We start from the raw sequence: 121,896 nt of genomic DNA on the forward strand, positions 1-121,896 counted from the left end.
TAGGACAGGGAGAAATTGAGGAGATTGAGAGGGAGAGAAGACAGACACCTGCAGCCCTGCTTCATCACTTGTGAAGTGACCCCCACCCTGCAGGTGGGGAGCCAGAAGCGCAAACTGGGATCCATGCGTGCATCCTTGAGCTTCGTACTATGTGCACTTAACCTGGTTCACTACCACCCAGCTCCATGCTCCTCCATTTTTCACTCTCCATCTTCATTCATCCTTACCTTTGGTTTCATTCTCTTCCCAGTCCTCTCTCCCTTCCTCCCACACATCTTTCTCCCCCCCCCCCACTACCTTTCCATATTTCCCCATCTCCCTTCCCTGGAATCTTCTCATTTCATCTACTTGCTTTCTATTTCCTTCAGCATTTTCCTTTCTGTTTTCCTGTATGACTCAACATCATCCTATGAAATGGTTGCTGTTTCAGAAAAGCCGTGCATTTCTTTCCAAAACTATATCCACCATCACCAGGTAGTAAATAAATATTGCCTAGCTTCATCAATGGACATAAATTATACGACCCAGATCTTTGCCTCTGAGAGATTATATAGTTAAATTGTAGCACAAAAGAAGACACACAAAGGTTCATTAGCATTGTGAGCAGTCTGTGTGACACATGGTTGATAGAAAAAATTATTAGAAAATGGAAGAAAAGGGGGTGAGGAAATAGCTCACTAGGTAGAGTGACTGCCTTTTCAAGTGTATGGTCCAAGTTCAAGTCACAGTACCACTTGGGAGGTGCTCTGGCACTGGGGAAAGCTCAAATACTATATGTCTTCCTGTCTGAATGAAAAAGCATGCATGTGCAAGGTCTCAGCTCCACAAGAGATTGGAAGAAGGGTAGAAATAGACACCTTTAGATAAGAGATCACACAGTGCTTACCACTGACTTCCAGAGGCACTGTTTTATAAAAAAAAAGTATATATATAATATTTCTACTTAATGTTTCAGAATTTGTTTATTTATTTTGGATAGAGGCCAAGAGAAATTGAGAGGGAATAGGGAGGTAGAGGGGGAGAGAAATGGAAAGACACCTGCAGCACTATTTCACCATTTGTTAAGCTTTCCCCCTGCAGGTGGGGACCCAGAACTTGAACCCAGGTCCTCCTCCACTGAAGTGTGTGGGCTCAACCAGGTGTGTCAACACCTGGTCACCAGAACATTTTATGAAAAAAATTACTCCTTCCTTACAGATGTCGACAGAGAAGATTAAGTAATTCACTCAAGGTCAAATCTCAAGGAAATAGAAGACCTGATATTTGACTCCAGGTTTGTTTCACTCCAGCTGTCTTCCCATCAATATGATGTCTGAAAAGGCAGGTTACATGTGGTCCAGATTACTTTAAGATTTCTCATAATCTATATTCCAGCAGCCCTTGCGGTTTCTCAGGGATGAGACTACTTAACTATAGTGGTACTATGGCCTCTCTCTCCCACTTCCCTCTTAATTTCTATCTGTCTCTATCCAAAATAATAATAATAATAATAACAGCAACAACAATAATAATAATATCAAAGCAATGCAAGGACTAACAATGACTCCAACCATCTATGACTGCGGTTCCTTTTCTTTAGGTGTATGAATAAGACACTATGGAACCAGGAAACCTCACATGGGTGTCAGAATTTGTCTTTCTGGGTCTCTCACAGACCCAGAAGCTCCAGCTTTTCCTGTTTCTACTGTTCTTGTTTGTCTACACCACCACTGTCCTGGGAAACCTCCTCATTGTGGTCACAGTCACCTCAGATACTCGACTCCACACACCCATGTATTTTCTGCTTCGAAACCTGGCTATCATAGACCTCTGCTTCTCTTCTGTCACTGCCCCAAAGATGCTGGTGGACTTCTTCTCTGAGAAGAAGACCATCTCCTACCACGGTTGCATGACCCAGATATTTTTCTTCCACTTTCTGGGAGGTTCCCTGGTCTTCTTCCTCTCAGTGATGGCCTATGACCGGCTTGTGGCCATCTCCCGGCCCCTCCACTATGTCTCCATCATGAACACTCAGCTCTGTGTGGGACTGGTGGTAGCTAGCTGGGTGGGAGGCTTTGTTCATTCCATTACTCAGCTGGCCCTGTTGCTCCCCCTGCCTTTCTGTGGTCCCAATGTCCTGGATAACTTCTACTGTGATGTCCCACAGGTGCTGAGACTTGCCTGCACAGATACTTCCATCCTTGAGCTCCTCATTATTTCCAACAGTGGAATGTTGGATGTTATCTGGTTCTTTCTCCTCCTGATCTCGTACTCAGTGATCCTGGTGATGCTCAGGTCCCACTCAGAGCAGGCGAGGAAGAAAGCAGCTTCCACCTGTACTTCCCACATCATTGTGGTGTCCATGATCTTCATTCCAAGCATTTACCTCTATGCCCGGCCCTTCACCCCTTTCCCTATGGACAAGGCAGTTTCCATCAGCCACACAGTCATGACCCCTATGCTCAATCCTATGATCTACACCCTGAGGAACCAGGAGATGCAGGCAGCAGTGAAGAGACTAGGGAGTCAGCTACTGGTTTCTAAAAGAGAGTGATAATGGTAGGACATATCTCCTTGACTTTGTTTTCCATTGTAAAGTGGAGAGAGACAGTCTATCTATTCCTTTTTTTCTGACAATATATAGGATGTGACTATGTTGTGAATATATCTTAGATGAATGCATTTTGCATATCAGCATCTTTTCAGATATTCTGAAAGAAGGCAAATGCCCTCTTTGGTATCTAAGATTTATGATAAAGAGTTCTAAAACTCCTGCAGGTGGGCCAGTGAAATATCTCACTTGAACAGTGTGTTGCTTTGTCATGTGTGCAGCACAGGCTTGAGCTCAGCCCCCACCATTATTGAAGGTAGCTTTGGAGCTGTGGTCTCTCTCTCTTATCTATCTATCTATCTATCTATCTATCTATCTATCTATCTATCTATCACCTGTCTTCCCATCTCTATTTAAAATAAATAAATACATAAATAAATAAGTCAGACTCCTGCAGGGAACAAGAGATAGCTCACATGGTATAGTGAGAGTCTTACCATGGATGAGGTCTTGGGTCTTGTGTTTGAATCCTGGCTCTGCACGGAAGCATCACAGCACCAAGTGAAACTCTGTGGATAGTGAAGCAGTGTGTGTGTCTCTCCCTTTCTGTTTCTCTCCATTTTAAATAAAAACAAACAAAATGGCCACCTCAATGGAATCTCTCATGAATAAGACCCCTGACTCCCTCCCCCCATCCCACTCAAAATAAAACAAAACAAGTCTTTTAACAGTAAGTGTTCTGATAGTCCTGGAAAGCCATGATCATGCCTCCCTACTAACAGTTTTTGCGTGTGATGACAGAATTACCCCAGTAAGAGCATAGCTATTCAAATATTTTGACTTCTCCTTCCAGCACTTTTTCTGGTCTTTGAAGTGTTAGAGGGAAGGTAAGATCAAAGATTTAGCATTAAGTTGGAATCTTTAATCTGGTGACCTTGGTTGAACTATCTGACCTCTCTTGGACTCATGTGTTCTTCTCCCCAAACTGGCTATATATATTCTCTAATAATCTCACAGATTTGTTATAAAATTCTAATAAAATTTGTAAGAACATTTTGTAATTCATTGAACCTCTATTGGGATTGTTGTTATAGTAATTATCTTCCCTAAGATTTTTTTCCTTTCTTTAATTGAGCTGTATTTTGGAAGTAAACAGAAACTCTTCAATGCAGTGAGTGAGGCACAAAGAGGGTGGGTCTGGATTTTTCAAAGACTCTGAATACTTACTACCAAGCCCTTACCCCATGTTCAGATTCTTGCTTCAGCCACTAATTCACATTTGTAAACAAGTATTTGGGGTCTGCTGAAGTAATTTAGCCATAGAAGTGCTCTATAATGTCTTTTGTCTCTTCTATTTCTCTATTGCCCCCTACTCCTCTTCTGCATTCACTCTGCCACTACAGTTTGAAAATTCACCCGGGCTGTTGATATTTTTATCTTTTAACCAGTTCACTGAGACGTACTTTATTTTTACCTGGATATTTTTGCCACTCACCCTTCATTTCTGTCCTCTACTATCATACTGGGGCTATAGGATCAGATTTTTAAGACAGAGTTGAAGAGAAGAAGTTGATCATGACTAGAGTTTTAAGGGTCTGTGATTCAACAAGTTAAAATAAAGATATGATGTTTTATTTCCATTTTTTAATTTAAAAAAATATTTATTTTCCCTTTTGTTGCCTTTGTTTTTTAATTGTTGTAGTTACTGCTGTTGTTGTTGTTGATGTCATTGTTAGATAGGACAGAGAGAAATGGAGAGAGGAGTGGAAGATTGAGAGGGGGAGAGAAAGATAGACACCTGCAGACCTGCTTCACTGCCTGTGAAACAACTTCCCTACACGTGGGGAGTCTTACGCTTTGCGCCACGTGTGCTTAACCTGCCGTGCTACCGCCTGACTCCCACCATTTTTAAATTACTTTATTAAGTCACAGAATATAAATAACATGTATAAAAAGTGAATTTAATGAACGTTACTTAATATAAGAAAAATATTTTTTCCTATGAGGCCATTTTTATTATTTGATTTACTAGTTATTTATAAGATTATAAGATAATTAGGGTAAGTTATGGAACACATACTGAATGGAATACTGCTTGGAAATTAAAAAAGACAATATTGTATCCTTTGGGATTAAATGGGTGCAACTAGATGTGGCTATACTTAGTAAAGTAAGGAAGTGAAAGATCACTACCAGATGGTCTCTTTCCAGAATTGAAACCCATGAACTGAAAAAAAGTAGCTAGCCTGTCTCCAAGACCTTAGGAGAACTACAGTGGTTATTCTTAAAGATAGGGGCACAGAATTTTGGTGGGAGAGGTTTTGTTTTAAGAATATGAAGATCTCAGTATACTTTAATGATGGCTCTTTTGGTCACTAAGGGCCCTAGTGAGGGAGTCCTGGAATTCCCAGGATATGATAGGCCTAGACCTCTAACAGACCCCTCTCTTCACTGTCACTGGTCATCTCCATCAGGAACAGGACCCTCTTGTGGGCCTCTACAGGACCATGCCCTCAATGTGGAACAACAATGGTAGGGACTACCCCACTCTCCAAAGGGAGACTGGGTCTGCATACTCTGCCACTAAAGGAAGACGTATCCTGAAATGAGTGTAGCTTAGAATGTTCCTAGCTGGGAGTTCGACGGTAATGCATCAGGTTAAGTGCACATGGCGCATAAAGATTCCAGTTCAAGCCTCTGGCTCCCCACCTGCAGGGGAGTCGCTTCACAAGCAGTGAAGCAGATCTGCAGGTGTCTCTCTTTCTCTCCCCATCTCTGTCTTCTCCTCCTCTCTCCATTTCTCTCTGTCCTATCCAACAATGATATCAACAACAACAACATCAATAACAGCAACAATAATAACTACAAAAAGGGAACAAATAAATAATTTTTTTTTAAAAAAAGAATGCTCCTAGCTATGACCATGGAATGTGAGCTCAGACCTACAGGGATATAGAGGTTACACAGACTCCTGTGCTGAATATGGACTCCAGATCAGATCATTGGGGTTTACAGTTAATGCTATTTATATACTTTTCCCATATTTGGGAACTAGTTTATACCTTGATCCAACTTTCTAATCCTATTCCCAACTCTGACACCATCTCCCCAGACAATGCCTTTAGCCCACCTGCATGTTAGCTGTGGAGCTCAGGCAGAATGAGTAAAGTCATGGGCCCCCTTGGGTTATACCTAAAATAGTCTTCCTAGCTTTTTCCAAAATAGATATCCCAAATTTCATCTGCCATATTCTTGCATTTAGATCCCTGATTATTAAACATTTTGTTCTGCTTTATATCTTAATGATTTTCAGCCACCAAGTTGCAGATGCTACCATAATGCCAATCTGACTTCCCTGGACAGATGACCTCACCACTGTCCTGGAACCCCACCTCTCCAGAGCCCTGCCCCACTAGGGAAAGATAGAAATAGGCTGGGAGTATGAATCAACCTGCCACTACCCATGTCCAGTGGAGAAGCAATTATAGATTTCAGACCTCCCACCTTCTGCACCCCATAATGATCCTGGGTCCATACTCCCAGAGGGATAAAGAATAGGTAAGTTTCCAATGGAGGGGGTGGGATACAAAACTCTGGTGGTGGGAACTGTGTGGAATTGTACTCCTCTTATCCAACAGTCTTATTGGTCATTATTAAATCAATAAAAAAAATCACCATAAATTAGAAAAAAAAGAATATAAAGGTCTCTGTGGGCCCTAGGTCAGATCGATGGGGTTTACAGTTAATGGTATTTGTATACTTTCTCATATTTGGGAGCTTCTCTTTGCTCTGATCCAGCTTTCTAGTCCTATTCTCAACTCTGACAGCATCTTCCCAGAAAATACTTTTAGCCCACCTGCATGTTAACTGTCTGGCTCGGGAAAACATTTAGTAAAGGCGTGGGCCCTTGGAATATACCTAAAATAAACTTCCTAGCTTCTTCCAACATGAAGATCCCAAATTACATATGCTACACTCTTTTTTTAGGTTTCTGATTATTAAACAATTTGTTCTGCTTTATATCCTAATGGTTTTCAGCCACCAGTTGTTAGTGCTACCATGATGCCAACCTGACTTCCCTGGGCAGAGAACCTCATCAGTGAGTCCTGCAATACCACCTCTCCAGAGCCCTCCCCCCCACTAGGGAAAGATAGAAACAGGCTGGGGGTATGGATCAACCTTCAATGCCCATGTCCAGTGAAGAAGCAATTATATAAGCCAGACCAGAACCTTCTGCACCCCATTAAGAATTTTGGTTCATACTACCAGAAGGATAAAGAATATGGAAGCTCCCAATGGAGGGGATGGGACACAGAACTCTGGTGGTGGGAACTATATGAAATTGTACCTCTGTTATCCTACAATCTTGTGAATCATTATTAAATCACCAATAAAAATAGAAAAAAACCAGACAAAAAGCAAATGGTGAAAAAAAGAGTATGAAGGTCTCTCTGAAGTAAGGTGGAGTTGGGTTCTGTAGGGATAAGTGTCATATCTGACATAGTCTGTGTTTTTCCTTACCACTCACCCCAGAAGGGGCAGGAGGCAGAGGATATACAGAGCAGTGACAGGGACTGACCACCAGGGGGCGTGAGCAATGGCTGTGAGCTGGCAGGATGTGAGGCTGCCTGGATGTGGTGTATCCACAGCCATGCCTTCAACATCTCAGGGCAGATATCTGTCAACCCATGAAGGGGCTCTTTTTCTGTGGAGAATATTACATATGTATAGGTCAATAAGTGGATGGACAGATGGATATATATGTATGCATTTTACCCCCAGGGCTTTTGTACCTACAAGATTCCACAGCTCCCAGAGGCACAAGACTCAGATAGAGGGTGAGAGACAGAGAGGAAAAGAGACAGAAGAAGGGAGAGACACCACACCACTGCTTGTGAAACTGCCCCTTTGCATGATGCCCCCATGAATGCACTGGGGGGCTATTCTCTAGCCCTTCTAAACAGATTTTCTTTTAAATTTACTTCTTTAAAAAAAAATTTTTTTTTTTTGCAGGTGCCAGGTAGTGGCACATTTGGTTGAGTGCACATGTTGCAGTGTGCAAGGATCCATGTTCAAGCCACCAGGCCCCATTTGCATGGGGAAAGCTTCATGATCCATGAAGCAGGGATGCAGGTGTCTCTCTGTCTCTCTCCCTCTCCCTTCCTTCTTGATTTCTCTCTACCAGTAAACAAACAAATACAATTTAAAAAATTCTGCAGGCCATTTTTAGGATTTGTGATTAATAGTGGTCTACAAAATTCTAAGAGTACAGGTTATAGTTCCACACTCTGCAGAGAATTTTAAAACTGACTAAATAAGCTTTTTATGATGACCATAACTGGGCAACCCAGAACATCAGTCAGAGCAAAATACCTCTTCCTGCTGGTGGGCTGCTCCCATTGCCTCACCCTCCACAAACCCAGCGAGTGTGTCTCTCTGTGTGTGCATATGTGCATCCGTGTGTTACAAATAAGACAGTTCCCAGAAGGCAGCTTCTGCCTCAGAGGCTTGTTGTCAGAGAGGGCGTAAAAAAGCACAGAGCAGGGCTAGGCAGTGGTGCACTCAGCTGAGCGCACACATTACCATGTACAGGGACCCAAGTTTGAGCCCCTGCTTCTCACCTGCTGGAGGGATACTTCATACTTCAGTTGGTGAAGCAGTGCTACAGGTGTTTCTCTCTTTTTTAAAAAAGCATTTTTTAAAATATTTATTTATTTATTCCCTTTTGTTGCCCTTGTTATTTTATTATTGTAGTTATTATTGTTGTTGTTATTGATGTCATCATTGTTGGATAGGACAGAGAGAAATGGAGAGAGGAAGGGAAGAGAAGGGGAGAGAAAGACAGACACCTGCAGACCTGCTTCACCATTTGTGAAGTGACTCCCCTGCAGGTGGGGAGCTGGGGGCTTGAACCGGGACCCTTATGCCAGTCCTTGCGCTTTGCGCCATGTGCGCTTAACCCACTGTGCTACCGCCCAACTCCCTAGGTGTTTCTCTATCTCTCTCCCTCTCTGTCTCTCTCCCTCTCAATTTCTCTCTGTCCTATCAAATAACAAAAAAGGAAGGGAAAGAAAAGAAAAGATGGACAGTGTAAAGAGCTGTGTATTCATAATTCAGGTGCCAAGCTTTAGCTGGTGGCAAAAAAAAAAAAAGTACAGGGGAGGTGGGGTGGAGAGCAAACATCATCAATAAATCACCAAGCCAGCACTACCCCTCCCACTGAAAATGACACACCGGGTCTACAGTCACCTCACAAGGGGCAGCACCCTGCAGGCCATAGGCCCTCTGAGCCTTCTCATTCATTATGCCACTGAGTCAAAAGGGAGACTGCCTTGTCTGCAAGCCCACAGTCCTCCTCCTCCACCTGGGTCACCTCTGATGAAGGTCAGATACAACTTTCACACAGGGCAAAGGGAGGAGGGGGAGAGCCGGCTACCCTCAGCTGACCACCCAGCCTGGACCTGTGCATCTCTGAGTGCTAAGTGGAGATTGCCTTAGCCAAATTTACTGGCTGACTTTTAAAATTATTTATTTATCTATTTTTAATTTTTTAATCATTTTCCTTTCGCTTGTACATGCGTAACATTTCTCCGTTTTCCACACAACAATACAACCCCTACTAGGTCCTCTGCCATCATGTTCCAGGACCTGAACCCACCCCCACCCACCCACCTCCAAACCAGAGTCTTTTACTTTGGTGCAATACACCAGCTCCAGTCCAGGATCTCCTTAGTGTTTGCGTTTCTGGTCTTGCTTTTCAACTTCACTGGCAGATTTTAGTGACCAAATCCTTGCTCAAGGTCTCACAACACTCTGAGCACCACACTGAGTTCCTACATCATCACTAGTGACAGAGTGTGCAGTGCTGCCTTATCTGGGGGCCACCCTCAGTACTGGGGCACACACACAAACACACTCACAAATGTGCATGCACACATACACATGCACACATATGCTTGTGGACACACTCCTGGCTTGCTTCAGTCCTTTTCTGTATAGTGTGGAACCACTACAGGTCGAGCCAAGTTCTGTCTCCTGGCAGGACTTGTGCTCTTGTCATGGCAATAGGGACAAAGACTTCCTTCTCAGAGGCCCCTAGGAGCAGGAGGAGGCTCCTCACCCAGAGCCCTGCTCTAACCCAGCTGTGTTCATGGGGGCCGTTGGAGCTGAGCAGATAAAGAGATCCAATCAGGCTTGTGGCCGGTTGCTCCCCCATAGCTGGTGGACGGTTCTTGTGAAAGTGGTTGCAAGAACCCTGAGGTTTCAAGGTGGCCAGGGCAGGAAGGAAGGGTCTCGGGTGTTGCCACTGAACTATATCAGAGAAAGAAGGTCCTCTGGGCATCTAAAAGCTAGCCCAAGCCTGGCAAGGCCAGGCCTGCAATAGCATCCACTGACCCTGGGTGGGCATGTTGCAAGGAAGGCAATGTCCCTACCAGGTGTTCCAGGTCCTGACAAAGGTATAGCTACAGTTTCATTCCTTGAACCACGATAAGGTCACAGCATATCAGGCATGTGTTAGGTACTGAGGCTCCAGGGAACAGCACAGCAGACACACATGTTTTGTGCTGGGCATTCATAGATCTACACATTCAGCCACAGAGATACATGTGTGATCACTAATGCTGATTTGTGAAAGGAACTTTGAGAAGGGGGCCAGATGGTGGCGCACCTGATTGAGTGCACATTACAGTGCGCAAAGACCCAGGCTCCATCCCCTGGTCCCCACCTGCAGGGGGAAAGCTTCACGAGTGGTGAAGCAGGGCTGCAGGTCTCTCTCCTCTGTCTCCTCCTTTCCTCTCGATTTCTGGCTGCCTCTAGCCAATAAATAAATAAAGATAATTTTAAAAGTTAAAAAAAAAAAGGAACTGTGAGAAAGCACAGGACTCCCTAACCTCCTGAGTCACATCAGTGAGGTGTGCCAGGGAAGGTGCAGAATGGGGCTTCCACGGCCACCGGGAGTCAGCCAGGTACAAAGGGGGAAGACATTCATGGCTGAGACCCAAAGCAGGTAGGAGTCAGCCCATTTTAGGAGATGAAAGACAGCAGGTTCAGAAGGTGGATCAATGGAGGGGACAGATGTACAAAAGCCAGATTTCTCTAGCCCCAGGAGCTCCAGTCCCAAGGAAGAGCTGCATGGAGGGCCCAGACAAACAGCCAGCCAGAGGTGCAAAGTTCTCTGTGGTCTCATTTTCCTATGACCACAGGGAGAGAAGGGGAGCCATTGAAGGGTGGGCTGGAAACCTCCCTGATCCCCCAGGATGTTCTCTCCTGTCCCCAGAGAGCAGCCTCATCTCCTCCTGTCACCCCAGGAATGAACTTTTTTTTTTTTGGCCTCCAGTGTTATCACTGGGGCTCAGTGCCTGCACTATGAATCCACTGCTTTTAGAGGCCATCTTTTCCCCAGCCCCCATTGTTGTTGTTGTTGTTGCTGTTATTATTGCTGCTGCTGTTGTTGTTGGGTAGGACAGAGAGAAATTGAGAGAGGAGGGGAAGACAGAGAAGGGGAGAGAAAGATAGACACCTGCAGACCTGCTTCACAGCTTATTAAGAAACCGCTTATGAAGTGCTTGTGAAGCGGAGGGGAGCCAGGGACTCAAAAAGGAATGGCCCTTTTGATGGGTCTCACTACAAATCTATTTTCTTTCTGTCTTGAACTTCTGTTTTGCCATTTCCCTTTCAGAGGAAGAGGTCCCCCACATGACTGCCCAGCCTCTGAGGTCCAGAGGTCCCTGGCCTGTTACGAACCTGACTCATCTCATCAGCAGGTTCCACTTGCCTGGGCCTTGTAGGAAACTGAGCTTTCCCACTGGGATGGCCCAAGAAAGTGACCCCCATGTTCAGGGCTGCCCACTTTCATGCCCTCTCAGGCAGTGCCCTTTCCAGCTTACATAACCCAGTATTGTAATGGCCAAACCCTGAGACACTATCATCCTCACAGAAAACCTCTCCCCACTCTACTTCAACTCTAAAGCCTATTCTTAAAAATTTTTTTTTACTATATTTATTTATTTATTTGATAGAGACAGCCAGAAATCAAGGAAAAGGGAGATAGAGAGGGAGAGAGACAGAGAGACACCTGCAGCCCTGCTTCACCACTTATGAAGCTTTCCCCCTGCAGATGGGGACCAAGGGCTCGAACCTGGGACTTTGTGCACTGCAACATGTGTGTTCAACCAGGTGCACCACCACCTGGCCCCAAAACCTACTCTTTAAAAAAAAAAAAAAACACTGTTTACTTTAAATCTGAAAAGTGAATCAAGAAACTAATGATATCTTAAATATTATATCAAAACCAATATGTAGGTCATTTTTCCCTTTACTTGAAACACATGCACATAGTTAAAAAGTATTTGTCTGCTACTCTTTTTCTTTTTACATTCTAATATTTTACTTTTGTTCCTTTGCAGGCAGGAGTATGTGTGCAAAGCTTAATGAAAGAAAGCAGAGACATTTTTTTAAAGCCATTATTACTTTTGGGTTTGTTTAATGAGAATTAAACATTAAAAGAATAACTTCTGTGGATAGAGGAGGAGGTATCAAAAAATAAGCCATCACCAGCACCATAGTCTAGGTTGCCACTGCCTAGCACTTATTCCCAAGAGAGATCTAGAATCTCTCCAATGGGACTTGGGTAGGATCCATGAAAAGCCCTTGGGGTGGGATGTGCAGGGTATTTGGTCCTTGCTCACACTCTTCACCTGCTCCCTGGATCTTATTAGCTCTGACCACAGAGAAAAAGCAGATGCCAAGCTCACCACTGAGAAAGACCTGACAAGGACTCCTCATATCCAGGACCGCCCCATAGTGGAGGTCATGGCTGGAGAAGCCCTTCTCCCACTGCTGCTGTTTCACGGTTCCCAGTGGCCCTGGGATAGACAGTTGGTCTGCCCACTCCAACATGAAGAGGAGAGCTCAGACAGCCAGAGTCTGAGCCTCCTTTCCTTTCTCTCTCCCCCTCTCTCTCTTCCTTCCAGGTGCCCAGACCTAGATGGTCTGCAAATCCTTGCACTCACCACCCCTATCCTTCAACCTTGATGGTAAGTACTGCCCTGTGGGACAGCCAGGAGCAGGCTTCATTAAAGGAAGCAAAGAGGGAGCTGGGTGGCGGCTCACCTGGTTAAGTGCACACATCACCGCGTGCAAGGACCCAGGTTCGAGCCTCCCACTCCCCACCTGCCAGCAGGGGGAGCTTCATGAGTGGTTTTACAAAGAATGAAGCCCCAGTGATAACCCTGGTAATAAAAATGAAATAAAGAAAACAAAGGCAGAGCATAACCATGAGGCTGATCCAGTCAACACTACTAAGCATCAGCTGTGTGCCAGGCTGTACGTTAGCATTTTACATTGACCATACCACTCCCCACCCCCACCCCTGGCCCCAACTCTATAAGGGAGCCATAGCAATGACCTCACTTGATGATGAGAAGGCAGACTAAGAGGTGGAGTAGCTTGCCCAAGTGGATATTGTTGCTTGGATTGGGATCCATGCCAGTTCTTAGCCACCTTTGTGCTAAGTCCTATGGCTCTCAAAGGGAGCCTTTCTGTAAAATCTGTAGAGGTCAGGAAGCAGAAAAGATGGCAAGTCCTCCATGGAGACCATGGTGGCTGGAGTGGAGTGTCGGGGCAGTGTGTGTGTGTGTGTGGGGGGGGGGTGTACAGGTTGTCAGAATGCAGCAGAAGGGTCAGGAGGGCCAGGTGTTAGAACTTGCTCTTCCTTTGTTCCTTTGGCCTGAACCTTTGCCTGTCAGTCCAGATCTAGCTGTGCCCCAGAACCTGCCCTCCACTGTCTGCTTATATAAAACCCTATGGTAGTTCCACTACCTCTAACAGTTCAAAGCCCCAGAAGAAGAACACACATGTCAGGGTTGGGGCTAGACCCAAGGATCTGTCTCAGTCTTGTCCCAGTGACCAATGACAGCCCACTTTGAGTTCTGGCAAAACCTTTGCACAACTTATTATGGCTGAAAAACTGAGGTCCTCTCTGCAAAGAGAGACTTGTTCACCCCGAATCCTCTTAGGGGGACTCTGGATGAATGGCCACTTGGGTCACAGGCAAATCGCCCCCCACCCCCGCCCAGCTTCCAGTCTCTTCCCAGCGGAGGTGGTGAGGTAAATTTAAGGTGACTTTGCAATGCTTTAAACTTCTCTCCTACATGAGGATCATCATCCCTACCTCACAGGTGTGAAAACTGAGGTCCACTGAAGGGTCTGACTTACTCAGTCACTCAGGAGTCAGCTTCGAGGAACCCAGTGCACTTTCAGCAACTACAGTGACCTTTCATCCAGACCCCAGTCATAGGAGAGGAGCCCAGCCTGAAGACGAGAAGATAAAATCAGCAGGACCCAGACCTTCAACTAGAGCTTGTGAAAGGGGTTGTGAAGGAGCTGTTTCAAGAGCAACTGTCGGCTGTGGCATTGGTGTGTGTGTGTGTGTGTGTGTGTGTGTGTGTGTGTGTGTGTGTTTGTGTGTGTAGGGGGGACCTGTAGAGAGTTGGGTACAGGGATTAGATAGTTGGGGGAGCAGAGAAGGCAGTAGGCAGGAGTGCTAGGTCAGTCTGCTGGAGCAGGTACAGGATTAGCAGTGAGGAGGCATAGGCATATCCATCTTAAGAAGGGCTGAAGACCAGCAGGTGGAAGAGCATGGTGGGGTCACTGTCTCTAAGCAGTTAGAGCAGAGCTTGATTCACCTAGTGCGGGGATGTCCTGCAAATGTGGAAATGGTGTCTTGATTGAGGCTGCACTGGTCATAACCGAGTTGGAGTCAAGGACAGACCAGCCAGGGGTCATTACAGAAACCTCCTTTGAGGAAGCTGCGGATGACCAGGCCCAAGGCAGTCAGCACAAACCTGCTCTGACAGGCACTGAAGGAGAACATGAACAAGTGCCAGTCTTAGGGGGTTGGGCTGTGACATTCTGGTAGAGCACACACGTTACCATGCACAAGGACCAGGGTTCAAGCCCTCAGTTCCCATTTGCAGAGGGGAAGCTTCATGAGTGCTGCAGCTGTCTCTCTTTCTCTTTCTCTCTCTACCCTGACCCTCTCAATGTCTCTCTGTCACTGTAAAAGAATAAAGAGAAAGAAAAGAAGGGAAAATAATGGCAGTGGATTTGTCAAACAGGCACTGAGCCCCAGAGATAACTCTGGTGACAAAAAGGAGAAGGTGGAGGAGGAGGAGAAAGAGAATGAGGAGGAGGAGGGGGAGGGGAGAGGGAGAAGAAGAAGGAGAAAAGAAAAAGTGCAAATCTCTTACAGCAGCCTGCCATCATTGCTCTGCTGCCTGCTCCAGCAGTGACATCTCACAGTGCCTCCCGAGTGCGGCAAGAATAGCTCCTTCATTCTTACTGCCCAGCCCTGTCTCAGTCACTGCCTCTCTGTCCTTTGCATCCTGTGGAGAACTGGTAGAGGAATAGCAGGTGAGGCCGAAGAGGGGCTGGATCACTGGACCTGCTATCCATTCACTCCACAAACAATTATAGAGTGTCTACTGACTGCCAGGCTTGGTGCTGGGGGTGTGATGAGAGAAAAGTCAGGTGGAAGCAGTTTCTGCCTTATTAGAGGAGGAGAGGAAGCATTCTCATCTTCTGACCCAAGTTCTATTTTATGGCTTAGAAAACTGAGGCCAAACAAGGAGAAATGACTTGCTCAAGACTCTAACAACCAGTTAGTGGCAGGATCAGGCCAAAGTTTCTTCGGAAGCTCACGGCTCTCAGCCATCCTGCAAGTGTTCCTTGAGCAGTGCTCCAGGTTTGGGGAGCTATATCAGTGTGAGGATAGGGTGAGCAGGTAGGAGGAAGTCTGGCTCCTGGTTGATGAGAGGTGGGTAGAGCTGGGGGTTTCAGTCTCAACTGTCTTAAAAATGAAGGGGGAAATCCCAGAGCTCCGCCTCAGGAGGCTGGGACTCTGAGACCCAGAGCTGCCCTCCCCCATGCCAGGATGGGGTATAAAGGCCTCTCCCCACTAGATGAGGGAAGATCAGGAGGAGGTGAGAGATCAGCAGAGACTCTCTGGGTGAGACAAGAGCAGGGAATATAACGTTGCTGAGATGAAGCTGCTCCTTGCCCTGGGTGGGGTCCTAGCGTCACTCACCCTGGCACAGCCCTGCCAGGGCAGTGCTCCAGGTAACAGCTCCATGGATAGCCAAGGAGGAAGGTGAGGGAGGGGGAAGCATTTGGGTCCAGGAAGGGGCCCTATAATGCCCCTGCACTGGCAATCTCCTTCCTCTGAGCAGCCTCCCTCCGGACAGTGGAGACCTCAGTCCTCCAGGGCTGCCTAGCAGAGGCCAAGCTGCTGGTGGATGCTGCCTACAATCAGACTCAGAGAAGGTAAATCGGAGGCCCAGGCGGGCCTGGGAGGGTCCATGGGGAGTGTGTGCTCCAGCCAAGGTCACCTCACCCGTCACCTGACTGTGCATCATGGGTTGGTGCCTGGCTGGTAGAGAGCCTGCCTTCCATCATCCTTGTTTGTTTGCAGTGTCCCGAATACCCGTCTCCTGGGCTAGAGCTGTGCTGGGTGGCTCTGCTCTTCTCTCTAATACTCATTCCTCCTCTCCCGGGCAGCATCACGCAACGCCTTCACAGTGGCTCGGCCAGCCCCATGGACCTCTTGTCCTACTTCAAGCAGCCAGTTGCGACCACCAGGACAGTCATTCGGGCTGCTGATTATATGCACGTGGCCTTGGGGCTGCTGGAGGAGAAGTTACAAGTTCAGGGAGCTGGATCCTTCAATGTCACTGGTACTGTGTCCTCTCCCACCCCATTGAGCCACTGCTGGTCTGGGACAGAAAGGAGGCCAGGAGGCAGGGTGCATGATCTTGATCTTGGAGTACTGGGGGTGGTGGTAAAAGGATGGGAGTGTGGAACAGACCAGCTCAGGAAGGAGTACCTTGCATCCAGGACCCTACCCCCGTCACCCCCCTAGATATGCTAACAGAACCCCAGCTGCGACTGCTATCCCAAGCCAGTGGTTGCACTATCCAAGACCAGGCTGAGAAGTGCAGTGACAAGTACCGCACCATCACCGGAAGATGCAACAACAAGTAGGTGCCAGGGGCTGCACCTGACTCAGGTGCCTCTCTTCCCCCACTTTTCCCCTTCCTCCACACTGAATGGTCTCTAGGCCCTGGGTCCTGCTAACATCCCTCCTGCCCCCGCTGATGCAGGCGGAGACCCTTGCTGGGGGCCTCCAATCAGCCCCTGGCCCGCTGGCTCCCAGCTGAGTATGAGGACAGGCTGTCACTCCCCTTTGGCTGGACTCCTGGCAAGAGGCGCAGTGGCTTCCTCCTCCCTCTTGTGAGTTGGGGCTAAGGGTCTCTGGGTCTCTGGGGAGGGATGGCTGATCTCTCTAAACACAGGGCATAAAGAAGCATCCTAAAGTCAGACAGAGAGGGTTAGGTGGCTTTGGCCAGTTAACAGAGCTGAGTCTTAGTTTTCTCATCTGTATGTAACACAACAGTAAAAAGTCCTTCCTGGAGCTGCTATACAGCCATATAGAGTGTGATTTACAATGATTTTTAAAAACTTTTTTTAAAAAGAGGTAGATGGGAAGAGAGAGAGAGAGAGAGAGAGAGAGACACCAAGAGCACTGCTCAGCTTTGGCTTATGATGATCCCAGGGATCGAGCCTGGAACCCTGGAACCTCAAGTTTAAGAACCTTTTATTATGTTGTTTCCTATGCCCAATGATAAGGCTTTTATTTTTCTGAAAGAATAAGCACCAGGCTTATGCTGTATATAAAGAGCTACATACCAGGTGGGGGTAGAAAGCATAATGGTTATGCAAAGAGAATCTCATTCCTGAGGCTCCAAAGTCTCAGGTTCAATTCCCTGCACCATCAACTGGAGCTGAGCAGTGCTCTGGTAAATAAACAAACTAATAAAAACCCAAGAGGTGCCTTAATCTAATTACATCGACTGATCTAAACTTCCACATTTATTAGTTCATCAGTTTGATATCCATTGCCAGCATATACACTAAATATAGCAATCCATTATTTCCTAACATCTACTTTCAATTTCTCTTTCATTGATCCTGTTTTCTATCGATCCAGTTCTATCTATACTTAGTATCTATCACCTAGCACCCAGCCCATATACCTAGAAAATAGTTCTATCACCTCACTGTACAGTCTGTAATGGGATCTATCCATTTGTCCTGTTTATATGTTTGTTTATCTATTTATTTACTTATTTATTGCCACAAGAGTTGTCAATGGAGCACATTGCCTACACTACAGATCTACCACTCCCAGTGGGTATTTTTTTTCCTCTTCCTTTTTTACTTGATAGGACAGATGAAAATTGAGAGGGGAGGGAGGGAGAGAGAAAGAGACACCTGCAGACCTGCTTCCCCTTGCAGGTGGGCAGTGAGGGCTCAAATACAGGTCTTTTCTCATGGTAACATGTGCACTCAACTGGGTGCTGTACCTCCTGGCTCCTCGATTTGCTCTATTTGTCACTCCAAAAGAGTGGGTGGGGGCTGAGTCAGCCAATTCTGGCCCACTCCTCTGCACTCCTGGACTCCCTCAGAGCCAGGCTGGAGTCCACCCATTTAGAAGGGACAGCCACAAAGGACAATGGACAAAACAGAGATGAGGAGGCAAGGAGAGATTGTTCTAACTCCAATGGGAGTTGGGTTGGTGCTATCACCTTATAGGGATGGCACCTTAAAGCGACCTATTGTCCTACCAGGTCCGGGCTGTCTCCAACCAGATCGTGCAGTTCCCCAGCAACAGGCTGTCCTCCGACGGAGGCCGGTCCCTCATGTTCATGCAGTGGGGTCAGTTTGTTGACCATGACCTGGACTTCGCCCCTGAGTCCCCAGCCAGAGTGGCCTTCACTGCGGGTGTAGACTGTGAGAGGACCTGTGCCCAGCTGCCTCCCTGCTTCCCGATCAAGGTAGCCTTCAGTTGGTCTTATCCCAGCCTGGAGGGAGGGAGCTGGAGGCCCAGAGCCCAGATTTCCATCCTTGAGGAACTGCTTATGACTCTGGAGGAAGCACAGCCCAGCACAGAGTCCTTCTCTGTGTGTATCAGTTTGTCTGGAGTTTCAGTGCAGACGTCCTGGAGAGGCAAGTCATTGAGACTGGCCTGGACCTTTGGTTCTGGTTCTAACAGGAAAAAAAAAAAAAAAAAAAAAACCTCTGAGCCTCTGCTATGGGAAGCCTTTAGGGTCTCTAAGCTCTGGTCCTTCTCTCCTTCTCAATGTGGCCCAAGGCTCCTGTAACTCTCACCAATTCTTAAAATTATGTTTCAAGCAGGGAGAGACCTTTTATCTTAGTCAGGGCGAGGGTGGTGTGGTATGGAGCACTAAGCTGAAAAGAGGGAGACCAGGAAGCACCGTCTCTTGTAGGAATGCAGGGGAGACACATGTGTGTGAACACACACACACACACACACACACACACACACACTGAGCACACGCATACACTCATGTACCTTTCAGAGGTAGGACATGTCAGGGTCCCTAGCTGGCTTGGCCCCCCCCTGCAGTCTTACCTATTCCTCCAGATCTGGTTGAAGCATCTCCTCTGAGGGACATTCCCTTAATAATAAGAAATTTATTTATTTACTAATGAGAGATAGAGGAGAGAGCATGCACACCAACACACTTGGCATGTGTAGCACTGGAGATCTAATTCAGGGCCTCAAGCCATGAGTCCAGTGTTCTAGCACTGCACCACCTCCCAGGTCACTGGCTTTGGTCAAAGATAGCGAATGACACCTCAGTTTGGAGTGACAGCACACTTTTTTTTTTGCCTCTAGGGCTATTGCTGGGGCTCACACAGTGCCTGCACCATGAATCCACTACTCCTGGAGACCATTTTTTTCCCTTTTTGCTGCCCTTGTTGTTGTAGCCTCATTGTGGTTATTATTATTGTTGTTATTGTTGATGCCGTTCGTTGTTGGATAGGTCAGAGAGAAATGGGGAGAGGAGGGGAAGACAGGGGGAAAGAAAGGTAGACACCTGCAGACCTGCCTCACAGCCTGTGAAGCGACTCCCCTGCAGGGGGGAGCTGTGGGTTTGAACCTGGATCCTTATGCCGGCCCTTGCGCTTTGTGCCACGTGTGCTTAACCCACTGTGCTACTGCCCAACCCCCACAGCACACTCTTCTATGCCTATTTCCCCCTGAATTTCCAGCTCCCTCTCTATGACTTGTACTGGGTTTTGTTAACTATTATAATCTCCAAAGAACCTAGCACAGAAAAATGCTTTGGAAACATCAGTTGGAAGTGATGAATTTAAAGGGAACAGGCCAAAATGTCAGAACTAATACTGCCATTCTTGCTAACTTATTCTCCTCTCTCTGAGTCTCAGCTTCACCATTTGTAAAATGAGGATCTAAGACTTCACCCATTTCTAGCTTTTCTGGAGCCTGTGATACAAAGTGGTGAGCAGTATGAATCTGAGTGAGTCAAGGAAGGCTCCCTGGAGGAGGTGTCTTTCAGTAAGGTTTTGAAGCAGGTGGTGGGGCTGTGATCCAGAAGAGTGAGCTTGCTCTGGAGGGACGCCACTGCCACCAGTTCCTCTTCCTTCTCAGATCCCACCCAATGATCCCCGCATCAGGAACCAACAGGACTGCATCCCCTTCTTCCGCTCGGCTCCCTCCTGCCCACAAAACAAGAACCAAGTCCGCCAGCAGATCAACGCACTCACCTCCTTCCTAGACGCCAGCATGGTGTACGGCAGCGAGGTCAACCTGGCCCTGCGGCTCCGCAACCGGACCAACTACCATGGGCTGCTGGCCATCAACCAGCGCTATCACGACCAAGGCAGGGCCCTGCTGCCCTTCAACAACTTGCAGGAAGACCCCTGCCTCCTCACCAACCGCCAGGCGCGCATCCCCTGCTTCCTGGCAGGTGAGACTCCTGGCAGGTGGGGTCTCCCAGGATGCAGTCCATGGTTGGGGCTTGGGGAGTGAAGGCACGGCGGGATGTGACTGGGGTAGGGAGGTTCCACTTCAGTACTAGGCACACCAGCGCAGAGATGCCAAGGACTGAGTTTTCCTCTGCTCCTGACAAGAGCAGTGTGTACCTTCATGAGAGGCCTGTGAGGAGCAGGTTAAATAAGACTTGGTGCAAAGGGATTTAATGCAAAGCCAGAAGAGTCAGCCTTCAGGCTTTTCCCTTCGTTGCAGGTTTAGAGGTTCTGGTTGCAGGCCTGGGCTCTACCCTGCCCCCGCCCTCCAACACACACAACTACTCACTCCGTGCTCCCTTTTCTTTCCCTTGGACTTTCTGTGGATAACAACTTAAGACCATGTCCAAAGCTGGAAAAGGCCTCAGGAGAGAGTGTAGAGTCAAGTTCATCTGAGACCAATGGGCTCACAGCCCCATCTTCATCTTTGTCCCTCTAGCAGCTGGGGATCTGCTTATATTCTGGAGTGAAATTGTCAGGCAAAGAGCTTCCTGCCCATGACTGGCAGCTGCTTTGTGCTTTCCCACCAAGCTCCAACCTAATCTAGTCACTTAAGAGTCAAGACCCCACAGCCTTTCTCCTCCTGGCACACTGAGTTGGGGAAGAGGATGGCCCCAGCACCCCAGGGCATGGAGACAATGGCCCCACCCTCTCTTTAGCACCCAGACTTCCGTCTTCTCTAGTAGAAAGGCATTTCTTGGGGAAGGGATGTGGTGACTCTGAATGTGGAATTTTCAAGGTGACACCCGAGCTAGCGAAACCCCTAAACTGACTGCCATGCACACCCTCTTTGTGCGAGAACACAACCGTCTGGCAACTGAGCTGAGACGCCTGAATCCCAGGTGGACTGGAGACAAGTTATACCATGAGGCTCGGAAGATTGTGGGGGCCATGGTCCAGGTAGGGACCCATGAATCTGCTAGAGGGCAAGCTGAGGAATGCAATTATCTGGGAGGAGACATAATCACTGGAAGTACCTGGGACATAATCTGGGGGGTGTGCTACTAGTCACTAGTGATGGGAGGTGCACAAGAGATGTGATCTTTCCTCTAATTCTTGCCACTAATTTACTGTGTTACCCTGTTCATGCCACTTAGCCTCTCAGGTCCTCAGTATCTCCACTGGGCAATAGGATGTTAACATTGCCACATTTGACAGGATACCTATAATGAGTAAATCTGAGTACTTTTGCCAAAAAAAAAAAAAAAAAAAAAAAAACAAGAGTGTTGAAAAGCAAGGGAGCAGAGTAGGCAGCAGCCAGGCAAAGTTCCCCCTATGCTTTCTCTTCCAGATTATCACCTACCGAGACTATCTGCCACTGGTTCTGGGCAGGGCCCGGGCCAGGAGGACCCTGGGGCCCTACAAGGGTTACTCCTCCAAAGTGGACCCCCGTGTGGCTAACGTCTTCACTCTGGCCTTCCGCTTTGGCCACACCATGCTGCAGCCCTTCATGTTCCGCCTGGACAGCCAGTACCGGGCATCAGCTCCCAACTCTCGGGTCCCACTTAGCTCTGTCTTCTTTGCCAGTTGGCGGGTCGTGCAAGAAGGTGACCGGGTTTCCCAGAGGCGGGTAGGAGTTGGGAGGGAAGGATATTCTCTGCCAGGCAAGTCAAGCTTATTGTCAGGAGGCTAGGTTGCTACTCTCCTCCGTGGGCAGGGACAATGAGGTGGATGCCAAGACCCTCAGTTCCAGGCCTGGGGTCCCCTCCCAGATGAGAGGATTTCTGAAAGGGGAGAGGAGTGAGGTCAAGCTGAAGAGCTGGCGGTTTGAAAGTAGTTTGCCTCCCATCCCTTCTCTTAGAAGCGGGGGTGACACTTTTCCCTGACGGCTTGCCTGCTCCTTTATGCTTACACAGACCTCTATTTCTGGACACAAAGATGACTAAATTAAGTGACTGGTTTGTCCAGATCTGAGCTATTTTGCTTTCTTTCTCTTTCCTTTTTGCCTTCCTTCCTTTCTTGCTCTCTTTCCTTCTTTCCTCCGTCTCATCCTTCCTTCCTCCCTTCCTCCCTTTTCCCCTTCCTTCCTTCCTTCCTCCATTCCTTCCTTCCCCCTTCTTTTCCTTCCTTCACTATTCCAGGATGACTTCTCAGACAGAGAGATAGACATGAAAGAGACCACAGCACTAAGCTTCCTCCAGTGTCATTGGGGCTGGGCTCAAACCTGGGCCAAGTGAGATATTCCAATAGCCCAGCTCCAAGCTACCTTGGTATTATGTGATGACCCAAGGGGCTTCCCGGAAGCTGGTCCAATCTGTGCTGCTCACATCCTCTGCCCCTAGGCGGCATCGACCCCATCCTGCGAGGCCTCATGGCCACACCTGCCAAGCTGAATCGTCAGGACTCCATGTTAGTGGATGAGCTCCGGGACCGGCTGTTTCGACAAGTGAGACGAATTGGGTTGGACCTGGCAGCTCTCAACATGCAGCGCAGCCGGGATCATGGCCTGCCAGGTGAGGGATCTGCCCATCTCTCCTCCCAGGCTTCACTTGAACCAGCCTTGTTGGGTGGGAAGGGGTTCAGAGAAAACACTTGCTAGCCCTTTTCTGAATAGGACTATCTACAAGGTGTGTGGTTCAGAAGCACACAAAGCCCAGGGCGATACAGGAAAGCACCCCTGGACCACCTTGGCTGTCTTAGTCACATCTTCCTCATCTGCATGCAGGGTCTCAGGCTTTGGATTTATAACGGGCAGGACTTGGGTACAGGAGCAGATCAAGGGAGAGAAGGATTTGCCAAGTAGAGAAAAACAGTAGAATTAAAAGACAGAGTTTGTACCCTGGAATTCTATTTATTACTCTGGAAAAAAGACTAGGGTTTCAACGAAAAGAAGTAAAACACATGCAAGGGGAAAAACATTTGCACAGTCATACTGGCTATGAATACTAAGTTGTACAAATGGGGCATCTTGTGTAATATTAAAATCTGGTTTTGTGTCAAAAGAAAAAAAAAGAGGCAAGAGTGAACCCTGGTAAGTTTCATGGAGAAAAGCTAGTTCTTAGGGCTACAGAAATAGACTTCAGGGATTTGGGTGGTAGTGCAGTGGGTTAAGCGCAGTAGCCTGAAGCACAAGGACCAGTGTAAGGATCCCGGTTTGAGCCCCCACTCCCCAGCAGAGTCGCTTCACAGGCGGTGAAGCAGGTCTGCAGGTGTCTATCTTTCTCTCCCATCTCTGTCTTCTCCTCCTCTCTCCATTTCTCTCTGTCCTAACAATGATGACATCATTAACAACAAAAGTAATAACAACAACATCAAAAAACAACAAAGGCAACAAAAGGGAAGATAAATATAGAAAAATTAAAAAAAAATAGACATCAGACTCAAGTGAAGACAAAGCCTGAGAGACAAGAAACAGGTAGAGTAAAATGAAGTTTCTCTGGCCTTCTTGTGAGGACACAGAAAAACTGTCCTGGTCTAGAAGAAAAACTGAGTGTTGGGGGATCAGGTGGTAGCACAACTGGTAAAGCCCATGTAATCATGTGCAAGGACCCAGGTTGAAGCCTCTAGCCCTTACTTGTAGGGGGAGGCTTCACAAGCAGGCTGCAGATGTCTTTCTCTCCCCATCTCTTTCTCTTTCATTATTAAAATTTAAAAATGTAACCAAAACTTTTTTTAAAACTTAGATATTTTGTAAGGATCTTTTATGGACAGTAGCTCATTTAGTCTTCCAAACAACCCTGTGAAGCAGTTATTGCAGCAAAGTTTCATGAGTGGTGAAACAGTACTGCAGGTATCTTTCTTTTCCCTTTCCATCTTCACCCTTCCCTCAATTTCTGTTTCTATACTAAATAAATAATTTCTCTAAGTGTAGGAATATGCTTATAGACACCTAGTAACTGGCCCAAGGGTACATAAAAATTGTTCCTTTCATCTAGTCCTCTTCAATGTTTGGGGAAAACTGTTTCTCTCTGCTTCCCCCCACTTCCTACTTCCCACTACCTGTTTCTTCCAAACTGTCCCAGAGATATTTTCCTGATATTAATTCTTGTAGTCTCCTCTAATCCTTCCCCAAGTCTAACACCGAATCCAGAGTTGGAAGACCTGGTTAAGGATTCCATTTACAAGCAGAGTGACTTTGGGAAGGTTGTAATTGTTCAAGTTCAGCGACAATCCATTGATAAGGTGAGGACTATGAAGAACCTCACGGGACTGGGCAGTAGCACAGCTAGCTGAGCTTACATAAATGCTACAGTGCACAAGGACCTGGGTTCAAGTCCCTGTCCCCACCTGCAGGGGGGGACGCTTCACAAGTGGTGAAATAGTGCTGCGGGTGTCTTTCTTACTCTTTTCCTCCCCATCTTCCCTATTCTCTCTCAATTTCTGTCTCTATATATTAAATAAATAAATAAAAACAAAGACTCTTACAAAGATGTTGTTAGGATCCTGAGTGATAGTCACAAAATAGTGCTTAGTACTGGTAAAAAACTGTATAGTTGGGAGTCGGGCGGTGGCGCAGTGGGTTAAGCGCACGTGGCGTAAAGCGCAGGGACCGGCGTAAGGATCCCGGTTCGAGCGCCCGGCTCCCCACCTGCAGGGGAGTCGCTTCACGGGCGGTGAAGCAGGTCTGCAGGTATCTATCTTTCTCTCCCCTCTCTCTCTGTCTTCCCCTCCTCTCTCCATTTCTCTCTGTCCTATCCAACAACAAATCAACGTCAACAATGGCAATAATAACTGCAACGAGGCTGCAACAACTAGGGCAACAAAAAGGGGGAAAAATGGCCTCCAGGAGCGGTGGATTCATGGTGCAGACACCGAGCCCAGCAATAACCCTGGAGGGAAAGAAAAAAAACTGTATAGTTTTCCTTTGTTCAACTGGGGGATAGTATTTGTAATTTGAAGCTCAGTGAACAACATTAGGCTGGTGTTACTTCGTGTTCCAGTAAGCTATCTCCTATGCTGATGGTCCCCACATCATCTGATCATATGGGAATAGTGACAGTTGAGCAAACAGAATGTCTGGTCTTTGGCAACTTCTGGACAGGTAAAAAAAAGTCTAATGATTTTATTAGACATAATGAACATGTAAAAATCCATCCAGATGAAATATACAATTCAATGATTTCAGTATTACATTGATCACCATATCTACCATCAGAACACTTTCATCACTCATAACCTCATAAATCATTCCCCATTTCTTTATTTTTTTAGAATTAATTTAATAATGATCGATTAGACTATAGGATAGGTGTATAATTACACACAATTCCCACCACACAATTCCCACCACCAGAGTTCCGCATCCTATCCCCTCCATTGGAAGTTTCCCTATTCTTTATCCCTCTGGGAGTATGAACCAAAGATCTTATGGGGAGCAGAAGGTGGAAGGTCTGGCTTCTGTAATTGCTTCTCCACTGGACCATTTCTAATTCAGCCCCCCTTAAAAACATTTAAATTATTTTTGTCTCTACATATTGGCTTATTCTGGGCCTTGCATGCAAGCAGTACAGTGTGAGGTCATTTTCGTGTAGATACACTTTACCCGTGTTTTAATTTCTCATCTTACTCATGCATGTATTCAACAAAGATGACTGGGAGTCTTATGTTCTATTTGTGCTACTCAGTGCATGAGTCCACTAGTAATATCACTGTGGCACCAGTGTTGTGTCATACCAGCTACTCACATTGGGTCACACACCAAAGTCTGATGCACACAAACATCCTTGTCTGCCTGCATGGAAAATTAAGAGGGTAGAAGTTTGACCCTCGGAAGGTCCAAAGTTGCTTCTGCCAGCAGAATTCTTGTTCTGTCCAATATCAGCCAATTGCAGAACTTGCTCTCAGAAGGCAATGTGGAGAGAAGCAGAAGCTACCAGGAGGCTGTCGGTTAGTGATCTGAAAATGTTTCTGCCCTTTTCCCTACAGGGTACAATGCGTGGAGGCGCTTTTGTGGCCTCTCCCAGCCCCGGAACCTGGCACAGCTCAGTAGGGTGTTAAAAAACCAGGATTTGGCAAGGAAGTTCCTGCATTTGTATGGGACACCTGACAACATTGACATCTGGATTGGGGCCATTGCAGAACCTCTTTTGCCAAGGGCCAGGGTGGGGCCTCTTCTGGCTTGTCTTTTTGAGCGTCAGTTTTCAAGAGCTCGAACTGGAGACAGGTGAGTGACCCTAAAGAGGCAACCAAGTAGCAGGGCTGGAAAGCACTAGGATTTCCAAGGGGAGAGTATTCCGCTAGCCCCACTTCTTCCAAATTCACAGTATCTGACACCAAACTCCTCTCTGGAGAGCGAGGTCAGAGGGAGAAAGAACATACACCTGGCTGAGCTGGAGACACTTTTAACTCCAGAGATAAACATTGCAATCTCCCTGTTGTCACTTAGTGGAGACCAGAAAACACAGGCACAAAGAGCAAAATCTGGGTTTCTCTGTGTTCGCTTATGCCTGTCTTAAGAACTGGCCCTTTATTTTGGATTTGGCACTGGACTCAGATTTACCTGGATTCAGATCTAGCTGCCTCAGTTACATTACAGGAATAATGTTTACTTTGCAGGAATTTTCATGGGAATTGAGCAAAATAATGTATTTAAAGAACTCCTGGCACACAGCAGGTACTTGTGATAAGGTCATTTCTCCCCAACTTCCACCCATATCTCCTGATCATCCTGTAGGTTCTGGTGGCAGAAACGAGGAGTTTTCACCAGAAGACAGCGCCAAGCCCTGAGAAAGATTTCCTTGTCTCGGATTGTGTGTGACAATACGGGTATCACCAGTGTTTCAAGAAACATATTCAGGGCCAACATCTATCCTCATGGCTTTGCAAGCTGCAGCCAAATCCCCAGATTGAACCTGTCAGCCTGGCGAGGACAATGAGCCTTCTGCAGGTGAGGGGTGGCCCTCCTCCAACAGCCTTGGGCTGGTCAGGGCCTGAGGTCTCACCCTGGATGGGCTGATTCCACTTAGGCCTTCAACCATGGACAACGGAACTTGTCACTAGGGACAGGGCAACTTCCCCAGGGCTTTCTAGTAGGCTAGTTTCTGGGCTGAGAGTTGATCCTAGAATCTAGGGCTTTGGAGAAAGATTAGAAAATATGCATGGCTGGCAAAATAGCTCACTTGGGAAGTGTAATTTTTTATTTTATTTTTTATTGCCACCAGGATTGTCACTGGGGCTTGGTGCCTCATGAGGAATCCACAACTCCTAGAGGCCATTTCCCCTGCCCCCACCACCCCCACTTCATTTCATATGACAGAAGTTGAGAAGAAAGGAAGAAAAAAAAGAGAGAGACCTGAAATACTGCTTCACCCCCTCCACCCCCCACAGTGGGGATCAGGGCATCGAACCCAGGTCCTCACACTTGGGAATGTGTGTGTTTAACCAGGTGTGCCACTGGCCTGGCCCCCCAATAGAGTGCTGTTTTGCCATGTGTGTGACTCAGGTTTGAGCCCAGACCCCACCATACTGAGGGAAGCTTCAGCGCTGTGATGTCTTTCTTTTATTGCCACCAGGGTTACTATAGGGGCTCAGTGCCTGTGTAATGAATCCACTGCTCCCGGTGGCCATTTCACCCCCCCCCCCTTTTTTAAAAATTAGGACAGAGAGAAATAATCAAGATGGGAGGAGGAGGTAGAGAAGGGGAGAAAGAGAGACATGCAGATCTGCTTCACCTCTTGTGAGGCATCTCCTTACAGGTGGGGAGTGGGTTCCTGCACATGGCAATGAGTGCGCTCAACTGGGTGTGCCACTGCTCAGCCCCTCTCCCTGTCTCTTTATGAAAAAATAAACCCAGAGCAGGCAATTAAAAATCCAACTTGCATCCACTTTGTCATTAACACCCTAAAAAAAAAAAAAAAAAAACTCCATTTCTGGATACCCCACAAATTCTTCACCTCTGTCACTTCCACAGGATTCCATCCCAAGCCACTAACCTTGGAGACAAGAGAACCTGGAGATCACAAGGCTCCCTTCCTCAGAACAACCACACCCTGCTGATTATTCTGCTGGCTGTATCTCAGAGTCGGTTCTTGCTGGCAATGACAGCTGAGGCTCCCAGCAGCAAAGCAACTTTCCACCCCAGGAGCCTCTTAAGGTATCAGGTACTAACTACGTCAATTCCAGGTGCATTGACTTGTGAGCCAAGGATGTCTTGCCCAACAAGAACAGCCATCTAGAGGGTTTCCAGCCACTTTCTTTCACTCCCCAGTCTGTCCTTGCTACCTACTTACATGACCAGGAGGCCACATTATTCCAGATTCTAGTCACCCCATAAGCTTCCTCTGGAGCCTGCAGTCTGGGCAGCAAGCTCAGCTTCTACCAATAAAGCCCTGCTGAAGCTGCAGGAGCTGGTTTCTGCATTCGTCTGGGAGGGGACACAACCTCAGTCCCATGCTTTGCTCCAGACGTTTAAGAGAAGTGCTACTAAGACACAGCTGGAACCAATTTCTAGGCTTCTTCTATGTGCTGAGCTAAGAGAACTAGAAGAAACATCCAGATTAAGAAACAGCTGCAAAAGAGAAGGCAATGTTGTTAGGAACCCCAACATTCAGGAGACTACCTAGGCCAGACAGCAACCTGAGCAAAAAAAAAAAAAAAAATACAGCCACTAGAACACCAGTCTGTATGAAAAACGTTATGTACGAAACATAATAAAAGATACCACCTAGCTAGCAAAAAGGACTAGGCACTGTCTTCAGTCTTTATTAACCCAGAAACAGTTGTATTTCAGACACAAGTCCTAAGCAGAAGAGTGCAGCTACTCTGGAAAGCCTTTCGGGCCAGAAATTAAGATCCCTCTGGTCTTCTTTCTTGAGCCTCCATTTGTAAAGGACTTTGTGAAGCAGGAGCTACCCACAGCCCACGGCTACCGAGACTGAGACAGATTAACTAGTCAAGAGCCTATGTGGAGGGCTCAAGCCAGATGATTGGCCTCATTGGGAAGCCCACTTGCAGTAGCTAAAGCTGAAGGGGGCAAACACATGGGGGCCACAGGCTGTCCAGAGTGGGGAGAATACCCTGCTGAATACAAGGGAGAGGAGTGGCCTAGGGTTTTCTCAGCCCCTCTGCTTCTCAGCAGGTCAGCGTGGTCTCTATTTAGAAAGATGAGGTGGGCCAGCACCAGCCATCTTGTCTTGTCCTCTTGCATGGAGGGCCATGGCTGCGGGAAGCTAGGAGACCATGGTGGCTGGAGGACTCACGAGGTCTTGGGGGAGGCTCTCCCGGGCCTCCTGCATGCGGCGCCGGGCTCGGTGGAAGGCCTCTGTGGATGAAGCAAGTATAGAGTAGTAGTCAGCTGCCATGGTGTGGGGCCTTGAGAAACCAGGCACGGTCATCTGGGGAGAGGGGAGAAGGGGCCTACCTAGCACATTGTGAATGGAACTCTGCTGGCTAAATCCTTCCAGACGGTCCAACACACTCTGCATCCTTTTCCGAAGGGAGCTGGACTCCATGAAGGCCCTGCAGGGGAGCCCACCCCATGACCATGGCTACTCCCCAGTCCTCAGGGTCAAGTAGCCCCAAGGCAGAGAGCCACGGTCACTCACCTGGACTGCTGCAGGCAGTGCAAGCGGAAGGTGACACTACCTGTGGTCTCTGTGCGGAGTCCAAATCGACTCAGCCGCTCTCCCTGTGGGAACAGTTAGACAGCATCAAGTTTCCAGGTCTCCGGCACCATGCAGGCCTCATTCCTGTATTGTGTGTGTATGTTTATGTGTGCATGTGCTTGTGGAGCTGGGGCCTTCCACATATGTCACTGCAACACACTGGGCTGATTTTGCATACAGATAGAAAGGAAGCGAGGCACAGGGAGACAGAGGGAGAGATAGAGACACACAGAGATGTCACTGACCTGAGGCTGCCTCTAGTGCCACCGCACTGCCCATGTGGTGGCAGAGCTGAAGCCCAGGCCTTGTGCATGGCAGGGCATACTCCTACCCAGTGAGCTCTCTCTCTAGCTCTCAATCCCATTCTTATCCCCATAGTGGGGAGGATGGTGCTGTTGGAGAAATCCCATTCCTGTACCCAGACTCCATCACCAAGGATAACTAATAATAGACTCCCAACTGTAAATCAGGGAACATTTCAGCCTCGTTTTAAGTGAGCAATCTTTCAAGCTTCCTGCCAGTTCTCCCACATCTGGTGAGCGAGGGCTCAGTGAAGGGCTCAAGGGAGGGGTCAGTTCTTCTGACAGGGAGCAGGGCAGATCTCTAAGAATATCATTTTCTAATAATCTCCTAGAACAGCAGAGTAGATGTTTATACCTGCTTCAAAATATGGCCAGGACTATCAGTGTGCACCACAGGAAGGAAGGGGCTAAGTAGTAAACAACTGAAGGGCTTTAACTGAGATCCCACCTCCTACAGAAGAGATGGAGACAAAATCCCCAGAACGAAATCTCCCTAGAGGTAAAAGTTACCTTGAAGGTTCCGGGTATCCACACATAGGAGAGGTCCTCCAGTTCCAGAGACCCACCAATGAAAAACCTCCTCAGCTCAGCCACGGTGCCAAGCTCCATCGGCCTCCATGTGGAGACTGTCAGGGTATGGGAGCCTGAGTGAGGACAGGAGGATGGAGCCAGGGCTAGAAAGAGTATGTGGCCCCTTGCTGGCTCCCCAGCTATGACAGAAGCCTAGCCAGCATTCAAGACACCTGGTCTGGTGACAAGCTGATCTCTGGTGAAGATGAACATGGTGCTTTAGGCCCTCTGTCTGGAGATTAATCAGACAAGTTAGATCTCAGCTCTGCCACTAATTAGCTATGCATTCAGAACAGTTTTCCTAACATCTCTGAGTCACATTCTTCTCATCACCTTAGAATGGAAATAATAATACCATCTACACCTCAGAGACTGATTAGAATTCAAAAAAAAAAAAAAAAAGAAGCAAACCTTAGCACAATAGTGATCATACAATAAGAAAGAGGCTATGATTTAAAAATCCATTCAATCCAAGTACACTGAGAGCCCATTTACCACACTCCTTCTCCCTCAAAGCTGCAAGTCAAATGAGAGGAGCATGGGGCAGCCGTGGAAAATGCTCAGGCTGCTTAAGTTCACTTATGCTGTTTCTAGTGGAGGGGAAATGTTCTCCAAAAGAACAAGGAAATTATAAGTTCTATGCTTCTAATTCTTCCTTACCCTACTTCTCGTTGGAAGTAGTTAGATCTTTTGGAAGTGTTGACTTTGTTCCTATGAGCTACAGCATGTGCGTCACATGACGGGGAGAGACAAGAGGTTACCTGAGGTGGCGGGCAGCACTACAGCTCCGTAGCCTTCCACACGGTACCTCTGCCAGAAGTCCAGTGACAGGACCTCACAGTAGAGCACAGGCCACTCTGGGAGGGCATCTGGGAGGAAGAGAGACAAACAGCCAGGTCACAGGAGGCCTTTACCAAGGAGGGCGCTACCCAAGGGAACCCCAGATCTCGGACTAACTGCTGAGCTACTCACCATCTGACTCATCCTCGTGGAGGAAGGAAGCCTCAAATGTAAACGGATAGGAGAAGTAAGCTACCTTGTCCTAAAAGAGAAGAGTGTCCATTTATACTCACAGTTGGGGGGGGGCGGACAACAAAACCTGACCTGGAGTTTGTTCTCCCTGTGGAAAATGACTAGGTCACCTTCACAGGGGAAAACAGAAGCCATGCCAATCCAAGTAGGAAGAAAGAGGCTAAGAAAAGAAGGGATGCTTAATTCCAAGCTGTTACCATTCTCAAAAAGGCAGAGAGAGGACTTCAGGACCAGGCAGCCCCGAAGCACCCACAAAAACGGGCTGGTCCCAGGGGGCTGAGTGGTGGCATGTGTGGTTGAGCACACACGTTATCATGAGTAAGGACTAGGTTCAAGCCTCCACTCCCCACCTGCATGGGAGATGCTTCATAAACAGGTCTGCAGGTGTTTCTCTTTTTGTTCCCCCTATCTTCCCTCTCAATTTCTCTCTGCCCTAACAAATTACAAATTACATAGGAGAATAAAGGAAAAAAAAAAAAAAAAGGAATGGGGCTGGATGGTGGCCCACCTGGTTGAGCGCACAAGTTACAGTGCAGAAGGACCCTGGTTCAAGCCTCCAGTCCCCACCTGCAGAGGGAAAGCTTCATGAATGGTGAAGCAGGGCTGCAGGTGTCTCTCTCTCTCTCTTCCTCGCTGACTCCCCATTCATTTTAATTTCTGACTGTCTCTGTCCAATAAAAATAAAAAAGGAAAAAATGGCTGCCAAGAGCAGAGGATTCCTAGTGCAGACGCTGAATCTCAGTGATAATTCTGGTGGCAATTTAAAAAAATTAGGGGGCCTGGGTGGTGGAGGACCTGGTTGAGCACATGTGTTACAATGCGCAAGGACCCAGGTTAGAGTCCCTGGACCCACCTGCAAAGGGAAAGCTTTGCGAGTGATGAAGCAATGCTGCAGGTGTCTCTCTGTCACTCTCTCTCTCTCTATCACCCCCTTCCCTTTCAATTTCTGGCTGTTTCTATCCAATAAATAAAGATAATAAAAATAAAATTAAATTAAAAGTGGGGCTGGTCTCAATGCTGGGTTCCTTCCCAGAGGGCATGGCTATTGGCCTGATAAATCTGTGCCATCCCAGGAACAAGGTCCTGTTCCCTTCTTGTTTCTCATACCATTCCCAGGGACTTGGTGGCACAGGTCTGTGTTACTCCTGAGAGCTGCTGGATATCTGGGCTTGACCAATCTGAAAGCCAAAGACCATATATAGTAAGTTTACCTTGGAGGAAGGCAAGTAAGACAGTTGAGAAAAATACAAAGTTCCTTTATTCATTTAGTCATTCACACACACAATCATTCAATTATACTCACTGTCTACTATGTGCTATGACTGGTTATGGGGGAAGTCTCTTGGCAACTAGATAGAAAAGATCCCTGTGTCCTATGAAGCTGACATTCTGTGGGAGGGAGACTGACAACAGACCAACCAACAAGAGACAATCAGTAGCAAATGCTAAACTTAAAATCAACCAAGGTGGATACAGATGTGACCGGAGGCTTATTTAGACTGAATGGGAGGGGCATTTATCTACTCATTTGTTTATTCATTTATTTATTTTTGAGGCAGAGAGAGAGAGATAGTGAGAAAGAGAAAGATGCAAACCCCACAGCACCAAACCTTCCTTTAATGTATGTGGTAGGAACCTGGGCCATACACAGAGCAAAGCAGCATGCTATACAAGTGAGCTATACCATGGGCCCACAATTAGTAAGTATTTATTTATTTATTTATTTATTTTCATCTGAATAGTATAGCTTTTATTTATTTATTTTTTTAATTTATAAAAAAACATTGACAAAATCATAGGATAAGAGGGGTACAATTCCACACAATTCCCACCATCAGAACTCCATATCCCATCCCCTGATAATTTTCCTATTCTTTTTTTAAAAATATTTATTTACTTCCTTTTTGTTGCCCTTGTTTTTCATTGTTGTTGTAGTTATTATTGTTGTTGTTATTGATGTCGTCATTGTTGGATAGGACAGAGAGAAATGGAGAGAGGAGGGGAAGACAGAGAAGGGGAGAGAAAGACAGACACCCGCAGACCTGCTTCACCACCTGTGAAGCGACTCCCCTGCAGGTGGGGAGCTGGGGGCTTGAACCAGGATCCTCATGCCAGTCCTTGCGCTTTGCACCACATACGCTTAACCCACTGCGTTACCGCCCAACTCCTAGCTTTCCTATTCTTTATCCCCCTGGGCGTATGGATCCAGAATTATTATGGGGTGCAGAAGGTGGAAGGTCTGGCTTCTGTAATTGCTCCCCCGCTGAACATGGGCATTGACAGGTTGATCCATACTCCCAGCCTGCCTCTCTCTTTCCCTAGTGGGGCGGGGTTCTGGGGAAGTGGGGCTCCAGGACATATTGGTGGGATGGTCTGTCCAGGGAAGCCTGCTATTTATTTTTAAAGACTTCATCTGGCTATAGGCTATGTGGTAAATGAACCAACCACAAGAGGGAGCATGAAAGGCAACAATATGCTAACTTAGAAACAGCATTTTGACAAGAGGTATCTATCCCCTCCTCTCTGTCTTCCCCTCCTCTCTCCATTTCTCTCTGTCCTATCCAACAACAACATCAATAACAACAACAATAATAACTACAAAAATAAAACAAGGGAAACAAAAGGGAATAAATAGGGAGTCGGGTGGTAGCGCAACGGGTTAAGTGCACATGGCACAAAGTGAAAGGACCAAAGTAAGAATCCCGGTTCGAGCCCCTGGCTCCCCACCTGTAGGGGAGTCACTTCACAGGCGGTGAAGCAGGTCTGCAGGTGTCTTATCTTTCTCTCCCCCTCTGTCTTCCCCTCCCCTTTCCATTTCTCTCTGTCCTATCCAACAATGATGACAACAACAATAATAACTACAACAACTATAAAAACAACAAGGGAAACAAAAAGGAAATAAGTAAATAAATATTTTTAAAAGGGAATAAATAAATAAATATTTTAAAAATATTTTTAAAAAACAAAAGAAATGGTGTCTTGAGGGGCTGGGTAGTTGAACACACAAATTATAGTGTGCAAGGACCTGGGCTCAAGCCATCAGTCCCCCCACCTGCAGCAGAGAAGCTTCACAAGCAGTGAAATAGTACAATGGGTGTCTTTTTCTTTCCCTCTCTACCTCCCCATCCCTCTCAACTTCTCTCTGTGTCTATCCAAAATGATAATAATAAACAAGAAATACAATCTTGGTCTAGGGTGTTAGAATCAAGAATGTCTCCTGCGTTTGGGGTAGCAGCAACTAAGTGATGTCATTGTCATTCTGCTAAGACGGGGAAGACAGTGAGGGCAGGCTTGAGGCAGAAAGGGGAATCCAGGGTTCTTTTGACTATGTTAAGCAGAAGTGATAAACAGGTCAATGGATATAAACCTGGAGTTCAGGGGAAAGGTGAAGGCTAGATGGAAATCTGGGTGTCTGAGACATAGAGACTATACCCAAGCCATGAGATGGATGAGGCCAACTTAAAGTCTATAATGTGAGGAAAGGCCCAGACTCATCTCTGGATATGCTAACAGTGCAAGGCCAACAATGAGCAATCAGTCAAGGAAGCTAATGAGCTGCCAATGAGAGAGAAAAGAGGAGCGTGGAGGCAGAGCCACATCAGATGCTCTGAACAGGCCAGGTGAAAGCAGAGAAGTCACCAAATTTAAAAACTTGAAAGTGACCTTTGACCTTAAAAAGAATAGTAACAGCTGTAGTGAAGCGAGGAAGAAAGCCTAACAGACTACCTCTAGAAAACTGTCAGAAGGCATGAAAAGCCTTAAAAATATTACTTACTAGTAGTTGGCAATTCTACAAAGAAGTGGACGTAGAGATTGTCATACTCGTAGCCTTGAGCTGAAACTAAGAGAGAGAACAGGACATGATTTCAGCTTGTTTGCCTGTCAACTCTAGCACCCCACCCAGTCTTGAAGGGCCTGCATTCTTCTGAAAGCAAGTCCTCCTGAGAAGCAGGAACTCTGTGTGTTTCCAGTGAAGACTCCCAGCTAAGTTTCCCAAGTACTACACATGACCCTACTGGGATAGAGTGGATAATTCACAGCTCTATCTGGGCATCTGCCAAGCAACAAGATACCTTTGTAGGATACTTACCCACCTCTCCATTTACAAAGAGCCGGAGGGTACCTGGGATGGTCTATGGTAGAGAAAAGTGGGAAAAGTGGGAAAAGTGCAGAGGATCAGCACTTCTCAGCCCACCAACAAACCCCAGAAGACCTGCCACTAGAGGTCCTCTTCCTCCCTACACTGTCACTTTTCCACAGGTTTGCTTCCTTCATTTCTAAAATTTATACATGGGAAAAAAGTAAACAGTTTAAATGGAAGAGATGACGAGACAGCACAGGACATTTATGAGAACAGCCAAGGGGTGCCTTTTGGTACCCAGTGGGACAAGCGAACTTTGTGAGGTGAAGAAGGAACTAGGAAGCTCCCCCTCCTCCTCCTCTTCCTTTTTGAATTATTTATGTGACTAGCTTCTCTCACTTTTTAGCACTGAACACCTATTGCTAATGCAATAAAAATACTGAAAGTTGTTTTTTAAGAGAAAGAGAGGAGGCCATGCAGTAGCCCATCTGGTTAAGCTCACATATCACTATGTGCAAAGACCCAGGTTTGAATCCCTGCTCCACACCTGCAGGGGGAATGCTTCATGAGTGGTGAAGCAGGTCTGCAGGTGTCTATCTTTCTCTCTCCCTCTCTATCTCCCCTCCCCTCTCAATGTTTCTCTGTCCTGTCAAAAATAAAAAGAAAGAAAAAAAAGGCTACTGGGAGCGGTGAATTCCTGAGCCCCAGCGAGAACTCTGGAAGCAGAGGAGGAGGAGGAGAAGGAGGAGGAGGAGAGAGCTACCGAATAACTCTACCCATATTCCCAGATCTAAAATTTTGACGATGGTAGGGCACAAAGAATAGGACCAAAGGAACATGAAGGCAGAGAAGAACATAGAGCAGGTTGAATTGTTATGTGGAAAGCTGAGAAATGTTACAAACATGTTCAGACTACTGTATTTTAATGCCAACTGTAAACCATTAACTCCCCCTCCCCAATAAAGGGAGGAAAAAAAGAACAGGACCACAAAAGAAAATGACCTGTTTTGTTTTTTTGCAACAAAACCATTTGGGGCCCTGTGGTGGTACACCCAGTTAAGTGGTGCACCCAGTTAGGGCACATGTTACAGTGCACAAGGTCTTGGCTTCTGGCCCTTGGTCCTCACCTGCAGGGGAGAAGCTTCACAAGTGGTGAAGCAGGACTGCAAGTATCTCTCTTTGTACTTCCTTCTCTAACTCCCCCTGTCCCTCTCAGTTTTTCTGTCTCTATTCAATAAATAAATAAATATTTAAAAGGAGGGGTGATGACTGGTGATGCATCTTGTAGGGCACACATTACAGTGTGCAAGGACCTGGGTTCAAGCTCAGGTCCTCACAGGTAGGGAGGAAGCTTCACAAGTGGTGAAGCTATGCTCAGGTGTCTTTCTCCCCCTCCCTCCCTACTCCCCTCTCAATTTCTCTTTGTCTCTACCCAAATAAATAAATAACTACATGCATTAAAAAAAATCAAATCAAAACTATTTGACAAACAGAAATGAGACCCCTCGCCCTCTCCAGGGTGCACTCAGGGGACATATCCATACAAGGAGTGAGGAAGACATTTTCTGTTCTTATATTTATTTTTCAAACCAATTAGAAATATGTAAATACATTGCACAGACAAAAATTCAAAATCACTTAAGTTTACAGCAAAACTAGTAAAAAGTAAAAAATACCTGACATAGCTCTCTCACCACCCAATACTCAGTTACCATCTCTCAATCTTACTGTTGCCCCAGAGAAAGTTAACTATACTATGGGCGTGTTCTTTGAAGACTGTTTCTGGTCATTACCAGTGCTATATCAATATGCACTGGCAAAATTAAAAAGCATGGAATAGAGGGAAGGGGGGAGGGGGAGAGAGAGAGAGAAAGATTGACTTCCTGCAGCTCTGCTTCACTGCTCGTGAAGCTTCCCCCCACAGGTGGTGACTGGGGGCTCTAACCTGGGTCCTTGAGCATGGTAACAAGTGCAGTCAACAAGGTGTGCCACCAGTCAGTCCCCAAAGATTATACTTTATATGTTCTATTTACTTCCCTTTTTCATAGCAGAGTACATTCTGGATCCTTTAGAGAGACACTATCCTCTAGCCACACAATCAGTATGCTCTAGTTAAACCCAGCTCTCTGCTATAGAAAGGAAGTTCCTTACCATTTCAAAGTCAGTGCCCACAAGGCTGTTGAGATACTCTTTGTGTCGACCATAGAGCTAAGGAGACAAAAAAAAAAACTAAAATTGGAGAGGTGGCCCATGCCAGACTAAGGTTCACTTCTGAATGGGAGGGAGAAAAGAAGCATTAATGGGGAATGCTACAGAGAGCTGGAGGCCATGGCATCTGGTAGTCTGGGACCAGACCCTGTGGACTTCCTACAGAAAAGCACTGATACTTCGGGGAGACAGTTTAGTTCTAAATCTCAGTTTCCTCATTTGTAAAATGGTAATATTAAAATATTCACTTCCCAGGGTCCTTATAAAATTTTTTATTTTTTGGCCAGAGCACTGCTCTACTCTGGCATACAGTGGTGCCAGGGATCAAACCTGGGACCTCTTACATGCCAGTCCCATGTACCACCTCTGTGCTATCTCCCAAGCCCTTGCTGTACAATCTAAATGAAATACAGGAGACAAAGGGCCTAACACAGAGCATGGTAAATGTACAAATGATGATGATGATGATGATGATGATGATTACATTTAATATAGCAAAATTTGTTTATTGTCAGCAATGTCAATAAAGAATCAAAAAGTCAAAAAAGGATCATTCAGAGCAAACCTCGCAACTTCAGATATGGCCCCCAGCTCTCAGATGCTAAGGTTCACCTCTTAGAATGAATCAGCTCTTACGTCCTTGAACACACGCTGTTCCCGCTCCTCCTCCTCCCGATGTGCAAGGGAGGACACATTGTCAATCGTATACTTCCACAGTTCTGGCTTTTCCCCCTCAGTCTCAATTCTGTAAGAGTAAAGGCACAAAAAATACCAGTTCTGATAACAAGTGATGGAGGCCTGCAGACATGACCTAGAGATAAGTGGTCACTGGTCATATAAATGTAGATGACAGAAGATGGCCAGAGAGGGAAACAAAATGGCAAAGCAGAAAGGGCACCAGGTTAGATTCAGCATAATTGCCTCAAAAGTCACAGTCAAACCTCCACAGAGGTGGAGCACACCTCTGGCACCAAGTTGTTCTCATTAAAACCATGGAGATTTGGCCTAGATCATTTCTAGATTATGGTTCTATTATTCCAAAAGCAAGATACTGGGGGGGGGGGGGGCACTATGATTCAGAATGGAATTTAAACCACTGCTGAGAATTTAAGTTAGAAGAGATGAAGGGCTTTCTGAGAATGTTCTTAATTAGGAGCAAGAAGTGAAACCAGGGAAAGGAATGTCAGTCTCATTCTAGCCCTGTTTTCCTACTCACCTGTAGGGCCCTTTGAGGCCAGTGAAGTCGGGTTTTACTGTGATCACACCATTGCTGTCCACCTTCAGAGTACAGAGGACATGTTCATACTTCTTATACCCAAGCCTAGAAACCAGGAGACCAACACTAAGCATCAGAAGTGCTGGCTCTACCTCCAGGGAAAGGGGAAAAGGTAGTCAGTCTAAGTTAAGGGAGAGAACAGAAGCTGAAATGTGAATTATCATGGTGCAATATTTTCTCCTGAGTTCAACTACAACAAAAAAATCACAAGTCCTTTCTTTTCATACACCCTGGGATGACTCTAACAGGTAGATGATGGTTACAGGGGAGAAGAGGCTGAGTTGGGATCTGAGGCAGTAGTGAGATGCTTCACTCACTTTCCATAGGGTCCCAGGTCTGCCATGATGTACATTGTCTGAAGAGGGGTGTTGATGACATGGTTGTTCCTGACAAACTCTTCTGAGGGTTCCCAGGTGACAATTCGTGACTTGAGGACACCACCGTCCCTAGGAGACACCATGAAGGAGTCACTCCTCTGGCATCTCCTGAGGAGCCGGATGGAGGAGCTCACTCACGTGGAGGCCTACTACAGAGAGGAAAGCTCCAGGTTGTGGACATTCTGAGAACACTGGCATGGAAGGACCACCTCCCCCCCACGGCCCCTGTACACATGTGCACTCACATCCCACGCCTGTCTTGCCGCCGCCGCCTGACGTTCGCCATTCGCTCCACCAAGAAAGATGGCACCTCGCTGGCTGCAGTGGTCATTTTCTGGCAGTGCTAGGGAGAGAGAGAAGCCCTGGGCAGCCCATATGGTCAGGGCCACCTGGAACCAAGTACCCTAAGGGCAGTTTTCCCTCTGAAGTCTCATCTAGATTCAAACCTTTTGCGATGTACGGCCACCTCACAACTACACACACTAATGGAGGGGAGCAGTGGCACAAACAATTCAAAGAAGATTCCTATGGCCCCTTGGTTTCTCCCCATAATTTTAACAGTACGTTATCTTTTTAAAGATTTATAGTAATACTAAAAATGACCCTAAAATCTCTGAGCACACACCAACAAAAAGCTGGGTCAATTTGCCAGTTGGATGCTGACATTAACTAGGTAGTTAGAAGATGCCAAATGGGATACAAGTATTCCGTGGAAAATCCTCACGTGGGTAATGGAGCACTACCTGTAACTTTACCGACTTTTCTAAAGAAAAAAAAACAAAAAACAATTTTATGTACCTAACCCACACACACCCCCATTTTCCATAATAGCTTATTTCATCTTTAGACAGAAACAGATGGCAGAAGCAGGAGAGTGAAAGAGACCACAGCACTAAAGTTTCCTCCGATGTGGTGAGGACTGGGCTCAAAGCTGTCACACTCACGGCAAAGCAGCACACTATCCAAGGGAGCTGTTTCACTACCCCTTCCCATTTTTTACAGCAATTTATATGATCTATAAAACAGTGCTTCGATAAAAATTCATACAAACTTGCTGGAGAGTGTGCTCTTTGCCTATAAGTGTCCTGGGTTTTTGTTATATTCTGTTTTCAAGGGTGAACTCAAATCAATGGCAAAATGCACATGTGATGTGGCACTATCTGTGGTAACACTACTCTTATCTTGCTTTCTCACAGTAGTAACATTAATATCCATTTTGTGTAAGATCTGCCTTTACCAGAATGTCAAAACAAAACAAAAATGTTGAGGCTGAACTGACATGAAGCAAGTATTCCCAAATGGCAAATCTTTTGACTCTCACTCTCATCATCTATCTCTAATCATCTATCTTATCATCTATCTTATCTCACTCTCTTATCATCTAACTCTTACCCCAGGTGGGGTAAGAGCTCAGTGACCTCCAGTCAGGGGTCTTTAGACCTCCTCCTAATCAGACAACAAACACTGGGGGTGGGGGGAGGTGGAAACCAAGGCCATTTCCACAGTACTGAGTAGCCAGCCCAGAGATTTTGTAATAGACATTGATAATTCAAAAACACTGGGTCCCTCCCTATTCTATATACAGATCTACAAGGTTATAAACAAAAATCAGAAACTGCAGACTCTATCCTCCCTCAAGAAGTTTAAAATCTCACTGAGCAGATAGAATATAACAGGCAGGCAGTAGAGAAAATGTAGATCAATTCCACAAAGGCATGTTAGAACAGGCAAACTGAGGGCAAAACTCATTTCCCATGGTTGTAGTAAATGCCTCTATAAACTCATATACTGAGAATTTTGGCTGAATCTCCCAATGAATTGTAGCTAGAAGGTTCTAGATTTCACCTGTCTTTCCCCATAATGCAAAACGGAAATCACTGACTGCTTCTAGTTGGGAGCCTGTATGTCTGCAAGCCAATTGTTAGAGACACTGCAAGCTCCACCCAGGCCCATTAGCAGGTGGAGAAGGGAGCTGTAGCCACACCACCTGCAGGCAGATGTGCTCACACTACTCCAGGTTGGCTGCTAGGAGCATAAGGCAATTTCTAAATAGACTCTATGCATCTCCTTAACAGGCTTTTGATTTAACACAAAGAACTAAGACCAGAAACTTCAAAAAAAGCAAAGGAGAAGGATCAGAAAGAACTGTACCTCCTCCAAATTGGTGTATCTGTCAGAGTCAGTATAAGTAAAGATTCGTTGGTTCTTCCTGCCACCTGAATCCTCCAGCTTCAAGATTTCCTGACGGTATTGATGATCCAAAGGACTTTGACAAGCTACTTCATTTTGGTATAGATCGACTTCAAACTGAGGTCACAAAGAAACAAAAAGATTCTGAAAATATGTTAGATGGATGGCCTGGTGACAAAGTGGATAAAGTGTTGGACTCTCAAGCATGAGGTCTAAGTTCAGTCCCCAACACCACATGTACCAGAATGATGTTCTGGCTCTCTCTCTTTCATTAATACATAAACTGCTTTAAATGTGAGGCTTTTGCTTCTATAACTTTAATTATTTTATAGAGCTGATGCAATTTGATATATTTTATAACATTTTTTATAACGAATTCTCATTTATCTAAACATATTCGGAGGTAAGCAATCCAAAGACTGTTTGTTAAAAGGAACTATTAATTTAACTCTGCTGTTACATACTTAAGAGTAAAAAAGTGGCATATACTTAAGAGTAAAAAAGTGTTTTTACCCAGGGCAAAAAAAATTGGGCAGTGACAGTATTTTATATTGCCATGTAAACACAACAGGGGAAGTACAAATTGCTATAATCTTCCTGGAAATAAGTTTGACAGGACATATCAAGAATCTTTGCCAGCCACAAGCTAGGTAAAGGTAGACTGAGCAGACAAGTAATAATGGCTCACCTGGCTAAAGAGTTTCTCCTGCCACCCAATCATGACCTCCTCCTCCTCATCTTCATCTGGGCGATGTCCACCTCCAGAGACAATAGAGTGAGTCAAATATCTGAGCCATACTAGCACCACTTCTCACTTTGTGGTTGGTTAAAATCAAAGCCTCTACTATTATATTTTCCACAAAACCAGTTGCACTTCATGGGTGTTCTAAGTATCCACCCTAGAGAAATGCTAGAGCGGTTGGGAGTATAGGTAGAAGCCAGGAGTAAGATGCCAAAAGTCTTCATGACTACCCTAATTTGAAGAAATGAAATTCATGCATGCTAGGAATCAAGTATCCAGACAGAAGAGGAAAGGAAAATAATTTTTAATGAGACAAATCTAACATATTCCTGGATGAGTCTGCTTTTATTTAATTTTTTTTACAGGTTTACATTTCACAACCCACATTCTTGCCTAGAAATGTTTTTAACATTTTAACAATAAAAGCAAAACTAGTGACCCAAAAAGAATACTATCCTCTCTTCTCATTCTGGCTTCCAGAGAAGGAAAATTGTAAGTGTACCGGTGGCATTAATATGTGTATTTCTCAAGCAGGCCCAAGCTTAAAATTGCTTTGAGAAGTGATTGTGTGGAAGACAGCTCAAGCCATGTAGAGCATGCATTCCGTACCACAAGTGGCCACCACAGGGACAGGGAAGCTCCACAAGTGGTGAAGTGTGCTATGATTTTGCTCCTTCTCTGTCGTCCTCTCTATCTAAAATACAAAGAATGAAAAAAGTCTACCCAAGAGCAGTGCAATTATGCATATTCAAGGTCCTAGTGGCATAAAAAAAAAAGCGTATATTTGGAGTTTAGGTTGTCAAGCAAACTTATAGCATATTTAAAGTACAGCATCTGTTATTTTCACTACATTTGGCCACAATTCAGACCAATATCTAGATGGCAGGAATCATCTTAATTTTCACACATGATACAATGTAGCATGTATGAATTCAAATCCAGGCTTCAGAATTTACCAGTCATGGGACTTTCAGTTGAGTTATTACTCAACTTCTCTCTTTTCTCAGACTATAAATCTGGGTCTACTCTGTATGTAACCCCTTCCTGCCCACTTCCCCACCAGCACCGCTCCTGCCCTGATACGCACTGGCAGATGGCTGGGGTCTAAAGGTAGCCAAGTCTATAAGGTCCTTCCGCAACTGGGCAGCAGGCTGGCAATGGAGGAAATTGCTTGATGTGATTCTTTGTAAGTGAACTCTATGGGGAAAAGAGGGGCGGCCCCCAATACTCGGTAAAGATACACAACCAGAAGACATTGAACACAGCAAAGACAGGGAAGGTAAAACACTGGAGGAGGGTGGGGTTCCCAAAGTGAACCCGGCGCAAGTAGCTGACGGGGCCTGGGGGTGCTAAGAGTCGGGATGAAGGAGTGTGCTGGGTGGGCGTTCGGAGCGCCCAGGAATTTGGGACGGGCGGAGCCTTGAGGAGACCGGGCGGGCTTGGAAGTTGTGAGTGGAGAAGGCGCAGGGTTGCAAGGGGAGACGCAGGAGGATCCAGGAGGCAGGGGTCACAGTGAGAAGCGGAAGTGGGAGCCGCAGAACACTAAAAAGTGAAATTGAAGCTGCGGCTGTCGGACGGCATGAAAACTACGGGGCTCAAAGGACCGGGGCGATGCAACTACCGGAGGCGCAGGTTGCGCACAGGATCACGGGAGCGATAAACTGCTTCCCCGGTGTCAGTGTTCCACGTCTCCGCCGCCATGACAGCTACAAGGCGCCACGACAGTGCCGGAAAGCGCTAAGCACCGCCCCGGTTGCCCTGGCAACGGAGACGCCCCACCCCGCCGTGGCGGGTCTGTACTTGCGACCTCTGCCCCCGCGCTGCGCTGCTGCCGCGCCCTCAACGCGACCCAGAGCCGGGAGCGGCTCTTCGGGCACAGCCGCCCACCCCTTTCATACAAATTCCAAAATGGTGCTGGCGACCAGATGTAGGTGGTCTGAGTTTTCAGCCTCTCCGTATTTTCTTATTTTTTATTTTTATATATGTATGTATTTCCCTTTTGTTGCCCTTGTTTTTATTGTCTTAGACAGGTGTGAACATATACTTTTGCAAGAGCGAGAATAAAAAATATATATCCAAGGGCAGGGGTAGATAGTATAATGGTTATGCAAAGAGATTCTAGTGCCTGAGGCTCCAAAGTCCCAGGTTCAATCTCCCTGCATCCACTAACCAGAGCTGAGTAGTGCTCTGGTTAAAAAAAAAAGGGGGGGTGCGGGGGAGAAAAAGAAAGAAAGAAAAAAGTATCTTAAGATTTAGTAGTCACTGAACCAGAGAAAGAAAAAACAAGGAAACTCACAGAAAGGAAGGAGATTGAATTGGGGTTTTCCCAGGTGTGTGTTGGCTTCTGATTTTTTTTTTTTTTAAAGCCCTAGTTGGCATCCTGAAAAGTCAATAAAGTGCACAATAACCTGGAGTCTGGTTCCTTGACACGTTGGGGATGTCAACTGTAACTAGCCGTTAGCAGTTGCCAAATTCCCTGAAAAGAATAAGCAATTGTCCCCTTATTGTGCAATCTCATGTCCGTCGTTTGGGCATGGAAAGCCTGGGGCAACATAGCCTCTGTTGTGTAATTCCAAGGATTCACCCTAATAATGTCAGCATTTATTTAGAATCTACTACAGCCTGGGCACTATGTTGGCATTGCCCCTAATTTTTAGAGACGCTTTAAATAGCTTTTTATTATTTCTAGTTAATCTATTAAATTCTTGAAGACCAGGATTTAAAGGGCTTGTGAAAGCTGAATCCTAGTAAATGATGAAAGTACTGAGAGGGAGTCGGGCGGTAACGCAGTGGGTTAAGCGCACATAGTGCAAAGCGCATGGGCCGGAGTAAGGATCCTGGTTCGAGCCCCCGGCTCCCCACCTGCAGGGGAGTCGCTTCACAGGCGGTGAAGCAGGTCTGCAGGTGTCTGTCTTTCTCTCCCCTTCTTTGTCTTCCCCTCCTCTCTCCATTTCTCTCTGTCCTATCTTACACAACGACATCAATAACAACAATAACTACAACAATGAAAATCAACAAGGGCAACAAAAGGGAAAATAAATTAATTAATTTAAAAAAAAGAAAGAAAGAAAAGAAAGTACTGAGAGTCTTTCCACACTGCCTCATGGCTTTTCTCTACATGACTTTTTCTCTTCTGTCTATTACAGAAGAACCCACAATATCCAAACTGGGAAATCATGATTCCAACAGGTGAAGTTATGGAGGTAGAATGCTAACTAATAAACAGTTACCCTAAGACCAGAGAGATAGCATAATAGTCTCAGACTGTCATGCCAGAGACTGTGAGGTCCTAGGTTCAATGCCCAGCACCATCATAAGCTGACCAGTGCTCGGGGAGAAAGAAAATAAGAAGGAAGAAGAGAGAGGCTGGCAAGAAGCAGTCATTCAAGGGTCCGGGGATTACTCCTCTCTTGGGAGCATGCACACTTTATTACGCAAGAGGACCTGGACTCAAGTCCACAGTCCCACTTGGGAGCACTGAGGTGGAAAAGAGAATGTCAAGTCAAAGAAAGAGTTAACTCACCAAACTGTAGGAAGGAGAAAAGCTCCAGATAACAGGAGACCTTGAGAAAGGTACCCACCCCCAACCCCCACAGTGGTGTATCTTATGCTGAGGCTAAACTTTCCCAGACACAGCTATGCAGGAAGAGACAAAAGTAAGCATACCAGTAACTAAGGCAGACCCTGAGCAATGCGCACAAGTTCCACTCCCTTCACCTTGCAGCATCTGCTTCTGTAACAAAACTTTCTGCTCTCAGCCTGCACCTCGTATATAAGCTTGTGCAATCCCTTTGTTCGGGAACAGAATTCTTTGAGAGCACAAGCTTTTTTTGTGGCCTGTTCACGTTAATAAAGTTCCTCCTTGTTGATTCTTGAACTCACAGCAGCACCATATGTGACAGGTGCTGTGGTATCTTACCTTTTCTGGCTCTATCTTAAATTTTAAAAAGAAAAAATAGTCTGCTGAAAGCAGCAAAATTACACAGACATGAAACCATGGCACACCAAATTATATATATATATATATATATATATGTAATTATGTGTATGCAATTATATATATGTACATATATCTTCTAATTTTTCCTTTTAGTGAGTAGACAGCACTGTGCCATGCGAGAAAGAAAATGATAGCAGTGAAACCAACATTTTATAACTAAATCAAACTTAAAACAAAGTCAGCCAATATAACAAATGGGTGTTGTACCATGTGTTGTGAGACTACAAGTTATTTGTATATATAATCATGCTTGAATTTTATTTATTTATTTATTTATTTAATTCATTTGCTTTTGTTTTTTCTACCAGTATTATTGCTGAGGCTTGGTGCCAGCACTATGAATCCACTGCTCCTAGTGGCCATTTTTTTCTTTCTATTTTATTTGATAGGAAAGAGAGCAATTGAGGGAGGAGGGGAGACAAAGAGGGAGAGAGATAAACACCTGCAGACCTGCTGCATTGCTTGTGAAGTGCACCCCCACCCCTCCCTTGCAGGAGAGAAGTGCGACCTCCTCCAACCCAGCTTCTTCCATGTGGTGATACACACACTTAGCCAGGTATGCCACCACCTTGCTCCCTATTTATTTTTATACAAGTAAACTTGATATTTATGTCCTTTCTTTCTTTACTGATATTTATAAATCCAACAATCCAAGAAGCTTTTATTTATGCAAAATAGTTAATTTAGTGATTCAATATTGATTTACAAAATTATGAAACAACAGGGGTGTAATTTCACACCATTCCTACCACCAGAGTTCTGGGTCCCTACTCCCTCCACTGGAAACTGCAGTAGTTCCCTCAAGATCACAGATACAGGTTGATATATATATATCAACTTCTTCTATGGTCCTGCCATCCCTTTCTTTCTAAGTCACACCTACACCTATTGCTACTTCCATTTTTTCTCTTCTTTCTCCGGGTTCTAGGGTCTTGATGGGATTAGAGTTTGGAGCCATATAATCGTCTTCCCCTAACATTGCTCCTCCTCTGGTAATATGGACCAGCATTCTTTTTGGAGTGCAGAAGATGAGAATTATGGCTTCTGTAATTGCTTCTCTGCTGGACATAGGTGTTGGCAGGTCAATCCATACTCTCAGCTGATTTCTATCTTCCCCTAGTGGGGCAGGGCTCTAGAGAGGTGAGGTTCTGAGACACAATTGGTGAGGCTGTCTGCCCAGGGTTGTCAGGATGGAATCATAGTAACATCTACAACTTGGTAAACAGTCATTTTTAAAACAGAACAATGAGCTTTATGAAATTTTAAGTGTCCTATGCAGCTTTATTCCCTGACCCAAGCTCACTATGAAAAGCCTGGGGAGGATGTTGAAAGCAGTGAGTGGCAATTGTTTAATATAATAGCTGCTTGAGTGGCCTAGGCGATGGGGCAGTGGATAATGTCTTAGATTCTCAGTGTGTGATCTCGAGTTTGATCTCCAGTGTCACATGTGCCAAAGTAGTGTTTGGTTTTCTTTTCCTCTCCCTCATTTTCTTAAATAAATAAATGAATGCTTAAAAAAAATACTGTGGCTGCCTGAAGTGATGGCAATACCTAGGACAAACAGAAACTAATCAAAAGATTTGAAAGTTTTCAGAAGCTCTGATATATTTTGGGGACTTTAGGCCATGCACATGTGAAGGGCAATATGCAAGGGAAAGAGGCCACACAAGAATTGTCTGGCTCACCTTGAGATTCTGGCAAACACAAAAGAAAGGCTGAGGCTGAACAGTAAACCAGCCGCTGAAACTTTAATGACATATTCCAATATACACACTGAGCCTAAAGCATAGGCTGAGAGATTTATTGGTTTGAGGTTAGTTTCTTTACAGGAATATTTGGCTCATCATTAGCTGAACAATAAAATAATCAACCCAGAGGACTTCAGTGGCCACATACCACAGAATACAGACTTTACATAATTGGCTCAGGAAACTCATTAAACCAGTTAATCAGTAGCAATAGCACCAAGACCAAAGAGCAGCAGCAACAAGCTTTGGGAAAGAGAAACGGCTGCCACTTTATGCTATTTTAAGTATTTAGTTTTTTCATTTAAAAATTACAAAATGAGGGAGTCCAGCGGTAGCGCAGCGGGTTAAGCACACGTGGCGCGAAGCACAAGGTCCAGTGGAAGGATCCCGGTTCGGAGCCCCTGGCTCCCCACCTAGGGGCATCGCTTCACAAGTGGTGAAGCAGGTCTGCAGGTGTCTATCCTCCTCTCTGTCTTCCCCTCCTCTCTCCATTTCTCTTTGTCCTATCCAACAACAACGACATCAATAACAACTACAATAATAAAACAAAATGGCAACAAAAAGGGAATAAATAAATAAACAAATATTTTTTTAAAATTTACAAAATGAGCAAAGTAATATAAAGGCTTTGCCCATATCTTGGGGGAAGTCACTGGAAAGTTAAAGTCACAATGAATATTTAAAACAACCAAAAAAAATAAGCTTTGAGATAAAAATTGTTATAGAGTTAAAGGTTTTATTGTTTTTTTTTTTTCCATTACAGTTCAGTGCCTGCACAACTCCACTGCTCTGGGTGACCTTTTTTTTCTCTTTTCTCTAGATACAGGGTGAGAAACAGAGTGATGGAGAAGAAGAGAGAGAAGAGACATCATGGCACCCCTCCACCACTCCTGAAGCTTCCCCCTTGCAAGTGATCCCAAGTGGAACCAGGCCCAGGGCTCAAATTCAGCTGTTCACACATAGTATTATATGTATGTATTGTATCAAGTGAGTCACTTTCAGGTTCCTGCTAGCAGACATGTTTTGATAAAAAACATCAACCCTTCAATAACACATACTAATTTCTAAATTCAATAATTTAGCAGTAAAGACCATCCATCACTACTGGCCTCAAAGAAATGAAAAAGGATTACAAGGGATTATTATAAACAATTTTATGACAATAAATTAAATAACTTCAATGTAATGGACAGATTCCTAGAAAGACAAATAAATACCAGCCTAGGTGTCCATGAACACTTATTATTTAATAGCCTTGTTCTGTATGTAGTATCTGAAGACATGATCAGGAGGCCCTGCGGTGGAACCCTGGTACCATATGAGAATAACACTGAGCATGGGTGGCACCAGGGGAACTCTATGGAGGATGGAACCATTTATGACGTCTTGCTTTTCTGTGCATCTGTCTCTCCCTTCTTCTTTCTCTCTCTCCCTCTCAAAAAAAGAATAGAAAATTGAGCCAGCAAGCCTGCTCAGGAGCAGCTTAACATATGTGAGACCCTGGATTCATTCTCCATCATTGTATAAAAACAGAACATAAAAAATAAACATTTGAGGGGGTTGGAGTGTGTGTCACAATAGTAGAGCTCTGGATACGCAGGCATGAAAGCCTATATTTGCTCCCTAGCACTGTATAAACTAGAGTGATAATCTCTCTCTCTCTCTCATACTGTTTGTATTTTTATATATATACTACTTTACTGTAAGAACAAAGTAACCATTGAAAAATAAAACTTAATGGATGAATCTCAGATCATATTATAAGTAAAAGAAGCTGGGCACTAAATAGTGTGGTTTCTTTATATGACATTCTAGGAAAAAAAAGAAGTGTAACAGAGATGAAACATTGATCTCTTGTTCCTTGTGGTGGGGGTTGGGAAGAGGCTTGGACTATAAAGGGACAGTATAAGAGAAGTGCTGGGTAGTGGAACGTCATTACATTTATTAAAAGTTATAGAACTTTTAATTCTGTGTGTCAGGTGAGTGGATGTTATCGAATGCAAATTGTAAACTATTTAGCAGGTTGTACAAGGTATCTAAAATGGATTGGGGTTATGACAAAGGAATCTGTTACAAATGACTTATCTAACTACATTGAAAGGAGTGAGAAAGAGAGGAGTCAAGCAAAATAACCTTGGAAAACACTGTTCTGACTAGAAATTGAAGGCTATAAAACAAAAACAAAGCAATCAAAGGCGCAAAAAGCTACCTGCAAAAAGAACTGTCTGCACATGTTGTACCCTCGTTGGCAACTTTGCTTCTCTGAGGAGTGTGGCTTAGTAATTCTGAAACTGCTTTATATGCATACTGAGGGCGAACAAATACTTAAACATGTTGTACATAATTGGAACCATGTTTCTCACTGCAAAAGAAATGCAAGGATAGACCCCTTGGTTCCCAACCAAAGTAGGAATTAGCAACCAAACTTATGAATATTTGTTAAAATACATAAAGCAGACAACAGTCAGAGAGGAATTTAGATGTGAGGTTGGGCAGTGAGTGATGCAGCTGGTTAAGTGCACATAGATCTGGCTTCAAGCCTGCAGGGGAAAGCTTCGAGAGTGCTGAGGCAGGGCTGCAGGTGTCTCTTTTTCCCTCTCCCTGTCTCCTCACCCCCTTTCAGTTTCTCTTTCTGTCATATAAAAATAAAAATAAATAAATATTTTAAGAAGGAAAAAAGTGACCACCAGGATCAGTGTGTTTGTTGTGTAGGCATAGAGCAGTAGTACAGCGGGTTAAGTGCATGTGGCACAAAGTGCAAAGCCGGGCATAAGGATCCCAGTTCGAGCCCCCAGCTCCCCACCTTCAGGGAAGTCGCTTCATAAGAGGTGAAGCAGGTCTGCAGGTGTCTATCTTTCTCTCCTCCTCTCTGTCTTCCCCTCCTCTCTCCATTTCTCTCTGTCCTATCCAACAACAACAACATCAATAACAACAATAATAACTACAACAATTAAAAAAAACAAGAGCAACAAAAGGTAATAAATATTTTTTAAAAATCTAGAAAACTGAAAAACATGAACTTAAAAAAAGTAAAAAACAAAAACAGAAGTAATCAGACTGTCTCTAAGACTTTATGCAAACTATGGCAATTATTTTGGGTGGGGATACAGAAGTTTGGCAGTGGATGTAATGTAAAACTACATCCTGTAACATAATTTTGAAAATCACTATTAAACCTCTAATAAATATTAAATTAAAAATAATTTAGCTGTAGGTATTGATTTGAAATTAAGTGGTAATATAATTGCTTTGAGTAAGAACTTTTTTTTAAATTTCTTTATTGGGGAATTAATGTTTTACATTCGACAGTAAATACAAAAGTTTGTACATGCATGACATTTCCCAGTTTTCCATATAACAATACAATCCCCACTAGGTCCTCTGGAGTAAGAACTTTTTAAAAAATGTTCAAGAAGCAATCAGAAGTGTCAACTCAGACTTAACTAATTTTTTCTGCTACCAAGGTTATTGCTGGGGCTCAGTCAGTACCTGCACAACAACTCCACTGCTCCTGGGGGAGTCTCTCTCTGTCTCTCTGTCTCTCTGCCTCTCTGTCTCTCTCTGTCTCTCTATCTCTCTCTCCCTCTCTCCCATTCCCTCTCCTTCTCCATTCCCTTTTTCTCACCTCTCTCCCTGGTGGAGACAGAAATAGGGAGAGAAAAAGAGAGAGAGAGAGAAAGGGAGAGGGAGAGAGAGAGAGAGTCTTGTAATATTGAAGCAGACCAGCAGCTTCACTGCTTATGAAACTACTCGCAAAGTTTTCCCCCTGTAGGTAGGGACAGGGGCTTGAACCTGGGTCCTTGCACATTGTAACACGTGCACTCAACCAGGTGCACCACCACTCAGCCCCAAAAGTATTTTCATTCTTTCAACAGAAAATTCCGTTAAGATTCTAGTCAGGTAATTTTACCATATAAACATCTCTGGGATCTTAGGCTGGCTCTCTACCTCCAGAGCCATCCACCACTCCCTTATTCCAGGGTACTATTAGTTTTTGCCTCTAAGACGACAACAGGTTTCCACCTGACTTCTATCTCCAGCTTTGCTCCCTTCAGCTTTTCTCCACACTGAAACGACAGTGACATTTTTAAGGTAATAGTCTACTTCCAATGAATCAATGATAAGACTTGAAATCTCCTTGACAATTAAGAAACAGGTAGGTGATCCAGTTTAGTGAGATACTGAGAAAACCTTGCCGGGATTTCTGGGAGGGATATTATTTCTCTGCCTTCTGTTAGATTTAGCTATGTGCCATCCTGTTCACAAAAGACAGATGGAATCAAAACTTGGAGAAGGCAAAGCCAGGGAGAGCTGAGGGTAAAAGAAGCCAGACATTTTAAGTTTGAGTCAACCCTGAAATCTTCCTTATCTCAGGGCCGTTTGTTATATATATATATATATATGACTGTGGAACAGAGATTGGCCTTACAACAATGTAAATATACACACACCCTTATTTCCTAGTATTCTTAGAATTTGCAGTGATACAATTGAAAGTATGATGTTTATTTTCTTATTTCTGTATATGTAGTTTTGAGCCTGACATATGCATTCATATATACCACTGCTGCGTGGCCTCCGCCGGACAAAGTCTTCATTCTTTATTTGGGAGAGAAATGAGAGGGACTGAGAGATTGAGAGACAGAGACAAACAGAAAAAGACAGGCAGATAGAAAGGAGAGACACTGTAACACTGCTCCATCATCCATGGGATCTCTCCACAGTGCCTTCCATGATGCTTCCATGTGGTGAGAGGACTCAAACCTAGAGTTTCACACATAGTGTGGATTCCACTGGATGGCCTATCTCCCGGTCTTCTAAAAGTATGATTAAAAAAAATTAATGGATTGCCAGGATAATTCACCTGGGGAGGTGCCTGCTTTGCCATGCATTGAACCAGGATTTGAGTCCCTGGCCCCCATGGTATAAAGGGAAGCTTCAGTGCTGTGTTGTCTCTTTCTATCTGGACAAAAACCTGACTTGGGGGCAGTGAGGACCTGGTGATGACAAAAAAAAAAAAATTGTGAACTTTAAACTCCATGAAGGCAAAAACTATCCCATCCTAAGCACATCCTAAGTGGTTGTTACTTTTTCAATGTCTTTCCACCCCACCAATCAGTGATCTTTCTTTTATTATTATTTTTGTCTTTATTTATTTGATAGAGACAACCAGGTATGGAAAGGGAAGGGGAGATATAAAGGAAGAGAGACAGGGAGAAACCTGCAGACCTGGTTCACCACTCCTGAAGCTTTTCCTCTGTAGGTGGGGACTGAGGGCTTGAACCTGGGTCCTTGTGCACTGTAACATGGGCACTCAACCAGATATGCCACCACGCTGCCCTATCAGTGAACTTTCTAAGAGGAAGTACCAGGATCAATTTACTTCTGTATCCTCAGGTAACCCAAACCATTGCTCAATAAGTAACTATATCAACTACACCCAACTGAGTTATCTTCTTAAGAGCAGCAGTGCCTGGGGCACCAGGTTGGGACTCATGGGAAATTCCAGGGTTTGATCAGGGGAGGGGCATTAAGAGTGAGGTCAGTAATGCCATGGCCCTGCCACTTAGATGAAGGTGAGCCTCCTGAGGCCTAGGAGAAAACATAACTCACTAGAAACTGCAGACTGGCTGGTAGGGAAGGCCAGGAAGCATCGTGAAGTTGTTTTCTGGTAGACAGATTTCAAAGGCAGCAGCAACTACCAGGGCTACAGGGACTTCTGAGAGGTGGTACCAACCAGCCTGGGCCACACAGTTGGAGGCAGCATGATGGTTATGCAAAGAGGCTTTCATGCCTGAGACACTAAAGGTGCACCACCGTAAACCACCGCAAACCAGAGCTGAGCAGAGCTCCAGTAAAAAAATAATAATGATCATGAGAACAACAACAATAATAATAAAGCAGGGGGCCAGGCAGTGGAGCACCTGGTAGAGTGTATGTGTTACTATGTACAAGGACCAAGATTCATGCTCCTGGCCTCCGTGTGTGTGTGTGTGTGTGTGTGTGTGTGTGTGTGTAAGCTTCACAAGTGGTGAAGCATAGTTGCAAGTGTCTCTTTTTCTATTTCTTTTTTTATAATTTATTTGTTTGTTTGTTTGTTTTTGGATAGAGACAGAGAAAAATTGAGAGTGGAGGGGAAGACAGAGAAGGGGAGAGAAAGATAGACCTGCAGACCTGCTTCACCGCCTGTGAAGTGACTCCCCTGCGGTTGGGGAGCCGGGGGCTCGAACCAGGATCCTAACTGGTCCTTGCACTTTGTGCCACATGCGCTTAACCTGCAGCGCTACAGCCTGACTCCCTTTCTATTTCTTTTTCTTTCTTTTTTTTTCTTAGTTTTTTAATTTTTTATCTTTATTTATTTGATAGACATAGCCAGAAATTGAGGGGGGGTAATAGAGAGAGAGAGAGAGAGAGAGAGAGAGACACCTGCAGCACTGCTTCACCACTTGTGAAGCTTTTCCCCTGCAGATGGGGACTGTGGACTTGAACCTGGGTCCTTGCGCACTGTAACATGTGCACTCAATCAGGTGCACCACCCCCCAGCCCCTTGTTTTTCTGTTTCTTCTCTACCACTCTTTCCTCTCAATTTCTCTCAGTCTCTATCAAGGGGGGGAAAAAAGAAAAAGTAAAAACAAGTAAATAAATGAATAAATATCATGGTTACTAGGAGCAGTGGAGTTGTCATGTAGGCACAGAGCTCCAGAGATAATTATGGTAACAATAACTAAAATAAAATAAGTCCTGCCAGCTATGACAGGCTAGAGAGAGTTTTTTATCTTTTCTTTTTTTTCTTCCATATTCACACATCTCCCCCTAAGTGGAAAACACAGAGCTGGCTGACAGGCTAAGGGGAGGGGTTTGGATGGTCCCTTTGGCATCTTTCTTTCTCCTCACAGACAGTGAGCAGCCCACCAGCGGCACAAAGAAATCCACAGAAAAAGCTAAAAACAGAAACTTTCACTTCTTCTACCACAACCTACTCCTCCTTGGTTGTGACACGCAGACCAAGAGAAGGTAGGATGGAAGCAGTTCCTTTTCTCAGTTCAGCTTTTGACCTCCTCAGAAACCTAGCTACACATTTAGATCAGGCCAAGAGTGGGTACCATATGTGATGTCTTAAGAAGAAGAAGCTCGAGGGCAGAGCCAAGATGGCGACTTGGAGGCAGCTGCTGGTGTGAGCTCCAACAAGCAACGGCCTGTGACCTAAGATTTGCTGGATAGGCTAGGACACTGGGCTGTCAGCAGGAGGGTGAATAAGGGGTCATAAGTGTGACACCAAGGAGGGGTCCTATAGCTCACTTTTGGGTTAGAAAATGGAGGAAAAAGGAAATCTTTTGATTATTTCTGAAGCTCACCCCTTCCCCCACCCCAGAACCAGACCCAAGGGGATGGACAGCTGCTCCTAGTAGGCTTCCTGCTGAGCTATTTTCTTTACCAAAATTTTTGGCTCAGCGGGGGTGTCATTCCAATCCTTTTCCTTTTTTATTTCCTTCTCTTTTATTTTTCCCTAAGTGGCTAGAGCTTTATTTGAGCAACAAAATATCTGACCAATCAGAGCCTCACCCCTGCCTGGGAAAGTCTACCTGGAGGGCTGTTTTTTGTTTTTGTGTTTTACGTACTTCTTACAATTGGTGGTCTTTGCTCAGGCTACCTGAGCCAATCCAGAGCCGCCCAAGCTGTAGACTGATTGCTAGGGTTTTGTTTTGTTTTTCTCTATTCTATTTTATTATTACTATTACATATACACTTGTCACTCCTTCTTCAGGTTGACCAAAATTAATTGTTATTCTTTTTTCCATTGCTAGGTGACTGGGTGTCCTATCCATTGTGAGAGGAACTTATTTCACTCTACCTCTTCCCTCCACTCTCCTCTCCTTTTAGAGGAGGTTCTAAAAGACCTCTTATAAACAAGAACATCACCATAATACTTGCCATATATCAAAGCAAATAAAAAGATTGTTGAATAATGGCACAACAATACATTAAATCCATAATATCAGTAAATGTCAGTGGCTTAAATTCACCCATTAAAAGGCACAGAGTGGGAGGATGGATCAGAAAACACAACCCAATCATATGCTGCTTGCAAGAATCCCATCTGATTCAACAAGACAAACACAGACTTAAAGTGAAAAGATGGAAACTATCATACAGGCTAATGGACCACAAAAAAGGGCAGGAATAGCTATTCTCATCTCTGACACAATAGACTTTAAATTAAATAAAGGAATAAAGAAGAAGCTCTTGCTGAAGTAGCTGAGTGCCTCTTATGACTAAGAAATCCATCCCATAGTCACCTTCCTTGTGAGTCATGTTTCTTGAGTTATCTGTGGTCTCATCAGCCAGATAAAGAAGCTGAGGCTCAGAATCTCATACAGTCATGGTTCCAGGTTAGTCAAAACTGACTGAACTGCTTCTGGTGGCAGCCACTGAACTGGATTGTCAGCCCCCAGTGAGATCTTCTGTCTCAACTTGGAGTACACTGTCCACTAACTGGACTCCTGCCTGGGGGAGGAGTAGTAGCCAGGAGAGCCCTCAGGTTATAGGTTATATGTACCTGTATTCGTTGGAATGCAAATTTTAATTTGATGTCAGACAAATTTAAAGTTTTTCTGTAAAAGTGCTCAAAGGTGACGTCTGGCACAGGACACAAATGTGTGACTTTGTTTTCTTCATAAAAATGTAAGTTACTAAAGTGAGAAGGATGTATAGAGTTTGTGCAAAAAAGACTTCCATGTCTGAAGCTCTGAAGGCCCAGAGTCAATCCCTAGCACCACCAGAGATGATCAGTGCTCTGAAAAACTAAGATTTTTAGCTATTATGTATCCCGTGAGTACCCATTCATTGGGGAAACTAACGATCCTTCCTAGTCGACTGAATCCACATGGATCCCAGTCACTTTCAAAGCCAGCAACAAGCAGCTCCTGACAGCTTTCAACCTGACGCTGTTGACTGGCTACGGAAGAAGGGCAAACGCTAGAAGAAGAAGATTGTTAATAATACAGCATTGCTGCATTAATTGTGAAAAATGTGTCATCGTGATATGAAATGTTAATAACAATGGAAATGGGTGGAGTATGTGGAAATTCCCTTTTTTTTCTCTCTCCAGGATTATCACTAGGGCTCTGTGCCTGCACTACAAATCCACTGCTCCTGGAGACCATTTTTTTCTGTTTTATTGGATAAGACAGAGAGAAATTGAGAGGAGAGGGGAAGATAGAGGGGGGAGAGAAAGACACCTGTAGACCTGCTTCTCTGTTTGTGGGTTGCTTGCGCTTTGTACTATGTGCACTTAATCCGGTGTGCTATTGCCCATCCTCCTGTACTATTTTTAAACTAAATCTAAAACTGTGTAGAAATAAAAAGAAGTCATGTAAACCAGAAGGCTCTGTACTCCCATCCTACCAGGACTTGACATTATCTATCACCAGGAATCTTGTTTTCATCAATGAAAGGGAAGTGAATCTAGAAAACACCAGAGGAAGCCAAGCATGGTTTTGTCTATCTGATAGAGAAAAAGAAATAAGAAAAGACACTTGAAAGTAGTAGTAGCTGTAGGGGTAAACTAGAAAAAAAGTAAAGGCAAGACCACTGAAAAAAATGGGGAGATATATATGTATAGATAGATAGTTACAGAATCAGCCCATATCAGTGACCTTAGGAGAACTACTGCAGTTTCCAATGGAGGGGATGGAACACAGAAGTCTGGTGGTAGGAACTGTATATAATTATGTCCCTATTATCTTAAATCACTAGTAAAAAAAAAAAAAAAAAAGAAGGAAGGAAGGAAGGAAGGAAGGAAGGAAAGAAGGAAGGGAAAAGAAGCTATTTAAAAAAAAATGAACTTTCAAAGAAACCATAGAATCTCAGCTTCCCCCAAAGGCCCCTGCTTGGTTGCACTTCTTTTTTTTGTCAGAGGTGAGTATTAAAACACATCACCTGGGGTGGTGTCGTACCTGGTTGAACACACATGTTACAATGCACAAGGACCCAGGTTCAAGTCCCTGGTCCCCACCCACAGTGGCAAAGCTTCGCAAGTGGTGAAGCAGTGTTGCAGGTGTTGCTCTGTCTCTCTCCCAATCACCTCCTTCCCTCTCAATTTCTGGCTGTCTCTATCCAATTAATAAATAAAAAATTTTTAAAAAATTTTAAAGACCACATTAAAAGAAAATAAAAGCCCTCTTCCTTGCAGAGGGGAAGAATTTTCTATAACACATGAATGCATGTGACACCCCAAGAAACCTGTATTCTTCAAAGAAGAATAAGAAAGCAGAACACTAGAAGTGCTTCCCCTTCCCAACATCCCCACCCTGTTCCTGTGTGTGGGAAGGGAGAGGCACATTGCCATGTAGCCCTCCCCAAAGGTTCACCAGAGTGAGTGGGATTCTATCACAGACAGAGCTGACCTGAGCGTCTCACCCCATCTCAGCTTCTGCCTCAGCCTTCCAGAGCATGTTAGCCATGCACACCCCTAAATCATCTGGGTGGAGTCCAAGATGTATGTAGGGGGAACTCCTTCAATTACGGTAAGTCCCAGAGTCCTCACCCTGGCGGGCAGTAGGCAGTTCTGTGTGGGGGCCAATCAGCAGGGACGCCTTGTCAGGCTCCATCTGGCACAGTAACCTAGTGATGGAATGTCACAGGACTGGCACACAGGGTCTTGTTGCTCCTGAGAAATAATTGACCTGACTGGGGAATAAGCACTGATGTTCTCTCTACCTATGGTTGAAAAAGTTTTCTCCCAACTGTAAACAGACCAACAGTCCGATGTTCCTCCTGATCTCTGGGTTCTCTATGTGCAGGTTAGGATGGGCAGTGGGATTCAGAGGCGAGGGAAATGAAAGAGAGAAGAGAAAAGAATCTAGAAACTATGTCCTCTGCTGACACCTTACATAACCATAGTACATTAATCAGTCTAGAAAGATGGTTTCCATAGGAGCTTTAGAACTATAGTCAAGAATTCAAGCCCGAGTGACTTGAGTTAAGGGAGGCTAATTTTTACCACAGTGTCATCATCTTTATCTCCAAAACAAATATAGTCTTGCTCTCCAGTATAATTTAGGGCTTTTGGGGAGTGATTTGTCTAATTTTGGCAACAGGAAAGATGCATAATGAGATAAGGGCAAAGGGGGTGGGGTGCCATGTGGTGGCACACCTGGCTGAGTGCACATGTTACAGCGGGCAAGGACCTGGGCTCGAGCCCCCAGTCCCCACCTGCAGAAGGAAAGCTTTGTGAGTGGTGAAGCAGTGCTGCAGGTCTCCCCCCCCAAACCTCTTTCTATCACCCACTTCTCTCTCAACTACTGGCTATTACTATCCAATAAATAAAGATAGTTTAAAAACTCTTAAAAAAGGGAAAAAAGAAAATTAGTATACATTGTTCTCTGGAGGTTATCAGATGGGGATGGCTTCTGGGATAAGGTAGAACTTGAGCTACATAATGGGTCGGGACAAAAGGAAGAGCGAGGCTGGACAGTGCTGCAGCTTGTTAAGCACACTTGCGGGGGGGGGGGGGGCTTCACAAACAGTGAAGCAGATCTACAGGTTTATTTTTTTTCTCTCTCCTCTATTTCCCCCACCCCTCTCGATTTATCTTTGTCCTATTAAATAAAATAGAGAGGGGGGAAAAGGCCACTGGGAGCAGTGGCTTTGTAGTATAGGCACCGAGCTCCAGCGATAACCCTGGTGACAATAAAAAAGAAAAAAGGAGAAGGAATAGCACAAGGCAGGCATGGAGGGTGGCAGAGACATACTGCAGCAGAAGTGATTAGTGTGATAGATAGATAGATAGATAGATAGATAGATAGATAGATAGATAGATAGATAGCAAAAGTTAGTTTCTCTGGAATGAAGAACTTGGGCAGAGGTGTGATGTGTGGTGGGTTGGGACAGACAGGTGGTTGGCAAGGAGGGACATGGGAAAAAATTCCAGTGAGTTGTGGGTATTGAGTAGCTCTGTGGTGAATAGTTTGTTTTAGAGGATTGGGGTGGTGAGTGGTGGGGTTAGGAAAATAGTGAATATAAGGGAAGACAGGGTATGATGGACACAAGAAGTTTATGAAGGACAAGTTGCTAGAAGTTGGTAACTGAGATGTGAGGAAGGAAAAGTAGTAGGAAAGAAGAACAAAACCATCCAGGATAACTCTTTGCTCTCCACCAAGAGGCTGAATCTGCACATACCCAGCAGAATTTTGTTTCTCCTTCACACACACACCCTCTCCCCCAAGATTCCTCTCTTTCTTTCATTCCAGTTGTCCCTGAAGACTGAGGGGGAAAAAGAAGTAAATAACACAGGGTTCTACTTCCCCTTTTGCCTAAAGAGAACCTGAGAATGTGTGACTTGCACTGAGCTGACCCAGGGACAGAAGCAGACTGGTATTTGCTCTAATGACTCACAGCAGGATCTGAGATAGTAGATCCTAAGGCAAGCACCACAGTTAATAGACTAATTTCTCTTTATAGATAAGAAAACAGGACAATTGAAGAAAGATTACCCTGAGGTCATGTGATGAGTGGTAGCAGACTGAGAATAGACACTGGTTTTCTGAGCCTATTCCTATACTCTATGCATTTCCACTTGTGTGACATTTTATTTATGCATGTGTGTGTGTGTGTACACATGTGCTTGCTTGAACATCAGGGGCTTTTTATTGGAATGATATATTTTGGTTTTGCTACAAAACACACATCTTCAAACTCCTCATACAATTCTAATTCAAAATTAACTTCTGGGGGCCGGGCGGTAGCTCAGCAGACTAAGCGCCAGGACTAGTGTAAGGATCCCGGTTCAAGCCCGTAGCTCCCCACCTACAGAGGGGTCGTTTCACAAGCGATGAAGTAGGTCTGCAGGTGTTTATCTTTCCCTCCCCCTCTCTGTTGTTCCCTCCTCTCTCAGTTTCTCTCTAGACTATGCAGCAACAATGACAGCAATAACAACAATAACAATAACAACAACATGGGCAACAAAAATGGGAAAATTGGTCTCCAGGAGCAGTGGATTCGTAGTGCAGGCACCGAAACCCAGTGATAACCCTGGAGGCAAAAAAAAAAAAAACCTTTTGTTTAAGATCCTGAATCTGTGATATGTGTTAGTTGGCTTATCTCCCTTCACTATTCTGACCATCTCTGGATTGACTTTGAGTCAAATTGTCTCTCGGCTGAACTCTGATATCTGTCACTTTCCCAAGCTCAATCCCTATGTCACTCAGCCAAATCAAAGAATATATCTGACATCTTTTTCATTTGAGGCAAACTTATCAAAACTCATTACTTTTGAGCTAACTGGGGAGAAAAGGTACTGAGAGTAAAGAGAAACACAGAAGAAGTCCATGCTACTGTATACTCAATGAATGTCTAAGAGGGGAGAGAAACAAAAAGACATGAAACACTGGTATGAAATATTGATAGAATAGCCTTGACAAGAATAGCAATGGAATAAATAATAATAATTTAAAAAAAACTTTCAATCGCTGAAGAGAGACAAGAACAACATTCTGCCTACTCTACCTGGCTTATTGTTGAGAATTCCCTCTCCCCTCCCTGCTAAGTTCCCTGGGAGGCCCTGAACAAGACCTATCCTTCACTTTACAATAATCTGTACTTATTTGGGAAACTAGCTGATAAGCTCAGCACTTGTCTAAAGGGACCACTGCATAGGCTTGCCGCTGAGAATCTTGATGTTATTTTAACCTAGAGTTGCCAAATACCTGATGAATCCTCCCACTAAAAAAATTAAAATGAGATCATATAGCTAGCATTTCTTCCTATCTGTGAAGGTAGACATACAAACCATCACCACACCCAGCCATTTATTTTTATATTCCATGATCTCTTCCTCATTCTGGAGGGGACTTCTTGTCTGTGTTCTCATCTGCCCAAGGACTTGTGCCATCCAGATAACTGTCATCAACTCCATACCCCTCCAAAGGCCAGAATGACTTATGACAATCCACCTGGGTTCCTTCCTTTTTTTGAAGCAGAACAAGTAAATGAGTCCCAAAAAGGGCAAACATTGGCATTTGGAAACATGCCTGGGATGAGAAGCCTATTTGTTTGGTGTTCTGGGAAACCAAGAGGACATGCACTTTTATAAGGAAAGAAAAAAATAAATAACCTGTCCAGTGGCAAATGACAGCCATGCCAGTAGAAGGTAGGCAAAAACAGGCAGCTAAAGAAGGAACTGACTTTATTTACAAGGAAAAATGGCATGTGGAATAGTAGGAAGCTGTGGCTCAGACTGGACTTACGTGTCCCTGTGATAAACCCATGGTTGTGTGTGCAGCATTACAGTGTGCAGAACTCTACTTCTGGAAGGGAAAGCAGAAAGTCAACTGTGACTGAGGTCAGACTCATTTATACTCTGTGGGTTACTAGAAATTGTGGGGTGTGTGTGTGTGTGTGTGTGTGTGTGTGTGTGTGTGTGTATGTGTGTGTGTGTGTGTGTGTGTGTGTGTGTGTGTGTGTGTGTGTGTGTGTGTGTGTGTGTGTTGCTAATAAACCTTTTCTTCATTGGGTACTCTCTACTATTGCTATTGTTAAAATATGTTGAATTTCTAGACTGATGCAAGAGAAACTGTTGATCTCTTTAGTTTTCATCCTATTACAAAAGGTCAAACCTAGGAAGTATCTAGGAGTATCTATCAAGATTTAAGAACAGCCAGACCGGCAGCTTGCTGTGACCTCGGCTCCCACAGATGACTATGTATTGCACATAGGAAGGCAGTGTTAGTCTTCTGGATCTTCCAGCAGGAAGCTCCTTGAAATCGGTCAAAACTGAATAGGTTATAATCCATCAGAAACACAGCTTTCCCATTAGGGAAAGCTAGAAACAAGCTGGGGGTATGGATCGACCTGCTAACATCCATGTCCAGCGAAGAAGCAATTACAGAAACCAGACTTCCACTTTATTTTATTTTTATTTTTTTAATTTTCTCTTTTGTTGCCCTTGTTGTTTTTTATTGTTGTTATTGTTGATGTTGTTATTGTTAGATAGGACAGAGAGAAATGGAGAGAGGAGGAGAAGACAAAGAGGGGGAGAGAAAGATAGATACCTGCAGACCTGCTTAATCGCTTGTGAAGCGACCCCCCTGCAGGAGACTTCCACTTATGCACCCCATAAAGAATTTTGGTACATACTTCCAGGGGGGTAAGTGATAGGGGGAGATGGCCAGAGGGCTCTGCCCTCTAATTCCATCAGGACTTGGAGTGAGGAGGAGGAGGGAGAATCAACCCCTGAAAGCTGCTAAATTAGAAAACTGTTACCTTGACATTAATAAAAGTAGATTAATCTACAAATTTAAAAAAAACAGCTTTCAAGATAGGCAAGTCATAGCATGTCAGGCTGGCTTGCTTTGGGTGTGGGGAAAGGGTAGTTGTACTCTGAATGGAGGTAAGATGGAGGAGAAGGCTACCACCTGCTTCATGTTCAAGGGTGAGGGCTAAAATCCCACACTATAGAAACCCAGATAGGCTGGTGCCTGGGAGTAGCAGGCTTCTCTCTGTGCTACTTCCCAGCCTGCAGCAACTGGACTGGTTCAGATAAGCATCTGCACTTTGGGAAACCGGTGCCTACTGGACCCAACCCTACTTACTTGAAGTCCTTCCAGTGATATATATATTAGTGATTTAATAGTGACTAACAAGATTGTAAGATAACAGGGGTACAATTCCACACAGTTCCCACCACCAGAGTTCTCTGTCCCATCCCCTATTGGAAGCTTCCCTATTCTTTATCCCTCTCTGGGAGTATGGACTAGAATTCTTTTTGGGGTGCAGAAGGTGGAAGGTCTGGCTTCTGTAATTGCTTTTCCACTAAACATGGTTGCTGGCAGGTCAATCCACATCCCCAGCCTGTTTCTATCTTTCCCTAATAGAGCAGGGCTTTGGAGAGGTATGATTCTGGGACACATTGGTGAGGTCGTCTGCCTGGGGAGATCAGGATGGTGTTATGGTAGTGTCTACAACTTGGTGGCTGAAAGGAGGTAAGATATAAACAGGAACCAAAGGCAGGAAAAGAACAAATGAAACTAGGACTATCACTATTTTACTGGGGGAGACAATAGTTTACATACAGTTGCTGAAACATACATATAATTTCTCTTCTCCCCATGATAAATGTCTCCAAAACACTAACCCTCAGCTCAGGTCCCTTTCCACCATTATGCACCAAGATCCCAAAGCCCCTCACCACCCACTCACCCTCCTTCCCCAGAGTCCTTTGTTTTGGTGCAGTCCACTTTGGGTTTTTACTTTCTGTCCTTGTTTCTTAAGTTCCATTTCTGAGTGATATCATCTGGTATTCATCCTTCTCTTTCTGGCTTCTCTCACTTAGCATAATTCCTTCAAGCTCTACCCAATAGGAGGCAAGAGAGTTGACTTTATCCTTTGTAATAGTTAATTGATATATATATTTTTTTTTTTCTTAACCACTCATTGTTGTTGGACACCTGGGTAGCTAATTTTCAAATGAGTTACATTCAACAGTCTGATGGGAAATTATATCTTGGTTTAAAAATAGAAGACTACAGCAATAAATCAAGAAGAAGGAGTAAACTAGAAAAAAAATGCAGAAAGCAGATGGAATGAGAGAAAAAAAGAATGGTATAAAAATATGTACCATGCCAGCCCTTAAAATTCAATTTCCTTCAGCCTGCGCTGTGAGAAGACCTCCAGTCACACTAAGTGCACCTTCTGTGTGCAGGCAGACAGAAGGGATGTGAGGATTCGGAGGCTGGCAGGAGTGACATCTGACCTGCTTCAGACATTCTTTGGGTGGGATGGGAGACAGGGCTAAATAAAAGTACGAAGGAGGGTCCAACAGATAGTAGTGAAGAGCTTTTGGTAATGGATGTGGTGTGACAACTTTTTAAAATATTTGTTTGCGTATTTTTACCAGATCACTGCTCAGTTCTGGCTTATGGTGGTGCCAGGGATTGAAGCTGGGTCCTCAGATCCTCAGGCATGAAAGCCATTTTGCATAATCATTTTGCATAATCATTATGCTATCTCCCTGGCCCACAATTTAGTTTCAAAGAGATGCAGAAAAAGCACTCCTGGGACATATAGAGTCACATAAATCAATGCTAGCTTAGTGAAAAATAAGCACACATTTTAAAAATATGTGTGGGGATTCATGAATTTATAGATTACAAAACCAGAGACAAGAGTCTAGAGATTCATGCTCCAAAATTCTGGGAATCATCAGACTAATCAGGACAATGCTTGGCTGAGAAACAGAAATGTCTTTCAAAGAAAACAAGACAAGCTGAAGCCCTTCTCCCACCTTTCCTGGACAGCTGCCTTCTGAAACTCCCAGCTTATTTGCCTAGATCTGTCACAAGAAAAGCATCTTTTAACTTTCCATCAGCTCTTAAATTCCATCAGCTGGAGAAAAAGGGATTTACTTTCCAAAGTAAATCCATTTTTTGGAAAGTAAATCCAGGAGTTCGGGTTTGGTTAGTGCATTATTCTAATAATCCCTGAAAGTATGTCCAATCCAGAGCAAACTTTTCTTTTCTTTTTTTTCCTCTTCTCTCATTTTCTTTTCTTTTTTCTTTTTTTTTTTTTTTTGCCACAAAGGTTATTGCTAGAGCTCATTGTCTATTCTGCTCCAGTAGCAATTTACCCCTCCTTCCCTTTCTTCCCTTCTCCTACCCACTCCCTCTTTCTCCATTTCTTTCTCCTCTTCCTCCTCCTCCTCCTTCTTCTACTATTTCATATTGTGAGAGACAGAGAGGGAGAAGGAGAGGCACCTGCTGCACTGCTCCACTGCTCATGAAGCTTCCCCTTGTAGGTTGGGACTAGGGATTGAACCCCAGTGCTCAAACATGAGCTGCCATCCAGTACCAGAAAGCTTATGTGGAGAATTGAACTGTGACTTCAGAACCTCAAACATGAAAGTCTCTTTGTATAACCATTATGCTATCTAACCCCACCCAGGAAGCTTATATTTTAAATTCCATAAAACACACTTGTGAAATTTCATTCTTTTTAAACTATCTTATATCCCTCCTGCCCGGGACTCATGAACTTGAATGTTCAGCCATTGTTATATTTGGGGTTCTTGGTCAATAATTTCTTTTTTTTTTTTTTTTATTTAAGAAAGGATTAATTAACAAAACCATAGGGTAGGAGGGGTACAACTCCACACAATTCCCACCACCCAATCTCCATATCCCACCCCCTCCCCCGATAGCTTTCCCATTCTCTACCCCTCTGGGAGCATGGACCCAGGGTCATTGTGGGTTGCAGAAGGTAGAAGGTCTGGCTTCTGTAATTGCTTCCTCGCTGAACATGGGCGTTGACTGGTCGGTCCATACTCCCAGTCTGCCTCTCTCTTTCCCTAGTAGAATGGGTCTCTGGGGAAGCTGAGCTCCAGGACACATTGGTGGTGTCTTCAATCCAGGGAAGTCTGGCCGGCATCCTGATGACACCTGGAACCTGGTGACTGAAAAGAGAGTTAACATACAAAGCCAAACAAATTGTCGAGCAATCATGGACCCAAAGCTTGGAAAAGTGGAGAGGAAGTATTAGGGAGGTACTCACTGCAAACTCTAGTATACTTCTGCTTTCCTACTTTGGTGCCATACTCCAAACTCAGTCAATTTCTGCTTTGCGTTTCTACTTCTTTTTTTTTTTACATGCATAACATTCCCCAGATTCCCATTTAGCAATACAACCCCCACTATTTCATTCATCATTTTTCATGGACCTGTATTCTCCCCACCCACCCACCACCCCAGAGTCTTTTACTTTGGTGTAATACTCCAATTCCATTTCAGGTTCGACTTGTGTTTTCTTTTCTAATCTTGTTTTTCAACTTCGGCCTGAGAGTGAGATCATCCCATATTCATCCTTCTGTTTCTGACTTATTTCACTCAACATGATTTTTTCAAGGTCCATCCAAGATCGGCTGAAAACGGTGAAGTCACCATTTTTTACAGCTGAGTAGTATTCCATTGTGTATATATACCACAACTTGCTCAGCCACTCATCTGTTGTTGGACACCTGGGTTGCTTCCAGGTTTTGGCTATTACAAATTGTGCTGCCAAGAACATATGTGTACATAGATCTTTTTGGATGGATGTGTTGGGTTCCTTAGGATATATCCCCAGGAGGGGAATTGCAGGATCATAGGGTAGGTCCATTTCTAGCCTTCTGAGAGTTCTCCAGACTGTTCTCCACAGAGGTTGGACCAATTGACATTCCCACCAGCAGTGCAGGAGGGTTCCTTTGAGCCCACACCCTCTCCAGCATTTGCTGCTGTTACCTTTTCTGATGTGTAACATTCTCACAGGAGTGAAGTGATATCTCATTGTTGTCTTGATTTGCATTTCTCTGACAATCAGAGACTTGGAGCATTTTTTCATGTGTTTCTCGGCCTTTTGGATCTCTTCTGTGGTGAATATTCTGTCCAATTCCTCCCCCCATTTTTGGATGGGGTTATTTGTTGTCTTGTTGTTGAGTCTGGTAAGCTCTTTATATATGTTGGTTATTAAACTCTTATCTGATGTATGGCATGTAAAGATCTTCTCCCATTCTGTGAGGGGTCTCTTGATTTGGGTAGTGGTTTCTTTTGCTGTGAAGAAGCTTTTTAATTTGATGTAGTCCCATGGGTTTATACTTGCCTTAGTCTTCCTTGTAATTGGATTCGTTTCATTGAAAATGTCTTTAAAATTTATGCGGAAAAAAGTTCTGCCAATATTTTCCTCTAAGTATCTGATAGTTTCTGGTCTAACATCCAAGTCCTTGATCCACTTGGAATTTACTTTTGTATTTGGTGAAATACAGTGATTCAGCTTCATTCTTCTGCATGTTTCAACCCATTGTTTCCAACACCATTTGTTGAAGAGACTCTGCTTTCCCCATGTAATAGTCTGGGCCCATTTGTCAAAGATTAGATGTCCATAGGTGTGGGGCCTCATTTCTGGGCTCTCAATTCTATTCCACTGGTCAGTGTGTCTGTTCATGTTCCAGTACCAAGCAGTTTTGATGACAATGGCCCTATAATATAGTTTGAGATCTGGCAGTGTGATGCCTCCGGTTCTGTTCTTTTTTCTCAAGATTGTTTTGGCAATTCTAGGTCTTTTCTGGTTCCAGATAAACATTTGTAGCATTTTTTCTATTCTCCTAAAAAATGTGCTTGGGATCTTGATGGGGATAGCATTAAATTTGTAGATGGCTCTGGGTAATATATTCATTTTGATGATGTTAATTCTTCCAACCCATGAGCATGGAATATCTTTCCACTTCTTTGTGTCTTTTTCAATTTCTTTGAGTAGTGACTCATAATTTTCAGTATACAAGTCTTTCACTTCTTTGGTTAGGTTTATTCCTAGATATTTTATTGTTTTTGTTGCTATAGAAAAAGGAACTGATTTCTGGATTTCAATTTCTTCTAACTTAGTGTTTGCATAGAGGAATGCCACTGACTTTTGAATGTTAATTTTATAGCCTGACACATTACTGTATTGCCTGATGATTTCCAAAAGCTTCTTGCTAGATTCCTTAGGTTTTTCCATGTATACTATCATGTCATCTGCAAATAAGGAGAGTTTGACTTCTTCTCTTCCAATCTGTATTCCTTTAATTCCTTGCTCCTGCCTGATTGCTATGGCAAGAACTTCCAACACTATGTTGAATAATAATGGTGATAGTGGGCAGCCCTGTCTAGTACCTGATCTGAGGGGAAATGCTTCCAGTTTTTCACCATTGAGTATGATGTTGGCTGTAGGTTTGCTATATATAGACTCCACTATCTTCAGGAATTTTCCATCTATTCCTATTTTTTGTAGTGTTTTGATCATAAAGGGATGTTGTATTTTGTCAAAGGCTTTCTCTGCATCTATTGATATGACCATGTGGTTTTTGGTCTTGCTTTTGTTGATGTGGTGGATCACATTGATTGATTTACGTATATTAAACCAACCTTGCATGCCTGGGATAAACCCCACTTGGTCATGATGAACAATCTTTTTGATATACTGCTGTATCCGGTTGGCTAGAATTTTGTTCAATATTTTCGCATCTATGTTCATCAGAGATATTGGTCTGTAGTTTTCTTTTTTGGTTGTGTCCCTGTCTGCTTTTGGTATCAGGGTGATGTTGGCTTCATAGAAGCTGGCAGGGAGTATTCCAGTGTCTTCAATCTTCTGGAAGACTTTTAAAAGTAGAGGTATTAGTTCTTCTTTGAAAGTTTTGTAGAATTCATTTGTAAAACCATCTGGTCCAGGACTTTTATTTTTGGGAAGATTTTTGATAACTGTTTCAATTTCATTAGCTGTGATGGGCCTGTTCATGTTATCCACTTCCTCTTTACTTAGTTTTGAAAGTTGGTAGGTATCTAGGAAATCATTCATTTCTTCCAGGTTCTCTAGCTTGGTGGCATATAGTTGTTCATAGAAGTCTCGCATGATATGTTGAATTTCTGCAGTGTCTGTTGTGATATCTCCTCTTTCATTTACTATCTGATTTATTTGGGTCTTCTCCCTTTTTTGTTTTGTGAGTCTGGCTAAAGGTTTGTCGATTTTGTTTACTCTTTCAAAGAACCAACATTTACTTTCATTGATCTTTTGTATGGTTTTCCTATTCTCAATGTTATTTATTTCTGCCCTAACTTTAGTAATTTCTGTCCTTCTGGTTGCTTTAGGGTTCCTTTGTTGTTCTTCTTCTAGGTCTTTAAGATGTGCAGTCAGGCTGTTTATTTGTGCCTTTTCTTGTTTCCTAATGTGTGCTTGTATAGCTATGAACTTCCCTCTTAGGACTGCTTTAGCTGTGTCCCAAATATTTTGATAGCTTGTGTCTTCATTTTCATTGAACTCTCGAAACATTTTGATTTCTTCCTTGATTTCCTCTTTGACCCAGAAGTTGTTAAGAAGTGTACTGTTGAGCTTCCACATTTTGGTACTGTTACTAATCTTTTGTTGATTGTTAAGTGTTAGTTTAATTCCACTGTGGTCTGAGAAGATGCTTGGGATGATTTCAGTGCTCTTGAATAGGCTGATGCTGTCTTTGTGGCCTAACATATGGTCTATCCTTGAGAATGATCCATGTGGATTTGAGTAAAATGTGTATTCCAGTTTCTTGGGATGAATGACTCTGAAAATGTCCAATAGTTCTAGTTTATCTATCTCTTCATTTAGCTCCCTTATGTCTTTACTGATTTTCTTCCTGGATGATCTGTCAAGTTGAGAGAGTGGGGTGTTGAAGTCCCCTACTATGATTGTGTTACTGTTAATATATTGCTGTAGCTCTTTCAGTAGAAGTTTGATGTATTTAGATGGCTTCTCATTGGGTGCATAGATATTAATAATTGTTAAGTCCTCTTGATTGACTGATCCTCTGAGCATTAAGTAGTGTCCATTCCTATCTTTTTTAATCTTATCTATTTTAAAGTCTATCATGTCAGATATGAGAATAGCTGTTCCTGCCCTTTTTTGTGGGCCATTGGCTTGAATGATAGTTTTCCATCCTTTCACTTTAAGTCTGTGTTTGTCTTGTTGAGTTAGGTGAGTTTCCTGTAGACAACATATTGTTGGGTTGTGTTTTCTGATCCATCTTCCTACTCTGTGTCTTTTAATAGGTGAATTCAGGCCATTCACATTTATTGATATCAAAGATTGAAGATGTTTTAACGCCATTCTTGTAGAGTTTTAGAGTGTTTTGATATATGTTCTATTTGTGGTGGTCTGGTTGTTTATAGGAGACCTTTCAGAACTTCTTTCAAGGCAGGTTTGGTGATGGTTGCTTCCTTCAACTGTTGCTTGTCTGAGAAGGTTTTGATGCTTCCATCTAGTCTGAATGACAATCTAGCAGGATATAGTATTCTTGGCTGAAAGCCTTTCTCATTGAGCACTCGATAGATATCTTGCCATTCTCTTCTGGCCTGTAGTGTTTGTATGGAGAAGTCTCCTGCTAATCTTATGGGTTTTCCTTTGTAGGTGACTCTTTGTTTTTCTCTTGCAGCCTTGAGGATCCTTTCTTTATCCTTATTCCTTTCCAATCTAAGTATGACATGTCTTGGTGTCTTTAGGTCTGGGTTAATTCTGTTTGGGACCCTCTGGGCTTCTTGAATCTTTATGTCTTTGGTGTTGTCTAGACTAGAGAAATTTTCAGCTATTATGGCCTGGAGAACGCTTTCTTCCTCCCCTTCTCTTTCTTCCTCTTGTAAGCCAATAATGCGTATATTGTTTCTTTTGAAGTCATCCCATAGGACTCTGTTGTTGTTTTCAGCATCTCTTAATCTCTTTTTGAGATCTCTTACTTCTTTTTTAGTTGTCTCTAATTCATCCTCAATCTTGCTAATTCTGTCTTCAGCCTCATTGATTCTATTCTCTCTGCCCTCTACTGCTTTCTGGAGTTCATCTATTTTGTTGCCCTGCTCTGATACTGTTTTAGCTTGTTCAGCTAGTTGCCTTCTTAGCTCAGCAATTTCAGCTTTCAGCTCTCTAATAACCATGAGATTATTAGAATTTTCTTCCATATTCTCATTTGTTGTTCCTGCAGTTCTGATTACAATTTTTTCAAATTCTTTACTCACTCCTGTTATTATTTCCTTAGCTAATGTTTGGATGTTGAACTCGTTGTTTTGTGCTTCGCCCTCTGGAGGAGTTTTAGCTGGACTCTTGTCCTGGTTCGAGTCTCCATTATTTTTTCTTGTTGTTTTAACCATTTTATATAAGTTAACAGTTTTTTCAATCCCTGAGTTGGAGTTCAGTGGTGTAAAAGCCTTTTTTTTTTTTCCCCTGTAGGCTATGGTAGCCTGAGGGCTTTTAAACTATCAATAGGCTTCTTGGCTTAATCAATGACTCCTGACCAAGAGATAAAGCAGGGTGTGGCAGAGATAACCCAGTGGTTATGCAAAGAGACTTTCACAGCCCTTCAGCTATGCCACCGAGGTATAGGTCTTCTCCTGAGTTTCCCGGTTAGATCTCTGTCCCCTGGTGTCCCTCCCTGTTGCTGCTCCAGATTCTGAGGGTAGTAGCAATGGAGACTCAGAGTTGTACTTGGTGAGTCTCTGGGGAGTCCTTTCCTCCCTTCAGCTGTCCCCTTGTTGGTGGAGCAGACTGGAGGTGGTGTCTCCACTGACAAACTGTCGAACTGTTAGCAGTCACTTAATCTCTCCTTGGGCCCCTCTCTCCTCTCTGTCACCAGCCACGCGTGTTTGTACTCACGGGTGATTTACTGGGTTTCTGTGGTCATTCTAGTCCTGTCTTGTTTCGGTCCGCGTGGTCTCCTTTGGTATTCCTAGTTGATCCGGGAGAGGAGAGGAGAGGAGAGGAGAGAAAGCGATCTGCTGCTCGTAGCTCTGCCTCCGGAAGTCGACCTCTCTCTGGGTGATTTACTGGGTTTCTGTGGTCATTCTAGTCCTGTCTTGTTTCGGTCCGGGTGGTCTCCTTTGGTATTCCTAGTTGATCCGGGAGAGGAGAGGAGAGGAGAGAAAGCGATCTGCTGCTCGTAGCTCCGCCTCCGGAAGTCGACCGGTCAATAATTTCTTATATCTTTGTGCTTTTTTGATGGGCCACTCAACAAAAGGCATAAAGTCATAGACTCCTAATGATCATTAAACAAGTAAGTGATTTCACAGCTAGAGACTATGTGACACCAGAAGGAAGAGCCACTTGATCTCAGAGTCACACAGTGGCCAGTACAGGGACTTTACCCCCCCCAACTGGCTGAAATAGTCAGGATTCTTCTGACCTTTCTGATAAAGGGGTGAGGGGCAGGATTTAAAAAATTTGGGAGGAGACCACTGGGAACCATAAGACAGGACTAGAATGACTTCGGGAACCCACCAAATCACCGGTGAGTGCAAACATGTGTGGCTCATGGACAGAGAGGAGCCTAGGGAGAGACTAGGTGGCTGATAACAGTCCAGCAGTTTACCAGTTGAGACACCACCGCCAGTCTGTTTCACCAACAAAAATATGGCTAAAGGGAGGAGAGGACTCCCCTAAGACTCACCAAATGCAACTGTGAGTCTCCATTGCTATTGCCCTCAGAATCTGGAGCGGTGGGGGGGGGGGGAGGCCCTGTGCTGATACCAGGGGACAGAGAACTAACCAGGAAACTCAGGAAAAGATCTATACCTTGGTGGCCTAGGGTGGGGCTGTGAGAGACTCTTTGCATAACCACTGGATTATCTCTGCCCCACCCTGCTTTATCTCTTGGTTAGGAGTCACTGATTAAGCTAAGAAGCCTACTTCTTAGTTTAAAAGCCTAGTTTAAAAGCCCTCAAGTTCCCACAGCCTACAGGGAAGAAACAGAACCCTTTGATTACCTTACTTAGACACAACTCAATCCAAGCCAGAGTGATCAGTAATTTGAAAAGTAATAAGAGAAGGACATCATAACATAATGTATAAAATGGTTAAACCAACAAAAAAAATATTGGAGAAATGAACCAGGACAAGAGTCCAGCTAAAAGCCCCCCAAAGGGTGAAGAATAATGAGGTCAACATCCAAACACTAATTAAGAAAATAATCATAGGAGTGAGTAAAGAGTTTGAAAGAATTGTCATCAGAAATGCAGAAACAACAAATGAGACTCTGGAAGAAAACACTAATTATCTCAAGGTTATTAGAGAGCTGAAAGCTGAAATAGCTGAGCTAAGAACACAACTAGCTGAACAAGCTAAAACAGTATCAGAACAGGGTAACAAAATAGATGAACTCCAGAAAATAGTAGAGGGGAGAGAGAATAGAATAAATGAGGCTGAAGACAGAATTAGCAAGATCAAGGACAAATTAAAGACAACTGAAAAAGAAGTAAGATATCTCAAAAACAGATTAAGAGATACTGAAAACAACAACAGAGACCTATTGGATGACTTCAAAAGAAATGATATATGCATTATTGGCTTACCAGAGGAAGAAAGAGAGGGAAGGGAAGAAAGCATTCTTGAGGACATAATAGCTGAGAACTTCTCTAGTCTAGACAACATCAAAGACATAAAGATTCAAGAAGCCCAGAGGGTCCCAAACAGAATTAACCCAGACTTAAAGACAACAAGACACATCATACTTAGAATGGAAAGGAGTAAGGATAAAGAAAGGATCCTGAAGGCTGCAAGATAAAAACAGAGAGTCACCTGCAGAGGAAAACCCATAAGATTAGCAGCTGACTTCTCCACACAAACATTATAGGCCAGAAAAGAATGGCAATATATCTATCAAGTGCTCAATGAGAAAAGCTTTCAGTCAAGACTACTCTATCCTGCTAGACTATCATTCAGACTAGATGGAGGCATAAAAACCTTCTCAGACAAGCAACATCTGAAATAATCAACTATCACTAAGCCTGCCCTGAAAGAAGTTCTGAAAGGTCTCCTATAAACAGTCAGACCACCATAAATAGGTCATATATCAGAACACTCTAAAAATCTATAAGAATGGTATTGAATATCTTCAATCTTTGATGTTGATAAATGTCAGTGGCCTGAATTCACCTATTAAAAGGCACAGAGTAGGAAGATGGATCGGAAAACACAACCCAACAGAAAACCCACCTAACTCAACAAGACAAACACAGACTCAAAGTGAAAGGATTGAAAACTACTATACAAGCTAATGGCACACAAAAAAAGGGCAGGACAGCTATTCTCATATCTGACATGATAGACTTTAAAATAAGTAAAATTTAAAAAGATAGGGAAGGACACTACTTAGTGCTCAGAGGATCAGCCAATCAAGAGAACTTAACAATTATTAACATTTATGCACCCAATGAGAAGCCATCTAAATACATTAAACATCTACTGAAAGAGTTACAACAATATATTAACAGCAACACAGTCACAGTAGGTAGGGGACTTCAACACCCCACTCTCTCAACCTGACAGATCATCCAGGCAGAAAATCAATAAAGACATAAGGGAGCTAAATGAGGAGACAGATAAACTAGAACTATTGGACATTTTCAGAGTCATTCATCCCAAGAAACTGGAATACACATTTTACTCAAGTCCACATGGGTCATTCTCAAGGATAGACCATATGTTAGGCCACAAAGACAGCATCAGCCAATTCAAGAGCACTGAAATCATCCCAAGCATCTTCTCAGTCCACGGTAGAATTAAACTAACACTTAACAATCAATAAAAGATTAGTAATAGTCCCAAAATGTTGAAGCTTAGCAGTACACTACTTAACAACTACTGGGTCAAAGAGGAAATAAAGGAAGAAATGAAAATGTTTTTAGAGTTCAATGACAATGAGGACACAAGCTATCAAAATATTTGGGACACAGCTAAGGCAGTACTGAGAGGGAAGTTCATAACCATAAAAGCACACATTAGGAAAGAAGAAAAAGCACAAATAAACAGCCTGATTGCACATCTTAGAAACCTAGAAGAAGAACAACAAAGGAACCCTAAAGCAACCAGAAGGACAGAAACAACCAAAGTTAGGGCAGAAATGAATAACACTAAAAATAAGAAAACCATACAAAAGATCAATGAAAGTAAATGTTAGTTCTTTGAAAGAGTGAACAAATTTGACAAAACTTTAGCCAGACTCACAAAACAAAAAAAGGGAGAAGACCCAAATAAATCAGATCATAAATGAAAGAGGAGATATCACAACAGACACCGCAGAAATTCAACATATCATACAAGGCTTCTATGAATAGCTATATGCCACCAAGCTAGAGAACCTGGAAGAAATGGACGATTTCCTAGATACCTAACAACTTCCAAAATAAGGTAAAGAGGAACTAGATAACATGAACAGGCCCATCACAGCTAATGAAATTGAAACTGTTACCAAAAACCTTCCAAAAAATAAAAGTTCTGGACCAGATGGTTTTACAAATTAATTCTACAAAGCCTTCAAAAAAGAACTAATACCTCTACTTTTAAAAGTCTTCCAGAAGATTGAAGACACTGGAATACTCCCTTCTAGTCTCTATGAAGCCAACATCACTCTGATACCAAAAGCAGACAGGGACACAACCAGAAAAGAAAACTACAAACCAATATCTCTGATGAACATAGATGCTAAAATATAGAACAAAATTCTAGCCAACCGGATACAGCAGTATATTAAAGAGATTGATTGGGAGTCGGGCCGTAGCACAGTTGGTTAAGATCAGGTGGCGCAAAGCACAAGGACCGGCATGAGGATCCTGATTCAAGCCCCTGGCTCCCCACCTGCAGGGGAGTCACTTCACAGGCAGTGAAGCAGGTCTGCAGGTGTCTATCTTTCTCTCCCCCTCTCTGTCTTCCCCTCCTCTCTCCATTTCTCTCTGTCTTATCTAACAACGACGACATCAGTAACAACAGCAATAATAACTACAACAACAATTAAAAAAAAGACAATGGCAACAAAGGGGAAAATAAATAAATAAAAGTACAAAATTTGATCATCATGACCAAGTGGGGTTTATCCCAGGGATTCAAAGTTGGTTTAATAAACGTAAATCAATCAATGTGATCCACCACATCAACAAAAGCAAAACCAAAAACCACAGTCATATCAATAGGTGCACAGAAAGCCTTTGACAAAATACAACATCCATTTATGATCAAAACACTACAAAAAATGGGAATAGATGGAATATTCCCCCAAGAGAGTGGAGTCTGTATATAGCAACCAACATCATACTCAATGGTGAAAAACTGGAAGCATTTCCCCTCAGATCAAGTACTAGACAGGGATGCCCACTATCACCATTACTATTCAACAGAGTGTTGGAAGTTCTTGCCATAGCAATCAAGCAGGATCAAAGAATTAATAAGGCATACAGATTGGAAGAGAAGAAGTCAAACACTCCCTATTTGCAGAAGACATGATGGTATATATAGAAAAATCTAAGGATTATAGCAAGAAGCTTTTGTAAATCATCAGGCAATACAGTAAGGTGTCAGGCTACAAAATTAACATTCAAAAGTCAGTGGCATTCCTCTATGCAAACACTAAGTTAGAAGAAGTTGAAATCCAGAAATCAATTCCTTTTACTATAGCAACAAAAATAATAAAATATCCAGAGGTAAACCTAACCAAAGAAGTGAAAGATTTGTATACTGAAACTATGAGTCACTACTCAAGGAAATTGAAAAAGACACAAAGAAGTGGAAAGATATTCCATGATCATGGGTTGGAAGAATTAACATCATCAAAATGAATATACTACCCAGAGTAATATACAAATTTAATGCTATCCCCATCAAGATCCCAAGCACATTTTTAGGAGAATAGAACAAATGCTACAAATGTTTGTCTGAAACCAGAAAAGACCTAGAATTGTCAAAACAATCTTGAAAAGAAAGAACAGAACTGGAGGCATCACACTCCCAGATCTCAAATTGTATTATAGGGCTATTGTCATCAAAACTGCTTGGTACTGGAACATGAATAGACACACTGACCAGTGGAATAGAATTGAGAGCCCAGAAGTAAACCCCCACACCTATGGACATCTAATCTTTGACAAAGGGTCCCAGACTATTAAATGGGGAAAGCAACAACAAATGGTGTTGGAAAAAATGGGTTGAAACATGCAGAAGAATGAAACTGAGCCACTATATTTCACCAAATACAAAAGTAAATTCCTGGTGGATCAAGGACTTGGATGTTAGACCACAAACTATCAGATACTTAAAGGAAAATATTGACAGAACTCTTTTCCACATAAATTTTAAAGACATCTTCAATGAAATGAATCCAATTTTAAAGAAGACTAAGGCAAGCATAAACCTATGGGACTACATCAAATTAAAAAGCTTTTGCACAGCAAAATAAACCACTACCCAAACCAGGAGACCCCTCACAGAATGGGAGAAGATATTTACATGCCATACATCAGACAAGAGGTTAATAACCAAAAAATATAAAGAGCTTGCCAAATAACCCCATCCAAAAATGGGGGGAGGACATGGACAGAATATTCATCACAGAAGAGATCCAAAAGGCTGAGAAACACATGAAAAAATGCTCCAAGTCTCTGATTGTCAGAGAAATGGAAATAAAGACAACAATGAGAAACTACCTCACCCCTGTGAGAATGTCATACATCAGAAAAGGTAACAGAAGCAAATACTGGAGAGGTTGTGGGGTCAAAGAAACCCTCCTGCATTGCTGGTGGGAATGTAAATTGGTCCAACCTCTGTGGAGAACAGTCTGGAGAACTCCCAGAAAGCTAGAAATGGACCTACCCTATGATCCTGCAATTCCTCTCCTGGGGATATATACTAAGGAACCCAACACACCCATCCAAAAAGATCAGTGTATACATATGTTCTTAGCAGCACAATTTGTAATAGCCATAACCTGGAAGCAACCCAGGTGTCCAACAACAGATGAGTGGTTGAGCAAGTTGTGGTATATATACACAATGGAATACTACTCAGCTATAAAAAAGGTGACTTCACCGTTTTCAGCTGATCTTGGATGGACCTTGAAAAATTCATGTTAAGTGAAATAAGTCAGAAACAGAAGGATGAATATGGGATGATCTCACTCTCAGGCAGAAGTTGAAAAAAAAAAGATCAGAAGAGAAAACACAAGTAGAACCTGAACTGGAACTTTTACCAAAGTAAAAACCTGAACCTGAATCTGAAAAGTAAAAAAAAAAAAAAGTTACTTTTTGGTAAAAGTAACTTTTACCAAAGTAAAAACCTGAACCTGAAATTTTACCAAAGTAAAAGACTCAGGGGTGGGTGGATGGGGAGAATACAGGTCCAAGACAGATGACAGAGGACCTAGTGGGGGTTGTATTGTTATATGGAAAACTGAGAAATGTTATGCATGTACAAACTATTGTATTTACTGTTGAATATAAAAGATTGATTTCCCAATAAAGAAATAAAAAAAAATTTTGGACTTCCAAGAAGTTAATTTATTTTTTTAATATATATTTTATTTGACAGGACAGAGAGAAATTGAAAAAAAGAAGGAGGAGGAGATAGAGAGGGCTAAAAAAGAAAAAAAGGAACCTGCTTCACTCATGAAGAGTCCCCTCTGCAGGTGGGGAGCAGGAGCTCAAAGCCAGGACTTTGCTCATGGTGACATGTGAGCTCAACTGGGTGTGGCACAGGCATGAAGCCCTGGTAAAACCCTAACAGCAAAAATAAATAAATAAATTCAAATGGAAAAACAAGTTCAAATTTTACTAAATATACAAACATATATTTAACAGAAGAATAATAAAGTTTAAAAGTAGAAAGGATAACACTGAGATACTTAATCCATAAGAACTTTTCATTTCTTTTTTTTTTTTAATATTTATTTTCTTTATTTATTCCCTTTTGTTGCCCTTGTTTTATTGTTGTAGTTATTATTGTTGTTGTCGTCGTTGTTGGATAGGACAGAGAGAAATGGAGAGAGGAGGGGAAGACAGAGAGGGGGAGAGAAAGGTAGACACCTGCAGACCTGCTTCACCACCTGTGAAGCGACTCCCCTGCAGGTGGGGAGCCGGGGTTTGAACCGGGATCCTTATGCCGGTCCTTGTGCTTTGTGCCACCTGCGCTTAACCCGCTGCGCTACAGCCCGACTCCCAGAACTTTTCATTTCTAACTGCAGTTTTCTTCTGTATATATTAGCGAGATAAAATCATCAAACTGGAATAGTTTTAGCACAAATGTCAATTCCATCCAAAAATTGTTTTGAGTGAAATAAATTGATTTGGAAAGCATGTGGAAAATATTGACAATCAAAACCCAGTTGGAAATTCTAAAGTACATATAACTATAAATATTGTGACCAATAGTTTTGCTGTGTAGGAAACACACAAGCACATATTTACTTCTTACTGAGAATTTACATGTTTTGAAACCACACTGCAAATATACAGTATATTACACACTGATAGAATAAAATGTCATACTGACTCAATGTTTGTTTTCTCATTGACAAGTGGAAAGTGAAGGAAATAAATGTATTTCTCTTAAAAAAATACATTCAAATGGTGAAGTTACTGACTTCTACAATGGATTGGAAAAAAGAGAAGAAAGGATCAAAGGATAGTAACTGAAGGGGGTAGGGTGGGAGAGCCCTTTTTAATTCTCTGTGTGTGTGTGTGTGTGTAAGAAAGACACTAGAACATTATTCTGTCAATTTATGCAGTGCCATGGATCAAACCCAGGGCTTCGCACATGCAAGACATACACTCCATTGCTCAGTCACTTTCTTGGTCCCAATAGTTTCTAATTCTGTGAGGAGCTGGGTGGTGGCACACCTAGTAGAGCACTCACATTACCATGTACAAGGTCCTAGGTTTATGAATAAGTTCCCAAATCTGAGAGCTATTCCAGTCCCACAAACAACTTAGAAGGGATAGGACCAAGATAGTGGTGTCCCAGGTTAAGCACACACATCACTAGGTTCAAGACTCCAGTCCCTACTTTTAGGGGGAAGCTTCACAAGTGGTAAAATAGTGCTATACTCACTGTCTCTCTCTCTCTCTCTCTCTCTCTCTCTCTCTCTCTGTCTCTCTCTCCCTCTTCCTCTCCCTCTCTTTTTAATTTATTGGGTAGAAACTATCAGAAATCAAGAGGAAAGGAGGAGATAGAGATGGGAGAGATAGAGAGACACCTGCAACCCAGCTTCACCATTCATGAAGCTTTCCCCCTGAAGGTGGAGACCAGGGTAGCAAACCCGTATCCTTACGCACTGTAATGTGCGCTCAACTAAGAGTGCCGCCTCTCTCCCCTTCTCTCTCAATTTCTCTCTGTTTCTATCAGAAATAAATAAATGCATACATACACAAAGTATTTTTAAAAGAGAGAGTTTAAAAAAGACATGCCTGCTTTGAGGGTTGGGTTTTGCTGTAGTAGGACCACAAAGTTAACCTAGAAAGTGGGAAGGAAAGGAGTTGCTTCATCCAGCCAGTGACATCACATCAACCAATCTTTGCTATTCTTCAGTTTCCTCGTGCACCTGCCTGCAGTCAAAGGGTGTTTCCTGCTGTACCTGGGTGTCACCTTCTATACCCCTTTCCTTCTTGGCCATTCCCAGAAGTACAGTCTTGGCACACAGTATAAAAGCTCCTCCACGCAGAGCAACTTGCTCAGCTTCTACTAAGTAGGAGATCAAGGCACTTGGCAGGTAAGTCCCTTTATCTTTGCTTCATCTTTCCTCACAGAGTTTATGATGTGGTGTCCCAGGTTAAGCACACACATCACTAGGTTCAAGACTCCAGTCCCTACTTTTAAGGGGGAAGCTTCACAAGTGGTAAAATGTTTCTGAATGGCTTTTGCAAAATATTACTGGTACTGAGCTTTTTCTTTTCTGGCACTATATTAGGTTGCCACCAGGGCAGGTCATTTCTGTTTGGTGTGAGAGAGAATGATTAGATCTGTGCAAGATAAGGAGGCCTTTCTCAATCTGAATACTGAGTTAAAGCATCAGAGACCCTCAGAGCTATTATTCATTCTATTTAGAAACTGTGGCCTAAGAGATAACACATATCCAGGTCATGCAGAGAGTCAAGGGGCAGGGAGAGAGGTGGTCATAAAGTAAAGCTATGTGTGCTATTCTTGAGACTCCCTCGTGTGATCTTGTATAACTCCTCTGCGAAGTGAAAAATTCCCAGTGTCTTAAGGGTTTCCCTATGTTAGGATTCTCAGACCTTCATCTTACTTCCAATATTTCGACTACTATCTATAGCAGATCTGAACATCTGGTTAGCCTTGTATGTCAAATCTTAGTCTTCAACACCCCTCGGGCACCTAGTGCTTATCATATATATGAATTGCAGCAATAGGAGATGGGATTTTGGGGGGGAAGGCATATGATTAAGTCATATAAATTTTTAAGTGACTAAGTATCCCAAACCCTGTGACTAATGTGGTAAAGTGTTTCTCTTGTAGAGGACTTCATAAGAGTTATCTCCTCTCCATTCTCCTCTTCATCCTGAAACTGCTCAAAATACAAACTAGAGCATATGGTGGCAGTGGTGGTGTTGGGGGGGGCTTGCTAGTTTGGGGAATTTCTCACCAAATAGATTCTTGAGCTCCAGATTCTGGAAGGTTTGAGTACTCAGAATGTGGTCTGTAGACCAGAAGCATCTAACATCATCAGGGAGCTTGTTTGAAGTGCAGGCTTTTAGGGTATCTTTTGTGAACTCCTGAGTCAGAATTTGCATTTAACATGGTTCCCAGGTGTAAGAATTCTGCAAAGGGACCATCACCATTCTCTCCTTCTCTTCCTCCACACAATGAACCAAGCTCTAGGAATGTACTCAACACCTAATATGTGCTACTAGACTTGGGTACTAGAAAGCCAGATACAAATAGTACCCCTGGGAGGAATCAGTGATTTGATGTACAAAGAGACATGAAATTACTGATGTGATATATGAATAAAGTTACTGTGGGGAGATAGAAAAAACACAATGAGCTGACTCTGGCTGGAGAAATTTGGTGAGCTTTGCATAGGTTTGGAGAACAAATAGACGTTTACCTGGTAAGGGGTCTGATAGTGGCCCCTAGCCCTCACCTGCAGGGAGAAAGCTTCACAAGTAGTGAAATGGTACTGGAGGTGTCTTTCTCTAGCTCCCTCACTAGCTCTCCTTAACTATTAATGCCTTTCTGTTTCCATACAAAATAAATAAGTAAATGAAAAAAGAAAAAAAAAGTTTATTAGGCAGAGAGGAGGCTGCATAGGAAAGTGTGTGTGAAGAGTCATGAGATTGTGTTCCAGCGTGAGTACTTTAGGGGTACAGCCTGTGGTTCTGTCTCTAAATAATGTTTCGTATCTCAGAGAAAGTTCTAGGCTTTCTTGCATACCAACTGATTTGGAAAATGGTTTCTTGCACCAAGCATGGTGTTTTAAAAAATGCTGCTAAATATTCAAGTATCACAGAAACCTCTTGCTGGCCTCTACTCTGAAATTCTATGTCCTCTGCTCTCTGTCTTGCTTGGCTCTGACTGGAGACACTGTCCCACAGTCTTTTGGCATACCACTTTTCTAACGGCATAAAATTACATTCTGCTTTCTGCCTTCCCCTCTGCTAGCCAGATAATTTAACTGAAGTGTAGAGGTACCCAAGTTCTACCCTTGAGTCCCTTCCCTTACCACCAACATCACTTCCTGGTGAGACATGTGGGGGAAGGATTCTAAAGCAAGAAGAGGAGAAACAAGTAGCTAAAGTGGGTTTTTTTCTGTTTAAATTTCTCAGCTTCCATGTCTTTGGTTATACTTTTCTCCTCTAGTATAGCTTAGATGGTACTGTTTTTCTATAAACTAACCTTTTGTTTTTAATATATTATGAAATGTATTATTCATTAAAAGAATAATATAATGAAAATCTGTGTGCCTATAAGTCTTCTTAAAAAATTAATAACATGTTGGTTGCTAAAGTCTGGAGAGAAATGTAGGTAGTTATAATTCAGTGAAGTGAGATTTAGAAGATGGAAGAATTTTAGAGATCAATTGTACAATGAAGTGAATATAATTATCAGTACAGTATGCCATGTTTGAAAACGGCTAAGATAGTAGATTTTATGTTGTATTTTAACCACATTAAAAATACACATACTGGCGTTGGGCAGTGACTCACTCGGTAGAGTATATGTGTTGCTAAGCACAAGGATCTGGGGTCAAGCCCACCGGTCCCCACCAGTGGTGAGACAGTGCTTCAGATGTCTCCTCTCCCCCACCACCACCCCAACAAAAGAAAAAAAAATGACCACCAAGAATGATAAGAGTTGTGCAGGCACCGAGCCTCATGTTGACACTAGTAGCAAAAAGTAAAATAAGAGAAAATACTAAGGAAAAAAAGTGTCAATATGCCTTTTATTCCAAACCATCATCTTTGCTTGAAAGAGCACATGTCTGTTGGTTTCATAGTTTTTCTGAGTTATGAAAGAAGAGCTGCCAAGGGGAGAGAGGAATATGGCTCTACTCTGGGTGAAAAATGTGTAAATACAGACTCCATTGAGGGTACAGGATGTTTAAAAATTCCTTTTGCTTTAAAAAAAAAAAAAGTGTTATGCCATGCACCGGGACCCAGGCTCATGCTTCCCCACCCACAGGGTGAAGCTTCACAAGTGATGAAGAAGTGTCACAGGTGTCTCTCCTTCTACATATTTATTTCTAACTCTCTCAGTTTCTCACCTTCTATCAAGAAGAAAGAAAAAGTGGCAGCCAGGAGGGGTGGAATGGTAGAGGCACTGACCTCCAGCAATAACACTGGTGTGGGGGGGGGAAGCCAGGGTACCATAAGCCAGAGCTGAGCAGTGCTCTGGTCTCTCTTTCTTTCTCTATGTATCTCTCTCTCCCTCTCTCTCTCTTTCTCTCAAACAAAACAAATAAAATATATTTTTAAAAATATCAGGGAGAATCTTGATTAGAGAAGAATTTAGGTATACTTTGTGTTTTGTCTAAGTTTACACAAAGTATATTCAATAATGAAAGTTATTAGGGCATCATAAAAGGATAGAGAGAGGGAGTCGGGCGGTAGCACAGCAGGTTAAGCGCACATGGTGCAAAGCGCAAGGACCGGAGAAAGGATCCCGGTTCAAGCCCCCGGCTCCCCACCTGCAGGGGAGTCGCTTCACAGGTGGTGAAGCAGGTCTGCAGGTGTCTGTCTTTCTGTCCCGTCTCTGTCTTCCCCTCCTCTCTCCATTTCTCTCTGTCCTATCCAACAACAATAATAACTACAATAATTAAACAACAAGAGAAACAAAAGGAAATAAATAAAATTTTTTTTAAAAAAAAGGATAGAGAGAAAGGTTAGTGGAGTATGAGGAAGAAAGAAATTGCACCTAACTCTCTTCTGCTCTGTCCTAACTTGAGAAGTGAGTGTTTGGAGTGTCTGACAGGCTACAGGCCTGGTCTCTGGAAAAGCTTCAGAACCACCATTTATTTCTTCCAGAGAGCTTCAAGCCATTGAACAGGCAGCCTATTCATGTTTCTCATCCTGGTGTGCTTCTGGAGTTCAAACAGTAAACACTACACTGAGGGGAGAACCTGGCTCTCTCATGAAGAATGAGGAACCTGTCTAGAGTGTAGTCTAAACTCACCATCATTCCCTCTGTATACTGTGGGCACACACCTTTCTGCTCAGGTGTTAGAGTCCTCAAAAGTTAATTCAGGTCTTCTCCACCAATCCTAAAGAAGTTAGAAATCAAAGCCATATGAGTTTGTAGTCTGATGATTTAGGTTCAGAGTTAAAGTGCATGGTGAAGGAAGAGTGCTAAAACCTGGAATCTCTCCAGGCATACTGGATACAGCTGTGGGCTCTGTGGCATCTGAGATTTGTCACTTCTACTCCCCTGCTCCCATCAGACTGACTCTTTGACCTGGGCTTCTGAAGGGAGGAAGTGTGTGTCTACTTCCCAGGAGTGGGGCCAGCCAGAAACTGGCAGGGTGTAATGTACCTGGGAGAGAAGAAGGTAAATGCCAAACACATTTTTAAAAATTACTGATTTAATAATGATGAGCAAGATTGTAAGATAGCAGGGGTACAATTCTATACAGTCCCCACCACCAGAGTTCTATGTTCCATTTCCTCTATTGCCATTTCTACCTGCTGTGACAATCATTATAGGATTTGGGGGCATGGGCTATCAGGGAAGAATTGGACATTTTGGATTACTGGGTCTTGCCCCCTTACTTGTTAGGCCAGCAGCCCAGAGATATTAAGTAACCCATGCAATGTCACAGAGCAAATGCAGAACTACAGCTCAGGACTTCCTAGATCTAGAGCCTGAGTTCTCTCCTTTCCACAACTACTACCTCCATTTCCCTCTCTTTCTTTCCTTCTTTCTCTCTCCCTTCCTCTCTTTCTTCTTCTCTTCCTCTCTCTTTATTTCTTTCCTTCTATATGTAAATAGTTGATTTGCTCATATGCCATGGAAAGGTCAGAAAAGTAACAATGAGCTGATTTTAAAAAACATGTCTGGGGAGTCAGGAGGTAGCACAGCAGGCTAAGCGCACATGGCATGAAGTGCAAAGACCAGCGTAAGGATCCCGGCTCGAGTCCCTGGCTCCCCACCTTCAGGGGAGTCACCTCACAGGCAGCGAAGTAGGTCTACAGGTGTCTATCTTTCTCTCCCCCTCTCTGTCTTCCCCTCATCTCTCCATTTCTCTCTATCCTATCCAACAACGACAACATCAATAACAACAATAACTACAACAATAATAAAAAAAAAAGCAAGAGCAATAAAAGGGAAAAAAATAAATATAAAAAATTTTTTTAAAAACATGTCTGATAGTGCTAACAAGCAAGCCTATTAAGAGCCAGAAAAGAGGGTGCCTTGTCCTTGTAAACTAATATATAAGTTGTCTCAACATATTTACTAGCGCTGAGCTCTGGATAATAGCTGCTTGCCACCACTGCCTTCTTCCATGCCTCCTATCATTACAGGCTGGCACATAAGAGAGTAATTAGTTGTGCTTTTGCCTTCTCTGTTCCAATGTTAAGGCATTTCGTGTCACCTGGGTTTGCTTTCCTTCTCCTTTCTGTGATTCAAGCCCTCCCATGAGGACTCCACAGGCTCACAGTGACCCCGGGTCTCATTTCAGAGATGATGGTCCTTGTCCTTCTCCCAGCTTTCCTGGCCTCCCTGACTGTGATCCAGGTCACAGCATCTGCCACAAGAGGTGAGTACCACCCTGTGTTGGTTTTCCGGGGCTTCTATAATGAAGGGCCACAAACTCAGAGGCTTCAGATAACAAAAATTTGTTCTCCCACAGTTTCAGAAGGCTAGAAGCCCAAAATCAAGGCCTTGGCAGAATCATGCTCCCTCTAAAGGCTCTAATGGGGACACTTTCCTTGCCTCATTCCCCAGTTTCTGAGGACACCTCTCAATCCTTGGAGCTCCCTGGCTTGTAAAAACTCCACTCCAGTGTCTGTCTCCATCATCCATGGCCTTCTCTGTCTGTGCTCTCCTTTTATTGCAAGATGGCCATTAATTGAATTCAAAGATCATCCTAATCCTGTATAACTCATTCTGATTAACTACATCTGCTAAGACCCTACTTCTTAGTAGCCAGGTCTCTCTCTTCCTTCCTTCCTTTCTTCCTTCCTTTCTTTCTTTCTTTTTTCTTTTTTTCTTTCTTTTCTCCTTCTTCTCCTTCTCCTTCTCCATCTCTGTCTCCTCCTTCTCCTTCTTCTTCTTCCAATAGAAACAAAGCCGTAGAGTGGCAGGGGAAGGAAAGACACCATAGCACCAATACTTTCTTCAATTTGGTGGGGGCTGGTCTTAAATCAGGGTTGTGCTCATGGCAAAGCAGCACACTATCTAAGTGAGTTTTTCTTTTCTTTTTTTTCTTTCTTTTTTCTTTTCTTTCTTTCTTTCTTTCTTTCTTCCTTCCTTCCTTCCTTTTTTTTTTTTTGCCAGCCCTAATAGCCATATCTCTATTTACCACATTCAGAGGTTCCAGATGGGTACTGATCTCTAACAATATTATTTAACCCACTAGATGACCTCTATTCAGAGAATGCTAACTGTTCCCCCATACTCTGGGTCCCACTATGACTGAAAACAAGGAATCCTACCACTACCCCATGCGGTTCCCTTTCCTACTCCAGGGTACTAGAGATGATCCCATTAGTGGTCTTGTGTAAGGGTTCAGTTCACCAAAAACCAAGAAAAAAATGAACAAACCCCAATAGCTGAAATCAGCCTGAGTGGCCACACTCCTGAATCCCATCACTGGATACTCTAGTGCATACCTGAAGAGCAAACTTGATGTCCCTCTTAATGATCAGACAGCATTCTTCACTCTGTGCTTTTTCTCCTTGTGAACTCTAGTCATAGTTTCCAAATATTGGTATTTTCCTTCTCCGATGCAATGTGTACATGACAGCTGGGAAAGAGGAGAATAGACACCGGGGGGGGGGGGGGGACACCTGCGAGGAGTGCCATGAGCTAGTTGACAGCCCACTCATTGCTTCTTCTATTTCAAGAGCAAACCACCAGCACCGCTGCCATCTCTGATATTGTGAGTCAGGCCAAGGTCCAAGTAAACAAGGCCTTCTTGGATTCCCGGACCAGGTATGTCAGCCATGCTCAAATACAACCTTCCTGTTAATAACAAGCACATCTAGGCCAACCTTGAGAAACCAATGACAAAAAGCACTTACATAACCCACCCTTCCACCAGCCCTCACTTCTGAGTATGTCGTAGGCAGGTAAAATACTCCACAACTCCTAAATCCTCAGCTTGTAAGCTCCTTTGAAGAGAACGTCTAGTCTAAATCTATAAGCGCTTTCTCCTACGTGGCTTTGTAAGCCATGCATCCCAGGAAGCCAGCATGTTGGTAGGTGGGAGTTCCCCAGTCAACTAGCACTGCCTGACCAGGGGCAGAGCCTGAGCCCTGGATTCAAGTTTAAGCACAGCTAAATAAAACTAGAGTGAAGGGGGGAAAGGCAGAGAGGTCAAGAAGGTAGTGAAGCAAGGATGTATTGGGTTGTCGGAAAGGTCATTACGTATTTTTTTATGCAAAAATGAGTCATAGCTTTTCCAGCAATCCAATAGTTTTGGGGACCCACCCAGGACATCTGGAGTGTCACTTACAACTCAGAACCCATGGAGCAAAGGAACAAAAATTTCTCTGCCAGACATTTCCTTGACATCAGTCACAAAAGCTGTAGGCTGGGGGTTAGGGGGGGAATACAGTCTTCTCTGAAACTCCCAGGAAGCTCCATGAACTCAGAAGGAAAGGCTCAGGAATTTTCCAGGTGTGAGGCCTTAGCAGTGCATCTAATGGCAGCAAAAGCAGGGCACACTGACCCTATGAAAGGATCCAAGGACACTCAAGGATCTGAAGGTCATAAACAGAGTCAAATACCCTCCATCAATGTGTATGTAGGTCTGAAATCTGCAATGCAGGAAGCCCACAGTCTAGGCTGAAAGGCAGATAAGAAATAAGAGTTCCCATTGTACTGACCACAAAGCCAGTCTTTTGTACTGATCACAAATCCTGTATATTTACACTGAGTTCCTACTTCATCTCTCCTTGACCCTGGAATGGACTCTCAAGCAGTGTCACAGCATTTTTTTGCTGAGTTTTATATGAGATGTGCTTGGGGGGGGGGGGGAGTGGTCGAGTACTCAGTTGATCACTCACAAGTGCAAAGCACTCAGGTTTGAGCCCCCACTCCCCACCTGCAGGGGTGGGGAATACTTCACAAGTAATAAAGCAGGTCTGCAGGTGTCTATCTTTTTCTCTATCTCACCCGCCCCCCAGTTTATCTCTGTCCTATCAAAATAAAGCAGAAAGGGAGAAAAAAAGAAAAGAAACTCGGGGTGAGGGATGAGATGATGTACTCTGGTTATTTCTAGGCCCCCAAATTGTGCTATTTTAGGAATTCAAAGTGATCATAAGAAGGCAAAACTTGGGGGCTGGGCAGTGGTGCACCTGGTTGAGCAAGGTTACCACTGCAAGGACCCAGGTTCAAGCTCCTAGTTCCCACATGCAGGAGCAAAGCTTCATGGGTGGTAAAGCAGGGTTGCAGGTCTCTCTCTCTACTTCTCTATCTCCTTTCTTCTTCCCTCTTGATGTTGATGTCTCTTTCTCTATTAGGTAAATAAATAAAACATTAAAAAAGAAAAATTGGGAGTTGGGAGGTGGCACACCGGGTTAAGCACAAATAGTTCAAAGCGCGAGGATCCTGGTTTGAGCCCCCGGCTCCCCATCTGCAGGCGAGTCGCTTCACAAGCAGTGAAGCAGATCTGTAGATGTCTCTCTCTCTCCCCCTCTCTATCTTCCCCTCCTTTCTCAATTGCTCTCTGTTCTATCCAACAACAACAGCAATAACAACAAAAATGGGAAAAATGGCTGCCAGGAATAGTGGATTCGTAGTGCAGGCACTGAGCCTCAGTGATAACCCTGGAAGCAAAAAAGAAAGATAAAGTTCTGCATTCCACAAATCCTTCAGCTCAGAGCTCCTTCAGGCTTATTGTGAGAAAAGGGAGCATCCTTCACTTTGATATTTCTATAGCCCCAAGGTAGGGAGAGAATAACACCCACACATTTAAATGTTTATGCAGTTACGTTGATGGTATAGTGGCGAACATAGTTGCCTTCCATTTGAGTGTTCAGCACCTTCTTTCCAAGTAGTGCTCAGGACCTGCTTTGGAACCTGTCCCCACTGGTTCTGAGATGAGAGTTCACAGGAAGCACTTGTCTCCTGTATGCTGCCTGCAGCCTCCAAGGTTCCTCTCTATACCACACACTCACACCTGTTCTCCATCGCGGGACTCCAAGGGACTTGGTCATGACTCCTCCTTACTGTCTGCTGTAGGCTGAAGACTGCCATGAGCACTGAGGCACCCACCACGAGACAGCTCTCAGAGTACCTCAAGCATGCTAAAGGCCAGACGCGAACAGCCATCCGCAACGGGCAGGTGTGGGAGGACTCTTTCAAGAAATTGAAGCAGAAAGTGAGCTTGACCAACACCACAGGTACAGAAAACCTATGAGCCTTCTGAGGCTAGGAAGGGGTCATTCTCCCCATAGGAGAGAGCAGAAGTCACCAGCATGTGTTACTGACTGGGGATCTTCTGCTAAGAGGTACAGAGAGGACAGCTAGGACAATGATTTTTTTAGTTTGTTTTGGGAGTTGTTTGTTTTGCTTTTTTGTCATCATTGTGATTTCATTGTTCTAGAATGACATTTTCAGATAGAGAGACTGGTAAAGACTAAAGGAGAGGGAGAGGGGGAAGGGAGAGGGAGAGAGAGAAAAGGGGGGAAGGGAGATATTACGGCACCGAGACTTCCTCCAATGCAGTGGAGGCTGGGCTTCAGTGTAGGTGTTGCACATGGCGAAGAAGCTCACTATCCAAGTGAGCTATTTTTCCTAGGGATATAGCATCGTGTTTATGCAGAAGATTTTCATTCCTGAAGCCCCAGTGTCCCAGGTTCAAGCCTCAGTACCACCACAAGCCAAGTTCTAGTTAAACAAAACAAAGCCCAAGTGAGCTATTTTGCCAGACCAGGACTTATTTATTAATTTATTTATTATCAGAGAGGGAAAGAGTCAGAACGCCATTCTGGCACGTGACACCTCCTCTCCACTTTGCTGAGAAATGCACTTGAGCCCCAAAAGGTCATATTGCCAACTTCTTATGAGGAGACATCATGTTTCTTGTGTAATACTATAAGACCTCTCTCTCTGTGTAGAGGAAGTGATAAAATCAATAAACATTAACTCCCAGTGTCAAGTCATGGTGTTACTACTTCCCTCTATGGAAAGGACATTTAAGCCACCTGTGTCAGGGGGGATTTATAGTGATTATGCCATAGGAGATGAGATTTCTATCTTGTTCTGAATATCATGGAGCTGAAACAAGGAGCTGATGGATTGACTGTGCCCTCCGCCAGCTCTCCAGCAACACCTCTTTCTACCAAATGTCACAGCTCACGGGTGAAAAAGTTTTATCTTTACTCAAGGAAGAAGTTACAGGTTCTCCCTAAGAAAGCATCAAATGGCATGGTAGATATTTGATTTAGAATTTGGGCAGGTCCCAGGTTTTCAAAAGAAGTGGGGGGGGATGGGAACACATGGGACTCTTGAAAGTCAAAAGGTCCTGAGGGTTGGACTTGAGCCCCTGACAAAACTTTCTGGATGGTGCTCTTGAGGAAGCCCTCAGGTTCCTGGTGCCCTTACAATGCAGACTCGCAGGCTGCCCTGGGAGCTGAGAGCTCACTTTATTCTGTGCCCCCATAGAAGCCTCTGATGCCTAAAGATCCCTACCCCTCACATATAATGGCCTGGCCCTTCTAATATCCCTCCTAGCTAGATCTCTGCTTGCTTGGTTCTTTAGCTGTCAGTGAAGCTTTAGAGGAAAAAAATTCTATATACCTCATGCTAACATGTGTTTAGTGTCTCAAGGGTAGTTTCATTCTAAAGGAAAGATCTGCTGATGAAAATAACTTTTCATCTGCTGATGAAAATAACTTTTTTTTCAAGAGAAAAAAAAACAAAGAAAACAGACGGATAATTCTGTGGCCTTGGCCAAGCCTCTACTGTCTCAGTGTTTTCTCTGTAAAGTAGAAAGAACATTTCTTTCCTTTTACAGCTCCAGAAGGCCACTCCCCACCTCTACTCTCATTTTTTTTCTTCTTTCTTTTTATTTGCTAGGACAGAGAGAAATTGAGGGGGGAGGAGATAGAGAAGGAGTGAGAAAGAGACACCTGCAGACATGCTTCAACACTTATGAATTTTCCCCTCTGCTGGTGAGAACTAGGGGCTTGAAGCCTGGTCCTCAGGCATGGTGATGTGCGCCCTCAACTGGATGAGTCACTGCCTGGTCAGGGAAGTAAAATAAAAAAAAAAAAAAAATCTTGCCTTGAATTGTTGTCAGGATTAAATGAGAAACATGCCTGAGAAATTGCAGCACAGATTATTGAACGTATTTCAACAAAATGTGAATTCATCCCTGAATTTGACTTCCTGTCCTCCCCCAACCTCCCCATCCAGTACTTCAGAATGTGCCCTTTGGGGGTCCCATCTGTTTCAGACTCCAGCCTGGACTTGACTGCACTGTCTAGGGAGGTGGGCTGTGATGTCCCTGCCCCAGTGGTGAGATGTGACAACAGCACTTACCGCACCATTACAGGAAATTGTAACAACAGGTGAGCAGATGAGCTGGGTGCGGGGTTACAGTCAGCCCACCTGCCTGTCCGACCCAGCCCCTTGGGTATTCAGACAGAACCCTCACTGCCTGGATTTCCTCCCCACAGAGATGTGTTTGTTCTGTTGGAGCCCTTCTCTATCTCCTCCTCCACCCTGTCTCCTACCCCTCGCATTCACTGGTAGTAGCATTTTTCAGGGAAAGGAGCCACAGGCCTCCGCGGGTGGAAGTAGTTCAGAAACACCTTTTATCTGTGGGTCTCAGGGCCTGGGTGGTGGCGCGAGAGGTTTTGCACACATGTTACAGTGCACAAGGACCTGGGTTCAAGCTCCTGGCTCCCACCTGCAGGAAGGGGATGCTTCACGAATGGTGAAGCAGGTCTACAGGTGTCTCTCTTTCCCTCTCCCTCTCTATCTCCCCATTGTCCTTTCAATTTCTCTCTGTGCTATCGAATAAATATTTGCAAAATAATATATATGGATGTATCGGTGGGTCTCCGCGGAGGTGTGGGTGTGAGGGCATTCTGGCCAAGGCTGAGGGCGGACTGCTGGCTTCCAGGAGGAACCCCGAGCTAGGCGCTGCCAACAGGGCGCTGGCGCGCTGGCTGCCCGCGGAGTACGAGGACGGAATCTCTCTGCCCTTCGGGTGGACGCCGGGGAGGACGCGGAACGGCCACCCACTCCCGCTGGTGAGCTGGAGGGGCTGGGAAACGGGTGTTCCAGCGTCCCCCAAAGCCACGCGGAAAAGGAAAAATGGGTTGGGAGGACAGAGGGAGACGCTAGGGAACTGCTGAGGAGGAGGGGAGATTTGGGCAGGTGCCCCTGCTGGTGTTCCTCTAAATGACACTAGAGGGCAGCAGAAGCTCGAGCTCGGAGCCCCACCACGTGGCGGTCCTGTCCCCACTGCCCACAGCCCGGGTCCCCTGTGGTCTCCCAGGCAGATGGCTTCCCTGCCCCTCCTGCTGACCTTGCCGCAGCCCCCGGGGCGCGTCAGCTGTTGTTTGCCTGGAGGTCCTCGGTTGAGCTGGCAGCCCCTCTCCTGCTCCCAGGCACCTGGGCCCTTGCTGCCCTTTCTTCAGGGCCATCCTGTCTTTGTTTTCCTTCCCAGCAATGAAAAAGGCACTAACAGGCCATCAAGGCACACAGACTTGCCTTGCCCCTTTGTAGCTGCAGAACCTTGGAGAATTAGCCTCGCCATTCTAAAACTCAGCTTCTTCCTCGTTCTCTACAAAACGAGGGTAATGCTGCCCACGTCACAAGCTTGCCACAGGGATTAAGCACATCATGGCGCCGCAGTGAACCTGTAAGCTTTGGTGGCAGGAACCTGAACCCTCAATATGCATGCCCTCATCTCCCCCTCCCTTTCTCTCTCTTTTTGTAGGCCCGTGAAGTATCCAACCAGATTGCAAGCTACCTGGGGGAGGAGAATGTTCTGGACCAGAGCTGGTCGCTGCTGCTCATGCAGTGGGGTCAGATTGTGGACCACGACCTGGACTTTGCTCCGGACACTGAGCTGGGGAGCAGCCAGTACTCCAAAGCACAGTGTGATGAGTACTGTATCCAAGGAGGCAACTGTTTCCCCATCATAGTAAGTCCCTGCAGTTACTCTACCCCCTTTATATAGAAGACATTCCCAAACCATCAGCCACCCGGGGTCTCTTGGTGGATCTTGAATGCAGATTTGACAGATTCCTAAGCCTGGCAGTTCCATTCATTCACACAACTACATACTCAGTAAATCAGTGTTAGCCATCTGCTCTGTGCCAGGCTGTGCACTAAGCCTGGGAATTCAAGGGTGAATAACACAGGGTTCCATCCCTCGAGAAAAAAGAAGCCTGTGTAGGAAAAGTACAGGTGATCATCAATGACAAAAAGCTAATCTTTCTGGGCCTCAGTTTTCTCACCTATAAAATGGGATTGAATTGGTCACTTTACCAGGTTTTATGAGTAACAAAGCGAGATAAAAAATGTTTGATGTCTGGCATGTGGTAGGGCCAAAAAATAAATAAATAAATGGCAGCTGTGCTTACTGGTAATTGTTAATAAGCCTTTCCTGCTCCCATGTCCTGCTTCCCTGTTTAAGGATTTCATGACTTTCTCCTCACCAAAATCTCAAATCTGTCTGTGAAAGACAGGAAGATTCCTCTCAGCCTTTGCACTCTGGGGTGCAATGAACTTTAGGTTATTGCAGGCCCATAATACAGAGCATCAGCAGGAAGCATCTGGGGTTAGAGTCTGGTGCCAGGGTCCCAGGAGGACACCATCAGCATCTTTGCCAGTTACACCCAGAACTACCCTCGGGGGGAGGGGTTATCAGGACCCAGCTGGGCTTTCCCTGCCCAGTCACTCATTCCCAGTCTCTCTGCAGTTTCCACCCAATGACTCCAAGGTGAAGACTCAAGGGAAGTGTATGCCTTTCTTCAGAGCTGGGTTTGTTTGCCCCATTGCACCTTACCAGTCCCTGGCCCGGGAGCAGATCAATGCCCTGACCTCCTTCCTGGATGCCAGCTTAGTGTATGGGCCTGAGCCCAGCCTAGCCATCCGCCTTCGCAACCTCAGCAGCCCCCTGGGCCTCCTGGCTGTCAACCAGGAGGTCTCAGACCACGGCCTGGCCTACCCACCCTTTGACAACAAGAAGCCAAGTCCCTGTGAGTTCATCAACACCACTGCCCGAGTGCCTTGCTTCCTGGCAGGTAAGTCTAGTTTGCAAATCAAGGGACCCAAAGACAAGGGAGTTATGCTGGGGAACAGAAGGCCAGAAGCCAGGCAGCTCCCAAGAAGATGGCACCATTACTCCTTTCTCATCATCTCTGGAAAGAAATGTCCACCAAGCTACCATTGCCTCTGACACTGCTCTAGGGCTGCCAGAAGGGCCCAGATGAAAACAGAAGCTAAAAACATGAGTTCACTATAAAATTTTGGTTAAGTTAGGAAGTCCAGAAAAACACAAAGAAAATCTATACAACCCCATTGTTAACACTTGAATGTTTGTCTTTTCTAGTACATCATCTAACCCCCTATAGTTTTGAATAATTGAAATCACACTATAAATAATGATCTATAACCTGGCATCTTTAATGCATCACATGTCATTATATATTACTGTACATGGTTTTATACTTTTTCCCATGTTTACTGAGGTTAATTCTGTATTACACGATTGTAAGAGTGCAGTGTGTAGTTCCACACCACGCACACCACCAGAGTTCTGTGTTCTCACCCTCCCACCTCCCAAAGATAACCACCATTCTTAGAAACAGTTTTCTTCTTTTTTTTTTCCAAGTGTATCACTTCTTTAGATTCCACATATGAGTGAAACTACCCAAGAGTGAACAATGCGATTTTAATTAATTCACTTATGTTTCTGTGGTGCTAAGGACTGAACATGCACAAAACCACCACTGAGTGACTTCCCTGGCCCATTTTTAATTCCATCTTTATTTTTTAGAGAGAGGATGAGAGAGGTGAGATGGAGAGACAAACAGAGGAGAGACACCACAGTATCACCCCGCTGTGGTGCTCCCATATGATGCTGGGGCTGGAACCCATTGTCTACACATAACAAGGCATGTGTTCTACTAGTTGAGCTATCTCCTGGCCCACCACATGTATTTTAGAGGCTAGCTGGTTTTCCATGACATATATTACTATAAGGTATTTTGTCAACCCTCTGTAGAGACATTTTACTCATTTTAGCTTTTCAATGATTTTTGTTGTTGCTGTTGTTTAGGTAATGTACACTCTTGTTGAGAAATCTTTGTCCTCAAGCCAAAGTTTATTTAAGAAATAAACTTCTTAGAGGAAGAAGTTCTACATCAAGAAAAATGTATCTTTTAAGATTTCTTATAAATTCTCCAAAGAGACCCACACCATATATCTTGGGGGTGACCAAAGCTCTTCAGTTCTAGAAACTGCAACTATATCAAAGTAGTAGTGCACAGAACTTGCACATCACAGGTCCCAGGTTCGATCCCCAGTACCACCAATAACTAGAGCTGAGTAATAGTCTGGCAAAAAAAAAAAAAAAAAGGAGGAGAAGGAGGAGGAGAAGGAAGAAGAAGAGAAAGAAAGAAAAAGCAAAGAGAAGAAAAAGGAAAAGAGAGAAAAAAAGAAAACCCCAAGTTCTGCTTGTTAAGGGGCTCATGTCCTCAAGATCCCCTTTGCCCTTGGTTTCTGAAGGTTAGACTCTCCTAAAATCCACACTCCCAGCCTAATCATTCTGTCCACTCTAATAAAGCAGAAAGCTGGCCTGCAGGCTCTGATCTCTTGTTAGGTCTTTTAGACTTTACATTCATATACCCACGCCAATTCAGAAACAAAACTAAGCCCTTTCCTGTTTTGTTTGTTTGTTTTTACAAGGATATCCACTGAGACCAAGCATTTTTTAATTTATCAATCTCCTTTGACAAACACAAGCCTCTGTAATTTAACTGACCCCCTTCCTTGTCCCTCCTTCCTGGTTATTCCTATCTCTGATTCTCCTCTCAGCTTGAAACAGGGGAATTCACAGATGTGCCAAGCTCCCTACCCCTGACTTTATATTTCTAGAACCATAAAACTTGCTGTTCACAATAGAGGAAAAAGAAGAAGAGGAAGAAGAAGGAGGAGGAGGAAGAGGAGGAGGAGGGTGGGGGAGGAGGAGGAGGGTGGGGGAGGAGGAGGAGGAAGAGGAGAAGGAGAAGGAGAAGAAGAACAACAACAACTTATTTATTTGTGGGGCCCTTCATAGAAGGCACTGGGATTACAGTGAGCAATTTTCCACTTTTTAGAGTGCTTCCTGCAGTCTACTACAATCCTGTGAGACTGACTTTGTTTTCCTCATTTTTACAGCTGAGACTATCCTCAGAAAGGTAATTTACTCAAAGGCACATAGCTCTACAGTGTGTTACAGAACTGAGTTTCGACCTATGAATCCCCACCCTAGTCCCTCTCTAAGTTAACTGGAAAGGGGGCTCAGAAGAGGGTCCCTTTGGGACACATGGTTTCTTTGTGCAGGTAACTGGGTTCGAAGGCTCTTCAGGGGAACCCACTTTCTTGTCTTCTGGGCTTTCAGGAGATTCCCGAGCCTCAGAACAGATCCTGCTGGCCACTTCCCACACTCTCTTGCTCCGAGAGCACAACAGGCTGGCCACAGAGCTGCAGAGACTCAACCCACAGTGGGATGGAGAGACGCTCTACCAGGAAGCCCGCAAAATTCTGGGGGCCTTCATGCAGGTACACCGTCCCAGGAGCACATCCTCACACCCTACCGGCTTCTCCTTGCTCCACTCTCTGCTCTCTGCCACCCTCCAGCTACCGGCTCTGCTTTTCCTCCTCTGCTGTTGCTCTCCCACGATCCCAGGCCTTTAACCTTTCTTTCTTGTCTCTTCAGTCTGTCTGCCCCAAATGAGCCTGTGAATCCCAGATGTTAGAGAGTTATTCATATGGTGGTCACCATATTCATATGGTGTGCTGGGTGCTGTCACTGGAACCACAGTCTCTGGGAGTCCTGGGACTTACCTAGCAGTTGTCTGCCTATTTTGGTTGACTTATCTTCCATTTTCATTCTCTGGGACAAGAAGATAACCCACTAGGGGAAGCTTTGGTCCTGTAGTGATCGTTTTCTGTTTCTATCTCTCTCTTTCCATCTGGGGGGAAAAAAAAGTTGGCCCAGAGTAGTGAAGCCCTAGAGATGACAAAAACTGATCACAATAAAATAAATACTCGTTTTTTATATCTAAGCCACATGTCACAGGCATAGACCACTCACCTTCTTTGACAGGCTAATTGATTAACTAGAAGCATCTTAGAAAGGTTGGCATGTTTCTATTAACCATGCACATATTTCAAAAGAAATGTTTTTGAAATATTTGGAGATTCTCAGCACCTCATAAAAATGTGTAGGCATCCAGCCTCCCCTGTTGCTAGCATTTTGCCAAACTATAGTACATCAAAAGCAGGAAGTTAACATTGGTATAAGCCATAAAGTTGATTCAGGCTGCACCTGCAATAAATGCAGGGACATGTACATGTGTGGCCTTATGTAACTTCCACCCTAACAAAGATGCTCCACCACCATTTCCACAAGTCTCCCTCCTGCTTCCCTTTTTCAGTCACATACACCCTCCCTTTCCCAGACCCCTAATTCCTGGCAGCTACCAAACTATTGTCCATCTAAGTAACTGGGTTACTTCATGAATGTTACATAAATGAAATCATGTAGCATATATCCTTTTGAGACTGGCTTTTTAATATATATATATATATAATTTTTATTTATAAAAAGGAAACACTAACAAAAACCATAGGATAAGAGGCGTACAACTCCTCCACACGGTTCTCACCACCAGAACTCCCTATCACATCACATCCCCTAGTAGCTTTCCTATTCTTTTTTTTAAATTTCTTTATACTTATTTATTTATTTTCCCTGTTGTTGCCCTTGTTGTTTAACATTGTTGTGGTTATTGATGTCATTGTTGTTGGATAGAACAGAGAGAAATGGAGAGAGGAGGGGAAGACAGAGAGGGGAAGAGAAAGACACCTGCAGACCTGCTTCACCACTTGTGAAGCCACTCCTTGCAGGTGGGGAGCCGGAGCTCAAACCGGGATCCTTAAGCCAGCCTTTGTGCTTCGCACCACGTTCGCTTAACTCGCTGTGCGCACAGCCTGACTCCCAGCTTTCCTGTTCTTTATCCCTCTGGGAGCAGGGACCAAGGAGCATTATGGGATGCAGAAAGTGGAAGGTCTGGCTTCTGTAACTGCTCCCCTGCTGAACATGGGCGTTGACAGGTTGATCCATACTCCCAGCCTGTCTCTCTCTTTCCCTGGTGGGGTGGGCTCTGGGGTAGTGGGGCTCCAGGACACATTGGTGGGGTCATCTGCCCAGAGAGGTCCAGTTGGCATCACGGTAGCATCTGGAACCTGGTGGCTGAAAGAAGAGTTAACATACAAAGCCAAACAAGTTGTTGACTAATCATGAACCTAAAGGCTGGAATAGTGCAGATGGATGAAGATTTGGGGGTCTCCCATTTTTTAGATAGTTAGTAGGCCTATTTTAGTTATATTCCAAAGGGCCCATGACTATATTAGTGGTGTTTTTTTTTAAATAAAAGAGAGAGAGAGACTGGCTTTTTATATTCAATATAATTCCCTTGCAGTGCGTCCAGGTTGCTGTACATCTCAACAGTTGATTTCTTTTTGTTGCTGAGTTTCATGGTTTAAGTTCATCTGCTGAAGGATATTTGACTAGCTCTCAGGCTGGAGCTACTATCTACTAAAGCTGCAAGAAGCATTCATATATACATTTTTGCATGAAAATACTTTTGATTTCTTTGGGGTAGATGCCCATGAGTACAGTTTTGGGTCATATGCTAAATTTATTATTTTATTTTTAAAAGAACTGTCAAGTGGCCAAAGAGATAACTCAGTTGGTAAAGTACAGGACAAGTGTGCCTGAGGTTCCTGGGGTGATTGGTTTTCTCTTTTTTTTTTTATTTTTCTTTTTGAATTTTTTATATTTATTTATTTACCCTTTTGTTGCCCTTGTTGTTTTATAGTTGTTGTTATTGTTGATGTCATTGTTGTTGGATAGGACAGAAAGAAATGGAGAGAGAAGGGGAAGACAAAGAGGGGGAGAGAAAGACAGACCCCTGCAGACCTGCTTCACTGCTTGAGAAGCGACCCCCCTGCAGGTGGGGAGCCGGGGCTCGAACCCGGATCCTTATGCCAGTTCTTGCGCTTAGTGCCACATGCGCTTAACCTGCTGTACTACCGCCCAATCCCCGATTGGTTTTCTCTTTCTCTCTGTCTCTCTCTCTGTCTCTCACTCTCTCTTTCCCTCCCTCCCTTGTCTATATAATATGAAATAAATTTTAAAATATTTTTAAAAGAGCTACCAGATATTTTGTCAAGTAATGAGAACCTTTAACATTCCTACCATATGGGGTTTTTTTGCTCGGAAGTTTTATATTTTATATAAAATAAATTTATAAATTTTTATAAAATATAAAGTCTGTGATCCATTTTGGGTTAATTTTTGTATGAAGCTTGGGTAGAGGCTTACTTTTTTTTTCTATGAATATACAATTGCTCCACTACCACTTGTTGAAGAGTATTCTTTACCACTACTAAATTGCTCCTTAGTCAACAATTGAGCATATTTATGTGAATCTGCTCCTGACTTTTTTTTTATTTTTAAATTTTTTATTTATAAAAAGGAAACATTGACAAAACCATATGATAAGAGGGGTACACCTTCGCACAATTCCCACCACCAGACCTCCGTATACCAACCCCTCCCCTGATCACTTTCCTATTCTTTTTTTTAAATATTTATTTATTTATTGTTGTTGCCCTTGTTGTTTTATTGTTGTAGTTATTATTAATGTTATTGATGTCATCGTTGTTGGATAGCACAGAGAGAAATGGAGAGAGGAGGGGAAGACAGAGAGGGGGAGAGAAAGACAGATACCTGCAGACCTGCTTCACCACCTGTGAAGTGACTCCCCTGCAGGTAGAGAGCTGGGGGCCGGGATCCTTATGCCCATCCTTGTGTGCTTTGTGCCGTGTGCGCTTAACCTGCTGTGCTACCGCCCGACTCCCCACTTTCCTATTCTTTAACCCTCTGGGAGTATGAACCCAAGGTCATTGTGGGGTGCAGATGGTTAAAGGTTTGGCTTCTGTAATTGCTTCCCCGCTGAACCTGGGCATTGACTGGTCAATCCATACTCCCAGCCTGTCTCTCTCTTTCCCTATTGGGGAAGGGCTCTGGGGAAGCAGAGCTCCAAGACACCTTGGTGGGGTTGTCTGTCCAGGGAAGTCTGGTCGCATCCTGCTAGCATCTGGAACCTGGTGGCTGAAAAGAGAGTTAACATACAAAGTCAAACAAATTGTTGAACAATCATGGACCTAAAGGATGGAATAGTGCAGATGAAGTGTTGGGGGGTCCTCCGTTTTGTAGATAGCTAGTAGGCATAGTTTAGTTATATTTCAAAGGGCCTGCAGCTATACTAGTGTTTTGTTGTTGTTGTTGTTGTTTGTTTGTTTGTTTGTTTGCTTGAGCCTGAAATCTGATATGCAGGTTGATCCTAATTATTGTTTGGGGATATGATTTCATGGCTGGGAAAAGTCCCAGAAAGCTGGATCAGGGAAGAGAGTAGCTCCCTAATATGGGAAAGAGGTGCAAATATTGTTGACTGTAAACCCCATTGATTTGATGTGTTCTGGGGCTCATAATTAGCTTAGGAGCCTGTGTGACCTCTACATCCCTCTAGGTCTGAGCTCACATTCTGTGGTCATGAGTAGGAACATTCCATGCTGCCCCAGTATTGACCCTTCTTCAAGTGTAGCATAGAGTATGTTGTCCATCCTCCTGCTCCCAAGTTTTCTAGCCTATTCCACTAATCTATGTGTCTATCCTTATACTAAGAAGTGCAGTTGGTTCTCAGCAAGGGTCAGAGGTAGAGAGTGGAATTCATCTGAAACACGGGCACTCTCTGTCTTTCCTCTCTCTCTTCTCTCAGCTTCCTCCTTGTTTTCTACTATTTCTCTGAAGATGGGTTTTCTCTGCTTTTCTGCACATCGTAGAAATGACCAACCAACCATATGACCTGTCTCCTCAAATCAAGTACCATCAGTAATAGGTCCTGCATCCAAGATTTAAATCCTTAAGAAAGAGATTGTGAGTAACCAGCTCAATACGGTGCTGAAGCTGGGCCAGCCCACCATGATCAAAAACCAGGTTCTGCTTCCTTCTGTGTCCACAGTCTGAAAAGTGAACTGCTGGCTCCCAAGATGAAACCCCAGCAGCTTGTGCTGCTGAACAAATTGGAATCAATCTAAGCATAAAACAACAAGAAAGGCCCATGAGTACAGTAGAATATTATACTCATTTAATTGCACAGTCATTGTGAGCTGTGAGAAATGTTAAGTGAAAAAGCAGAATGCAAAACTGTGCATTCTCTAGGGCTACTAATACATAAAAATATGTGTCATACAAAGATTAGCAAGAACAAAAATTGGTGTAATTACTGTGTTTTGTGGTGGAATGATCTTTTTTTTCTTTTTCTCCCTCTACTTTAAAGGACAGACTCTCAAGAGGGGAAGAGATAGAAAGGAAAAGAGACACTTGCAGTCCTGCTTCACCCCTTGTGAAGTTTCACCCCCTGCAAGTAGCAGGTCGGGGGTTTGAACCTCTGTCCCTGCACATGGTAATATATGCACTTAATCAAGCGCACCACAGCCCAGCCCCTTCAGAATTTTTCTATTCATGTTATTTTACTGGTGTAAAACAAACCCAGAAACTGCTTTCTGGATGGCACAGCATTTCCTCCAGAACTGGAGTTTGGATAAACTTCCTCCAGTTACACAGAGAATCAGTCTTGCAGTTCATCGTCCCTCTTGTCCTGGACCATGGGGAAAACTTTAATATATAACACTGTAATGTTAAACAGGTACACATAGTCTATCATCTTAGTTCCAAGGTAACAAAGTTAGAGAGAAGATAGCAAGGAGAGTGCATCTCAAGTGTAAGTTCAAATGATTTATTAGGAGAACTTCATTGAAATAAATCATGAGAGACTGAATGTCATACTAACAATCGATGTCTGTCATGGTCATAGGAAGGGGAGATGGCTCCAGGTGCTACCGTTCTAGGCGTGACAACTATGTCATTCTTGGCATCTGAATGCTCAGAGCTCCCTTGTGACTTGTTTCTCCTTCCAGATTATCACTTTTCGGGACTACCTACCCATTGTGCTGGGTGATGAGATGCAGAAGTGGATCCCTCCCTACCAAGGCTACAACAAATCTGTGGATCCCCGAATTGCCAATGTCTTCACCTTTGCCTTCCGCTTTGGCCACCTGGAGGTCCCTTCCACTGTGTCCCGTCTAGATGAGAATTATCAGCCATGGGGGCCAGAAGCAGAGCTCCCGCTGCACACTCTTTTCTTCAACACCTGGAGGATTGTTAAAGATGGTATGTCCTTTCAAGGAAGGCCCATCAGCTGGCTGTTCTAGGGGAACCTCACCGGGAAGTCAGAGCCCAAGCACTTTCCCTCTGACCTTGGTCAAGTGAATTAACCTTTGTGAACTTCAGTTCTCTCACTGGTAAAATGAGGGCAATTTTACTATCTGCCTCACCAGGATGTTTAAAAATTAATTGAGAGGCCCTTGTGGAGCTCCCTAGACTGCTTCCTGGCACACAGGAAGCGGTCAGTAAATGTCAGTTATTATTGTATCTTTCTTCCTCTGATCTGTCTGTCCCTTTCCCTGCCTCAGTCTTGAAGCCCTTTGGAAGAATTCATGAGTCTGAGAAATAACTGGCTCTTTTCTGCTCCCTTCCAGAGTTTTCTGCTTCACTAAGTGCTAAAGATCGTACATAGCTTTCCTGTATCTGTGTTTAGTGTGGTTTTTACCTAAGAACTAAGACCTGACAAAACAGGGCTTTTTTTTTTTCTTTTGCCCAAAGTGTCATGCCTCTGCAATTCCACCACTACTAGTGGACTTACTTCCTCTTTCAATCTGAGAAAGACAGAGAGAGTTAGAGAGAGAGAGGTAGGGGAGGAGGGGGAGACACCACTGCACTGTGCCTGATGCTTCCACAGCAAAGTGTGTGCTCTACTGCATAAGCTATAGTCTGTATCCATCTGCTACCTCCTCCCATGCCTCAAAATTCCTCAGAGAGGCAAGGTAGTGGTACACCCAATTGAGTCATTACTAAGGACAAAGATCCAGGTTCAAACCCCTGATCCCCACTCATTGGGGAGGGGGAGAAGCTTCACAAGTGGCAAAACAATACTACAACTGTCTCTTTTCTCTCTCCCTATCTCCTCTCAATTTCTCACTGTCCTATTAAATTAAGAATAAAAATTAAATATATATATTTGAAAAATCCTTCAGGAAACACATGGAAGGAAAATGAGCTGACTCTGTGACCTGGAGCTAAGGTTCATGCCATCACGCTATGAATGTTCCTTTCGTTCACCCCCAGGAAAGGCAGTCTGCCCACCCCCAGTCCCAATCCCCTCACATGCCAAAGTGTGTCTTTGCCTCCCTGCTTCTGGCCTGAGGTGTCCCATTGGCCCTAGTGTCACCTGAGAGAAAATACCTGGTAGAGAGAGGAGTGATCAGTGGCAGATGACCCTCACCTTCCCTCTATCCCCGGGATGACCTCTGGGTCTCCCTTGCAGGTGGAATTGACCCCTTAGTGCGGGGTCTGCTAGCCAAGAAGTCCAAGATGATGAGACAGGATAAGATGATGACAGGGGAGCTTCGCAACAAGCTGTTCCAGCCCACTCACAAGATCCATGGCTTTGACTTGGCTGCCATCAACATCCAGCGAGGTCGGGACCATGGGATGCCTGGTGAGTAGACTTGCAGTCTGGCCTGGGCAGCATTTAGCTGCTTTCTTGGGTTCTTTCTGGCAACTCTCTTCTATAACTCTGAGGATCAAATTAACTTTTGTAATTAATTTATTTATTCCCTTTTGTTGCCTTTGTTTTATTGTTGTAGTTCTTATTGTTGTTGTTATTGATGTTGTCATTGTTGGATAGGACAGAGAGAAATGGAGAGAGGAGGGGAAGACAGAGAGGGGGAGAGAAAGATAGACACACCTGCAGACCTGCTTCACCGCCTATGATGCGACTCCCCTGCAGGTGGGGAGCCAGGGGCTCGGGATCCTTAAGCGGGTCCTTGTACTTTGCACCATGTGTGCTTCACCCGCTGCGCTACCGCCTGACTCCTGGATCAAATTAATTTTAACACAAAAGGCAAAGATGCCCTTTTCTCAAGCTCCCCTTGTTCACCTGTGAAATAGAATCTTCTGATCTCTCTAACACAAAGACAAATAGAACATATCTGGTACTGTCTTGAAACTCCTTGAATGAGTAGGAGAGCAGTAACTGAATTGTAGTCTGTTGAAAAGCTCAGGAAAGAATAAGGGGAAAAAAATCCATTGACAAGTGGACCTTTCTTTTAAGCAATTTACTGTTTTGATTAAGTACCACTGCTTGGATTAAAATCCCCACTGTGCCATGTCTAGTTCTGTAATTTCAGGGAAGTTATCACATCTCTCTTTGCATAATTGCATGTGTTTAGATTAGCACCTGCACCATAGGACCTACTAGCCTTCTGGAGACTCAAGCGTTACCAATATAAAACAGTGGATATCTGCTTCCCCATTTCAATGGCTGTGAATCCCTCCTTTCCGGAGCTGGTGGACCTACATGTGTGTGTTCCCAAGAGGGGCTGGGTATGAGAAGTCCCTGGGATGGAACAGCTTCAAGTCTCCTTGTCCTAGGATATAACTCCTGGAGAGGCTTCTGCGGCCTCTCGCAGCCACAGACACTGGAGGAGCTGAGTGTGGTGCTCAAGAACAAGATAGTTGCAAAGAAACTGCTGGGTCTCTACAAGACTTCGAGCAACATTGACATCTGGATAGGGGGTGCTGCTGAGCCCTTGGTAGGAAAGGGCCGAGTGGGACCTCTCTTGGCTTGCCTCCTGGGCAAGCAGTTCCAGAAGATTCGTGATGGAGACAGGTAGGTGAAAACAGGTAGGAGGGAAGGGGAGGGCAGGCCCTCTTCCCAGGTGGATATCCCAACACCCTGGTTGAAAGCCAGTTCCATACCTCCTCATGTCCCCAATGGCCCCTTCCTTTGCGGTGAGTGTGAGGGGAAGAGACTCTGCTTCTATCTCTGCAGGTTCTGGTGGGAGAATCCTGGGGTCTTCACAGAGAAGCAGCGAAACTCTCTACAGAAAATGTCCTTCTCACGCCTTGTTTGTGATAATACGCACATCTCCAAGGTCCCACTAAACCCATTCCAAGCCAATAGCTACCCCCAAGACTTTGTGGATTGTTCGACAATTGATAAGCTGGACCTCTCAGCCTGGGCTTCAGTGGTGAATTAGGGGCTAGGGAGCCCCATCTCCCCCCATTGTGATGTAAAACTTCCTTTGGTCCGTGATAACATTTCAAGTAAGTTCAACGGCCTGGCCTCTTACAGCCCCACATCCTAGTCCCAACCCTCCTTTTCTATTCTCACCAGGCACACATCTCCCTCTAGGTCCACCATCTCAATCATTTCAGAGGGTGCACTGGACTGTCACTGTTCCCTCCCCATGTCCTCGGCCTATGGCAGTCCTCCCCTCTACCATGACTTAGACCCTGTGAGAAGCCCTCTCAGTCGGGGTAGTCAGGTGCCACCCAGCCTCTTGAGACTGTGATCTTTGTACCTTTACATTTCCTCCAGTCCTGTTAAACTAGATTGTAAGCTCTTTGGCCAGGGATGCAGCATATAGTAATCACTCAATAAACATATGATGATTGATTAAAGATGCTGGCAATGATGCTGTTCCCTTCTGGAAGACAGGCCTTAGACTCACCACCAAGTATTTAGGTGTTTGAAGTCCAGATGAATCTTTCCACTCAGATACCCTGTATATGGGTCCGTGGGGATTAGTGGACATAGTTGGGTGGTATTTCAAAGAACTTTCCAAGAAACAAGAAGATAGGATTTTCTGGGACAAGAAGCCGTGCTCATGGAGTAGTAAGAGAAGATTTGGGCCTGCCTTCCCATCACAGCTCTGCTCTTTCTCTCCCAAAGGACAACATTTTGGTCCCTCTGCTTTCTACCACCAAGCACAGAGTGAGCCTATAGAAATTATTTTCTTGTGGTCTGGGAGGTGGCACAGTGGTAAATTTTTGGACTCTCAAGCATGAGGTCCCGAGTTCGATCCCCGGCAGCACATGTGCCAGAGTGATGTCTGGTTCTTTCTCTCTCCTTCTATCTTTCTCATACATAAATAAAATCTTTTTTTAAAAAAGTTGTTTTCTTGGGAGTCGGGCAGTAGCACAGCGGGTTAAGTGCACGTGGTGCAAAGCACAAGGGCTGACATAAGGATCCCGGTTAGAGCCCCCGGCTACCCACATACAGGGGAGTCAATTCACAAGCAGTGAAGCAGGTCTGCAGGTGTCTATCTTTCACTCCTCTTTCTTCCCCTCCTCTCTCAATTTCTCTCGGTCCTATCCAACAACGACGACATCAATAATAATAATAACTATGACAATAAAACAAACAACAAGGGCAACAAAAGGGAATAAATAAATATTAATATATATATAAGAAATTATTTTCTCAGAGCAATGAATAAACTTAATGACTTGATGATAATTTCTGTTCTAAGAATCTGCCTTGGATCAGCCAAAAGAGGATTCCTTGAAACCCTCACCCAACCCCACACCCTATTCAGAAAACACAGGGCCCCAAGATACAGCTCACAAAGGTTCAAGTTCAGAACCCAAAGCAAGCCTCACGCTGTGGTTCCAGCCCCGTGGCAGACACAACAGTTCCAGATATCAGTGGTGTTTTATTATCATAAACATCAGCTACATTAATTACAAATGAATGGTACAAAAGGGCCAGTGGGCCCCAGTTCTTCTCCAGGTAGGCTCCTGTGAATAAGCAAGAGACCAAAGTAAGAAAGGAAAAAGGGGGAGCCAGAGACTGGATCTCTGGAGCCAGAACTCAACCCTATACACAACCCAACTGCTGATAGTCACTTCTCCAGGGGTCACTGGGTCATCTCTGCTAGCTGGGATATGATTAAAATGTAAATTCCATGAGTACAGAATTCATGTCTTTCTTGTGTTTCCCATGTCTAGCATAATGCATAAAGGAAGACCAAGTGGGCCTTCTAAAGAAAATAAAATAGCCATAACAGCTGTTATCTACAAAGAAAAAAAATTCAGGGTTAGCAAAGTTGAATTCTTTGTTCAAGGTCATACTAGCGGTAAGCTGCAGTTTTAACCCAAGGATCTGAATCTGAATAGTCTGGTTCCTGAGCTGCTCCTTGACACAACCCACTCTGCTGCCTTCTATTTACTTAACATTCATGTACACAACTAACGCACACTCCCAGAAATGACACAAATACACAACACACAAGGCACAACCCAGGTTCAGAAACACACACAGGATACAGAAGTTACTACGTTTTGTGTACACACACATATACACCTAGTCACTAGTTTTCTCAGTTGCCACCCAGAGTAGCAAAGAGCTCTCCTACAGAAGGAGGTCTCTGGCTGCAACTGGTCAGCCCATTCGCACCTGGCCTTCACCTTGTAGCTGCCTCTCCTTACCCAGCCTTTAGGCTTTGTCCCTCCAGGCTGCCAGGTCCAATGTGGGGAGTGTACTACAGTTGACAAAGTCCCGAGGGAATTTGTTAGACATAAAGATGTTGTTCTTGGACACCGTGGTGATGCCTGTGTTGTCACAGATGATTCGGGGCAAGGAGATCTTGGCCAGGGCCTTCCTCTGCTGAGTACTGAACACGCCCTTGTTCTCCCACCAAAACCTGCATCGAGAACACCCATGGACAGGTTACCTGAGGCTAAGCTGGGCCAGGAGGACACCAACTGGCTTGGGCTGCTCCCTGGATGTAAGAGGACTACAGCAAACACTGCTCTACAACATGGGAGAGTTCCATGTACCCAGGGGGCTTAAAACTAGTGGAGCCTCCCCTCACAGCTCAGTGGGCTGGTTGCCTCTGCCCAGTGGCCACCAGGAGACTGAAGGTCTCATCATGTCCTGTCCTCTGGCCTGGGTGTGCATCCACAGATGAGGAGAGAATCTCCAGGGTGATTTACAATTTGTCCACCCAAGAGGAACACCTTATTCTAATTCCTCCAAAGGCACAATACAGGCCAGGTGAGAAGTGGGTATGATACTAGGAAGATTTTGCACTCCATGGATAAGGAAGAGAGGGCCTATTCAAAAGTGACTGATATCTCCCTGGTCATATTCAGAGACCTCCTCCCCCCAACTAGTTGAGTACTTTCTCTGTCTTTATTCACAATCTAGAACTCATTTCCCTGTAATTCCACCCCCAAGTTCAGAGACCGTTAGGACCCAGAGCTCCCTAGAGTCAATCTTTACTTTACCGGTCCTTTACTTTACAGAAGGAAATTGGGGCCCCAAGAGGGTCAGGGCCCCACCCACAAAAGCCTAAGTCACTCAGCAGCTTCCTCACCGATCACCATCTCGAAGTTTCCTGAACTGAGTCCCAATGAGACAGGCAAGGAGTGGGCCCACACGGCCATTTGTCTCCAGGGGCTCAGCCACACCTCCCATCCAGATGTCAATGTTATTTGGTGTGCCGTACTGCTCCATCAGCTTCCTCGCCAGGTCCAGGTTCTTCAGCACTGTGCCTAGCTCCCCCACGTTGCCAGGCTGTGGGAGTCCACAGAAACGCCTCCAGGCGTTGTACCCTGTGTGCATGAAGGGAAAGGAGAGTAACTGTAACTAAGTCCTAGAAAAGCCACCTTCTTAACACTCCAGAACCTTACACAGAGTTGTTATGAGAGTGGGGAGTATACAGAAGGGCTTGGCCCATCTTATAATTGCCCAGGAAACCCTGAGCCTTTGGCTTGACCAAGGGGATACTGGACCTTTCTACATCCTGTCTTTCCCTCTCAACCTCAGGCAAATGCAAAATGGTCATCACTCCTACCAAGTCCAAAAAAATAGGGTTAGCTCATTGTCTCCCACTGAAGATCTCAGACTTGTGAGGGACCCAACTGTTATTGACTTGGCCAGAGAACCTGGGCAGATTCCAGATCTCTCCAAAGACCGCCTTCACCTCAGAGTTCATGCAAAATTAAGAAATGTGAAAAGGCATTAAGACAGCTTATTGAAGGGTCACAACAGTATAACAGAGGCTGGAAGGGGTAAGAGATAAGGGCCTGACCTAAGGTGGCTTTTTAAAAGTAAGGCTCTGGGTGGGGTGAGAGAAAACTCAGAGCAGTCTGGGCACTGGCTAGGGCAAGGCCCTGGAATAGGAGGTGCAGATGAGGCCTAAGAGACTCCTGTAACCCCTCACCTGGGAGACCGTGGTCCCGGCTGCGCTGCATGTTCAGAGCAGGCAGGTCCAGCCCGATCCTCATGACCTGCTCGAATAATCGCTCCCGGATCTCATCCACCACGATTTGGTTCTGGCGATTCAGTTTGGCAGGGGTGGCCATGAGGCCCCGCAGGATGGGGTCAATGCCACCTGCCAGCAGGAGGAGCAAAGGTAGAAGGATCTAGCTCAGAGTCAGAGCTCAGACTATAGTCAGGAATGAAGCCATGGCTGCAGTGGGGCAGGGGCAGGGTTGCCAAAGAGGGCTGAGCACGGGCAGCTCCCAGTGCCAAGGCAGCCCCAGGGCATCTGGGTCTCAGGGGATTATGCCATTCAGACTTGCAAGGCTGAGGCACTGTCCCCCAGCTCACAGAGAGTCACAGCATACAGAAGCCAGTTCCCTACAGGGATTTCTATCCCATAATACAGAAACAGCATCAGGGGAACTAAGGCTGGTGGTCAGATAAAGACAAAAGGAAAGGGGATTTCTCCTGGGGCTGAGTGGTGGTATGCCCAGTTGAGCACACATATTGCCATGTGTAAGGAATTGGGTTCAAGCCCCTAGTCCCCACCTGTAGGGAGGAAGCTTCACAAGTAGTAAAATAGTGCTGCAGGTTCTCTCTCTCCCACCACCTCTTCCCTCCCCTCTCAACTTCTCTCTATCCTATCAAACAACAAAATAATAAATATTTTTTAAAAGAAATGCTTTTTAAAAAGAGGATTTCAAAACAAAATTAAACATAAAAAAGAGGGTTTCTCAAGCTCTAACCCCCACCAACCAAGCCCACTTCATCCTCGCTTTCCAGCCCCCCTCTCCCAGTCCAGGTCCCATTCACCTTCCAGCACTACCCGCCAAGTGGCAAAGAAGACCTTGCTGAGCGGGACGCGGGGATTGGGCTGCATAGGCCGGTACTGGCTATTGAGGCGAAACATAAAGGGTTGGATGAGGGTGTGACCATAGCGGAAGGCATTGGTGAAGACATTGGCAATACGGGGGTCCACAGAGTCATTATAGCCTCGGTACTGGGGCAGGTACTTCCTCTTGGCGGCAGGCCCCAGCACCAGGGGCAGGTAGTCCCGGTAAGTAATGATCTAAAAAAAAAGAAAGGAGGGAGAGAGAAAGGAAGGAGAGAGAAAAAGGGAGAGAAGAAAGAATGATGGAAACAAAAAAGAAAAGAGATGAGTGGCCTTGTCACCCTTCCCTACAGAGTCTTCACCAGCTGCTGACTTGGGGCGTTCCTCCCATCTTCCCATGGCCAGCGAATGCCCCCCCCGCCACACACACACACACATACACACACACACACACACACACACACACACCACACCACACCACACCACACCTCCAGATCTGGGCCTATGAAGGCAGAGTAACATAACCAGAGTTCTGTGCTTGACTGTGAGACCTTGGATCAGTTATAAACCTCTCTAAACCCTGGTTCCTCACATGTAAAATAGAGTTTCAGAATGCTCCCGCCTTGTGGGATTAAATAAGAAAGCACTTTCTAATGGGAATCTAGGGAATGTTATGCATGTAAAAAAAAAAAAAAAAAGAAGTAGAAACGCAAAGCAGAAATTGACTGAGTTTGGAGTATGGCACCAAAGTAAGAAAGCAGAAGTACACTAGAGTTTGCAGTGAGTACCTCCCTAATACTTCCTCTCCACTTTTCCAAGCTTTGGGTCCATGATTGCTCAACAATTTGTTTGGCTTTGTATGTTAACTCTCTTTTCAGTCACCAGGTTCCAGGTGTCATCAGGATGCCGGCCAGACTTCCCTGGATTGAAGACCCCACCAATGTGTCCTGGAGCTCAGCTTCCCCAGAGACCCACCCTACTAGGGAAAGAGAGAGGCAGACTGGGAGTATGGACCGACCAGTCAACGCCCATGTTCAGCGGGGAAGCAATTACAGAAGCCAGACCTTCTACCTTCTGCAACCCACAATGACCCTGGGTCCATGCTCCCAGAGGGATAGAGAATGGGAAAGCTATCGGGGGAGGGGGTGGGATATGGAGATTGGGCGGTGGGAATTGTGTGGGGTTGTACCCCTCCTACCCTATGGTTTTGTTAATTAATCCTTTCTTAAATAAAAAAATAAAAAAGAAAAAAATAAAAAAAAAAAAGAAAGCACTTTCTTAGTCACTGAAATAGCTTCTTGCCCTTAAGTACTTTCTTGTTTCTTCTGCTAACTTAAAAGTAAGAGTTACATCTCACTTCTCTAGAAATTACTCAGTGTCTAACAAGTGCCTGGCTGATAGTAAGGTTCAATATGTGTTTGTAGAAAAAAGGGAGGTAGGAAGGGCAGCATTATCCTAGATGATTACCTCTAGTGAGAAAAGAACATATCAAGCAGGCTCACTCCAGACCCCAGACTCTGAATTTCCTCTAAAAACTAAATGCATGTCACTGAAGTTTTTACTGAAAATTAAAAAAAAAAAAAAAAAAAAGCCACCCTCCCAGTACCCATGTCCAGCAGAGAATCAATTACAGAAGCCAGACTTTCCACCTTCGGCACCCCATAAAAATTTTTGGTTCATACTCTCAGAGGGGTAAATGTTAGGGGAAGATGATGGAGGGCTATGAACTCCAATGAGCTCCAATTCCATCCAGACCCAGAGAGAAGAGAAAAAAACTAAAAAGGAGGACACTCAGAAGTGGTAGATGTAACTGAGAAAGGAAGAGAAGGCAGGACCCAACAAAAGGGAATAAATAAATAAAATAAAATAAATAAAATAAAATAAAATAAAATAAAAAAAGAAGGCAGGACCTTCGAAAAAAAATTATATATATAATTTTTTGACTATATATATATATATTCAAGCTATAACTATGATCTTGGGAGAACTAATGCAGTTTAAAGTGGAAGGAACAGGGATACAGAACTGATAGTGGGAAAGTGGGAAATTTTATACCTGTTATCTTGTAATTTTGTAATTCATTATTAAATCATTAATAATTTTTTTTAAAAAAACCTAACCTCAGCACCAATAACTCTCCAGAATCTTAGTTGTGTATTGATGTCTTTGGGAGAGGAAGGAGGTACTAAAGTATCAAAAATTGAGGAGGACCAAGAATATCACCCAGATATAGGCAAGTGTAGGGAGTTTATAGAACCCAAAGAAGAGAGGAGTGTGTGAAGGATCCAAGAATGACAGCAAGATCAAGAAAAGGTAGAGGTAGTTACTAAGCAACTACTCTCCACCAGGCACCATTGCCGCATCCTTTAACCCTGCTTATTGTGGGGTTAATTGTGAAAGCATGGTAAAAGCATAGAGGAACTCCCATGATAAAGAGGTCTGAAAAGATACCCCACCTGTCAGCCTCTCCCTTCCAGGGGTCGAGCATGGAGGGAAAAGCTTTCCTGATTCAGTTTCCCCTTGTCAGTCTCCCAAGCATCACAGGAACCTACACCCCCTAACACTTAACTCATTTCCTTGTTACAAGCCAAATGGTTTGCCTGCTTAAAGTTCACTATAGTTCACCTGCTGTGATCACACATACTCCACATAGCATCATTCTACTTTGACCAAAAGGCTCTTCCTTCCTATTTCCTTAAACCCCTCCTCCACTTTGATCTAACTCCCCTTCAAGGCTCCCCCTTGTTTACTTCTCCCTTGTTGGAATTCCAGAACTCTCCCCTCTGCCCCTATCTACTTCATTCCAGAACTCTCCCCCTCTACCCCTATCAGTTCCTTAGAACCTTCACCATGGGGGTTCTCACCTTCCAAAGCCCACCCTTACTGCCACATGCAAAAAAATGTCCTTTGTTCCCTTCTGCTATTTAAACCTTGCCTTCTGTACAATAGATAGATCATTTGTGATTAAAATGGTCTCCTGGTCTTTTCCTGTTGTTAGCCACTAGAGTTAACATAAGAGGCCAGTAGCACGGCTTACTTCTGCTGTTCCCCCCCTCCCCCATGAATACCAGCACATATGCCATTCTGGATGCACAGGAAAGAAGAAAGGGAGGGAATTTGGGAAGGAGGAGATGGGAGAGAAATATCCCTTGTTTGGTCCTTAACATCTGTCAGATGTTTTCATGTATGATCTCTAACCCTTACAGACTGGATGAGAAATTGAGACTCATGAAGGTTAACTGGCCCGAGGCCACACAGGAAGTGGCAGATGCACGTGTGAACCCCAGGTCTGCTGGACCCCAGCACCGCCAACATTCAGGACTGCCTACTTGGACCATGGCTCCCACAATCTTCCGGGCTTCCTGGTAGAGCCTTTCTCCATCCCAGCGTGGGTTCAGGCGCTTGAGTTTTGTCGCCAGTCGGTTGTGCTCCCGAATAAAGAGTGTGTGCATGGAGGTGAGCTCAGGCATCTCACTCGAGCGGGTGTCCCCTTGAGGAGGCAAAAACTACCATCACTCCTAAGACCTCCATCCCAGGAAAGACTTAATCCATAGAAACTCCATCCCCAGACAAGGTCTGAAATGCACCCTACCCAGCCCTCCTCTCTACTCATCCAAGCAAGCCACACCGTGCTTAATTTATACTTCTTTTAGGTGACCTCCCCTGATGCCATGGTCCCTCATGATAGCTTCTTCCTGCTTGTCAGAGATGATCATTAGGCATTATATCTGACACATAACTTCCTGGCTAAGGAATGCTGTCATTTCTTCACTAGCCCAGAAAAAGTCTCCATTGGTATTGAGTTTGATCCTCTTCCCCAGGACCCAGCAAGGGAAAGATGAATAGGAACCTTCAGAAGGAAAGATCAGAAGGCCAGAGGGAAGGGTCATGATTAGGCTTATACTAAAAAAAAAAAAAAAAATGGAGGCTGGGCAGTGGTGCACCCCATACAGCACACATGTTACCATGTGCAAGGACCTGGACTCAAGTTCCAGGTTCCCACCTAAAGAAGGAAAGCTTCACAAATATTTCTTCTCTACCTACCCCCTTCCCCCTCAATTTCTCTGTCTCTGTAATAAATAAATAAATGGGGAGGGGGTCAGGTGGTGGTGCAACAGGTTAAGTGCACATAGCATGAAGCACAAGGACCTACGCAAGGATCTGGGTTTGAGCCCCCAGATCCCCACCTGCAGGTGGTCAATTCACAAGTGATGAAGCAGGTCTGCTGATGTCGCTGTCTTTCTCCCTCTCTATATTCCTCTCCCTTCTGTCCTATCCAATAAAACGAAAATAAAAAAGGTCACTGGGAGTAATGGAATCATAGTGCAGGCACCGAGCCCCAGGGATAACCCTGGAGACAAAATTGAATGAATGAATGAATGAATGAATAAATAAATAAACAAATAAATAATACTTTTAAATGGGGAAATTTCTGGGCATGAGTCTCATTGATGCCCCAACTCATTTGAATTTCAAATATCATCTTCCCTTCTTATAGGAATCAGGCAGGATGCAATATTCTAGAACAGCACTGCCAAGTAGCACTTGTTGAGTTGATAAACATGTTCTGCATTTGTGCTGCCCTGTGTGAGAACCACTACTCTATAAGGCAGTTAATCAATTGCAGTGTGATTAATGCCATGGAGACACTGGTTTTTTTTTTCTTTTTTGTGACAGCAGGGCCTTGCATATGCACAATTCTACTACCCTGCACCTGATGTTTTCGTTCTTCTTACTTCAGATAAACAAAAAGAAAAAGAGAGACCCCACAACACCATTCCATCATGCCTAGAACCTCTCTTGATGAGACGGTGCTTCAATTTAGTACTGGGGATCGAGCCCAGGGCTTTGCAAACATGAAGGTGTATGTCCTAACAGGCTATATCTCTCCCTGAGAAGCTGAATATTAAATTTTAATTTAACCATGAGCACATGTGGCTACTATGTTGGAGAATGCTTTTTTTTTTTTTTTTTTTTTTTTGCCGGGGCTCGGTGCACCATGAATCCACTGCTCCTGGAGGCTATTTTTTCCCCTTTTGTTGCACTTGTTGTGGTTATTATTATTGTTGTTGATGTCGTTGTTGGATAGGACAGAGAGAAATGGAGAAAGCAGGGGAGACAGAGGGGGAGAGAAAGATAGGCACCTACAGACCTGTTTCACTACCTGTGAAGCGACTCCCCTGCAGGTGGGGAGCCAGGGCTCGAACCGGGATCTTGTGCTTTGCGCCACATGCCCTTAACCCACTGCACTACCGCCCGACCCCCAGAGAATGTGTTTTTAAAAGCTGTGGACACCACATTGTTCTCTGCCTCTTTAGCTTCCTGTCTCTTGGGGACTTGTCTCTCTGCCAGAGTCTAGTGGAAAAAAGAGAAAGAGATGGACAAAAACTCCTTGGCCATCTCTGTGTCCTCTTAGGTTTTTTTTTTTTGTTTTGTTTGTGCCTTTCTGGCTCCATCCAATTTGTCACCAAGGCAACCAGAATGCTATCATGAAAATGGTGAGGACAGAGTCTCTCTAAACACAGACCCACAGGCAGCTCACAGAGTCCTTGTGGCTCCAGTAGGGAGCACCCCAGCACCACCCCAGCCCTCCCACACACACACCCACCTCCGTCAAGGACTGACCTGCAAGAAAGCAGGGAATGCGCACTGAACGGTTGGTGAGCAGGCAGGGGTCATCGTGCAGTCTGTCAAAGGGTAGCAGCTCCCGGCCATTGTCACGGAAGCGATCGTTGACAGCCAGCAGCCCTAACTGGTTGGAGGTATTGCGCAGAGACCTGGCCACGGGGTCCTCACTGCCATACACCATGCTGGCATCCACAAAGGAGGTGAGTGCATTGATCTGGTTGCGGATAGTGATGTTGCCCCCTGTGCAGGCCGGACAGGAGCGGAAGAAGGGGATGCAGTCGCCCTGGTTCCTAATTCGGGGGTCATTGGGTGGAATCTGTAGCACAGAGAAACCCAGCTGGCCCACAGGACAAGGGCAATGGGCAGGGGTGTTTCTCTCCTAAGACCTTGATCTCATCACAGAAGCAGCCTGGAGCCTGGGACCAGAGGGGGAAGTCCAGACACCAAATGTTCAAAATCTTGTCCCCTCAACCTACAGGAAGGTCTCTCAAGTTTCACGAGGGTTCACTGGCTGATATCCCACCAGCAAAAGGTGGGATCTTTAGGTGCTAGAGAAGCAGAATGCTGGACTGAGAGACATGGGCCCCTGGAACTGAGTGGGCCAGTTCTTTGACCTCCCTTCCCTAAATCTTTCTCCCTCTCCTTCTCACTTCCTCCCCTGGTCTCTGGATGTCGTTTCTCCACTCTCTTCTTCCACCTCTCTTTCCCTTGCCCCTTTCCTGTTTCTCATACTGGCTCCTGTATCTCTCCTTTCTCTTTCACACTCACTCTACCTCTGATGCTCCTTTCTCCTTCTCTTCCCTCTCTACTTACTCTGCCTTGTGCTTCAGCCAACTGCTCCACTCTCAGCCCTGCTCCAACCCCACAGCTCAGGCTCTGGATCAATGTAACCAGGGACAAGGGAGGGGAGGGAGACCCCTTTCCTCTGGGGGAAGGAAAGTAGACAGAATCCTCAGTATCAACCAGTAGAGGGTGAATGGCTCCTAGGAAGTCCTTATCCCCTCTCTCCCTGCCCAGCAAAGCCCCTGCAATTCCATCAGTGGGAATCACCCCAATCAGGAGCTAAATTTCTTCTCTTTTGACCTGAGAGAGGCCCACAGCTGGCTGAGTGATTTCCTCTGAGTTAGGGAAGGGAAGGGAAGAGGGTGAGGGCGCATGGGAATCTTCCCCAGGGAAAGGGCCCACCTTGCACAGGAGCTGAGCGGGCAGGGAGGGAGGCAGTCACTTCCAGGAGCCTTGCCCCTCTCTGCTGCAGGTGTGAGGGGATGGGAGGGAAGGAGAGAGCACCTTGAGTGGGAAGCAGGGTGGTTGCTGCAGACAACTGGTCTCGCAATTGACACCCGTGAGGAAGGAGGCCCGGGCGGCTGGCTCCGGAGTGAAGTCCAGGTCGTGGTCGAGCAGCTGACCCCACTGCATGAACATGAGCGAGCGCTCCTGGTCAGGGGTCAGCTGCTCGGTGGGGAAGCGCACGATGGCATTGGAGACTGCACGAGCCTGCGGGGATGAGAGAGTCAGGTGCAGCCAAGAGACCAGCACCGCACGCACGGGGTCGACCTCCCCTCTCTGTCCCTGTCCGCAGAGCTCACCAGGGGCACCGGGAAGCCACCGCGCTTGACCCCCCGCGTCCAGCCGAAGGGCAGCGAGAAGCCGTCCTCGTACTCTGCTGGCAGCCAGCGCGCAAAGGCACGGTTGGAGGCACCCAGGGTGGGACTGCGTCTGCGGGAGACACCGGGCGCTGTCAGTAGGTGGCGACCCCTGCCTGCGGGACCCTGAGCCGCCACACCCTCTCCCAGGGCCCTCAGCCTGTGCACCTGTTGTTGCACTGCCCGGTGATGGTGCGGTACTTGTCCTTCTCGGGACACTTCACCCCCACGTCCTGGTAGGCGCAGCCGCTGGACTTGGACAGCAGGTTCAGCTGGGCCGGTGTCAGCACGTCTGCAGGCCCCGGAGAAGCGTGTGGGAGCTGAGCACCCCACTCCACCCCCACGCCACTTTTAGCCTAGATCCAGGAGTCCTAAAGACTTTCATTGGGGTAGTCAGTATGAAGAGGCTAGGATGCCCCAAGATTCCAGTGGGAGGTGACTGGAATCACTAGAGGGTTAGGGTTAGGGTTAGTGGAGCAGGAGGTTGAGGTCATAGGAGCAACGATACCGATACCCGTAACATTGAAGGGCCGTGGCCACACGGTGCGCAGCTTCCCCTCCAGCAGGCCCAGGGCGACATGCAGATAGTCAGCAGCCCTGACAGCTGTCCTGGTGGCTGCCACCGGCTGCTTGAAATAGGACAGGAGCTCCATGGGACTGGCCGAGCCACTGCGCAGCCGCTGCTTAATGCTGCTTGGAGAAAGGAGAGGTGAGGGCCAGAAAAGGGGTGCAGGCATGTTCAGCAAAGCCCCACTCAGAAGATGGACACATAAGACAGTGTAGACAGACCCACAGACTTTTCTCTTCATAAACAGGTATGAATCCAAAGAGGGCTTCAGAGGTAAGGTCACAGAGGGGATGGCTTTGAAAATGTCTTCAGAAACACAAAAGCTGGCAGATGGATAGAGGGTCTCACTCCCATCCATAAAATCTCCCTCTGTATGTTCCTCCTCTGAAGTGCAGGTTTGCCCAAAGGTGGGCAGTGCCCAGCACCCACCTTTCCCGCCGGTCCTTGTAGGCTTTGTCCACTAGCTGTTTGGCCTCCTCCATGCAGGTCATCACCACTGAGGTCTCCACTTTCTCCAGAACAGCTGTCCAGAGCAGCGGTCATAGGATCAGGAAGGGACCCAAAGCCATCAGGGCCCAGGCCCTGGGGGGGGGGGGGGCTTCCCTGAGGGAAGGAACCCTCAGGACTTGGAACCACCCCCATGAAAGTCCTGTTTCCCTTCTTATCTGTATGGTTACCTGGAGTAGCACCCTCAGAGGGCTGGAGTATGACTAGGATGGCCAGGAGCCCTGCTAAGTCCAGAAACAGCTTCATCTCTGCAATAAGACTCCCAGCCTAGTGAATGAGGAAGCCCACAGTATCCTTTGGAGAAGAAAGCCCCACCAGCCCTCACCTCCAGGGACCCTCACACACTCACACCTTCATACCCCAGTCCAGACCCCCTTCTCACAGGGGTCTACAGTGTCCCTTCCTTGGCCAATTTTAGCCACACAGCCCTCAAAGACCCCACCTCCAAAGTTCACCTGACAGCAACATCTTTCAGTTAGATCTAGGCTTTTATGGTCTCCAAGCTGGGGAAGGAGGGGTGGAGTAGACAGAGGCCCGCCCCTGGGCCTCAACTCCACTTGAGTTGGGGTGCACAGAATGAGGAACCTGATAAGGGAAGAGAAGCAAGAAACTGGGGACCAGAACTGCCCTGAACTTAGCACCTTCACCCTAGAGTTTCTTAGCTCCCTATTGTGTGCCTAGATTAGTTATAACCATAGAGGACTCCCCTCTAAAATTTTGCTTAATGGACCCCTATATTCACAGCTGTACTATTTACAATAGTCCAAATGTGAGAGGAACCTAAATGCTCAAAAATCAATGAATGGATGAAGGTATTCAATGGAACAGTACTCTCCAATTCAAAATAATAAGATTGTTTCATTTGGAACAAAAATGGGTAGAACTGTAGGTGTATGCTGGGTGAAATAAGTAAAAAAGAGAAAGATAATGACTGGATAGTTTCATTCATATTTGGAATATAGATTACTAAAGCAAATGAACTTGCAGAAGAAAGGAAGAAAGGAAGGAGGGAAGGAAGGAGGGATGGAAAAGAAAAAAAAAGTAACCAAACTGTTTCTTGGACTTTGAGAAAACTATAGTGCTTAGGGGTTGGTGGCAGGGCAAAGAACTTTGGTAGAAGGTATGGTCACACACACACACCAACTGTGGATGTGAAATTACATTCATGAAATCTTATAATTTTGTAAAACTCTGTTAAGTCACTAATAAAAAGGGGAGGCTGGTTAAACCAAATATCCAGGATTCCTTTGGAAGAGACTAAAGTCAGGAGCCAGCAGCCTAGAGTATTATGGGAAGGAGAGTAATCTCAGAGGAGGAGGAAAGGTGAAGGGGAGACCTGGAATGGTCACGTCTTAATCAGCCGCAGAGAGCTATCCCCTACCCCAGTAGTATCCTGGCCACAACGATCAACCCTAGAAAGTATCCTTCCATGTTGGCAAGGGCTGGAAGGACAGGAAGTGTGGCTAGAGACCGTTGCACTTCACAGGAAGGAGAACCCTGGGGACTAAGGTCTCAGGACCAAGGCAACTTCCTCTGTCCACCCCACCCCCCCATCTTTCTTCTAGGTTGTCTCTAATATCCCCACCATCTGCTCCTAAATTTTAGGAACCAGGAGAGAGCAGAGCTAGTTGTCATTGATGGTTAGTTGGATGACAGATGGCCGCCACTGCTTTTCTGTGCAGGAGTTAACAGACACTGGTTACTTGGAAAAATGGAAAGAAGCACACTTTGCACAGACGTCTCAACAAAGCCCCAATTTGCCATTTGGTACTGAGTACACTGGA

General features: G+C 44.7%; 5 protein-coding genes across 19 annotated transcripts; 3 read left to right on the forward strand and 2 right to left on the reverse strand.

The window, feature by feature from the left end:
- The first annotated feature begins 1,597 nt into the window (after window positions 1–1,597).
- LOC103125354 (olfactory receptor 4D2) lies at window positions 1,598–2,533 on the forward strand. The gene has a single exon (XM_007536130.2). It carries the CDS (start codon window positions 1,598–1,600, stop codon window positions 2,531–2,533), a length of 936 nt encoding a protein of 311 aa, XP_007536192.2.
- A 12,980-nt stretch (window positions 2,534–15,513) lies between these two features.
- On the forward strand, window positions 15,514–28,939 carry EPX (eosinophil peroxidase). The gene is made up of 13 exons (XM_007536129.2): window positions 15,514–15,649; window positions 15,760–15,853; window positions 16,088–16,263; window positions 16,449–16,566; window positions 16,690–16,819; window positions 18,217–18,423; window positions 20,067–20,385; window positions 21,183–21,343; window positions 21,735–21,990; window positions 22,726–22,896; window positions 26,309–26,546; window positions 27,057–27,269; window positions 28,293–28,939. The coding sequence occupies exons 1-12, from the start codon at window positions 15,574–15,576 to the stop codon at window positions 27,256–27,258; spliced, it is 2,148 nt and encodes a 715-aa protein (XP_007536191.1). The 5' UTR covers window positions 15,514–15,573; the 3' UTR covers window positions 27,259–27,269; window positions 28,293–28,939.
- Window positions 28,940–29,060: 121 nt separating this feature from the next.
- Window positions 29,061–44,512, reverse strand: MKS1 (MKS transition zone complex subunit 1). 8 transcript variants are annotated; one of them, XM_007536128.3, is made up of 18 exons: window positions 44,385–44,512; window positions 43,851–43,960; window positions 42,710–42,780; window positions 41,983–42,138; window positions 40,077–40,174; window positions 39,772–39,900; window positions 39,395–39,499; window positions 38,815–38,923; window positions 38,122–38,178; window positions 35,980–36,022; window positions 35,665–35,730; window positions 32,997–33,067; window positions 31,830–31,899; window positions 31,619–31,726; window positions 30,798–30,931; window positions 29,926–30,008; window positions 29,742–29,839; window positions 29,061–29,642 (listed from the first exon to the last, which is right to left on the reverse strand). In XM_007536128.3, exons 1-18 carry the CDS (start codon window positions 44,462–44,464, stop codon window positions 29,551–29,553), a joined length of 1,680 nt encoding a protein of 559 aa, XP_007536190.1. In that variant the 5' UTR covers window positions 44,465–44,512; the 3' UTR covers window positions 29,061–29,550. The 8 variants fall into 8 exon arrangements, 7 of the variants coding, with proteins under 7 accessions (XP_007536190.1, XP_060059777.1, XP_060059778.1 ...); XM_060203794.1 differs by having other exon boundaries at window positions 43,851–43,914; window positions 44,385–44,492; XM_060203795.1 differs by lacking the exon at window positions 43,851–43,960 and having other exon boundaries at window positions 44,385–44,501.
- Window positions 44,513–58,901: 14,389 nt separating this feature from the next.
- Window positions 58,902–107,776, forward strand: LPO (lactoperoxidase). 4 transcript variants are annotated; one of them, XM_060203800.1, is made up of 14 exons: window positions 58,902–59,037; window positions 81,371–81,551; window positions 86,976–87,053; window positions 88,363–88,450; window positions 90,704–90,864; window positions 92,922–93,036; window positions 93,594–93,723; window positions 94,416–94,622; window positions 95,403–95,727; window positions 98,088–98,248; window positions 103,739–103,991; window positions 105,205–105,378; window positions 106,314–106,551; window positions 106,714–107,770. In XM_060203800.1, the coding sequence occupies exons 3-14, from the start codon at window positions 86,978–86,980 to the stop codon at window positions 106,919–106,921; spliced, it is 2,136 nt and encodes a 711-aa protein (XP_060059783.1). In that variant the 5' UTR covers window positions 58,902–59,037; window positions 81,371–81,551; window positions 86,976–86,977; the 3' UTR covers window positions 106,922–107,770. The 4 variants fall into 4 exon arrangements, with proteins under 4 accessions (XP_060059783.1, XP_007536196.1, XP_060059784.1 ...); XM_060203801.1 differs by lacking the exon at window positions 58,902–59,037 and adding an exon at window positions 62,760–62,852; XM_007536134.2 differs by lacking the exon at window positions 81,371–81,551 and having other exon boundaries at window positions 58,916–59,037.
- Window positions 107,777–108,359: 583 nt separating this feature from the next.
- On the reverse strand, window positions 108,360–120,788 carry MPO (myeloperoxidase). Of its 5 annotated transcripts, XM_060203839.1 has the most exons (13): window positions 120,472–120,788; window positions 120,283–120,379; window positions 120,035–120,128; window positions 119,552–119,727; window positions 119,206–119,329; window positions 118,981–119,110; window positions 118,682–118,888; window positions 117,392–117,710; window positions 115,096–115,256; window positions 111,748–112,003; window positions 110,894–111,064; window positions 110,045–110,282; window positions 108,360–109,369 (listed from the first exon to the last, which is right to left on the reverse strand). In XM_060203839.1, exons 2-13 carry the CDS (start codon window positions 120,356–120,358, stop codon window positions 109,162–109,164), a joined length of 2,160 nt encoding a protein of 719 aa, XP_060059822.1. In that variant the 5' UTR covers window positions 120,359–120,379; window positions 120,472–120,788; the 3' UTR covers window positions 108,360–109,161. The 5 variants fall into 5 exon arrangements, with proteins under 5 accessions (XP_060059822.1, XP_060059821.1, XP_060059820.1 ...); XM_060203838.1 differs by having other exon boundaries at window positions 108,360–108,464; window positions 109,155–109,369; window positions 119,552–120,606; XM_060203837.1 differs by having other exon boundaries at window positions 108,360–108,464; window positions 109,134–109,369; window positions 119,552–120,606.
- Between the last annotated feature and the right edge of the window lie 1,108 nt (window positions 120,789–121,896).

Source organism: Erinaceus europaeus, chromosome 12, assembly GCF_950295315.1.
Source record: "Erinaceus europaeus chromosome 12, mEriEur2.1, whole genome shotgun sequence".
Classification (NCBI taxonomy): domain Eukaryota; kingdom Metazoa; phylum Chordata; class Mammalia; order Eulipotyphla; family Erinaceidae; genus Erinaceus; species Erinaceus europaeus.

What these genes read in the sequence shown, in the direction of transcription:
- LOC103125354 (XM_007536130.2), top strand. Translation starts at nt 1,598, where the DNA reads ATGGAACCAGGAAACCTCACATGGGTGTCAGAATTTGTCTTTCTGGGT.
- EPX (XM_007536129.2), top strand. Translation starts at nt 15,574, where the DNA reads ATGAAGCTGCTCCTTGCCCTGGGTGGGGTCCTAGCGTCACTCACCCTG. An exon ending in ACCGGAAGATGCAACAACAA is followed by an intron (nt 16,567 to 16,689) that starts GTAGGTGCCAGG and finishes CCGCTGATGCAG; the next exon opens with GCGGAGACCCTTGCTGGGGG. An exon ending in TTGTGGGGGCCATGGTCCAG is followed by an intron (nt 21,344 to 21,734) that starts GTAGGGACCCAT and finishes TTTCTCTTCCAG; the next exon opens with ATTATCACCTACCGAGACTA.
- MKS1 (XM_007536128.3), bottom strand. Translation starts at nt 44,464, where the DNA reads ATGGCGGCGGAGACGTGGAACACTGACACCGGGGAAGCAGTTTATCGC. An exon ending in AACAGCGTGTGTTCAAGGAC is followed by an intron (nt 38,179 to 38,814) that starts GTAAGAGCTGAT and finishes TTGTCTCCTTAG; the next exon opens with CTCTATGGTCGACACAAAGA. An exon ending in CCACCAAGTCCCTGGGAATG is followed by an intron (nt 31,900 to 32,996) that starts GTATGAGAAACA and finishes CTTCTCTTTTAG; the next exon opens with GACAAGGTAGCTTACTTCTC.
- LPO (XM_060203800.1), top strand. Translation starts at nt 86,978, where the DNA reads ATGATGGTCCTTGTCCTTCTCCCAGCTTTCCTGGCCTCCCTGACTGTG. An exon ending in AGTGCCTTGCTTCCTGGCAG is followed by an intron (nt 95,728 to 98,087) that starts GTAAGTCTAGTT and finishes CTGGGCTTTCAG; the next exon opens with GAGATTCCCGAGCCTCAGAA. An exon ending in TTCTGGGGGCCTTCATGCAG is followed by an intron (nt 98,249 to 103,738) that starts GTACACCGTCCC and finishes TTCTCCTTCCAG; the next exon opens with ATTATCACTTTTCGGGACTA.
- MPO (XM_060203838.1), bottom strand. Translation starts at nt 119,963, where the DNA reads ATGGATGGGAGTGAGACCCTCTATCCATCTGCCAGCTTTTGTGTTTCT. An exon ending in CACCCTGCTTCCCACTCAAG is followed by an intron (nt 117,711 to 118,681) that starts GTGCTCTCTCCT and finishes TCTGTGCTACAG; the next exon opens with ATTCCACCCAATGACCCCCG. An exon ending in TTGTGGGAGCCATGGTCCAA is followed by an intron (nt 112,004 to 115,095) that starts GTAGGCAGTCCT and finishes CTTTTTTTTTAG; the next exon opens with ATCATTACTTACCGGGACTA.